The 141,315-nt window shown below is 40.9% G+C and overlaps 4 protein-coding genes across 4 annotated transcripts; 3 read left to right on the top strand and 1 right to left on the bottom strand.

Moving 5' to 3' along the window:
• Positions 1 to 20,817: 20,817 nt before the first annotated feature.
• Positions 20,818 to 27,204, top strand: spon2b (spondin 2b, extracellular matrix protein). The gene is made up of 6 exons (XM_083890624.1): positions 20,818 to 20,922; positions 21,892 to 22,146; positions 22,404 to 22,627; positions 23,060 to 23,251; positions 23,381 to 23,567; positions 26,250 to 27,204. The coding sequence occupies exons 2-6, from the start codon at positions 21,912 to 21,914 to the stop codon at positions 26,426 to 26,428; spliced, it is 1,017 nt and encodes a 338-aa protein (XP_083746750.1). The 5' UTR covers positions 20,818 to 20,922; positions 21,892 to 21,911; the 3' UTR covers positions 26,429 to 27,204.
• Positions 27,205 to 29,515: 2,311 nt separating this feature from the next.
• LOC310928607 (transmembrane emp24 domain-containing protein 11) lies at positions 29,516 to 31,244 on the top strand (the record flags this gene model as incomplete). Its single annotated transcript, XM_083891221.1, has 5 exons — positions 29,516 to 29,702; positions 29,970 to 30,061; positions 30,483 to 30,608; positions 30,820 to 30,966; positions 31,095 to 31,244. Exons 1-5 carry the CDS (start codon positions 29,573 to 29,575, stop codon positions 31,242 to 31,244), a joined length of 645 nt encoding a protein of 214 aa, XP_083747347.1. The 5' UTR covers positions 29,516 to 29,572.
• A 2,339-nt stretch (positions 31,245 to 33,583) lies between these two features.
• Positions 33,584 to 38,640, top strand: rnf212 (ring finger protein 212; the record flags this gene model as incomplete). Its single annotated transcript, XM_083891410.1, has 12 exons — positions 33,584 to 33,692; positions 34,216 to 34,277; positions 34,388 to 34,462; positions 34,554 to 34,610; positions 34,725 to 34,783; positions 34,855 to 34,914; positions 35,594 to 35,652; positions 35,942 to 36,002; positions 36,788 to 36,824; positions 37,344 to 37,398; positions 38,187 to 38,256; positions 38,466 to 38,640. The coding sequence occupies 12 exons, from the start codon at positions 33,584 to 33,586 to the stop codon at positions 38,638 to 38,640; spliced, it is 879 nt and encodes a 292-aa protein (XP_083747536.1).
• A 14,501-nt stretch (positions 38,641 to 53,141) lies between these two features.
• Positions 53,142 to 141,091, bottom strand: fgfrl1a (fibroblast growth factor receptor like 1a; the record flags this gene model as incomplete). Its single annotated transcript, XM_083891794.1, has 8 exons — positions 140,673 to 141,091; positions 137,971 to 138,091; positions 108,085 to 108,357; positions 70,329 to 70,406; positions 60,404 to 60,688; positions 54,656 to 54,828; positions 54,388 to 54,568; positions 53,142 to 53,602 (listed from the first exon to the last, which is right to left on the bottom strand). Exons 2-8 carry the CDS (start codon positions 138,032 to 138,034, stop codon positions 53,142 to 53,144), a joined length of 1,515 nt encoding a protein of 504 aa, XP_083747920.1. The 5' UTR covers positions 138,035 to 138,091; positions 140,673 to 141,091.
• Positions 141,092 to 141,315: the final 224 nt, after the last annotated feature.

Raw genomic sequence — 141,315 nt, 5'->3', positions numbered from 1 at the left:
TTTAGCTGGAGGCTTTGATCAACTAGTGCTGCTTGTTCGCTCTTGTGCCTGTGTAAAAAGCCCAATTCAAACTCACCATAAATAAAGGAATCAGTATTTCTGATGGTACACAAAGGCAACATATGGACCAGATACCAAAACAGAAACTCACTGATATCAGAAGAAGTGTGACAGATAGATAGATAGATAGATAGATAGATAGATAGATAGATAGATAGATAGATAGATAGATAGATAGATAGATAGATAGATAGATAGATAGATAGATAGATAGATAGATAGATAGATAGATAGATAGATAGATAGATAGATAGATAGATAGATGCACAGCTTTATAGTTGTTCCTCTCATTTATCAAAGTAAATGTTATTACTTGTAGTATTTTTGGTAAGTACCAGTTACCCATGGATTCCACCAGGTGTCACCAAAATAGCTGCTGCTCCACAGACATTTCACTTTCAATATGTGAATCTGCACAAACTCTGCTACTCAGGTCTGTTTTAGAGTTTAATCTATGTCCACAATAAATTCACATTTATCTCTCTGTGCTCTTCCAGACATATGAATTGCAGAGGTGAAGCAGCACAACAGTGGTTGTCAACACAGTGGTTGACAGTCAAGCACTCACCTGCAAACATTCACCGTGTTATTTACTGGTCAAATAAAACAGCCAGAATAACTAAATCATCATCCAATAAATACAATATTCATATAATGTAATTTTGATTTATATGGTGTGGGGGGAAAATAACATATTGACTGTGATAACTTTTCGCTGTCTGTATTTCTGTGTGGTTTAGAGTTGGATATAAAGAATATACCAAATGATTGAAAGGCCTCAAGGGGAATCTAATGACATCTGAAACACTATATTTTTTGGACAGCACAAAGAAGAATGAAGGTTTATTTGTAATGATGGAAGTGTGTTTTGTTTCATAAATTTGCAGTGTGGAAATCAATTGGGTATGGTTGGATTCTAGTTGGAAAGGTAAAGGTTTGGTGCAAACAGTGGGTAATGCATGTGTATACTTTTCCATGACTGAGACCTAAAATGACATACATTATCAAATATAGTTTATATAGGGTTAGTGTTGGGTTTAGGGTTATGAATGAATGAATGAATGAATGAATCGTTTATTTCGGGCATGACAAGTAATCAACATCTGCATACATCAGCATTTACATTCATACACATGACCGAAAGGGACAGCGGGAGAAGCAAAGCTTATCTAGTCCCGCCCCCATAAAGGGTTAGGGTTAGGGTTAGGGTTATAGATTATGCAATTTCTAAGTGTGTGTAGAAATTAAGGTTTTATTATATTATTATTGGTAACAGTGAGGCACCATTGTGAAGATACTGGTAAGAACAAAGCTATTTTTCCTCGCAGTTGGCACTGTCATGACAAGCAGTCCTTCATTAGAAACCAGATGGATGCCAGGGTGAACACTCATCCCTTCCTTGTTATGAAAACAGAATAATCATTCATCATTTGTCTGCGAAAACCCTCTCTGGTAAGAGATCGACATGGCTATTACACGGAGAACTCTGTTTTATCATCATAATGACAAGTTTAAGTCAAAATAATATCTATTTCAACTTCCAGGCCAGTGGATAACATTTAGTTGGAACAAACTAGTTTTTCAAACAGAATTTTCAAGCAGAATCTTACGATGCAAACAAAGAAGAATGACATGCTTTCTGACATACTAAGGCCACCGTAGTTCCCTGTAGCACAAGGTAAAGGAAGGTAAAGGTTTGGTACAATTTGGTGCCTCACCACAAAACGACCAGTTAACAAGTACTATCCATCATGGAGAGGCAAAATATACAGAGTAAAGCTGAGCGAAGCCACAATAGTATAGTGGAAAAGCGTCATATGTTTTGAGATGCCAAATCTGTTCTTCCTCTGCCTTTGTCTCATGGTACAGCAGAAATGGTTGTTAGCTGCCAATCATATGTAACCTCATCTTGAACTGAACTTCAGACGCTGGACATGGAGCGACATCTACATCATCACTCTGTCTTTGTTTTTCTCTTCATCCATCTCTGTTTTGCTCCCGACATATCCCAAAATCACTCCACTGCACTCTTTGTCCCTTCCTCTCTGGTTCATCCATTCAGGGTTACAACCACTGGAACAAGCTCTCCAGCAGCTGGAAACTCAAGATAGTTTAATCTAAATCTCAGGACGCAGGATGGGAACCAGATGCAATAAAAATGAAAATAATCAGCGGGCATGTTTTATTCAGCTAGCATTGAGGACCTCCAAATGGCACGTCACACAAGGAAAGAGACGTTTTCATGAATTTACCACCATGACCATCTTCAGACATAAATTGGAAGGTTAGAGACGGTCACGTCTTCCATTGTGAATTTAGACGACAGTTGAAGATTTAAGAGACGCTGGCTTTTTCAAGGAGGAGGGGAATTCGGGGGAATAGGTGAATGACTAATGCTTTCCGCTTCTTAAGGAAATACCTTGAAGCTGCCCCTGAGCAAGACACATTAATCCATGTTATAGCATAATTGTGTTTTACAGGGTTCAAGTGGAAGAGTGAGGGCCCTTTTGTCCTTGTTAAACCCTTGGCAGTTGGACAAGAGACTGAGGCATGAAACAAACAAAAGCCTTCTCCAAACAACTGAAAAGATGATGGATGGTAGAATGAGTGATGTTTTCCCTTTTCAAATTGAATGTAAATAACAGTGGATTTCTCAACTTCATGGTTTATTTTATTACTCTGATCCACCAAGAATATTTATTGAGTTCAAAAGTCTTCATTATACACGACAGCTACTTCAATGGTGCCCTTTTAGAGTTCTAAAAGACAACTTTCTAAATGTTTTTCAGGCTGTTGCACTTCCATTTGCCCTTAGTTCAGCTCAATGTTGGTGGGACATTAGGGACAAACTCCTGACACCCTGTTTGGGCCTGAACAGCTGTCCTCTCCTAAGCCATATAGCCCTATATGATGCAGCAGCGATATATCAAGTCAAGTTTTTGCTTTTTTTTTAAATAACCTTCTGCCTGACTGAGAGATCGACAAAGTAGCAGACAGAAATCCAGATGTCTTGATTTTCTACAATAAATGACACTGACATTATACAATATGATACAAGTTTTAGACCACACATCGATGACTTATGACATGTGAACTTCGTGTCGTGTCAAATTTTAACACTCTTTGTGGAAAGCACTGTATGTGAGAAAAATATATGCGTGCAGCACGACACGGGTTCTTGGGTCGATGATGGACATGGAGAAAACGGGCGTATTTCCATTTCCTCTTTGCATATCCCTCTCCTGTCCCTCTGCTCTTCTCACCTTTCCTCGCTCCTCTATGCGGTTTCTTCCTCCATTTTCTCTATTCTCCCCTCAAATGGACTTAGTCCAAATAAAGCCAAACAAAGGATCATTATTATCCTGAAGAAAACATGGTGGAAAAAGGTTGACGCCATAACACTGAGAAGGTGAGACACCCTGCTGAGACGAGTTCCCCACCAAACCAAAATGCAGGATTTCCATTAGCATTTGTTTCACAGGCAGGTTTCAAAATCCAATGGGTCCACATATGGTTTCATTGGGCCCTACCACCCTGCCAAGAAAAATGTTAACAACACCAGACACGTGCTTGTAAATGTCAACTGCTGCTGGAAAGGTGCTACCTCCATTGGCTGCTTTGGCAGGTCACCAATGTTTTGCTGGTGGGGAGCAGAAATTGTGCGTGCAATATTTTCACAATTTATAATTTTTTCACAATTATTTCCGGCCACCACTGTGTCACACATGCATTATGACAGTAGAACTGAGCTGCCTCACCAAACTGAGCTTGAGGATTTGGGATAAATTCCCTATTTATTTGACTTCTGACTGTTTTGGCAGCAATTGTTACCAAAGAGATGCAGCACAAAGCCTTTGCAGGACTGTTGTCAATTTGCAAGAGATATTTAAACCCTTTGACAACAGCTGTCGACCATAACGCCAAACCGACAGGGTTTTGTTGATGTCTTTGAATGCCTCATTCCATTTCTTGGGTTTTAACAAAGCAAAAATACTGGCTCTTATTCCTTAACTCGGTCTGGTAAAGTAGATTATATTGTTATCACTGGCCTAATGGGTTTTATTAGACCCATATGATGTTGGAAGACTTTGTGCAATAGTTTATATGAAGTTTATATGAAATGAAGACTGTTTGGATGGGGCTTGCGCTGCTGGAGAAACTGCATGGAATCAAACGTGAGGACAACGATTATGAGAAAGACAGCTAAAGATACAAACAGAAAGGAGAAAAAGAAGACAGAAGAAGCAGCGAGAGATAATATGAAGGAGAGCAAAGATGGAGAAAGGTTGATGAGGTGACAGAGGCCCCTCTATTAAAACAGGTCATTTCAATTACTGTAACACGACACATTCCATTGACCTAAAAATCAGCTTTTTCCAATTATGCTGTTTATATTTTTCAACGTGACGTGAGGGCACGTTTTCACATTTCCACTCAACACATGGACATGGGTTTGTATTTGTTTGTCTCATAAACAAATCTGAGTCACTGGTGACCCAGTTTCAGCCACCAGGTTCCTGGAATGTTCTGTTATTTTTCTGCCTAAATGTGTCTGAGGTGGGAGGAGCTGACACTAGACAGATGCCATGTGAATCCCGTAAAGGAACTCCTAATAAGGTAAACACACATAGCTGTAGCAATATAAACAGGCAAGCATAACAAGTATCAATAGAGGGAGAACAAAATATGATAAACACTGTTTTTTATGACTATTTATGTCTATTTTATGACTATTCAATGCTGGTGGTGGTGCAAAGCAACTTAAATGTATTTGCCTCTGGTTATTTGCCCATCCAAAACAGACAGAAATATACGTAATGCAAATTTTGTTTGGATTATTTTTAAACTTTGAAGTTCAGCTACCACCTTCTGACCTCTGTGTGGCCTGTTTGAAGCAAACTTGTTATACTTAGTTATACTTGACTGCATCAGCTACGAGACAAAGTCTCACTGCAATTATTTATGGTGTCATGGTTCTTGACGTGTGTTGAAGTAAGGAAAGTGTGTTGGCGCGTCTTGCATGCTCCATACTATACGAAATTATGTTCTACTGTCCAATTAAGCACACAAACTCACTCACCTCTCGAGTTTTGCTACTTGAGAGGTAAGAATTGAAAGAATTGTCCAAAAGGTAATGCACATTTGTTAGTACATAAATATGCACAGATTTGATCAGTATTCAGATCTATTCCTTATCCATTCATCACACCAGAGGCTGGGGGGGACATCAAAACTTAACATGAGCCTGAAGGACATTTTGAATTCTCATTTTAAAGTTGCCTAATAGCAAGAGCCTGTTTTCATAGACTTTCTGTATATTTCCAAAGCAAAACCACAGACGCCTTGTTCAACTTGATCCCAAGAAACATCAAATCATCTGCAGAAGCACCCAGTGTTATTTGAACAAATCAAGACTAGATTTCTTCTAGGAATGGAGAATAAATTCATTTCACATGGCATCGCTTCATTCTGTCACAGATTAATAACAGCATGTTTTCCAAACGCTGATCCAGGAAGGTTTCTGAGAGGTCTTCGTCACTTGACTTAAAGCGTAAAGGCCAACACAGATGATCTTAGCTATTATATGCACATGAATACATAAACCAGACAGACAGGCATATAGCCAGAATAACTGGTGGCATGCCAGTGATTGTAAAGATTTAGGAGTATGCATTTATTCTGCAGCTAAGATTGAGCCAGAATACAAATTGTCAAACTGGTTTGATTTGAAGCCAAAAACCAGACCGGTATACCGAGGAGTTGCCACACACTGAAATGTTGCCACTGAGTAGTATATAATAAGTGAAGTGATTCCAGTCCTGTTGGTGGCAAAAATGCACCTCTATGTCTCTATGTTCGTGAGGCAGTACCACAGTCGACCAGTGGCAAATGTTATTCCTGCAAACACAAATTGTCCTGTGGGTCCTAGTATTCCTCGAGGGTATCACTGAGTCTGCCATAAATTGCACTCATGTTGATTTATGTCAATACTGATTGCTGTGCTTTGAATCCTGACCATGCAGCAGCTGTTGAATTTTGACAAAAGTTGCTCCGGACATTCTCCAGAGGTTCACCTGCCAGCTTCCAAGTCAAATCTCTGGATAATATCTGTGGGAGCACATGCGAGAACACAGCAGGAGAAACTAACGATAATTTAGATATCGATGAAAAGTCTGCTACCTCCATCATACTCCCAGTACTCCACTACATTATACAAATTTTATGTCTGAAAACATTTCATGTCAACCTTAATCGGAAAAATCTTCCAATAGATCACATTAAAAAATACTTGATACAACTCAATTGTCTATTATTATATATAATCAAACAATTAGCCATTACTTCTCAGTTGTACACTGATGTGTTAAACCATGGCTGTATTACACATAAATATGGTCACCATTAACAACATCAGTAAAGTCAATATTGGTGTAAATGATTGCAGCGAAATCCTCAACTGACAAAGTAAATACCTTTGTCTGAGCCAAGCAATGTCTCATACAGAAGAGTATTTTCTTGCTGATGACATTCATCTGAAATCTTTTGTTTTACTTTGTACACCTGCTTTTTTTTGCCCCTCAAGTACCTGACCTTCAGTTTTGTCAAACCAACCGCCCTTGTAAATGCTGGCACCATCGTTATTTCGGTCTCATTATTTGTACGGTCAACTCTTTACTCTTCCTACCGATCGATGACAACATGGTAATGTCCAAGTCTTTAACTCTGAGATTCAAGTGAGCTTTTTTGCACATGAACATTAAATCGACACATCTTTCAAAGGAACACTTATTGGCAAAGTGTCCAATAACTTTTGAACCCTTGCAACGTGGGCAGTTAGTCATAAAAAGGCTATATCTTACATAGAGTTCTTTCTATGTTGGCAAAAAAGTACTCCAAGACTTTTTAATATAGAAACTATTGTGTGTATTTGTTTAATTTGGGTGTTTTGAGGAACAAAATAAGTCTAAGTCTCTATGGACAATAATGAATTAAGCTGTTGGGCTTCTTGAACTGTTGTGGTTGAGGTTCCCCTTTTCTGGCCAAAAATGTACTACTGCTAAAGTAACTCCACTTCTACGCCAGTGCCTTGTCCATTACAACCCACACGCTGAGTGATTTTTACAGCAAACTGTAGGAAAAGCAGAAGCAACATCAGGTGTCATCATGAAGTATATCACAATACAACTTGTACTGAACTGAAGCTATAAGATGATGGATGTTTTGATGCAAAACAGGGGTCAATCTGCACTTTATGGCTGCTCTGCAGGCCAGATGTACTGTTCTGTTTTCAAAGTGAGGACAGTGTTATGCACTGTATCCAGTTTTCTATCTGGGCTGAACTTTTGGTGTTACGGGTTTTGCTGCGAGGGCAAGTGCGCTACATGTAGGAGGTTTATTGGCAGACATTTTATAAACTACCTATACTGAATATATGTACTTTAGGCAAGATCCTTGTTATACAGGGGCTGCCATGTTTGTACAGCAACCCCAAATATATGCATGATTTGCATTGTGCAATAAACTTTTATTTCACAAACAACAAACTAGCAAAATAGCTCAGCCCAAGTAAACCTGGTCCAAACCAACAAAAATGAAGGAGTCAAACCATTAGAGGTAACTAATTCTCACAAATCTGATCTTTAAATCAATAAACATCTCACATATTTGATGTGAATGAGTTTCCTCTGATTCTTTCCTAAAATAGTCCACTAGGAAGAACATGATTATACATTATATTATAATATATATATTATAACATGAACGTGATTATAAATTTAAACAAACTTTGACACTTCACAAGAGTTACTGTAAATAGTGTTAGTCAACTAGATTGTAATGTGCAAGGATAAGATTTTGTAAATAAGTAAGAAAGTAAGTTAGGTGGATGGAGTTGGATTGAAACATACCGTATGATGTGTATAAACCTAATGCAAGAGACAGACAGGTCCAGGTCTCACATCCATCTTCATTATTTCATTAAAAGAGAAACCTAAAACGGCGGCTGGCAAGGTCATTGACGCAGAATATTGGGCAGTAACTGCATACACCTATGAAAACAAACGACGGGTCTTATTACACCGTGAGAGGAAACCAGAGGTAGGAAGAAACAGATTATGGTTTTACAGTAATCTCATTATACATAATAGCTCTTATCCTACTCCAACATTTCACAAACTTCAGTGACATAAAATGGTCAGTATATCTGATTTAAGTTATTTTGACTTTTTTGAACAATGTTATACATATAATATTTTAGCTAATGGATTGTTCCAACACTACATACTGTAAAATAAAAGGCTGGGAGATACCATGGAAAATTATGTGGAGAAATCTAAAAACTAGAGTAACCCTCAGCAGTGATTTATACTTTTCCAAACAGGGACATCAGGGTGGTCTAGGAAACTAAATTATTAAGCAGTGGTTGATGGGTTTCTTAAATGTACTTATTCAGTCTCATGTTAGGTATTGAGGCTGAAGTGGAGGTATATATTTCCTATTACTGCAAATATTAGTTAAAAGATTTAACTGTGCAAATTGAATGAGCATATCAATACTATACTTGATCTAAAGCTAAAGAGCTAAAGCTTTTTCAGGCACAGTGAAGTCTCAGTAGTACATACAAGAGTTACATAAGAAATTGGGCAGAACGGCACCCAGAAAAATGATAAGGTAAAGTTAACTTAAGGCTTATCGGGGAAATTTTGAATGAGCGCATCAACACAAATAATATTTGAAAATGTGTTCATGTACAATTTTGTCAGTAAGTATCTGACATATTGACCTGATGAATTGTCTATAACTGACATTATTGCAATTTATCCCTAAGAGACACGGACGTGTGAATTAAACCTAAACTTAACCAGTTCCTCTTAACCAGAAATTAGGTTCCGCCTGAGAAGGACCACGTTTCAGTCTCCGTGAGGACTATTGATCCTGAGAAGGTTAGTGTTTATGCCACAAAATATGCTAAAGATGTAACAAATACAAGTGAACCCCCTCACACACACACACCAGCTACTATAAGTCCAACTCAATGTTCTCTGCCTGGTTGGCATCTGTATAAAGGCTTGAAGATCCTCTGCTCCAAAAAACTGCCAAGAGCATTTCATTTTAAGTCCAGTCTTCAAAAGCGTCTTCCAAAATCGTGTAGTGAAAGATGCCAGACAGTGATATAATACAGTCTATGCTTGAGCCACAGGCTCACAGAATGGCACATTGTTAATCTGATGCCAGATACAAATAATAGTGAGAGTATGCCTCCAGTGCCCCAGTGAAAGTCTTTATGACATTTCACCGACTGTCACTAACAACAAACACCCCCTGATGCTTGCACCTGACATTATTTGCTGACTGCAATCTTTAGCTGCACCTGCTTTTGACACTATCCATGTAAAAATCATCTCAATGCTCAAAAACCCTACTTCCACCTGTCCAAATGTGAGTGGGAGAGCTAAGTGTGGGATCTGGAGGTTTCATTTGACATCACCCAGTTCAGCCAGGTTCATGAAAGCAGCAGGTGCTTCTGGTAGTTCTTTTCTAGTGTACGGCAAAATCTGAGTTACTGGAAAACAGAGCAGTCTTATCCAACAGATCCTCAGAGTAAGACAGTAAATCTCTGAACAGATAGACAGCAGAAACACAATACGATGTTCTTGGCCGACTAGTGAAAAGTCGCGATAAAACTGATATGCGCACTCTCTTATCATTAAGCTCCCCCTCTCCCAACATACATAGATGCAAATGGGAAAAAGAACTTGGTGAACCAATTACAAATGAGCTATGGAACAGCGCCTTGGAAAAGATTAATACCTGCTCTTTCAGTGCAAGACACTGTCTCATTCAATTTAAAGTTATCTATAAGTTACACTTTTCAAAGGAAAAACTACATAACATATACCCAGAAATATCACCTATGTGTGATAAATGCAACTCCTCTGTTGCAACTCACCTTCATAGTTATGCTTTGTGCCCAAAAATTTATTGTGTGTGTGTGTGTGTGTGTGTGTGTGTGTGTGTGTGTGTGTGTGTGTGTGCGTGTGTGTGTGTGTTTTTCTATGGTTGTGCAGACAAATTCTGGCTCAAAACCATTCTTCTCGTTGTTCTGAGGATGTTCTTTGTGCATTTAGGTATGATGAAGACATTTTAGCTGGTCAACTTTTTTGAGATGTTTTGTAGTATAGGTTTAGATTTTGGTTAGAAAAGAGATTGGAGCTTAAGCATTTCGTTGAAAGGGTTACAGAGTTGGCAAAAAAAGAAATAAAGATTGTTGGAGGAACAGAGGAAGAGGAAACAACTGTGGGATCAAGTGAGGGGCCACACACGAGTAACCATCGGACCAGCTTTTTTCGAATTTCCAAGAATTGAAAAACACGGAAGCATGCATGACCTGGTGTTCTTGCTGTTGCACTTCCAAGTATCTGAGATACTTCTAAGTATCTTAGAAGTGCTCTGTTCTCTATGTATTTTATGTTTATTATTTCTGTAAAGGTGTTTACGCGACCATTTTATGTGTTGCTGCTTTGTTTTTTGGTGGGTGGTTGACTATTCCACGGCCTGGGTTTACCGGCTCTGTTGAAAACAAATGTACATGGCTAGGTGTTCTGCTTCAAGTGAATATGTTATACTGGCTTCACTGATAACAATGGCACAGCCAATTTAAATTAAAATTTACTACGGACTCTGTTTATGCTTTGGTCTGTTTGCGCCACCCCAGCAGACTTTGCCAAACACAGCAAGCTATGGGTCAGAAATTCAAATTGTTACCCAACCTAAAAAGGCTGCTGCTGCTTTGACTTTCACTTTTTAAACCCGTTTCTGACAGAAAAAAGGAACCAAATATAATTTAATGTTTATAAAATAAAACAGATGGTGGGACACAGTGTTACACCAGGAACAAGTGGTAGGTGTAGTTCTACGATCTCCAATAGTTTGATTTAAGAATGCAGTAATTGCTTTAAATGCTTATGGATACAGTTTTACATATTGTATATAACCCCGTTTAGGTTTAGTTGTGGGATATGAATTATAATAGTTATTATTATGGTTTGGAATAGCATTTTAGTTTTGCTCTCCACATACATGAAAGCCATTATACTTGCACGTTCCTAAAAAGAGTAGCAGCACAGAAACCTACTTTGCCTCCTAAGTTGAATAATAATGCACATGGACCACTTGCTCTATCGCTCAGGGGCCTAATGTCTGTGTATATGTTGTGTGTAATTAAGTCTCTTGAGTCTTGTCCAGCGGTAATGCCATGAAGACATGTCTGTATTTTTATAAGATTTCATGAGTGTCTCTGCCTTTCCATCAATACAAATCTCCCTTCGCATAATATGAAAAACAGAGCGTCTTTAAATCATTCTTTCTGCAGACTTCTTTCTAGTGAATTATCAAACCACAATTTCTCTGAATGTTTCTGTATGTGTTCTTGCATTTTCATTTGTCCTGTTCTGTATTCATGAGGGCAGTCTTGTTGCTGTGACTGCATGAGACGTGTGTGATGTCCGCCGATTTGCATGCATGGCATTTTGCCCGATGTCATCGAAGTGTGTGTTTATCCCTGCAACTTCAACAGGTCATAAATCAAGCTTTAAATTACAGAAGTGACTGGCCACAGTTTCATACGCCACCACAGGGATTTCGCTGTCCAAACGTCATTATGCTACACCTCATTCATGTGGAAATCTTGTATAGTCCTTTTTGGCTCTAGCTTCATTTTACCTTGACTGTAAAGGTGACATCATCCACCAACATGTCGAGGGAGTGATATGACCTTTTACGTCTGAGAAATCCATTCAAATCCTGCTGTGTATTGTTTTAATCAGTTGGAGTCACATTGAAATAAGGAGACGTTTATTCTTTTTTTTTCTGTTACAAACCGAACCATCTTGACAAGTCATTCAGTGTCTTGTTGAGACTTAAAATCCTAACAGGAAGGTGACGTAGTTTCTCCAAAGTTCAATTTTCAAATGATGTTATCCCAACACCTAAGGAATGATATCATACAGTATCTATTTCACAATGTTTCCATCACTTTTGAGAGAAACTTTCTTACTGTTTTTTGTGAAAGCAAATTATTTTTTGATGGACTTCTTTGTGCAGCGTTTTCTTCAGAGATTTAAGGTCTTCTTTTGACTGCAGAGAGAATGTAATAGCCCTCCTTTGTCTGTTCATTTCCAAACTATTAGTAATTCAACTGTATCAAAGCCTGACAGCTGGACAGACTTCTGTCCAACATATTTTTCTTGCCCTCTGTAAATGAAAGACGTTCCAACAATCACAAAGTCAAAGACCAGAAAACTTAAAATTGGCTACTTTGATGACTAGTAGGGTAATCTCACTATTACGTATTGAATCCAGTCACCAAATTAGATTAGGGGAAACTCCAGGGGATGTATGTGCAATGTGCCATTCTGGCAATCAAATATCGAATTCTATTTTTTTTTTTATCTTCATATAAGAAAAAAATATGTGACTGAACATATGCTGTTCAGTTTTATTGGGTTGCTGACGTTACTGAAGAGCTCCGCAACACAAGAGTTCGAAATATGAACTTCCTCTTCGAGAAATGTCAACTTTTCCATTAGCTATGCTGGACAACCACAGATGTTACATTTTAAAGCTGCCTCCATTTCCATTTTAGTCTTTCATTGGTGGTGGGAATTTAATCAAATAATTTAACACAATACTTCATGTAAAATGCTGTTGTTAGCCTTTGTTTAAATGTTTCCTTATCGCAAAATTAAATGATCTAGTCCAGAGGTAGGGCATGCCCAAATAATAACAATAATAAAAACTCATGAGAAAAATACATTTCTTTAATTAATAAAAGAAAATTACATTTACCAGTAGCCTGACATGTTCTTCAGTATGGTCTCATGTGGCTGTATACCTTTCCAGGTTATAGCCATGGCTAATATATACACTTTTATTGTTTTATTTGTATTTGCATGGTTTTAAAAACATACGCCAAGAATTCAGTTTTCTTTATCTTAGTTGCGTGCTTATGCAATTGTAATCAGTCTTATTTATGGATGTTGTGGAATTGTCTGGACACTGAAGCACAGATGTACTGGTGTGGATCCAGCAGGGAAATTTATGGGCCGAGCCTGTCACTGTCTGACGATGTTTTGGTTCAGGAGGAGTTTTCTGTCTGGGCACCGCTCACCTCACAGGAGATGTGAGATGCTCGCAGCAATGACTCAGTGTGTTTCAGATCATGTTCCAGCAAGGTAACCTGCCCCAGATCAACCTTGAACAACAAGCAGGGTTCATGTTTGACTCCACAACAAATGTGTCCTTAAACTTGAACCTGGGTTGAATGTCGTAATTTCAAAGGACAACCGGCGCCATATCTTTTCAAGAAAATGACTTGTGAAAGCTTCACTACGTCTTCTTCGATTCTCATCGACCACATAAGCGAGACTGCATCACAGCAGTTAGGACAAAGACGCTTATAAACTTGTGTCCATGTTGTAAATTGATGACTCTTCAGCCACAAGCCTGTGGTTATTGCACTTTATATAAAAACTGATAGGCTTTTTAAAACTATTATCAATTATTATATGTAACTTAAGTTACACCCATCACAATTATAGGTTATGCAGAATTCTCTTCAGAAGTTTTACCCTGGAGACTTCCAGTGATGAAAAGTATGCAGACAAAAGATGCAGACTTGCTTCTATCTCTGTGAGAAAACAAAATGTTGTTTTGCTGGCTTATTGCTTCATTACAAGTTCACAAGTCCAGATGTTCTTGCTTTTTAAGAAACATTGATATGTCTATCGCAGATGCATGTGACAGTTTTGCTTCAGATTAGCCCAAAAACATCAACGTTTAAAGTTTTTCAATGGCTAATCTTAACCTCATTGAATGTTGCTTCATCTCCTACAACAGCTGCAACGTGCAGAGGGCTGCACATTGCAGCCTTTAACTGGATGAACAAGTGGCCACCAAGATGAAAAAGCCAGACTTTATTTAAGTGGGAAGTTCCACGCCTTCTTTTAAAACACATCATTACAATGTGTCAAAACCACAGCCTCGGATCTTAATTCTTGACTTTTGCCTCCACTTCCTCCCAGAGACAAAATGTCAACAAAGCACACATGGAGAAAACTGACACCGGCTCTATCGCCATTTTCTCCACTTATGGAAATTCATTTAGGCACATTTGCAATCTGACAAACTTGGACCACACCGTGTAGTGGCAGGCGCGCCATATTTTAAGTCGAAATTTTGAAGAGTGAAACCTGCACTGAAGCAGAGAGAGCTACTGTGTTGGAAAACTGAGCTTTCATTTGATGTTTTTTCCTATTTTTGCTGTGGCAAAGGGGCCCTGTAAATCATGTCCTTTATACCTCCGGCCGGGGGTTCACCGCCTCACCAAAGGGTGGGAGGACAGCATGATGGGAAAAACATGATGGGATCTCACTTTAGTGGGTCACAAGGAAAGAACGATGGGGAGAAAAAGCACAAATGAGAATGAGGGTTTGGGTTGGAGGACTTGTCTTCACAAGATGATAGAGATACAGAGACAGTAGGGGGTAAAATATTGATATATGCACACAGAGAAAGTGAAAAAAAGACAAATGAAGATGTATAACCACACAGTTAAGGCAATAAAACTCAGATTTCCAATTTCAAGGCACTTTTACGCAACCGGCAATAAATAAACAGTGTAGTCATGACCTATTAGCTGAAAGAATGAAAAGAGAGAAGGATGCCGTTGCATATACTTTATCAAGTGTTTGATAAAATTCCAATTCGCTTTCTTTACAAGAGCTTTTATAGAGAAAATACAATCTTCTGGTCTGGCCCTGTGCGGCTTCAGGCAGTAACTGTTTAACATATTCAGTTTGCACCATCTTTCAAAGCCAGTAACTTAGAAATTGACTGATTGTTTTAAGTCACATACTTTTTCAAGCCTCCCCTACGGCAAATCAATATCTTCCTAAAAAAATCCTAAATATGACTCGGAGTAATTATCATGGCAATATCACCATCCTGTAAAATTTTATAGACTTAACAAATTATTAATAAACTGCTAACGATATTGACCGACTTTTTCTGTGTTTTTTTATGATGTTCATTTTACTGTAAATGTGGAAGCATTTATGAGAGCAGCACTTCAGTCCAAGACAAATGTTCCCACGGGGGCAATAAAGTATATCATATATTATTGTAAACGTCTGGCGTACGGCAACCTTTTAAAACATTACTTAAAATGCTTTGTTCTTATTATTCCACTGTCGGTAATCAGAACAAGTTGAAAGCTTGATATTGCTGAGAATGCTTTTTTTCTGTATTAAATTCAAACAAACTAAGCTGAGATACGAGTTTTGAATAACATAACATTCTGTTAGCACCGTGTAATTTCAGTACAAAGGATGGGCATCTCTAGCAATACTGCTATTCAAATATTTGATGGTATTATTGGTCAAATATTAAAAACTCTGGCGCATGAGAACTAGTGAAACCAATGCAGGGTTCATGACCGGTTCAGGTAAAAGGGAGCAGTTAATGAGATGCATTCAAAGACCATGGTAAATTGCATTAATTCTGAGCTGAGAGGAGCAGCTTCAAGATGCATTCAGGAAATCTCTGACCTCTGCAAACACACAAAGTCCACTAACTGCCGTGGCCACCTTAACATAGTAGATACACCACAAATTGGATCGTTTAAAATTATTTGCTTTTGTAAATGGCAACTTTTAAATGTATTATAACAAGCCACAGTAACTGATCAACATTTTTTTATAATCAAGTGAATAATCAAATAATTGTCAATCCCCATTATGTACACAGACTTAAAGTCAATGTTGGCCTTTCGTAGTGTGACCAAGTCCTGATGAAATCAAATCAGAATTCTGTGGGGAAAACAACAAAACAGAGACCAATGTCCCACTATATATCAGTTTACATATTGTGCCAGAAAAAAAAACTAATATTACAACTATTGGAAATAGGATTGTTATTAATATTCTCATATATTCTTCCAAAGTGAAATCTAGCAAAGGTTTTGGCCACTCAAAACTAAATGACAATGATGGCTCACTCACTGCTGTTACAACTTGTCTCCATGCCACTTTGAAGTTGCCGGTGTGTATATCTGCTTTGTACAGATATACTTTGAATCTGCTTTTTTAAACTCCTTAATCTTTTCTTAGAGTGAACAATGTAACCCAGGTGCCAACTGCTCAGTCAATCACCATGAAAAACATCAGCGTGAGTGAGCGGTAGCAAGAACAGCCGACTCAGCAGCTGTGATTTCCTAATGGTGAATTTATTACGCTGTGTTTTAATACTCTGCGGTCACCTAATACCCTGGACCAGAGCAGAGACCATTCACATTTCTCAGATATAAATCGCTTAGGTCTCGACATCTAATATTGACTTGTCTGGCTGTGGTGGGTTACGATGATTGATGACACAAACAAAGTTGGGCTACAATACCAGCAGTCTGTTGCTGTGGAGTGAGTAGGACTGAGCTGACGTTATCATGACCAGGCTGAGAAAGGACACCGTTTATATAACCTGCAAAATCCAGTGCACCCAACAGTTTAAGGGGTATATACAGTCCTGTAAATGTGTATATGAGAAATCAGTGTGCTGTTATTGCTCTAACCTCCAGAGCATGTCTTCCACTAGAGGGAACACACATAGACAAATACACACATTTGAGAGATGTGTGTAAATGGAGGCGAGGGATCGCAGATTGCGCCCACACAGGAGAAAAAATTACTTCAGGAAATCAGGGGAAATTATTGTTGTAACAAGGCGCTGGGGATTTGAAGAACGAGAAGAAGGCTGAACGATAAAGCCAGATTTACACACTGGGTGGACAAAAGTGAGCACAGGAAAAGAGAAGCGGTCAGAGCATTGGTTGAAACAATCAAGAGGGCAACAGGGAGAATAATATGTTCCAGCTGAAGATGAAATATCAACATGGAGACATGTCACAGCATGAGAGGACAGAGTCGAGCAACACGTAACAGTCCAACTTATGTATTTTGCTACAGCAGCCAATTAGCCCAAGTACCAGGTAAACGCATCTCTATCTCTGAACTGAACAGTGAATAACACTGGGCAGCTGGTTTGTACATTGACCTATTTCTTCAGAGGTTCATACTGCTCACATGCCATCATCATTGTTACCAATTAAATCTATAGGATGACCTCTTAACCTCCTACCTCCATCTGTACATGTCTTCAACACAAAAATGCAACAGACATGTGCCATACTCGCTTCTTCAAGCCAATCATGAGCTGATACCATATGCTTGTGTAGTCTCACTTCCTCCTATAGTCCAAAGATGTGCTCATAGTGGTTAGGTTGAAACTGAATATATGTGAGTGTGAGTTCTGGCGAGACTGGCAACCTTTCTCAGGGTGTAACCCACCTATGTACCACACCCATTGTCAGATTCCACCTTTCCCCTCGACTTACAACAGGTTAGGAGGTAATGTAGATCATTAAATTAGAGGTGGTTTGCGTGCAGTGTCAGGTTATTGCACAAATAGATTATTTTCAATGGAGACATGCGTGCACAAAGAGATGAACACATTTCTGTTGTGATGCAACTGTGCCTGTGGTCCATCACAACAGAAAAAACAAGGTTTGTTTTTTTCTCCACACGTTTCAACCAGAAAAGCTTGGGTAATCTATTGTCTTGGTTTTGAGTTAAATGCATTAATTAATTCAGTGTGGTTGCAGAAACTTCGCCTCTGCCTTCTTCAATGTAGTTTTTAAAGGGTTTTGGATTAGTGTATTTGTCAACCTTTCATTATAGCTTTAATGTCTAGAGTGAAGTGGCAGCACTTATCCACTGATCTTTCATTCTCTTATCCTTTTCACTCTTACTGAGAGTGAACACATGTCATGTGACAACTTTTCACTTTGCACCTGTTATCAATAATGGCCACAATCAAAGGCATAATCAATGTTAGCAGATAGATGTGCTGGGGACAATAGTTCACCAAAGGAGACTCACAGCACAGCAGTATGTTTTTCTTCTTTTGATGTTTCCTGACCTATATTCTTGGAGACCCTCTTTGCCCTTTGCATTTACAGCTTCCTTCTCAACCGCATATGATTGAATATTTTCCTATACAAGCGCAGGATCAGGTCAGACAAGGACCAGCATGTTTTCTCAATCAGGACCTTTCTTTCTTTCTTTTTTTTATGGTCACATAAACATGAAGCAAGAATAGGACAGCATGCTCTTGTGACATGGTTTCATAACAACAGCAACACAACAACAAATAATGTAATAACAAACTGAGGCCATGTGCGTCTGAATGAACAAGAATTCCCAAACAACTACAGGAAATAAGAGAGCAGAAAATGCACTTAAAGGGGTAGTTCAGGGTTTTTTTTTTAACTATGGTTGTACACACAGCACCTGTCATCACCTGGAATGAGCCTAAGATATGGATGCTCGATCTCACTGAAAACAGAGCTGGCAGCAAGGACACCAGGAAAAAGATTTTTGCCTTTTAAAGGCTAATATAATTTGCACCTGCTTAAGTTGACAATATATTTTTTCTCACCATTAAATAGCCTTTCCTGACTGGACAATTAAGTTTATTGTTTGTTTTGTAAATCAGTGAACTCTTCTACACCGAAGATCGCAGAGAAAATCAGTGATGTACAACAATACGCAATAGTAAAAGTTGTTGATCCATTTCTGCCTTCAACTAGTTTAAAAGTGTTATTTTGTGCCTTTGGTCTTTAAAATGTGTAATTTAGCCTTGTATAAGTCATATAAACTTCCAAATGAGGCAGCAGTAGCCCCTGTGAGCCAAAAATGCGGATTTTCACTATGAATATTAGTGGGTGCAGATTTTGTAGGATGTTATATGTCTGAGATCTCTTCCCCCCACTGGCAGGGTGAGCATCCATATCGAAGGCAGATCCCCAACAACTACAGTGTACTGATGGTGCACACAGCAAAGTCTAAGCCTGCAGTACTGTGTCCCATCAGAAAACCACTTCCTTCTGCCACTGTGATCATGCGTCTACTATATTTCCCTTTGCCCTACTGCCCCCGATAAAAGTGAACACTGCGCAGCTCTGTTCTGTGCACGTGAGTTGGGAAGCTAGTGATGAGTTTCCTCTTAAATGTCACTGACGGAAAGCAGACTGGACTCTGGAGTTAGTTTGTGTTTATAAGAAACGTGACCATGTGGAAATCATTAGATGTGGGCTGATTCAGCACAGTAGCATATTTGTGTGTTTGCACGTGAGTGTGTGGAGTGTTGTCGGCCACCTCCAGGTTCAGCAAGTCAAACACTAGACCAGAAGGGGACATAAATACAGGTTTCGAAGAATGAAGTCTTTCTTAATGTAAAAAAAGGGCTATAGTGTTTTTAAGATTTAACAAATTCTGTGTGGACATATATAGTGAAACTACCACTTACAGTGTATGCACAACATACACTATAAGCGGTCCCTGGGTTAAAAAAAAAACCCAGAGGGAGATGACCATTGGCACAAAACTATGATGCTGTGTATAATGGTGCAATTTGGCAGCTATTGTTGTAGAGAAATAGAGATTTTTTGCAAATTTCACAGCAACTTAAATAGATAAAGAGTCGCATTTCATCAATGTCTTTATAATTTACCACTTTGGTACACCTGTTCAATGGTTTCAAAAATCTAATCTGCCAATCACATGGCAGCAACTCACAGCATGTAGACATGGTCTAGATTTAAGTGACTTTGATCATGGCATGGTTGTTGATGCCAAATGGGGTGACCTGAGTATTTCTGAAACTGCTGATCTAATGTGGTTTTCACCTGAACAATCTCTGGGCTTCACATAGTATGGTCTAAAAAGGGAAAACAGACAGTTTGAGATGATAGAAAGGCAACTGTAACTCAAATAAACCTCCAAGACCTAAAATACCTCATCTAGCACTTTATTAGGTACACATAATACCTAATGTGGTGGCCAGTGAGTGTATAAGCACATTTCACTATGAAAAATTGTTGATTTGAAACAGTCGTGCATTCACTTGAGAAAAAGAATTATTGCACTTAATGGAAGACAGGAACACAGGACTGCAGACCAGGGTACTATAAGAGTCTGAGATCATTACACACCTGAAATAACCTGACAAAAATGCGAAGCTGTCAGGTTTCAGATAAACCCTGACTCAGTGACAGCCAAGTATTTTCAAACTGTAATTCATCATTTTTTTTGAATAATACCTCAATTTGACAATAAAAGCACCTGAAAAACCCATTAAAGGAGTTATGCAAATTGACTGTGTCATAGGCAATATACCTTCCTGTAGCACAGGAACTGGATCTAGATACTGACTGCGATTCAAAAACACCACCAAGAGACATTTAGAACATTCTACAAATGTTTTATATAGCTTAATAAGTCATAGTTGTTAGGTATGGGGACCTACAGTATTGCAGTGTTAAATGACACTCTACCAGTGGGGCTGCACAGGACACCTGGCTGTGAATCCAGCACTGCTGAACACATTAGCCAGTTAATGGGGTACTTAAAAAGAAAAGGAGAGAGGAGGTGGAGAGTGGTGGAGGGAGAGCCAAAGTCAAAAGGGCATCATGGGGGCAGATGGAGGGGCTGAGTGTAAGAGTTTAGCAAGTTGATGAGGGAAATGGAGCAAAATGAGGAAAGGGGGGTAGACAAAGGGGGAAGGAGGGAAAGAGTGAGAGGGGTGAACCTCCTGAAAGGCATAAATAGGCAAAAGAGGACTTGGAGCCTCGCAGTCAGTCTTCCAGACGGCCACGTGCACCGCTCTCCTCTCCCCTTCTCCTCACCTCAAGCCCTCCTCTCCACTCATCTGCTGCATCCCATCTTTCATCTGGAACCCTGAGCAAAATCAGTGAGTAGTTTCTGCACCACACCAACAACTGTGTGACAGCACTGTATTACAGAAGGCTACCACTGCATGTTACAGTGGAGCCTTGTGCAATTTTACTCCATCTCAGTAAAAAAGACATTTGAAGAGCTATGACAAGGAAGTGTGGATACAACAAAGTTGGGATTATTATGCTTAATAATATAAAATAATTAGTGGGGCTGTAAAATGCAAACATGCTGACAGATCTTTAACACATCTGGATCTACTTGTTAATGTGTTAATATGTCAATAGCAATAGTGCTCATTTTTACGTACAAGATGATTAAGAAATTGCTATTCAATGCCTATAATTAGCATTTGACTTGATGTGCATGTTGTCCATGTATCCCATGTCCACATAAAAATGATACGTGTCCCTCAGGGAAATATTGCACAACAGGGAAGTTTATTATTCAGGGAGACAAATCCAAATCATCCAGCTCCCTCTCTAGAGAATTGGAGTACAAGACAGTGAGGATGATGTAATGAGGAATCCAGTGTTTGGAAATTCAGCTGGCAGCGCATTATGCTGTGAAGTAATATCTTCAGAGAATAATCTAAGACAGGAACATACAGCTCACTGAGCTGCAGCAGCAAAATGTTGAATTCAATTAAATGTCAGATCCCTCCCTGTTTAACTCGAGTTTACAAGACAAAACAGTGGAAAATAAACAGTGGAAAGGATGCAAGTTCCAGCTGACTCACATGTCCCACTGGTTAAAGTCAACAGTGATGGTGTAGGCACACACTTCGGCCCTTTTTCCTAGCTCTTTTTTCTAGTTTCTAGATCCGACAGGAAAAGGAAAGACAAAATAAATGACAACTACCTCTAAATCAGACAAGTGCAAAGCTGTTAAGTGCACTGACAGAAAGGTAGATTGTTAAAACAGTGTCCTAAATCATGTCTGATCAGTGTTAACAGTATGAATAATGAGGACATATCTTCTGCAGGTCCTTCATCTTCCCCTACAATGGACCCCATTTGGAACATCCTCTCCATCTCTAAGGCGCTCTTCCATCTGATCATCATGATGCTAACCCTGGGTCAAGGTGCTCACTCAATGCCTGTTCCTACTGATGTCCCCATGTGCACATCTTCAGAAACTGCCCAGTACAGTATAACGTTTACAGGAAAGTGGACCCCAGCAGCTTTCCCTAAGCAGTATCCAGTCTACCGTCCCCCTGCACAGTGGTCAACTCTTATTGGTAAGTGGAACAGCTGTTTGCACAGATGCCAGAAATTACAGTCATCATTTTTTGATTAACAAAGAGCTAATGCAGAAAGGATAATATTAGGCTTTCATGCATTGAAGGCCATCTTTTCATCTATGCACAAGACATTAGGAAAACACTATATAGTACAAAATGACCTTCAGCAAAAAAGCAGTACATAAACTGAATAATGCAGACCAAGCCCTTACGCAACCTGACCTCTGATCCATTTTCTTTTCTTCTGTTCTTAGGGTTAACTCACAGCACTGACTATCACATGTGGCAGCGTAATGACTTTGCCAGCAATGGAGTGAGGGAGTTTGCGGAGAAAGGCGAGGCCTGGACGCTCATGAAGGAAGTTGAGGCGGCCGGCGAACGGATCCAGAGTGTTTATGGGATCCTGTCGGCTCCCGCTATTGTGGGAGGAACGGGCCAGATGAACACTGAGTTCGAGGTCTCCGCCAGGCACTCCTATGTAAGCCACTCAACACCTGGATTCCTTCAGTCTGGCTCAGATTAAGTATATTATGCCTTTTGCTGCTTGGTTAATACACAAAGCAAGGCAGTCTTGGATGGAGTAATGTCTTAAAATTGTTACCAATCATTCCTTCCTTCCTCCCTGTGTTTGAGTAGTAAATAATCTTAAGTAAAAATAGTTTTACTTCCAAATAATGTTTTAAATTCTTGACTGGAGTAAAACGTTACGACCAGAAGTAAGGATATCCAAAACTATTAAAATCAAATAATAAAAGTAATAAATAATACTGCAAAATTATGCAAAGTTCAGAGACTTTCACCCAGTCGTGACAAATAAATTAAATATAATTTTCCATTATCTTTCCCAAACATTTCTTTCTTCTCTCTCTCTCTCTATGTATCCTCCATGTCTCACTTCCTCCATCTGCAGCTTTCGTTTATCGTTCGTCTTGTTCCAAGCCCGGACTGGTTTGTGGGTGTGGACAGTGTGAACCTGTGTATCGGTGACCACTGGAGGGAGAGTGTGTCTCTGGAGCTTTACCCATATGATGCAGGAACTGACAGTGGGTTCACCTTCTCCTCTCCAAACTTTGAAACGATCCCTCAGGACAGAATCATGCAGGTGGGTGAACCCGAGCCAAAATTCCCTGAATTTAAATCCAAAGAAACCTCAACAGTTTTGCTATGACGTTTACCAAAACATCTCCACGTACCATCAACTATTACTCATCACCCATTTTCTCCTCCCTAGATAACCTCCTCCTTCCCTAGCCACCCTGCCAACTCCTTTTACTACCCCCGCTTGAAACGCCTCCCGCCAATCGCCAAGGTAACGCTGACCAAGATAAAGAAGACCAACCAGATCATCAGCCTGCCTGTGGTGCCCACCGAATCCAACCAACTGCCAACAGGAAACGAGATTGAAGAAGCGCTCATAAGTAAGACCACACACCTATTGATAGAAGGGCGTTGCATTATAATAGCAAAATAAAATAGAAACAACAGATCGCAGCCAGCAAGTAATGGTACATGATAATGGATAAACAGTACGTGAATAAGCATTCTGATTGGCACATGCCACATAAATCACAAGTATTAAAGTACCCAAAGCGTTTTTGGCCACTAGTATTGCTAAAGAGCAAAATCTTCATGGGTCCCCGTTGGGTTTTTATTGTGCAGGTGCATTGCAAACACGGTTATGAACATGAAAACACAACACTGGTTTCATACTATTCCACTTAAGAGTCGAAGGCAATGGTGTAAAACGTTTTTTCAAGGCATCAACAAAGGGTGGAACAAACATACACTATGTGCATTAATAGTGGACCATTACAAACATTGTATGTTTTTTTTAGATGTACGTTTGAGCAGTTTTGATTTGAAATTCCAAGTCTGCATACTGCATATCCAAGTCCAAGACGAGACTTTCAAAGTGGTTTAGAGATGTAGACTGGTCTACAAGCACTACAACACTAGTAGAATGAAATGTAGATAAGATCAATAGTTAAACATTCCTTCCCTCAGCAGTGTCAATCCATCCTATTTACACTGCTTTAAGAATAATATACATGCTTAAATTAAACATGTACTGTATTTGCTTTACACGCAGACAGAAGGGTTTAACACAATACAGGGAGCTTTTGACTTCTGCTGACTCGGATATTAAAGCATTTGCAAACAATTACAGGCCACACACACGCACACATAACCTCAATTACTTTCAACCAGAAACCTGAGGAGCCAAGCGAGTGCAGGGCATCCGAAAACGCCAGGGGCACATCTGGCATCCAGTGGAAAAGTCGAAAGACTAGAGAGAGATGTAGTGAACGATCATTTTAAGAAAACCATGTAGAAATGATGTATAGCAGCATTTAAGTTGGGAGCAAAAACTGTGATGCGGACACGCATGTTTTCACAAGACCTGGATTTATATGGGCTGAAGCAAGATTTACATAATGATGATTTCCAGACTGTTAGATTTTAAGACTCCCTGATGCATAGACTAGGAAAAACTGTAAAACAGCAACTGAAAGAACAAACACAGGACAGCTTGAAAAAACTAATCAGCAAAGCCAACAATGAAGTACTTAAATAACCTGTCTATGTGTTTTCTACTCTCTATCGTGACATATAATCACAATTTAACACATACAATCTCAATAAATGACTTGACCAGGAGAACATTCAGAAGAAGAAAGGTAAAGGAACCGATAGTGTGTCAGCCTGGCGGTAGAGCTGACAGTGCACAAATCAGATTAAGTTTTTAGACTAGTGACTGTAAAGGTTTGACTCAGCATCACAGACTACAAATCCGTTTCCCTGACAACCCATCAACAAACAACAACGATGGGCCAAAAATCTGTTGGGGTTTCCTACCCTGCTCCCAATACTCCATCCTATCCCTCCGACTGTTTATCTTTCCCTCAATCTCTTTTATGCCCTCCTTTCCCAGGGTTGGAAAACAATTATACACTGCAGCTTATGAATCACCTGCTCTAGATTGTATCTTGTGAAACACAGCACCGATGTAAAATAAGAAACATCAGCAGTGCTCCTTACAGCATCTTATCAATTTTTTCTTCCCTTTGGCCCTAAATAGACACACAAGATGAAGGGAGATGACAGACTCGATGTGAATGCTTCATCACTCTGTCCATCTGTCCGTCCATGCAGTTTCCGCACCACCTCCCATCATTCTGCTTTTCTACTCTTTAACCCACAACGAAGCCTGTGATACATATTAGCTGTACACAACAACATTGGCTGAGTCAGGTTCACAAAGTTGGAGAAAAGGTCACTGAGGGAAGGAAGGAAGGAAGAAAATTTAAACATACAGAGGAGGTCATAAATAATGGACACATCAACACAGGGCCAATTCATGTACATTTTTTTGACCATGCATTGGTATTAATTCGACAGTGTAATCCCAAGTTGCAAAGCTGCAATTCATGGTGACTTGCACTTGTGCGTAATGGCCCCAGTGGTGCTAACAGGAAACATTGAGAAGTCGTGAAATATGCCAGGTGAAGAACAATGGTGTAAAGGTGTTGGTCCAGCTCTTTGCACACTCACACATGTTGAGTGTTATGTAACAGGTGATTACCATACTTACATACTGACAGGTGGGTGTTCTGTACACTAACCACAAGCACTAACCTGATTCCAGCTGATTCCAATTTATCAGAAGCTGTGGAAAGACTTGGTGAAATCACACAGAGTGGAGTGTGTTCAGTTTACATTTTATGGATTGTAATGCTTGGATTTCTTCATATGCGTGAATATCTGGAATTAATAACAATGCCTGGTGATAATTTAATGTGGATTGCTGCATTGGAACTGTGTTTAAGTGATGAATACTTGTTTCCCTCATTGTGATTCCAACAGAGCAGCCACTGCCAAGGATTTAAAATCAGAAGCTATGGTCTCTACAAAAGGCTGAACACGAGCCATTTACTGGAACTCCCTTTCATTATTGTATTCACTTTGTTTTTTAAAAGAAAGACAAATGTGTTTAAGAGCAGCTACTTTCCTGATTTTGATCTTTGTACTTACATGTCACTAAAAAGTCTAAAGAAAGAGGAAACACTATAGTGACCATTTCTCTCTCTCTCTCTCTGCAGATACACCTCTGGATTGTGAGGTGTCAATGTGGTCGCCCTGGGGCTTGTGTAAGGGCAAGTGTGGAGACTCAGGTGTGCAGCACCGCACACGCTACATCCTCCTGCACCCTGCCAACAATGGAGCAGCCTGCCCCCTGCTGGAGGTAGAGCGGAATTGCTTCCCCGACAACTGCTTATGACTAGGCCAGGAAAGGAAGGAGAAGAAGAAGAGGAAGGAGAGGACAGAGAAGAAAGAGAGGAAAGCAAGGAAAGCAAGGAAAGGGAGGAAGGGACGAAGGCGGAGAAATAACAGTAAAAGTTCTGCAGTTTATTTCCATGCGACATAAGTGTCCCTCCCTGAGTTCTTTCCTCCATGGCCATGCACACTTTCTGTAGAAATGACAGAATGCACAGACTGACTGCCTAACTGTTAAATTAGTTAGAGTTAACAGCCTACAGATTTGTACTCACAAAGCCATTTTTTGGCAAATGATCAAAACTCACTGGCAATAGAGAAACGGTGTTTTAAAGAAAGCCACTACAAATAAAATATGAATTTCACATAATAAGCTGGGTGTTTTCTGCTGATCACAGAAAACGGAAAACGGTTTCCCTCCCAGCAGTTTCGATCTATCGGATTTGAAAACAAATCCACATAAACAACACTAAAGATCCAAAATCCCAACATCCATGAAATACTACATTGGCTCCTGCACAGGGGAACACAAATGAGTCAGACTAGAAATGTGTGCGGACAAGAAAAGCACAATGTTTACAAAGCCATTGCGGTTATTTTCCTGAGAACAAAGAATATATTTATTGACAGGATAATGTACAGTATATCGAATCGGATTTGTATTCCTTTGTTATTGAGATTGTAGTTAAATGCAGAAAATACGTTTTTTGTAAGAAAAATTTAAAATACTAAAATGTACAAAAACAATGTATGTTTTCTGTATGGTCAATAAAGTCCAAATGTATCTTGAGAAAATGTCTTGCTTCTATGTAATGGGGAAAAAATAATAGTTTGAGTATATTTGCAGGTTTGTGTCAAACATAAAATTGATTTCCATGATATGAATTGATATCCCTCTTTACTGCCTCTGCTCAGTGCAGAGTATGACCTTTAAATCTCAATCACACATTTGGGCTTACTTTCATTGAGCTCCCAAGGTGATATTACAAACCCTGAAGCTGCAGGATCAAATTGACAAGAGAGAGAAGCAATTTTAACGCAATGACCCGAGTTCAGGCACCAGTGTTGGCCACGGTGTGTCCTGATGAAGTGTTGCTCATAAAACAGTCGCTCACCAAATATTTAAAAACAGTTCAACAAATGTTGATTTAGATCACCAAGTCTTAGAGCGATCACTTCGTGCTGTAATGGCCAAGTGCTGCACATCCCACTCTGAGGCTTCAGAGTCAAATTTAATGGACAGAACAGAACCCAGTTACATGAAATGTGACCTCTCTTTTCACATGTGAAAGAGATAGAAATCGCCCTATAACCCCACCCACTTTCCCACCAAGCAACTCAGAAACCATACTGCAGATGACAGATTGAATGGCAATAAGAACTAAACATCTGGAGCACAAGGGAGCTCCTTCCGTTTTGAATAACAAGGGAGAGGAAAATTACTGAAATAAAGAATCAGTAGAAGAGCAGAGCTCTTTCTGGTTTTTCTTACAGTAGTTTCATCAGAAAATATGTTATTAGAGAATATGGCCAATATAATGTGTCACAAAGACTGTATCACAGCCTGTACACTATATACATTCTTGAAATTAACTTAGTTTACGATTATTATTTTATGTTGCTCAGAATTGGTCTTAGTTTGTTCACCTGGACAGGTGAATATTCATGCGACGATCCAGTCAAACAAGCCAATCACGTGGCAGCACTGCAGTGCATAAAGTCATGCAGATATGGTTCCGGAGCTTCATTTAATATTAATTGGGGTAAATAGCTGTTGCAGAATTGTATTTACCAGAAAGTCAGTCGCAAAAAATCTCTAACCTACCCAGAATGGTAGAAATAAACTGAGTTGAGGACTGACTGGAAAAACTTAACTTTGATTTAAGTTTGATTAATCTCAATTTCTGCTGTTAGACTCAAATCTGCCTCGTGTCAACAATCCAGGCTGCTGGTGGTGTCATGATGTAGAGAAGGTTTTCTTGACACACTTTTGGTCCCACACGACCAATCAATCAAATCAAGTCTCCAGCCTATCATGTCAATCCCTATATGGCCTCAATATACCCACTTCTAATGGCTATTTCCAGCACAATAATGCACCATTATCACACAGAAAAAGCCATCCTACACTCATTTCATGAACAATGACAATGACTTAAACGTATGCTGAATCTGACAGGATACAATATGATGGAGGAAGTAGCAAATGGAAGTAAATGAGTTTGACTCAGAGGTTTGAAGAGACTATATACAAGGTACAGTATAGTAGTATTCACACTGACGTGTGGGAGAAGAGGGATATCTGACTCTTCGCTTAGTTAGGTGATGACATCTTTTGCAGATGTTTAATATGAGAAAGGTTTCTTCTCTGTGTGGGTGTGTTCGGGGTTTACTTCATAGGTGACCTGATCAAAGGTAAGCCGTATGCTTGCATGCAACTATTGCATGCAATCTTTTGGATTATGTTTTTATTTAGGAGTAAATTTGTCTAATTACCTAATTAGGAGGAAGTTTTGTTTGATTTGTTTTTGGTATGGTTGATGCTACTGTGGAATATGCATGGACCCACAATAAACTGAGGTTTATCGTGGGCTCATGCATATTTTCATGACAAGAGTGACCCCAAAAGTACAATCAAAACACTCTTGACACCTAGTGATTTGTCGCTTTGGAAATAAATCATCTTCTGTGAATGTGTGGTTTAAATGTACAAGATGACCTTGGCCCAGTGGTGGAAACAAGAGCTACAGTGCTTATATTATTAATTAGTGTATAATAATCGGCAGACATTGTCTGCATAGAGGCATTAGGAATGCTCTAGAAATTGCTTTGACAGCTCATTTACTCTGTATCTCGTTGCAAGAGATTAATCTTTAGTCTGACACTTTGCTATTGGCTCCAAGGTTAACCAGTCACGCCACGGCAGGAATATCTCGTCACACAAAACAGCACCTGTGAATTTCTCACACTACTTTTTTCCCTTATAGTGAAGCCTTCCACTTTATAGGACATGGGTATTTGTCTCTAGAAAAAACTACCTCGATCCTGACTTAGAATTTGAAGTCTATCAAAAAACATTTGAATTACAGGCCAAACATTTGGTCAGTATTAGGTGTATTGTGATCTCAACGCTCACTGTTTACTGAAAATGGGTTTTCGAGGCATTGGCTTTCTGCTCCATTGTTACCTGGTGTTGGCAGCAGCAATGTATTTTGATCTTGGAGAGCAGGAGGAAAAATGCATCATTGAGGAGATTCCTGAAGAGACACTGGTGACTGGTGAGTCCTGAATGGGGGAATATTCCAATTTATAATCACAGTATGACTAAAAATAGTAGTAATTATTTGTTCCTCGACACCAATAAGTAAATGGAAAGAAAAATAATACGAAATACAAAATTGTCTTATGGTGAAAGAAACTAGTTTGAGTAACATTTACCGTAATGTTTGTCTCAATGTTAAAAGCTTTGTTTTTGACCTTGAATGCAGCCATGTGTGTTTGTGCACATTTAGCACATCTATGCACTGTGTGTCTCTTACCTTTAGGTTATTTCTTGTTGGAGCCTTGGGATTTAGGGGCACCCGTCCATTCCCCTCACTTTGGTGTTACTGTGACAATCAGAGATCCAAACTATGAGGTACTGCACTCACAGGAGATGTTCATCACTAAGCCGGGATGTGTGTGGTGTTACATTGGAACATATGCAAGCTGGTTTTCTCATTGAAACCAGACCGAGACAAGGATGAAATGTGCACTGTGCAGTGTTGTTTAGGATGAGCACAGCACTCATTATACTGATAGTTTAATCTATATTTTAACATCTTGTTTAGTTCAGGTTTTTGCCAATTTGCTGTTGTCCCAAAATGAGTAAATATAATTTCAAGTCAGCCATTTTGCAATACCACAAAATCAGGGGACATTAAGGAGACTTGAAGCTGCACTTGATCAACATTTACTTTACATATAAAACATTAAATCTGCTACTACTGTATTTGACTAAACAGGTTGACTAATAACTGACCACACATTAGCCTAACAGTGTCTTTTCTTCTCTCTAGGACATGATGACCAAACGTTTCGGTAAATTTGGCAAATTCACATTTTCAGGTCATGACTCGGGTCAGCACTACCTTTGCTTTCAAACCAACTCCACAAGGTTTTCTGTCTTTGCTGGACAAAGGCTGGTGAGTCCTGTGGAAAAAACTATTGTAAAAAAAGGCATTTTTTTTCCTGACCATTTATTGGCCTTTTGATTGTTCAAGAATATAATAATGTAAGTGCAAAACATTGGTTGCACAACCAGCAAGATCATACATTTGATGAAAAAAAAAAAATCATGAAATGATGAAGGAAAAAAGGGAACATTCACTCTATTTCCCCCACTGTCGTGTACAGAAGCTACATTTGGACGTTCAGATTGGAGATCATGCGATTGACCCGAGTCATGCCAACGCCAAAGACGATATGGACACACTACAGAACAGCCTCATGCATCTCAGAGATCAGATGATGTATATCACCAGACAGCAGGAGTACCAGAGGGTAAATAAATTAGTGTTAACCTTCACTCTGTCGTGAAAACCAAATCCAGGAATCTGTGTTTATTATTATTTACAACAACCTTTCATGCATCGTTTCTCCATCTTTTTAAATGGTCTGCTTTCACGCAGGAGAAAGAGGAAGTGTTTCGGCAGATCGGCGAGGAAGCCAACGGTAAAGTCCTGTGGTGGGCTGTGGTGCAGACCTCTATTCTGCTTTTTGTCGGTTTTTGGCAGATGAAACAACTCAAGGACTTCTTCATTGCCAAGAAGCTTGTGTGATCACAATCTCCAACCTTTCAACACAGTATCTGTTGTTTACCCACACCTGTCTCAGGGTTCATTACTGGACCTTATATACTGTAACCTGCGACAAAGATGCTTTATACCCAAATATACAATAAAATAAAACCATTTAATTATCATATGATGGATATACAGATATGTGTGAAAAATGCGTTTGTAATAAATAAAGCTGTAAAACAGTGGACAGTGCCCATCTTTATTATACTTTGATGAAGATATCCATAGAAAGACATTAAAATGTCATTCTTATTATAATGTTTGAATGATAACATTTTTGGCCTTACACCTTATTTTTCACCATATGAGATTTAAATATAACTTACCTCAATATTTCATTATCTTATGGAGTCTTGTAGTCACAGCCCTCTTAGCTCAAGTCCAGTATGACTCAGTAGCAGGCGACCATTCAACACCATTCTACGTAAAAGAACACACAGGCACAAGCATACATTATTATTTGCAATAAAAGAACAGAAAACATGTGTTCTGTATCTGCTTCATGTTGAAACTCAATGTATGTTTAGCTTTGGTAATGGGCATAGCATAAGGAAAGCCACAAAAGCAAAAATAGCCAGATATTAACACGCTGTTGGTGTCAACACAACTGAATATATAAAAGTTGAGCGGAAATAGTTTACTCCTAACCAACTCAGTTCCACAATAAGGAACCAGTACTTGATAACACCAATGATATCTTTGTTTAAAAGGACACTAAATGGCAATTAGCCATAATTAATTGTATTATTTACACCTGTGATTTTCCCACTGTAACCTCACAAAATGGCTGCCATGAAAAAGGCCCATTATATCCACGTGAACACTGATTTGTCAAGTGATTTGGTCAAGTGGAAAAAAAGTACACATTTTACATAAAAGCGACTATAAAAATCACGATATTCCATCGCAAAAACATTGTAAGTGATAATTTTCACGTAATTTAACAAGAAAAAAAATTTCTTGATATGGCACACTCATTATTACTTGATATTTAGTGTTTGGGCCACTTGAAATCGGTTGGTGGGGGCGAGAATTTGAAACCTTTCTATTAAATTCTGTGATATATAATAATGTATAATGTAAAATTAGCTTTGACCACGGTCATATATTATGGTTGTGTCGGCTCAAATGTAGATACATGTAGAACGTACCCGTACTGTAGTGTCGTGTCTTGTCTTCATTAGGTGTAAGCTAAACCATAGCTCAATTTTCTCTGCCATCACGTCTCTGTTTGACAACCGTTCAATTTTTAAAATGGCTGCCAGTTTTTACGTCTGTCACAAGCTGTTGTATGTCACTTTGAGTCAGGCCACAAACTTAGGTTTATTATGACAGAACAACATTATTTATTTATTTAATTATTTATCTATGGATGAAACCGCTTTACCTGTCTTCACATGTCATCGTAATCTGTCGCGGCTCAACTGAGAGTAAATATATTATTAAACCTAACCATAATGACTTTTACTTTGAAATCCGGAAGTACTACTTGAATTGAAAGTGATTTAATACAATTATACACGATCGTTTTAACAACTAAATGTTTGATTCTGTCTTTTTTCTCTCGTTAAAATAACATCAGTCCAATTTTTATAAGATTGCACCGTAACAAGTGAAAATGTTTTGTGATTACCGTAAACTTTCAATCGCGCAGTCGAAATCATGAAGGCAGACTGACCGGATGTTCTTCTCGGTGAAGAACGTGAATGGCGTCTGTTTTGATTACAGTAGTGTTAACATACGTCTATAGTGTTTACACAGTTAGCATTTTAGCTTTTAGCTTAGTTCGCTAGTTTAGCTAGTTACTAACAAATCTAATGAACTGGTAGTAAGAAGGGGTAAGTTGTCTGTTAAATTACTCTGTACCTCAACACAATGCAGCATTTAAACTTCTGTGGTTTTTAGCTTAAACTCAGCAGGTGCTATGTTGACATTTACTTGTTAGCCTTTGCTACTTTTCTCCCTTTAGAATGGTAGCATTTAGTCGTTTGTGACCTTCATGGTTGTTTGAGTTCAGGGAAATGTTGAGGTCAAGTGAAGCAATATAAACCTGTGAGAGGTTTATCTTTTAATGTAAAAATAAACTGCCATATGACATGGCTAAAAATTTTATCATGATTAAGTACATGCCCAGAAAGAAAGTTGTAGAGTCCAGTTTATTTTGAAACCTCTTGAAGTCAGAAAACAACAAAACTGTATTAAACAGAAACATGATATTGATTGATCTTTGTTATATAGTAATAAATATTGAAAACGTATTGAATTATTACCAAGCCCTAACCTGTCAACTGTTGGTTTTGTCTTAAGCGAGACTTTAAATGTCTTACTGGATCTGCTGCAACTCCTGCTTCCTTTACCCAAGTACTGACCGGAGATTAGCTGTAACAACATGTGGCCATATCATCTGCAGTGTCTGCCATCAGCAAGGTGAGTCATCTGAGCACACTTCACTGATCAGGACTTAGAGCCTGAGTAGACAGAGACATCTGTTGGCCTTAAAGTGATACTGCAGAGTCTTACTCAATTTTACACCAGGTTTAGTAACTTTGAACTTTTTCCATGTCAAAAAAACCCATTCCAAACTTTCTGCAGGTGAGAATTTGGGTGTCACTTCTTTGTTATGACATCACTCTTGTCCAAAAGTATATTAAAAGGGCACTGTTTGGACAGAAATATTCTAATATTGTCAATATTAAGACATTTTGTCCCCAGTATATTAAGGTCAAAGTATTCTGATATTAGTAGCACGATGTAGACATGTATAATTCTAAATATATGATTAATAAAGTGATGATTCAGGTTTATGTAAATGTGTATGGATTCTCATCCTCAGTGAAAACATGGCTGCCAACAGGGACACAATGAAAAAACATTTTAAACACATATTATGCCACATATGAGTTTACATTTCCTTTATTTGCTTTGTAACTGTGGTGATATATAATTACAGGCACGCAAGGAAAATGTTTGATATGCAGCTCCAAGTGCCAAGTGTCACCTCTCTCTGATAAGGTAAGCATTATCGTCTTATCTCTAATGGCATCACGGTTGTCTGAGTCAAACAACATCACAGGTTATGGCTCCCACACTGTCATCACATCCGTGTGAAATATCTGTTTCAGAGCAGCTCAGAGGTGAAGGCCTTATTTTCCGACATCAATGTTGTGGCGGCCAAACACTTGGCAGAAATCAGAAAAGTTAGTCATTTTCTTTGTTTCATATCTTAAAATAACCCGTGGTTGGCCTAAAAAAATCAGTTTTGTCAAACGTGACTCTTCCTCCTCTTAGGTTATGATGTTCCAGACAAGACATAACAAGAGACTGTTGAGTTTCTACCAGCAAAGGGTGAGAGATAGTATTTATCTTTTCTGCGTTCCTTCATTTGGCAGGTAATCACCTGTGTTCTTGAAGCATTATCCTGTCATGGTCATGCATCATTATCCTTTATATCAATTACAGAATGAGAAACTGGAGGAGGCATTAGTCAAGATGAGACATGAAATACAGCAAATGTCAAAGTAAGTTAAACCACACATGTTTAATTTATTTAGAAATTTTGGAGATTTATGTATTTGTTTTCCCTCTAAAGGAAGCTGAATGAACAGAGCGCCTACATCTCAAAGCTAGAAAACTCTCTTCAGCATCAGAGGTACATCACACAATCAAGCCTAATGTTCTTAGGGATATAGGGGGATATAATAAAGATTGTTTGTGTTTTGGTCAAGTTTTTAAACCTTTTAAAACTTAAACTGTTAATGCTGGTAAATTTGATGGTGAGTTTACTTCCTTTACAGCCACTGTGTAAGTAAGTGAAGTTTTTAATGGTTCCACAAACCAGACAGAAAAAAACATGTCCAAAACTTCCAAAAGGCAAGCATTTATGGCTGATGTTTCATTTTTAATTCAGCATTATCTAAATTATTTAAATTTAAAAAAGAGAATAAATGAGGTTCAGTGGAGTCACTGAAGCCTGCAATTATTTGGAATTGTTTGCTGGTTATTATGCTTCACCTGTCACTAGGTGTCACTCCTGAGCTGCTGCAGCCAGAACAAAATTTAAAGGGATAGTGGGGATTTAATTAGGTTGCCAGTTAAGTTGTAGTGGGCTGGTCTGTGATGATTTGTGTCTGATATCAAGACACAAGTTCTTCATTGAGAGAATGTAATTTCAACAATTTCACAGCCTAAATGATTAGAAAGGTATTGACTACTTTAGCTACTTTGTTTTTGACTGTGGCACCTTGAAGAGACAAGGGTCTTTTTTGAATGTGTGACCACGATCTGCTTTGTTTTATCTCATATAAACCTTATTCCATTGCATATGTCAGTGTCAAAGCTTCGTCGGGGTCTCAGAGGAGCCACGGTACTCCTCATGGACATAAACCAGGTAAATAATCTCATAGTTTAATCACAACTCTGCAATGACATCAAGCTAATTTTGCATTGAATTTATCTGCTATATTAAAGAGCAGATAAAAGAAAGAAAAAGATTCTTTATATATTATATAAAGTATCTTTTTGCCTATTTTCAATAATCACTTGGAATATTTTGATAGTATAAACAAGTGTGTCCATTACTTATACAGAGATTGCATTTTTGTCAAAATGCTCCTCATATTGTTTTGTTCCTGTTGTTTCAATCACTATACATTAACTCCCACTTTTCTTTCCATTAGTTCTACAGATCCCATACAACTCTCCCATGTGCCTTTCACGGCACTCCTCATCCACAAGCGTGTGAGTATTCTTGCGTTCTTGTTCTTCCTGCTCTCCGCACATCATCATCTCTTTTCTTCTCTCCTCGCCTCGTCTAATGCTTTAATGCTCTGTGTTTTTCTGTCCTGCCCTTATTTGTCTCTCACTTTGCCACAGAGCACTTTAGAGCGAGTGAGAGAGAGAGGGAGAGTGGGGGAGAGAAAATATAGGCGGTATTTCACAGTGTAAACAAGCTATAACCTGGGTTCAGCCCCGGTCTCTTATGTTAGCTTAAGCTGCCGTATAGCTTTGCCCTGCCCTTCGGCCATCTACATCACACGCACACACACACACACACACAGACACACTCGCACTCATACTCGCACACCTGAATAAGCCAAGGTTTTCTTGGGTTTAGTCAGGAATCCCTGTGGTGTTTCCCCAGACACCGTTGACACAGGATTGATTTGCTGCCTGAATGTAATGGAGCAATTGTTGTTTTATCCTTTGAGACTTGAGATTTTCCTACTATGGATATGAGCCCTGTTTGCAGTGTTACCTGCAGGGTGAATTCGTCTTCCATTCAAGGAGGACAGTGAACTGTCAATTCATTTAAAGATGGATGTCGCGCACGGATATTTGTGTGTGAATGTGTGTTTTGGACTGTAATAACACACTTTTTTAATAAGGCTTCGTATTACTTTGGTTTTAACTTGAGTTTTGTGAAAAGTCACTTGGAAAGAAACAACAACTGTTGCTGTACATACTGTAGATCTTTACCAGTTAGCTCTCGACTAAATGAATGTGTACTCTTTCTCGTCTGGTAGCAATGAAAACATGGTGGCTGATGAACGATTCAGGAAAGTAAGTTCAATTATTTGACTTTGGTCAATTTCCACTGCTGTTATTTGTATTACAGAGTGTAATTAATTAAATATCTCTATTGCACTACATTTTGAACTGGTATTAAAGGTGCATTATGTAATAAATCTAAACTGGCCCATAAAATCCTCCTAATATGTCACAGAGACTCAGGAATAATGTTCATATAACAAACTGAACTCACCAACAACAACAGTACAGCCAAAGTATTTGCATTAAAAATATATGCAAATCATGTTTATGTTTTGAAATCATTTTTTGGCGCCAACTACCGCCATCTACCAATCATTGCAGTCAGTAGTCTCAGCTGCCGAGCAACCACGGGTTGCCAGTTACGTCAGAGAACGAAACCTAAAAGACCTCAGTGTTTTGAATTTGAATGTAGTAACCGTTTTGGGCCACATTCTTACATATGGCACCTTTAAATGTAATAATATAATAGTGGTCAGAATGAGCGAATAAAAAGTCATTTTTCTATTTGTTTTTCTCTTTATCTTTCAGCCCCAGCCTGTGCCGCGTCTGTCCTTAATTACTCTTCCGAAAGATGAACAAATGGGTAAAATGTCATAAATCTACACAGCACATACAAGCAGCTTGCTACTGTGTGGTTAATCATATTTTTATTTTATAATGAGGAGTCACAGACACAGACTCAATCATCTGGCAGTCCAAGCTTGTTTTCTCGGTAATGGACACTTCAGTTGACCACCCACAGTGAATAAACCGAATAAACCGGTGCAGATGTTGTCAGTTGTGCTTAGGTGTTTAGGAGGAGGGGCTCTGAGTAAACCTCTCTTCGGGGATTGGACTGTAATTATGGTGGATCATTTAGCTGCAATTACTAAAATGTATGAAGACCCTGACTATAGCTGTGAGAGTTTGGATAAATTAATATTTTACTGAAGAATGCCAAACCTTTTTATAAAGGTTCCACCTGGAACCCTTTTGGAGGGTTCCACCAAGAACCCCTTTAAAACCCTTTATTCAGGAAAGGGGTTTTAAAGGGTTCTCTGGATTAAAATGGTTCTTACTGGAACCATTAGTGTCACCAAAAACCCTGGAAAAACCGTTTCTTTGGGAAAGGGTTTCTCAGAAGCAAATGGTTCCAGTTAGAACCTCAGTCCTTGTAGAAGGTCCCTTTTGGAACCCTTATTTCTAAAAGTGTACCTAGAGGTATTATGATTATTTGATCATCAAAATGGTTGGAGAATTTAGTCGTCATTTACAACTGATTAATCATTCATCTTTGTTTAGAAGCAACCTGCTTTTAATAAATAAGTATATTTCAAGTGATAGAAGAAGAGACATGTGATTCATCATCGCTGTCTGTTTTCTGGTGTTTAGGCGCGCGCCCTCACAGGTCGTCCAGTCAGAACACACTGACCGATCACACGGTGCGCTCATCTACAGTCAGGTAATTTTACTACACAATACTAATGACTGTATTGACAGTACCTATCTTTCATCAGTAATTGCATCCATATAATAACGTTTTGAGCTTAATTTACCAAAGATATTCACACATGTTGCTCCCGCTGCAGTTGCTACTATCCAATAACAAATCCTCTTTAAAGTATGTGATTAAAATTCACCTGTACGTTCTCCTCTCTCCCTCACTCTCAGTCATTTTCATGGAGCACCAGCGACCCCCGAGTTTTCATTTGGACTGAGTTCTGGATGGGCATCTCCCGTCTTCAAACCCCCCACCTCCTTCAGACACTCCATGTCCTCCCTGGCCTCCCTAGACAAAGACATTCACATGGCTGCCAGCAGGGATACAAGGAAAAACAGATTTTAGCCAAGTAACAAAAGGCTTTCAGTATCTTAGACACACATTTGCTGCTTTATCAGACCTTTAAAAGGCCTTTTCCAACTGGAAACTGCTTCAAAGTCCATACCGAAAATCTGCAACAGTCGATCAACAGCTCTTGGGTGCTGTGTTGTTAAATGACTAATTTTCTCTATGGACTTTGGTTTGGGAGATTGAGCGATTTACAGAGTGACACCGACTTCAGTTTCCAGTCAGAAAAAGACTTTCTAACACTGTGGTAATTCTTAAAATGGCATAGACCTAAACATGCATAGATTTCATTAGCTTAGCGGCTTGGATAAGGGTGAGCATTCACCATCCTTTTTGTGAGTTTTAGCCAACAACCCCGGTTTCATAGATACTATTAAACTTACTCAGTTTGAACTTCTGCCACAATTTAACTGTATATGAATCAATAAACTCAGATTAACTGTTGTTGTTTCTCTTGGTTATTTTTAAGCCTTTTTGTTGTCGAGTGAAGCAGGATCTTTATGTGCTTAAGTTTTGATGCTGTAATAGTGCAGATATTCTGCTCCACTCGTTCCTGTGGTGGTGACTGGTATGCAGTCAAAGGTCAAGTCATTCAGTTGGGTTTGCATTCTTTCGCTGTGTTGTTTTGGAAGTGAGTAACTTCCAGTAATCCGCCAGAGACACTCGCAGGCCTCAACCCACAGTGTGCCGCACACGATTTTTTTGCCAAAGGCACAATTTTGAGGCGCAGCAGCAGCAGCAGCAGCAGCAGCACCTGTTCAATTTACAAAGATAAACTGGGATTATGCTGATGTCAAAAAATATGCTCATTTACCAGGTTCTACAACACGTAGGTGGTTCAGGGTTGACAGAGCCATGCTGTGTGTGTGAACGCTCAGACGCCCCCTTGGGCAGCGATTCAGTCCAACCACCACCAACCAACAACAACAGTGTCTGCTCTGCTCGCCTGCTGCACGCAGCCGTCGGTAACATGACTCGTGATTTCACTCGGAAATCTTGTTACAAAACAGCTGCAAGTGAAGGCAAAGCAAAAGTGTAGCCGCATTGGAACACGATATCACCTGAAGTCATCACGGCAGCGAGAAGCTGAAGCGGGCGCCGAGGACGACCTGATGTGTTCAGACAGGCCGACTCTGTCTTTGTGGACCAGAGTTTTTGCCTCTATTGTGCCGGGTTGTCAGGGCGGTGAATGGTGTCTATTGAAAGGGGCTCAGGTGTGACGTGTGCAGGTTATTCTCAGGCACTCACTATGTGTGTGTGTTTGAGTGTGTGTGTGTGTGTGTGTGTGTGAGGTTGCAGGGTTTTGTACAAAGTCAGTAGGCTTGATCCCGCTCTTCGCTTCACTGGGATTGGAAGTCGTTTCCTGTTTTTAAAGGTCCACTTAGAGAGAAATGGCTCCCCGGGGCAGACTAAGCTGTCATGGTGTCACACACTGACAGGGAGAAGACTAAATCAGACAGGACTCTCCTTCACACACACACACACACACACACACACACATGCTGGATGATCTGTGGTGGTGCTCTACCTCTGACAGTAACATTACATGTGTTGAACTTTCCTCTTTTCACGTCTCTCACACACTAAGACGTCTCCCATTGTTTCCCTGAGTCTCTGTCTTTACATCGCTCACATTCTCTCACACACACACACACACACACACACATACCTACACACACCCCTGTATGGCTCCAGGCTGTACAAATGAGCCCTGCCACTTCAGAGAACTAAAGAAAACTATTCTGATGTCAGTGGTAATTATTCAGCAGCATATTCCCACAACTTATCCTCCCCCCTCCCTCTCTCTTTCTCTCCATCTTTCCATTAACATCTCCATCTTTCTCTCTGTGTGTGTGAGAAGCCTCTCACTTAATCCGATCCAGATTTCACACTTTGCCACTCTATATGTCAGTCTCGTACCTTTGGCGCTGTAAGTGTAATCCCCTCAAGGCAAGACACGACACGAACTCAAGTGATTTCACACTCGAGCTATTTGTCTTTGTGTCTTTTTGTGAGGCGTGCGGAGAAAATGTTCCTGTGCAGGTTTCTTCTCTGCGGTGTGTAATCAATGATCGCCATCATCGCCTTTATTGTTTTGTTTTGTTCAGGGGGGAAAAAGGGGGTGACGGATGATTAATGAAGATTTCCCGTGTTTGCAAAAAGGCCAACAGAGAGAGTTACCCTTATATTGCAAGTGTGAGTATTAAACAAATGTACTATTATTATTTATTAAATCGTTGATTTTTGAGATATTTTTAAGGAATTTAACTTCCCTTTGTAGACACATGTGCTCTCAGAATATATCCATCATATATTTTAGGCTGCATTTCTTTGGCCTTTAGCTTAAAGGCACATTTCCTCCAATGAATTTTAAATGTCTGACCAAAGAACATTTGTTATAAAAGAAGAGGGAAAAAATTGGATTTTGGATGCATATTTTCCCCCTAAATTAGCAATCAGCAATAATTAAACAATTTCTGAACTTATGCAAAGGCTGAGGTCAGGACCGGCCCAAGCCTCCATGGGGCCCTAAGCAAAATTTGATTGTGGGGGCCCTATGGTACTGCCAATAACAATGATTATTGCTCATTCACACACCTACTATACTAAAGGTATTTTACTTATTCTACTCTGTCACAAATACACTTGTAAATCTATATGTGAGAACTTTTTGTTGCATGGAAGCAGACACCAGATTTGCAAACTTACAGAAAAAATCTTTCAATTCATAATTGGCAAACTCCCCCTACTGGCGATACAGAGAATCAATACATAAAACCAAAACGGTTTATAAATAAAGTTATTATATTTGACTTTTATATGTAAAAAAATCCCACAGCATTAAATAAAATAAACAAACAAATAAATAGTAATGTAAATCAACAGAGGCACCGGGACTAGGTAATAAAAATCCTTTATAAATAAAATATAAAGTTAAATAATCACATCTGACAGCTATGTAAAAACTGTGAAAAAGCTTTGGTAAAAACGGGGAGAAAAATTCAAAATAAACCACAGCAATCCAAACTTTTTTTTTTTTTTTTGAGTTAATTGCTCTTGGGGGCCCTCTAGTGGTCACGAGGCCCTAAGCCGCGGCTTAGTTCACTTATGCCTTGGGCCGGCCCTGGCTGAGGTTGTCAGTTTAGTTATTATAAATGTTTGTCTCGGCCTCATCCATAAACAAGGGGTGTAAACTTCATTTTGGGGGCCTAACTTTATACAATAAAGCTTTTATGTCACTGACCACAAAAACTCAAATGTTAGGGATTTTTAACTCTAACCCAAATTTTAATGCAAGGCGGCTGTAACAGGAACATAGACAGTATTGTGACGTCCTTTGGTTTGAATTTCACCTGCTGACTTTCAAAGAACGGACAAAAAAAATGTGCGGCAGTGGCAGAAGCAGCCAAAATGTTACTCACCAAACCTGACACGGGCGTCTGTCTGTTCACCAAACACTTGTGTGGTTGCCATTTTTTTTTATATTTCCCAGAGTGATGATGAAGTCATGGTTCTGGTGGAGGAGGATCTTGAAGATCAGTCTTTCTACTGTGTCCTTGTTGGGTGAGGCTGACAAAACCACCTCAGGATGCTACGTCATGATATTGAGGAGAACACCGTGTCATCACCAGGTGTAAAACACACTGATTTATGGCAGGTGGGGATCGTCAGCATCTCGTTTCCCATCCCTGTCCTCACACTGAACGCACTCAAATCCCCTTCAATTCATGACTGACTCGATTGGATTCAATCGATCAGCCTGTAGATGGCACTATTGTCTGTCCCGGTCTAGCATCACCATAACTCATTGCATAGCATTCCTCCACTGTGTGTGTGTGTGTGTGTGAAGGTCTCTGGACCACAGCTGCCTGTGATAGGGATCTGCAGGATGAGGAAGGGACGCTCAGGAGGTCACACACACACACACACACACACACACACACACACACACACACACACACACACACACACACACACACACACACACACACACACACACACACACACACACACACACACACACACACATGCATGTGACGGCAGGCAGGCTGTTGCCTTTGTAGAGCCTGGCCTCCTCCAACTGTCCCATGCATGCTTGAGTGATGTCAGCACGGCCGTGGAAAGATTCCTTTCCTGTCTCACAAACACACACACACACACACATATGTCTTTATCACACACAATCTCTTTTCACACATAACAAACACACACACACACACACATGCTGACTATTCTTGCTTTTTTTTACTACTCTCTCAAACAAATACACACACGACCTCTTGCTTGTAAAACACACACAGTCTCCTGACTTTATTCCACTCTTTCTCTATCTCTCTAACACACACACACACACACACTTGGCAGGATGTGCGGGAAGAAAAAGGGGGCCGAAAGACAACACCGAGATTAGGAGGCTTTTGTCACGGCTCTGTGGCAGACTTTAAAGGCCTTGGCTCCTTTCCCATCTGCCAGATTTCTTTCTTTTCTCACCCTGCATGTCCACATCCCTCTCTTTTCACGAGGAGGATCTGGGGAGGGGTGAGAGCGTTTAGTGCGTTTAGTAGGAGAGATGGAGGGAGGGAAAGAGGGAGGGAGGGAGGGAATGGGCGGAGGAAGGATGGAAGCCGCCTGCTGCTCCCTTTTAGCCTCTCCTTTTTGTGTGTGTGTCTGTGTGTGTTTTTGTTTTCCTAGGTTTAGTGGCAGCTTTGCGGCCGTGTGGAGGAGAGAGAGGGAGAGGTATGCAAACAGAGGAGCACTTCAATGCCAGCCAGGTGTCTGTGTTGTTCCCATATGTGTGTGTGTGTGTGTGTGTGTGTGCGTGTGTGCGTGTGTGTGTGCGTGCACATGCATGTGTTTGATGTATCCGTGCTTCTAAAGCTGTCTTTTCCACTAGAGTATAGGTATGGTATAGTCATTTTTGTACGTGCATGACTGTATTTTGTTTCCCCAGGTGTGTGTGTGTGTGTGTGTGTGTGTGTGTGTGTGTGTCAGAGGCCGTCATGGTCACTGACTCCATTCACCTGAGTGCTTCTTTCACACTGAAAAGGCAGTTTCAAAAAAAAAAAAGGCGGGGGGAAGAAGAAGAAGAAGAAGCTTTTAGGACAGCTTCTCCTCCTCATCACCAACCACAGCTGCTGTTGACTCAAGCGCGCAGGAATCTCCTCCATGGGTTCACACCCTTTTAACCAGCCAACCACACACTCGTCAAGACCCTCGTCCACAAATGAGCCAAAGGGTCCTTGCGAGGCCTCAGGACTGAACACTCTGCACTGGCAGCGGACGGGATTTTCACAGATAATCGTGACTAGGATGGGAACGGCATGAAAAGAGCTGCTGCTGCTGCAAAATCCGCTAATATTCCACAGAAGAGTGTTTTTCAGGTTGTTTTTTTTCGAGGGTTTGTGTTAAAAGGTGAAAAACAAACAGTGACCTCATCACGGGGGGATTCATGCTGCATCTCAGGAATGTCTTTGGTGAATTCACACTCGTCTGCTCGGTCTTTCACAGAGCGGAGCCGTGAGAATAAAACCTGTATAACAGTATACTGTATATAAACTCTTATTATATTTATATATATCGTATACTCTAACTATCAGGGGGTTAATAAACAGGCAACAGTCCAACTGAAAGTCTAAGTCTAAGTAAAAAGGTCTATTCGGACAAAATTGAATAAAAAAATCAAAAATAATTGTGTTTATTTATTAGAATCAGGGTTACACTGCTGAGTAAATGACACTTAACACATAATTATGTTATTCTTATGTGAATAATGAAAATATGCTTGAAGAATATTGAATTTATTGCATCATCACTGGATGAATTAGCAGTGTTACAGCCATAGAATGCCTAATAAACCACAATAAATGCAAGTGTAAAATACACAAAATGTCAACAATTTGATTGTTATAGTGAGTGTAAATCTTTAAAATGTTCTATAAGATAAGCAAATCCTTTTTTATGGTAAAAATGAGCTTTGTAGTTGTAATCCTGGATCCTGAGAGTTGCATCACTGCCATAAAACGAGCAGAGAAAGACAAAAACGATGTGAATCTGCAGTGATCATCATATCAGGTACACAATCCAGAGCTTATTAACTGTAATATCTTCCTTTCTGCATGCAGTTTGCATGTTCTCCCCTCTGTGTGTGTGTGTGTGTGTGTTCTCCGGTTTCCTTCCACAGTCCAAAAACATACAGATTTGGGGATTAGACAAACTTGGACGCTCTAAAATTGACCACAGGTGTGAGTGTGGGAGTGGATGGTTGTGAATGTGACCCTGTGATGGACTGGCGAATCAGGACACCTTTCACCCAACAAGTATGTCAGCTGGGATTGGCACCTGTGACCCCTGTGACCTTCACGTGGAGGATAAAGCTGTAGACGATGGATGGATCTTGTTTATTTCAAATGCTTTTATTCTATGGATTATGACGATGTAAAGTTTATTAAAAAGTTGAAGAGCTCCAGCTCTTTCCAGACTTCCTTGTGCTTAAAAATAACTTTTTTTTTACACAAATGAAGCTCAATACATTTCAATAAACAAGTTTTAAAAAAGACCTAATGTCACCGTTATGACATTGGTTGTTATGGATTTTCAGTGTGATTTTGAGTTCATTTTGCGAACTGATACCTTTGTTGTATCTTTTTTTACTATATGTCTGCCTCATAATATCATCATCTCAGTGAGACTTTCACCATGTTTAAATAAAAACACACACAAAGATCCTTCTGTACTAGAAACGCTGAATATTGTGTGAATTTGTTTTTAATAAACAATGAATTACTATGTTTTAGGAATTCGAAAGGGCACGAGTGATGTTTTTCTCCTCCTCCCTTCCTGCTCGACACATTTCTTTGACCCCCCCCCCCCACCCACACCTCTTCATTTGACACCTCCACACTCTTCACTGATCCCTTCTCCATGTTCTCATCTCCTCTCATCAGAGCAGAGCAGCGGTGAGATCAACACACATCTGTCAGCGGGTCAGCCGTGTGTCTCATCGTCCTCCTCTTCCTCCTGCTTTTCTTCCATCCCTTCCTCCTGCTGTCTGAACTCCCCATCAACATCACACACTCTTCAAGTCAATCAAAGTCACTGAGGCTAATCTGGGAGATTTAAGAAGAATGAGACGTAAACGTCTTGTTCAGGATTTGAGTTTTTTTCTTCCTCCTCTTCAAATCTCACACCTACAAAAATAAAGAGTGTAATGTCTTTCGCAGCTTCACGTATTCTGACATGTATTTATCACCGGTGAAGCTTTCCAGATGCATGGAAGCCCACGGCTCCCAGCACTGATCAATCCCTGGGTCGAGTTCTTCGGCAACAGTCATGACTAACTGTTGACTTTGCAAAAAAAAAATCTCAAAACCACAAATTCCTGCGAGGTATTTCCCTTCTTTGTGTATTTTCATTTCTTTTCCCCTTTCCCTTGCTCATCTAATATTCCCCTCAACCCCACCAACAGTTTCTGGACCTTAGTGAACAACACTGTGAAACATGATTGTATGCATGTGTAGTTATAACCTTATTTTGGTCAGAATCCAGTACATGAGGAGGGGTAAAAGTGTTCATGTTTCAGTCTCTGTGTGTTTCTATATGATCTAATTTAAATAAAATATGGGAAGCAAAAGCAAACAAAAGACACGAGGAGACTTTTTGGCAAAGTCTTTAGCTCGTTTCATCTTTTCTAACTCACTTATTTACCGTTTTATCCGTTCATTTTTTAATCTAAAAGTGATTATTATGCTATTACTCTGCTGGCTCTGCTGCTTAAATCAATAAGTGAATTTAGCCAAACACCACAGGGACTTTGGGGTCTAGTATTTACAGTCACTTTAGAGCAAAAAAAGAGAGATACAACTAGAAATCTGAAGAAAATGGCTTTTACAGGCACTTTTACAGACATCCTGAACTCCTTTGGGGGCGACTGGGATGAAGTTTTCTTAAATAAATCTGCAGAATTATGATTTTTTTTCATGCGCCAAATCGAATGGAATGATGTGACTGAAAGCTGGTGTTATATTAGCAAGCGTCCAATGAGTTTAAATCATAGTACACATGTATGTAATGTTCAAATATGTCATATGTTATAATAATAAACCTCAGACAGGACAGGTGTTAACATTGACACTAAGTTAGAGTTCCAATCCATTCAGTTTTTAAATGATCCTGCTATTGTTTCAAGAGTAAGAGACATTCACACTAAATACTACTCTTTTTTAATATTTCAGTATTTATACACATGCTTTACTGGCCTTATTAAAGCACAGGACCAGTAAACTAAATAACATGGATACATATCTTGTAGATCTATCACATATTGCCAATTATAATTTTAAACAAGACTGGAAAAGTGGCTCCTCACCACTCTCATAACCAGGTGTGCTTTTATAAGAAAAAAAGTGCATTTATGCTCAGAAGGAAATCATTATTAAATATTGGAGCCAGAATTCCACAGAATTGATGTGTTTTATTGAGGACTTTGACCAAATTAAGAGAGAATTAAGAGAAGTTATTGTACAAGTTAGTCTATAGAGGTCTGCTGTAATCAGGGCCGGCCAAAGCCTTTATGGGGCCCTGAGGTGAATTTAATTCCACCCCCCCCCATTATTGATACAAATCTAAGACTATAAATTTGCACCAAACCAGGGTCATTCTTGTTTGTTTTTTTTAAACTTACAATTAATTGGCACTTTTATATTCAAAGTGAACTTAAATTAAACAAAAAAACCAGCTGAATTACTTTGTTGAAAACATAGCACAGGTGTGCAAATACGCACTAAATCAGCAAATATTCAGCTACAAAATAAAACCAAATAACTTAAGCTCAACACTATTTAGATATCTATACAGATCTAGATGTCTTTGCCTAAAACGGAATACGAAGCCAGGAAATCGACCAAAGTTGCCGCTAAACAAAGTGAGGAGGAGCACGGATGATGATGATGATGATGATGATGATGACTACCTTGGTTTGTGAAATCTTATTCTGTTCTGCCCTTTTCCAGTGCCCCATCATTTCCGCATTATATTCTTTCATCGTCTCCTTTTCCCTAAAATGACTCAGACAGAACAACAGCACCCTCCGTCTGCACGCAACGCTTGTCCATCCGTCATCTCTCTGGACAGACGTGTTGACAGGTGAAACGTCGGCTGCTGCTCTCACAACTGAAGAGCTACAACTATTTAGAGCAGTTAAAGACGGCCCAGTGGCTGCGTGAGCTAACGCACCAGAGCGAAAAGAAAATCAAATCACACAGACAAAAAAATCGCAAATTATTTAGACTTTTTTAATGGCACAAAATGACTTGATTACAAATGAGAAAAAGGGGGAAGTTTTATCCTAAATAACGCGAGACTGTACAAGATTGTCGATACAAAGGTTTCATCGATAAAAATGTTCGTATATATTCTGTCGGCAACGTATAAATACAGTATCTTACAATGACGGGGGAACGTGGCGTTTGCTACATAGCTTACATTAGGACTATAACACAAAAAATCCACTCATGCAGTATAATAATAATAATAATAATAATAATAATGCCCAGGTATATGAAAAAATAGAAATGCACAAACATGTTTAAAATAAATTAAAGGCACACTTTCCTTTTTGAATGTTGAGACACGTTTCGTGGGCCAACTAGAGCAACTGGGCAGTAAATGACCTAGTTTGATCATGTTGTTTCATGTAGTGGTAAGTGCACTCACACACACACACACACACATATATATATATATATATATATACTATATATACAGTCTGACCATTGGCAGTCCATTAGCTTTGACACATAAAACGTACAGTTTAAGTTGTGAAATGAGAGGAAAAAAACAAAAAAGCAGACGCCGAAAAAGCCAGGAACGCTCTGGGAAGACAAGGAACAACATCTCAAACAGAGCGACGCAACATTTCAACTGCAGTTTCCAATAAAAATCCAGTTTTGAACGTGACACGAGTGGACGTACGATAATCGTTGACAAATACATCATTTAGCAAGTTTTTTTTTTTTTTGGGGGGGGGGGCACATTTTTCTATTCCATAGGCAGCGTTTTATTCTTAATCCTCACATATATCAAGCAAATTCTCCTTCAGTCAACCTAAAAATGTATCAGTGGACTGCTGTGATTTATCCACCTCTGTACACTTGCACATGTTCGACTCGACTTTAAAGAGATTTATGTTCAAAGTTAAGAAAGCCCAGATGTGGGTTTTGACGCGGCGGTGCATCGGCGGCTCGCACCGTTGCCTCGCAGCATCCCCGTTTTTTTGGGTGGTTTTTCTTTGGGTTCAGGTGAATTAAACACTCTAAAAACAAGTGGGAAAGTCTCTGTGTGTCTGTCCAGGGTTTGTCCCCCCCTGACCTTTTGACCTATGTCAGCTGGGATTGGCTCCATCATTCTCCACAACCAACAACCCTCATGTGGAGGATAAACCGGTAGAAAACGGACGGATAGAGGAGCAGATGTGCTAACGAGTTTACCAGGCGGTTTCAACGGACCACTCCCCTGGCGTTTCCCAAAAATACAGTACAAATAATAAAAAACAACTACACTTTTTTTTCATATTTCACATATATACAGTACATTTCTGCAGCTTTTCACTGTTAAACATTTCGACAACTCTAGACTGCGGTGTGTCACAACAGCTGAAACCTAAGTCTTATCTCGGCAATGTCACGTTACACGAGTTTTTAAATGTAGTGGTCAGATTCTTATGAACACATGAACGACGAGACGAGACGGACACCTGAGGTACACTTGAGACGGTCTGCGGCGGCTGTTTGTGTGTTTGTTTGTTTATTCTTTTGAGACTCGTCGTAAAAAAGTTAACCCGTTAACACCACCCTAACCCTAGTTGCACGTCAAAGCCAACATGTGGTTATTACGGTAATTTCACTCATTGTCTTTATCATGGTTTCCATTTTTTGACCATTGAGACAAAGATAAGATAGATTTAAATATGTTTTCTACTATTCAAATTTCAAATTAAACACGCAAAATCTGGTGTCCATGTAGAAATACACTGTTTTTGTTTTGTTTTCAATAAAACTCTGACTTGTTAATTCACTATTTGAACATGAAAAATGATGCAAAAGCACTTACTCACAGGACATTTTTGGGCCCTTTTTTGGTTAAAACAAGCAACAAAAGAGCCCAGAAAGCCTTTTTGAGGCTGAGGTGGTAAAGGGTTAATAACGGACAGGTGTGAAAGAAACAACAACAACAAAAAACTACTGACACGCTACTGCGACTCGTGGTTTTAATGCTCACATAGCTGTAGTTTCCAAAATAATCTTTATATTTTTAGAAATTAGTGCTGGAGAAGTTAACGCTAACGCAAAACCTAGCTTAACACATGACGCGTTAGACGTCATGTTTACGTGCCGCGGCACCGGCACCGGAGTCCAGGCACTGTTTACCGGTTAGCTCCTAACGTTAGCGCCGTTAGCGGGCCTACATGTGGACTGGAGCGGTCTGTTTATTATCAAACGAAAAGAGCAGCGCTACAAATAACCGGCGTACCTGTGTGCCGCGTTTGCGTGCCTCCGGTTTTTAAAGTTTTGCGTTACTTTAGAGACTAGTTTTAACAAACGGGGAGTTTGAAATGTAATGGACAACACTGCTCTCTACTCTTCCTCTAACTTCTGACCTGACGCGTTTTAAGCGCACTCTCTCCGTGGACTTCCACTGACTAACACAGGTCCTCCTCGGAGTTTTTCTAAGCGCTAATTGCTTTCGTCCACAGCTGCCGATGACCTCACTAATACATGGAAGGCCCTGCACAAACACACAGATGTTTTCAGTTTCGCTGATTAGATCTCTGCTCAGGATACGGCCTGGAGGAAGAGCATTAGGAAGTGTGTATTAAAGCTTTTCCCACTTGGTGTGACAAACATTAAATGAGGGTGAGAGAGCGTGTGCAGGGGGGGGATTGGAAATATCAGTTAAGTTTGGAGACATCCAGATAGTTAAAATGAGTAATAATTCACAGATGGCAGCGTGTGTGTGTAAATGCTTTAACATGGGTGTTCATACGGAACCTTCAGAGATCAAATCATATCCATTAAAACATGTTTCTGTATCTCATGATTTGATAAAGATGTGCGATAACTTCGCAGGTTGCATGAATCCGAGTCGACGTAAGCCAGGCCAGTTCAGAAACATGTGCACGCACTTACACGTGACTCCAGGAGTCATTACAACAACACTAATATTCATTATATTCAGTAACTAATGATGGTATTTACCGTCATTATTTTTGACCTTTTCAGTATCAGAGAGGGAATTTTCACAGCAGTCATTTTTGACACAACACAGGTGTAAAATAAACAAATTAGTCAGTTTCAGGCGCGCCACATTCACTGAGTCTGTTTTTATGTGTATTCTTGATTTACATATGAAAACTGAATATAAACACTTGACAAATGTGTAAATGTGAACGCTGTCAAAACAGATAGGGCTGCAACAACTATTCGATTGTTCGATTATTAATGATCTATTTTGATAATCGATTCATCTGTTTGAGTTTTTTTCTTTAACCCTTTAAGGTACGCACCAAGAAAAAAGCAAAAGCATTTTTTATTATTTTATTTATTTAGGATAACAATAACGTGAAGTTAGACCCTACAGTATTTCAGATACAGGCCTCTACCAAACGGTTGAGACGTCTGTTCATAATAAACCTGGTTTGCATAATTCATAGTAAGTACAACATTCAGAACAAGTCACATTAAGTGTTAGTGAGTTCAGCTTGATGCATTTTTCAATGAGATATAGTGATTTAAAATGTGGTCGACCAAATGGTTGCATAGTACCTTAAAGGGTTAATAATTAAAACAAGCTCTCTTAAATGTGAATATTTTCTGGTTTATTTGCTCCATATAAAGAAGTACGAAGCCCCAGGCATGACATGTTATTGACAGCGGAATTTCAAATCGATGAATATCGAATATCGATATCGATTTCAAGATTTCAAGAAAATAACTGACAGCTTATGAAAAGAATTGTTGTTGCAGCCCTAAAACACATTCAGCACACTTTGCTGACACTTGGTGAACCAATTCCCAATATTCCCTTGAATTCAGGTCAAATTTGGTCAAATTACTTTCAATGGAAACCTAGCTTAACCTATCAGAGTCCTGACTATTGCCATTGTTTATGTGATCAGTATCAGTCTTCATCTACCAGTGCATTGTAAAAAAAAATGGCTGCTGAGAAAATGGCTTTGCCCTAAATGCTGTTTCTTTTCCATCAGAAAGACACCAGATGTCTGCCGAGGCGTTCTGACTACAAACACTGGCAGGGTATGAGCCTGAAAAAGAGTTGCGATTCTCGTCTGTGAGTTAGAAAGTTGAAGTGTCCCGTCTTTAAATCCCTGGAACTGTGCGATACATCCAAACATCTGAGAGTGGTTCATGTAATCTGTGAAAGACTTTGTGACACCGGTGACGATCCCTTTGCACCGTTTGCTCAAAGCAAATTTTTGAGCGTATGACACGATGAGAACTGACTTCCTTTGCCCCCTCTTGCTTTGCTTGAAAAGTCAACGAGCGTCGCGGCAAACAGGAAATGCCGTCAATCTGAGAGTTTGTGGGGGGGGAAAGTACTTATCGGAGTCTGCAGAGATCAAGTGATTACTTCCGCATCTGCTGTCTGCAGGAGGTCCCACGGGGGCTGAAGCAGACATCACATTTTAGCTGCTAGCAGAAGCCGATATCAGCTCTCTCTCACACAGCAGGCGGCTGGAAACCTATGAGAGCAGCTGTCGGGCCTGGGCTGAAGAGAGAGCAGCAGCCCTCATCTTTGTGGCGGCTGTGGGCGCAGAGGCGTTCGTCTCCTGTTGTGGTTCTTACGGCTCAGTTGGGCTGACGCCTGAGATACACTCTGAAGTTACACCGTTACATTACACACATGCTATACGTCCTTTATAGATTAACCCGGGATGAAGTAGCATGCTAAATGCCATATAATCATAATCCACTATATATACGTTTGTGGCTATATTTGGAGCCGCGTAGTGTGAGTGTGCCGTTACCGAGGAGGTTGCGGTCGTTTCCTGCTAAAAAGTACTAAAAGAACAGAGGCAGAGAAATTGCTGGGTTGCAATCTGGGAGTTCACTGTGTCGCTTCATACGAGGCTTTTGATCAACAAGGTGGGAAAAACAGATATAATATAAAAAGAGACTTTTGACTGCAACATATATTTAGGGATCTCTCAGTCACAGATTGTTTTGAAATTTGCTCCCACGTTGGCTAAAAATAAAGATCTCCTCTCTGTACATTCTTCAATGTTTGTGTCTTGAATCCGTGCCGCGCATAACACATATGCAGAATTTGCGTGATTCCATGTGTCTCTTGCATGTGGCTTTCCCTTGTTCTTTGCTGTGTGTTGTCAGCGGTTAGCGCGGGGGGACTGTTGTGACCGAATCTTTCGTGCACAGGAAACCATGTGTTCATGTGTGAGAGTTGATCGGGAAACAAATAGCTCCTCGCTGCTAACACTGGTAGTGGATGTGCTGGTGCTGGTGCACTTTCCCGTCCACGTGCGAGTGCGTGTGCGTGTGAATGTCCGTGTAGATCTTCGGGTAGACCTTGGGAGCCAAGGGAGCGCTTCCCTGCGCCGCGAGCAGCTGCTGGTGGGCCACGTAGTCCTCGTACGACAGGCAGTCTTTGTCCCCGTTGGCCGTCTGAGGAGTCAGCGCGGGGCAGGTTCGCTCGCGGCCGGCGACCGCCGGTTGACGCTGAGCGGCCGCCGGCAAAGCGGAGGAGGAAGACGCGGGGGACGACGACGGCGAGGAGGACGAGGAGGAGGAGGAGCAGGTGCGTTTGGATTGGCAGAACCAGAGGAGGGCGGTGCCTAAGATGAAAGCGACGCCCGCCGGTATTCCGATAATGACGGGCCAGGGGAGGCCCGAGGACGGCGCTGTGGACACAGAGGTGATTTGGGGCTTCTGATCTGTGAACCAACAAGAGATGAACAACATGAGTTAATCCTTCTCGTCATTTGGCATGCACACTTCTCATCACCGTAACTCCAACACTCTTAATAAAAGTGATAAGTAGAACCATATACGGTTCTTCGGCTTGTCCTCATAGGAGAAAGGCTCCACCTGGAACCGTTTTGGGGTTTAAAACCCTTTATTCAGGAAAGGGGTTTTAAAGGGTTCTCTGGATCAAAATGGTTCTTACTGGAACCATTAGTGTTACCAAGAACCCTAGCAAAGCCCTTTCTTTGGGAAAGGGTTTTTCAGAAGCAAATGGTTCCAGGTAGAACCTCAAGCCCTTGTGGAAGTACCCTTTTGGAACCCTTATTTCTAAAAGTGTAGACTGTTTGTGATATCTGGAAAATTCAAAAACTATGGACTAGCGATCTGTCCAGGGTGTGACCCCGCCGTTTGCTCTATGTCAGCTGAGATTGACACAGCAGTAGAAGATGGATGGATGGATACCGAAAACCAAATATACTTCTAGCTCTCCAGGACTTCCCAGGAACGACCGTCCAATGACAGACAAGATTCACCAGCATCTCAGTACCGTAATTCCTAAACCGTTGAATAACTGCCATCAAGTCAAAATAAAGTCTGATAATCATGAACAAAAGGATCAAGACTTTCAAGACTTCAAGACTTTTATTATGTCATGAAACAGTTACAATGACATTTTACCAGCGAGGCGTCACGGAAGTAAGTGTCGCTGGTAAATGAAGTGTGAGTGTGAGCGTTTGATTGTTTTCTCCCCAACCTGGCAGCACAGTCAGGTAGGCGCTCCTGAAGCTGTAGCCCATCGTATTGGCTCCCAGGCAGATGTACATGCCCGCGTCCTCCTCCTTGGCTCTGGTGATCAGCAGCTTGTTGAGGTAAGATCCGTCAGGACGAGACCACACCTCCCCCGTTGGCAGGACGACAAAGCGATGATCTCCAACCTTTGAATAAAATAAAAAAAAAATCTACATTCACTTAAATGTCACAGGCGTAAACGTTACGTCAGTTTCTGTGTCGTGTGCTCGTACGTCTATGGTGGAGTTGAATTTGTTCTCATCGCCAGGTTCGACCCTTTTCAGCCACTGGATGACCGGCTTGACGTCGCTGCGGACTTTACACTGGAAGGAGGTGGTCCCGCCGAAGTCTACGGTGGTGTTGACGGGGTGCGTGCCAGTCAGGATGGGTTTAGAGTTGGTACGCTCTGCACAGAAAAAGACAGTGTGTGAGAAACCCAAAGACACTGTGCTACTTCTCTACTTATGTGGCTTCCATCAATTTTCCTCTTATGTTTGAAGTCATTAACCAGATTGACATGTCTGATATTGGACCAAAAGTTGTTTACAGCCACTGCTGAAAGTCGACACCACGCAGAACGACCTATTACACGGATTATGTTTCAGTTTATTTTTAATTGGGCAGTTAACCGCTCGCATTTCTTCATTTCAGGTCATTTAAACTGTTCAATAAAACTTGGAAACGTGTGTACGTTGCCAAACGTTTGCCAGAAATAGATTTATGATTGAATTATTAAACTCAATAATAATAATAATAATAAAAAAAAGCAGGAAGGAGCATGCTCGAGTGAAACTCAAAAGGACACACCGGTGCTGTTTAGACAACGTAAAACGCTATGAAAGCATTATTTGCTCACTGTTAGTCCACCACCACATCCTCCCACTCTTTGTATACACAAACAGATCCCTGATCTTCTGCTGCCGCCTTTTCTTTCTCTCTGTTCATAAAGCAGAATAAACACACCTGGCTGCCTCAGACATTCAATAGTCTCTCGTCTTTAGTTTTTCACTGTGTGCTAAATGCAATCCCACGGGAACGGAACAGAAAGCAAGAAAATGACCCGGATTTGAAAGAAAATTCTCTGCCATCAGCTGTTTTTTATCAGCAACTATTCTAGTTGTTTCCAGTGCTATTTTAAAAGTTTTCTTTGTTCTGATAAACCATTACGACGCCTGCGATGAAACTCGTTAAAGTCAAGAAATGAAGAAAAATGGATTTTATGAAATCTTTGGGATCAGATTTTAGTTTTAGGAGGTGGCTGATATGATGACGTTGTGAAGATTCATTCATCACCATCAGATAAGTGATGATATATTTTTTTTCAAAGAATTATGTGCACGTTGTTTTACGACATTCTGTGAGTGACTGACAGCTGAGTGAATCTCCACTGATAGATACAATATCACATTTGACAGAAGTGAGCAGCAGTTTGATTTAATTCCTTTGTGTGTGTGTGTGCAGATAGAAAATGTGTAAGTGTCAGAAAGACTAACGCTGTAGTTTAATGTACAGCAGATGTGGCCCGAGTAAAGCGAGAATCAAGACAGCAAGTCTGAGCCTCCCGACAGAGCTGTAACGGCGAGAAACACGCACTCTGATTCGACGCCAGCTCTCCGCTGAACTGCTCGACGTTAAATCACAAAAAAAAAAAAAAAAAAAAAAAAGCAAAAACACCCAACAGCTTCTGCAGCTTCCAACTTCAAAAAAACACTCATCATAACACACATTCAAACAGCGAAACCAGATTCTTTTTTTAGACTTTTTCAAACTGCAGCCGGGTTGACCTTCTTCCACGCTCCACAGTCCTGCTCCACGTTCCCAACGCCCGCTGTTCACTGACAACACTGGCTGTGATCAATAAATGCCACTGAAGCGAAAGGATGCTTATAAAAAAAAAAAAGAGAAGTCTATTTTTGGCACGGCTCAATTGCTAACACATTGGGCGAACGTGTAGCTCGACATTTTTTTCCCTCTTTTCACCTCACTTGAAATTAATGACATGCAGGTTTTGCTGCCGCTCAAGAAAAAAGGTTCTCGTTTGACTGTGAACGTAAGCTTTCAAAATACGCCGTTATATCGCATGAATAATCTCACGTCAGATGAAGTTGTTAGTGCAGTTTAACACTGAGAACATCTATATCCAGAACAAAAAAAGCTGAAAAGTTAATTATGATGTTCTCCATCATGCGATCTTTGACATTTTTCCAACATAATCACCGGATTGCGAGTCAGAAACCCGGCCATTTGCAGCGACAGACCTCTCAGTCAAACAATAACATACAGCGCGTACAGTGCACTGTGCAGAGCGCTATTGTGTGGGTTAAGCGGACAAGAAACGTATCGTGTAACAGCAGCAGGGGACACCCCACATCTCACGTACCCGCAAAATCCGCAAATCCCTCGGCGGAATCCTAACTCGATCATTTTGGATGCACTCAAAATTTACAATCATATTTTTGGAGCGCTTCATTCCGCTAAAGTTACACGAAACGGCCGCGATATGAAGAGTCAGCACATTTTGCGAACTGACAAGTTGACAAGCCGCAAAAAACATTGAGGCTTTTTCATCATTATCTGCATATTTCTTTTATAGTTTTTTTTTGGACGGCCGTGAACAGACGTGCGCCATCTCATGACATCACCTCTGGCAAGAGCGCATCAGTCAGAATTGATCTCACGTTGCAAATGGCAAGGTCTAAATGTATTCGAGAATAAATAGACCGGCTCTTTATAAATAACCATTTCAGCATTCATTCATTCTCCACAGCTTATCCTTTGGATGGGGGTCACAGGGGGAGCTGCAGCCAACAATCTCCAGCTGACTTTGGGCGAGAGTTACACCCTGAACGCGGGGGCCAAAAAAAACAGACACTAACAACCATTCACGACACCATTTCAGCATAAACACTACATTTTAATCACTCACAGTGACTCATATCTGACTACGTTTTTTCCCCTTGTTGTGACTCAGACGTGTGGAAACGGAAATCCAATCATCAATTCACACGTTTCAAATCAGATTAACGTCAAAGTTGGCACGTTTACACGTCCGATCTGACTTTAATTCGGATTGCTCGTGTCCATATTAATACATCGACTGTTGGACGTCAATCATTCTTACACACTGGACCTTTAAAGGTGCAAGAATGGTGCGCTGTGAACTTGTTTCGTAAGCATCGCGGTGGGGTTATGATAAAAATACCGTTTAATTATCTAAGTAATCACTTTTTAATAAGTGTTGAATCATAATATCTGATTTATTTTTCCCCTGATGTGACACTTAATGGAGAAAAGTATTGGGACACCTGACTATCACACCAACAGAGGCTGTAATGGCACATTTAAATACATATATACTGTACTTTAATATGGACGTGGTTCCCCCTTTGCAGCTATAACAGCTTCCACACTTCTTGGAAGAATTTATGTCAAGTGTTTCTTTGGGAATTTGTGAATGTCCAGTCATTCCGTAGAAGCATTTATGAGGTCAGACACTGAGGTTGGACTCCGTTCCAGTTCATCCCAAAGTCGCTCGAAGGGGTGGAGGTCAGGGCTCTCTGTGGGCCAGTCAAGTTCTTCCACACCAAACTCGTCAAAACCATGTCTTTATAGTCGTTGGAATATAGAAGGGCCTTTCTAACTGTTATGCTGAAGTGTTAAGGTCGTCCTTCATTGGAATTCAGGCCCAAAACCTGACTGACACACCTGAATTCAATAGTTAACAGGTGAGGCCAAATACTTTTGTGTCCGTACACTCTTAGAAATAAGGGTTCAAAAGGGTCCTTCTACAAGGGCTGAGGTTCAATAAAAGAAGAAAAGGGTTTTTAAGGGTTCTTGGTGACACTAATAGTTCCAGTAAGAACCATCTTGATCCATAGAACCCTTTAAAACCCCTTTCCTGAATAAAGGGTTTTAAAAGGGTTCTTGGTGGAACCCTTTTAAAACCCTCTAAAATGTGTCCGATGAAGCTTCCAAATCTCATCTCCTACTTCAATACTGAGTGGTAACGATATGATCCTCTCTGCTGGCGTAGAGGTTACACTCTTAGAAATAAAAGTGCTAAGTAGAACCATATAAGGTTCTTTGGCTTGTCCTCATAGGAGAACCCTTTTGGGCTCCAGGTATAAAGGTTCCACCTGGAACCCTTTTGGAGGGTTCCACCAAGAACCCTTTTAAAACCATTTATTCAGGAAAGGGTTTTTAAAGGGTTCTCTGGATCAAAATGGTTCTTACTGGAACCATTAGTGTTACCAAGAACCCTTGAAAAATCATTTCTTTCGAAAAGGGTTTTTCAGAGGCAAATGGTTCCAGGTAGAACCTCAGCCCTTGTAGAAGGACCATTTTGGAACCCTTATTTCTAAGAGTGCAGTAGCATCCACATGAAAGTCAGATGCAAAACACTTTGTTGATTTGAACATGAAATACGATGTGTATTGAATCAGAATTGAGTCTAACTGTGAACAATGTGGCTGGAATTTGTAACGTAGCCTAAGGCAAATGCAACAAAAAAAATGCACTGCTTTATCAAAAGATCTTTAATAAAAAAATGTAAAATGTGACTTTGGAATGTACTCAAAAAGTACACAAAGAGGACAGAGTGTTTATAATCACACTGTGTAAGTATGCATTTACAATAACTCCATCTGCTGACAGAGGCTGTGCTGCAGTGCGGATCTGGACGAATAAAGACCAATTCATAGTTTCCATGTCTGCGAGTCAGCTGAGGACCGCTGTGGTCTGCGTGACGTAAACATCACTCTCTCTCTCCGCCCCGCGTTTCACGACAGCACATGTGGACCCTAATCAGATGTCTGTGTAAAACCTGAACATTTGTGTGAGCGCAGGAAACTCAACACATGGACTCTGCGTGCGACAGGAAGGACTAATAATAGAACTGAGAGGAGCGTGTGATCAGGTAAACACATAACAAACATCCGAGAGACAAAAGTTCACTATAAAGTTCATCAAAATGTGAGTAAACACAACATTTCCTGTATAAATCCTCTTCTAGATTACTGTAAACTCGTCATTTCAAGCCAAGTAATTTAAAATCAAGTTGACTACAATGCCCATAAAGTGTCATTATTAACAAGTAATCCATTAATCGATTATTTACTGATTACTAAATCAATTGTCAGCTATTTTGATAATCGATTAATCAGTTTGAAGCTTTTTTTCATGATTAAAACAAGATAATTGATTGTTTCAGCTTCTTAAATGTGAATATTTTCTGGTTTCTATGCTCCGGACATCATCATTTCCCGTTTTTTACAAACACTGATCAACATTTTTTAACGTTTTTTGACATTTTACGCACCAAAAGATTACTCCATTATGGAAATAATGGTTATTTGCAGCTCTAATTGGTGTTAAAGATAATATCAGATAACTTAAAGCAGGGGAGTCAAACTCATTTTCACTGAGGGCCACATCAGCATAATGGTTACCCTCAAAGGGCCAGATGTAACGGTCATACAGAATAAATGTAACTAAATGTAACCAAATAAAATGTAAAATAAAAGTAACTATGTAACATATTGATAAGTAACTTACAAGTATTTATTACTTATTAAATTTCACTCGTCACATGATGCATATACAATGATATACTGCGATCTAGTGGCGGTGCCGTCACTTTACGGGTAACGCGATCGCCATGCATTGTGGGAAATGTAGTTTATGGTCAACGCACACCTTAAAACAGCATAGACCTATTTTAACACAGATTTTTAAGACCAATTAATCACTTGCGGGCCACATCTGGCCCCCGGGCCTTGAGTTTGACACATGTGACTTAAAGTATTAATTTAAGCATAAATGGATGTAAATACGACTACATGTACAAAACTCACTGCACACACAGAATGTTAAGGCCACAATGTGGAGTTCGATCACCTTCTTCAACAGTTATCTCCATATTTGAGTCTGAGAATCGCAGCACAGTACTGTAATTACAGTTTATAAATGCACGTGTGACTCACGTATGACTTCCACCTTGTAGGTGGCGTTGATCTCTCCCGCTCTGTTGGACACGTGGCAGGTGTACTTCCCGCTGTGCTCCGGTGTCAGGTTCTTCAGACTCAGGGTCCACTTCTTCTTCTTCCCGTCTCCGCCGTCCTCGTCCACCAGCGGCCGGTTGTCCTTCAGCCAGACGATGTCGGGCCGAGGGTTTCCGCTCGCCGTGCACTTCAGACGCACCGAGCTGCCCACCGGGCGAGCGATGACGCGCTTCCTCATCTTTGCCGGCTGGGTGAAACGCGGACGCACTGCGGGGATGGAAAGGTGAGGACGGGACGATTAGACACATTTACATACATTTCACATATGACAAATATCACTTCGCCCCTGACTCAGCACCAGATGTGAAATAAGAGCAAGAAGAGCAGAGAAACAAGAGGTCAAGCGAGAACAGAAGAAGATAAACGGTTTAAAGAGCAGTTTTATATTTACAAGCTCTGTTCTGTTCCTCAGAAACCAGGCAAAGGACAACAGGTTGGAGGGAAAGGAATTCATCAAATTCTTATTTGACACTTTTATTAGACGTAACAAGCGATCAAAGGCACATTATCTGAAGAGTCTGTGACACAGATGGAGGGTTGAGAAATGTTTCAAGTCTCCTTTGTTTCCGAGTATATTAGATTTCGACTTTCTGGAGACATTTTTCGCTGTTTAACAAATTAACACCTTATTAGCATTTCAAAAAGATGCAGCTTTTAGTTGTTAATTTGATGTTTTACTAACCAATTATCCACCGTACACTGCTCTTTTTAGGGAAATAAAACAATGTCAGAACGAGGCGTTGCATATTCTTAAAATGGCTATTGGAGGAGTTGAACTCTCTTTAATAACACTACTATCATGCACATGTTTTTATGAACAGTGTTTTGTTGTTTAGTTGCCAATAAATCAGATGTTTTTAAAAGATGAACCCTTGCTTATGCATGCAAACATCTGCGGCAGCAACTGCAAATGAATTTTCTGCCCCACAAATATTTGGCAATGGAGCGTAACCTTCCATTAGGCACCAGGAAATCAATTTCTTTGATGTTAATAATAATAATCCTCATCCACACGCAAGTGTATGTTTGGGTGTCTGGCGTGAAAAAAAGGCTTCTGTGTTTCCTTGTGACAACATATGAAACATGTGTTTGCTGTAATAAACTCTGATTGTTTAGATTAAAAGAAAACACAACCCCTTTAATCACTTCCTTTTCTCTCTGACACAATGCACTTACTCACGTGACACACCCGCAGTTATTTTCCACCGATCCGGCATAGAACACCAGGTTCTCGTTAAAAAGCCACATATATAGCTTGAAATCATGCTTCCACGACAGCTCACTGTAAAATCCCCCCGAAAATCTGCTCGACAGCAATGAAACAACTCTGTAAATAACCGGTCATAAATGTACATCTGTGCACAAGTCATACTAAGCCATATCGTGACTGTCATCAGACACATCTGTTCAACCAGGGTACTTTTTTTTTGTCTTGATACACATATTCAACCAACCACAGACCGACATATCTATCTATAAAGCAAGTCTGTGTGTCTGTCTGTGACAGGCATAGCTCTCTGACCGTTAGTCAGATTTCCCTAAGACTTTGGATATGGGTTGAGCATGACCCGATGGTGTGCATCCTTGATTTTCAAGGATTTTCATTTTTTTGGAAGAATTTTAATTTTCACTTATTAATCATGCTGCAACAGGCAGACAGTGTCTCATCAGCCAAAAAAAAAAAAAAGTATCTCGGAATGACTTGAAATTTACCATCGTAATAGTCGGCATCGCCCTGAACAAGGATCCGTTGAAAATATTTGCAAACCTCTTAAGGAATCATTTTCATGAATTTTTGAATTTCAGGTTATCATCCATTTGCCCTGATGCACTTTGACAGTGAGCTGACTTTAGTCTCAAAAAAAAAAGTATCTCGGAATGACTTGAAATTTACCATCGTAATAGTCGGCATCGCCCTGAACAAGGATCCGTTGAAAATATTTGCAAACCTCTTAAGGAATAATTTTCATGAATTTTTGAAATTCAGGAAATAATCCATTTGCACTGATGCACTTCGACAGTGAGCTGACTTTCTTCTCAAAAAAAAAAAGTATCTCGGAATGACTTGAAATTTACCATCGTAATAGTCGGCATCACCCTGAACAAGGATCCGTTAAAAATATTTGCAAACATCTTAAGGAATAATTTTAAAGATTTTTTGAAATTCAAGAAATCATCCATTTGCACTGATGCACTTCGACAGTGAGCTGACTTTCTTCTCAAAAAAAAAAAGTATCTCGGAATGACTTGAAATTTACCATCATAATAGTCGGCATCGCCCTGAACAAGGATCCGTTGAAAATATTTGCAAACCTCTTAAGGAATAATTTTCATGAATTTTTGAAATTCAGGAAATCATCCATTTGCCCTGATGCACTTTGAAAGTGAGCTCACTTTCTTCTCAAAAAAAAAAAGTATCTCGGAATGACTTGAAATTTACCATCGTAATAGTTGGCATCACCCTGAACAAGGATCCGTTGAAAATATTTGCAAACCTCTTAAGGAATAATTTTCATGAATTTTTGAAATTCAGGAAATAATCCATTTGCACAGATGCACTTTGACAGTGAGCTGACTTTCTTCTCAAAAAAAAAAAGTATCTCGGAATGACATGAAATTTACCCTCATAATAGTCGGCATCGCCCTGAACAAGGATCCGTTGAAAATATTTGCAAACATCTTAAGGAATAATTTTCATGAATTTTTGAAATTCAGGAAATCATCCATTTGCCCTGATGCACTTTGAAAGTGAGCTCACTTTCTTCTCAAAAAAAAAAAGTATCTCGGAATGACTTGAAATTTACCGTCGTAATAGTCGGCATCACCCTGAACAAGGATCCGTTAAAAATATTTGCAAACCTCTTAAGGAATAATTTTCATGAATTTTTGAAATTCAGGAAATAATCCATTTGCACTGATGCACTTTGACAGTGAGCTGACTTTCTTCTCAAAAAAAAAAAGTATCTCGGAATGACATGAAATTTACCCTCATAATAGTCAGCATCGCCCTGAACAAGGATCCGTTGAAAATATTTGCAAACATCTTAAGGAATAATTTTCATGATTTTTTGAAATTCAGGAAATCATCCATTTGCCCTGATGCACTTTGAAAGTGAGCTGACTTTCTTCTCAAAAAAAAAAAGTATCTCGGAATGACTTGAAATTTACCATCGTAATAGTCGGCATCACCCTGAACAAGGATCCGTTGAAAATATTTGCAAACCTCTGAAGGAATAATTTTCATGAATTTTTGAAATTCAGGAAATAATCCATTTGCCCTGTTGCACTTTGACTTTCTTCTCAAAAAAAAAAAAGTATCTCGGAATGACTTGAAATTTACCATCGTAATAGTCGGCATTGCCCTGAACAAGGATGCGTTGAAAATATTTGCAAACCTCTGAAGGAATAATTTTCATGAATTTTTGAAGTTCAGGAAATGATCAATTTGCCCTGATGCACTTTGACAGTGAGCTGACTTTCTTCTCAAAAAAAAAAGTATCTCAGAATGACTTGAAATTTACCATCGTAATAGTCGGCATCGCCCTGAACAAGGATCCGTTGAAAATATTTGCAAACCTCTGAAGGAATAATTTTCATGAATTTTTGAAGTTCAGGAAATGATCAATTTGCCCTGATGCACTTTGAAAGTGAGCTCACTTTCTTCTCAAAAAAAAAAAGTATCTCAGAATGACTTGAAATTTACCATCGTAATAGTTGGCATCACCCTGAACAAGGATCCGTTGAAAATATTTGCAAACCTCTTAAGGAATAATTTTCATGAATTTTTGAAATTCAGGAAATAATCCATTTGCACTGATGCACTTTGACAGTGAGCTGACTTTCTTCTCAAAAAAAAAAAGTATCTCGGAATGACATGAAATTTACCCTCATAATAGTCGGCATCGCCCTGAACAAGGATCCGTTGAAAATATTTGCAAACCTCTTAAGGAATCATTTTCATGAATTTTTGAATTTCAGGTTATCATCCATTTGCCCTGATGCACTTTGACAGTGAGCTGACTTTAGTCTCAAAAAAAAAAGTATCTCGGAATGACTTGAAATTTACCATCGTAATAGTCGGCATCGCCCTGAACAAGGATCCGTTGAAAATATTTGCAAACCTCTTAAGGAATAATTTTCATGAATTTTTGAAATTCAGGAAATAATCCATTTGCACTGATGCACTTCGACAGTGAGCTGACTTTCTTCTCAAAAAAAAATATATCTCGGAATGACTTGAAATTTACCATCGTAATAGTCGGCATCACCCTGAACAAGGATCCGTTAAAAATATTTGCAAACATCTTAAGGAATAATTTTAAAGATTTTTTGAAATTCAAGAAATCATCCATTTGCACTGATGCACTTCGACAGTGAGCTGACTTTCTTCTCAAAAAAAAAAAGTATCTCGGAATGACTTGAAATTTACCATCATAATAGTCGGCATCGCCCTGAACAAGGATCCGTTGAAAATATTTGCAAACCTCTTAAGGAATAATTTTCATGAATTTTTGAAATTCAGGAAATCATCCATTTGCCCTGATGCACTTTGAAAGTGAGCTCACTTTCTTCTCAAAAAAAAAAAGTATCTCGGAATGACTTGAAATTTACCATCGTAATAGTTGGCATCACCCTGAACAAGGATCCGTTGAAAATATTTGCAAACCTCTTAAGGAATAATTTTCATGAATTTTTGAAATTCAGGAAATAATCCATTTGCACAGATGCACTTTGACAGTGAGCTGACTTTCTTCTCAAAAAAAAAAAGTATCTCGGAATGACATGAAATTTACCCTCATAATAGTCGGCATCGCCCTGAACAAGGATCCGTTGAAAATATTTGCAAACATCTTAAGGAATAATTTTCATGAATTTTTGAAATTCAGGAAATCATCCATTTGCCCTGATGCACTTTGAAAGTGAGCTCACTTTCTTCTCAAAAAAAAAAAGTATCTCGGAATGACTTGAAATTTACCGTCGTAATAGTCGGCATCACCCTGAACAAGGATCCGTTAAAAATATTTGCAAACCTCTTAAGGAATAATTTTCATGAATTTTTGAAATTCAGGAAATAATCCATTTGCACTGATGCACTTTGACAGTGAGCTGACTTTCTTCTCAAAAAAAAAAAGTATCTCGGAATGACATGAAATTTACCCTCATAATAGTCAGCATCGCCCTGAACAAGGATCCGTTGAAAATATTTGCAAACATCTTAAGGAATAATTTTCATGATTTTTTGAAATTCAGGAAATCATCCATTTGCCCTGATGCACTTTGAAAGTGAGCTGACTTTCTTCTCAAAAAAAAAAAGTATCTCGGAATGACTTGAAATTTACCATCGTAATAGTCGGCATCACCCTGAACAAGGATCCGTTGAAAATATTTGCAAACCTCTGAAGGAATAATTTTCATGAATTTTTGAAATTCAGGAAATAATCCATTTGCCCTGTTGCACTTTGACTTTCTTCTCAAAAAAAAAAAAGTATCTCGGAATGACTTGAAATTTACCATCGTAATAGTCGGCATTGCCCTGAACAAGGATGCGTTGAAAATATTTGCAAACCTCTGAAGGAATAATTTTCATGAATTTTTGAAGTTCAGGAAATGATCAATTTGCCCTGATGCACTTTGACAGTGAGCTGACTTTCTTCTCAAAAAAAAAAGTATCTCAGAATGACTTGAAATTTACCATCGTAATAGTCGGCATCGCCCTGAACAAGGATCCGTTGAAAATATTTGCAAACCTCTGAAGGAATAATTTTCATGAATTTTTGAAGTTCAGGAAATGATCAATTTGCCCTGATGCACTTTGAAAGTGAGCTCACTTTCTTCTCAAAAAAAAAAAGTATCTCAGAATGACTTGAAATTTACCATCGTAATAGTTGGCATCACCCTGAACAAGGATCCGTTGAAAATATTTGCAAACCTCTTAAGGAATAATTTTCATGAATTTTTGAAATTCAGGAAATAATCCATTTGCACTGATGCACTTTGACAGTGAGCTGACTTTCTTCTCAAAAAAAAAAAGTATCTCGGAATGACATGAAATTTACCCTCATAATAGTCGGCATCGCCCTGAACAAGGATCCGTTGAAAATATTTGCAAACATCTTAAGGAATCATTTTCATGAATTTTTTGAAATTCAGGAAATCATCCATTTGCCCTGATGCACTTTGACAGTGAGCTGACTTTCTTCTCAAAAAAAAAAAGTATCTCGGAATGACTTGAAATTTACCATCGTAATAGTCGGCATCACCCTGAACAAGGATCCGTTGAAAATATTTGCAAACCTCTGAAGGAATAATTTTCATGAATTTTTGAAGTTCAGGAAATGATCAATTTGCCCTGATGCACTTTGAAAGTGAGCTCACTTTCTTCTCAAAAACAAAAAGTATCTCGGAATGACTTGAAATTTACCATCGTAATAGTCGGCATCGCCCTGAACAAGGATCCATTGAAAATATTTGCAAACCTCTTAAAACTAAATTACCATCACAACCATGGTATACTGTACAGTTGTTACTACAGTATATAGTGTTCTAACAATGTTAAGATCCTGGAATCAATGGGCATTTGAGAGTTTTCAATATCAAACACTCTTCTTCTTAGAGAGAAATAAAATGGCCACACAAAAACCCCATTTTCTATTCACATACACGCACACACACACACACACACACACACACACACACACACACACACACACACACACACACACACACACACACACACACACACACACACACACACACACACACACACACACACACACACACACACACACACACACACACACACACACACACACACACACACACACACATCCCCTCTTTAAAAATTCAACAATCAACAAGCAGTGAAAAGAGATCAAAGAGTGAAGAAAAAAAAAACCCTATCCAGCAGGGAGGGAGGAGAGGAAATCATTCACAGGAGCGCTTGATTTTAACAGCCCTCCTGCTTCAGCCACAACAGATAGCCATCAACCGGGGCGATAAATCACCCTGAAACTACTGCAGTTGCGCCTGTTTCTTTGGACACAGTTATTATTCCAGCTCTGGGTAAACAAACAGGGGCGAAGAGTTATGTGACGGGTTTGCGCACACAAATCCGGAGATTTCACTACGGCTGCATTATTCAGCAGAATATAGCTCTCTGCTGACCGACCCGAAGCTGGGCCCGATGACAAAGAAAACACACCCGAAAGGCTTTTAAGTTTCGCCTTTGTCCTCCTTGAGTCTTGAGAAAAGCTACTGGAAACTACGACTGCACTGTGACCAGACTGAGTCAATACAGAGGGTGAGAAAAGTAGAGAAGACGAGATGTAGAAGATGAAGATTGAAAGGGGAACGTTGTCGCCGCGTCTGACTCGATATAAATTGTAGCTGCACTTGCCTCGGGTAAAAAGATGTCAAAGGAGGAGGAAGGCGCCGAAGCGACGTGAACCTGATCTGAAGTGAACTGGAGTGGATAAAGATGAGACTAACAAAACACAGTAAGGTGCAACTGAAAGGAGCTGATTTATAATGTCCAAGCAGAACCGAATCAAACAGAGGTTAAGGAGAAAACAGATGGAAAGAGAACGAGCAGAAGGTTCACGGGAAGGTTAAAACATTCGGAAGACTGATTGCTAAAAACAGATGAAACAAAAACTGCGGCGATAGCAGAAAAGAAGAAGACTGAGTTAAGACAATAAAAAGGTCCAGGTAAGACAGAGGACACACAGAAAAGAAAGAAAAACAGAGAGGGAAGTAAAAAAAGTGAGTAAGATAAAGAGTGGGAAGAGGAGAGAAGGTGAGAGCCAGAGCGGACGAAAGGGCAGGCTTGTTCTGGGTCTCAGGGGCCACTTCAACGCCACACTTCACAGTGTAAAAATACTACTGACCCTCTGACAGACCGCCTTTGATCAGCGGGCCAGAGAGATAGAGTGAGCGAGTGTGTGGGAGACGGAGATAGAGAGATAGAGAGGAGAGAAGTGGGATTCCATCTTTAGATTTAGCCTATTAAAAGATTTTTAGTGAGGTAATTGTGGTTCTGTGGTTCATCTGGCCTTGGCCTGTGAAGGTTTTGGGTGCTAGCATTCACATTTATATTTGTTTTTTTTAAGTGAGGTCAAGTCCAATTTGTGTTTTATGCAACACATAAAAACGACTGCAGTCGAGCCAAAGTGTATTACATGAGCGAAGGATTAGAAATGTCAAAACAAGACAAAATGGTACAAATAGTACAAATTGCAAGAGTAAGACTCGCCAAAAACACTCCACAGAAGAACAACTCGTTTATTGAGCATACGTAAAGGTCCAGTATGTGAGAAGAAGTGACATCTAATGGTGAGACTGCAGAATGCAACAAACGGATGGTTCCTACATTCACTCCTCCCTTTCCTCAGGTGGTTTTCACACCCAATAGTCCGCAAGACTCAGTTCACTTGAAAGTTTGCTTTCACAATTGAATAACATATTCCCCTCCTCGCCTGAGGCGGCGCTGCATCAAGAATTACTGAAGGAGATGACGAGACAAACAATGAACAAGAAAACCTCGCTCATCAGTTAGTTACTGCGGGGCAACTTCCGTTTTCCACCACATAAGAGCAAAACGTGGAGCTGGATTAAATCGTATGGTGGCACATGGGCATATGTTTTTGGTTGTGTTTACCCACAATGCCATGCGTTGTAGTCTGTTTCCTACATTCAGTTCACTTGAAGGGAACCGGGACCTACGTTTTAAGGCTTCTTTGGGGTGCATCAGCGTTCGGTTACACCTGCCCAGATGAACCGGACTTTCTGAGCAAAGGAATAGGGATTTGATTAAGAAGGGCTGGCGTGAATGCATCCTAAGTGTGTCAGGAAACTACGGTGGCCTTTGAATACTTCAAAAATGGAATAACATGCTCTTTGGATACTCGTTTCTTCATTCAGGCTGCTGTAAAATATGTCAGTGGAAGATTGCGGCCTCTGTAAGGCCCTATCCTGTTGTACGAACAATGTAAGGCTATGAAAACTATTTTATTTCAAATTTCTGCCAATTAAACCCTCCCAAATGTGGACCTGTGACTAAAATAAATGAATGTGGTACAAAGCTGAAGTAAAAGCATTTGGTGGGTTGAGGTTGATCAGTCCGGGGAGACTTTAAAGGGGGGGGGGGGGGGGGGGGCAGCGTCCGACCAAATCACACCTCACAAAAATAGACTGGTCTCTGCTCTGTCAGAGCCAATTACCCGCACAAACAACCACACCGGTGTGTATTTCTGTGCCTGTGTGTGGTGGGCATGTAACCTCTCTTTCTTCCCTCTGACAGCACGTAAGGTGTTTATTGTGCCGTCTGCTACTGCGGTTTTCGTTTTTATGTCGCCCATTCTCAGATACTTTAAGGGCAGGTCATACCTAGCGTGTTCTGCGTCCCCCCAGAGAGCCGCTTTGCATTTCTGCATGTGCATACGCGCCTGCCGTTCCATTCATTTCTATTTTAATGAGGGTGTCAGTGTTCCACGCATGTGTGATAGATCTCATTTGACTTTTAGTAATAACGGGAAATCCCGCCCCCTCATTTGTGAGTTTCCAAGGCAAAAACAAGAGCGTGGCTCTAATTGGACTGGACGGTTTTGTGCCGCAGTCAGCGTTTATGGTCCATGACGAATCAAAATTGACAGTATGCATGAATTTGTCCACACTAGAGTGCGTGTTGACCCTCTATGCGGAGATGGGTGGTTGAGAAAATTAACATGGTGCAGTCCCTGGTGGACCTCATGTGCGCACACATGGAGGTGGAAAGTATGACCTGGCCCCCGAAGTGTCACTCCTAGGTTTCCTGCCTGTATTTTGTGAAATGACTTTCAGAAATGCTCACCCAGTTTCCCAGCAAGCTCTGGGCCGTGTTCGGAGTCACCATTGGCCGCTCCCGCTCCACCTCTCGAGCCGGAGTCATCTGGTGAGGTAGAGAGAAAGACAAAAGGTTTATTTTAGCGTGCTGACAAAGCCGATCGTGACTAATACACAGTGGTCTTTGAAGTGCTCTGGTGCAGGAAATGGCAATAAATAATAATAAAAAAAAAAGTCTTGATTAGGTGAGGTGATTTGTTTGCTACACATGCATGTGCACAGTCAGTTTGGAGCTACACAGCTCAGGGGTGGTGGTGGTGGATGGGAGGCATTTGTCTGTTTTCTGTCAGCGACTGACAGTTGTTTTCTATGATGTAGTGGTTTCAACACGGGGTCACGATGTAGCTTAACACATTCACGAAACGTGCTAATTGGAGGCAGACGGACGCAGGTTAGGGGAGCAGTGAGGTAAATGCTCCATGACAGTCAACGTTGGAAATAATCCGTGTAGCAGTATTGATGAGAAAAGGAGGCCGCCGATAAGGAGACGGGTGGTTTGATTCCCTAAAATATGATCATAGTGTGTGACTGAGGTTGCTACAGGTCAACAATCGTGACAAATATGAACAATTACGACACCTCCACCTCACAGTGAGGCCTGAGGAAGTTATGTTCAACATCACAAAAGCAGCAGAAGTTGGAAACACAAGAAGAAGCCCCATAGAGACGACAGTGACAATGATCGTTTGTTTCGGTCCATAAAATAAAGACGATTGTATCTCCACGGTGCACACATTATAACCCAGATGCATTCACCTGGGTGTTCTCCATTGCTGTCGATCGACGCCTGATGGAAACTCTCTCCGTCTCCGTTGCGGAGTCATTTGACCCGTGAGCGAATGCCAAATTGTATCTATTCCCGATGCACATAAAAGCCAGATGTGAGCGGGTGTTTGTGGGTTTTCTTGACCCGTTGGAGCAGGAGCTTTACTGCGACCGTATCAGAGAGATGTGATGTTTGCCACAAATCACTGGTGAAAGCCAATAATGCAATAACTTGCCCTATCACGGCTCACTGTTTCAAATGATGCATTTCTGGCTCATTCCAAAGAGAAAGGGTGCAGAAAATGAAACGGTACAAAGAAAAAAATAGTTTTCTTTCACTACCCTTTATGCTATATCAGTTACAGGTTTCTTATTGATCACTACAAAGATACAAACATCGGTGTGGACCTTCCTGCTAGGAACCACTTCAAGATGGAGCCAATGTATGTGAGGGGCCCTATAGCAGGGAGCTGGGGAAGCCTGATACAGTGCAACATCAGGTCTGTCAAAATATGTGAAAGAAGTGGGGGATATGTGTGTGCTCTTAACTTGGCTTGAACCTGAAACTTCAACCAAAACCTGATGGTCGTCTTAGAAAAAAATTAAGGACAATTCAGTCTTGGACCACCTGTAGAAAGTACACGAGTGTGTGTGTAATTCTGAATGAATATATGTTGATCGAGTTGTTGCAGAACTGTGCGTGGATTAAAAAAAAAAAAAAAAAAAAAAAACCACCTGAAAGCTCAGGGGTGTTTAAAGCAGTGCCAAACATCTTAAAAACATCACCATTTTGATGATGGAATGAAATACGCAATTGAAATCTATGAAAATATGAAGCATGGCCTGCATCTTCAGGCCTGGTATTAATAGCAGGCAAGCTGCGTGGTTACAGGCCCCTGTATGTGTGTGTGTGTGTGTGCTCGTGTGTCACGAATTCCTCAGTGGGTGTGTCCGTGCATGTGCGTGTGTGTGTGTGTGTGTGTGTGTGTTCTGGTGCTATTTAACTAAATGGTAACTTGAGGTGCTGGTATTCCTATCAAACCTCACTCCTCCGAGTCCCCCCTTCATCCCTCTGTCCTGCCACATGCACAGTATGTTCTAAGAAAGGACAGCGCTTTTCAAGCCAATGTGCACCGGGGGTCTGATTCGGAGGAGGGCGTGGGGGGGTGGGGGTGGGGATGTGGTTTAGTGCTCGCAACAGCTCGCAAAGGTGTTCTCCACCCCAAGATGGTGGTGGTGGAAGTCTGTGCTGTAAACCAGGGGTGTCAAACTCGCAGCCCCCTCACTGGTCGATAACTGACCAACATCTATAGTATATATATATATAAGCATTTAATCATATATAAGCTTGTCTAGTGTTTTTAATTACAGCTACTATAACTACTATGTTGTTGTCATTTACAGATTCATTTTGCATCATTCATTTGCATATGCTTTTTTTTTTTATATACACTTTTACTTTGAAATGGTGTCCTATATTATCTTAAATATTTTCAATGACAACATCATGATGGATTATCAAGATATAATTTTAATTTCTTATCACTAAACAGACTAGAAGTTCACTGGCCCCCAGGGCATTTTGAGTTTGAGGCCCCTGCTGCATCTCCACAGAGCGAGTCGGACCACTTTCGCTCCCCATATATGGTCCAACTATACATCTAAAGTATTAAAGTGTACACAAAAGTATATATACAGCACTGTACATAAGATATAGGCATTCTCAATTAAATTCAGAGAAGATAAAAATGCTTCCAAAAGCGCAACAATCTTCGTAATACTATACAGTATCTAAAATGTAAGTCATTATAAATAATTATACATAACTACTACTATTACTACTGCTAATTATATTACTTCCTACTCTTAAAAGGAGACATCTGTATAATGTCTCTATGGCAAGATTCCTCAAAACAGGTGGAAGAGAATGATACACTTATATTCACAATTCAAATCTCTTACATGAGTTTTTCAACACAGGACACTAACGTTAAGATCTGATTAAGATCACTTCAATCGCGACGCGAAGAGGAAGCTTTCATCCAAAAGATGAGAGGGCAAAGTTGGCCTGTGTGGTCCGACTTAATACAGTCATTAACATCAAAACAAAACGCCCAAGACTCCTGCTGGAAAAGCCATTCACTTATAATATGCTTTTATGTTTAGGATGTGACACCTTTAAAAAAAAAAAAAACCCATCTGTTTCTTTCGCGGCGTTAGCGGTGACGCAGCTCCACGTCACATTATCTGCTGGCGTGTTTCCACATTGTTCACACCTCTCTTCAGTTGTGTGTTACTTACACAAGTGCAGGTCTAGGGGGTGGATGGTGGGGGGGTGGGGTCGGGCGGGTGGAGCTAATGTTTCACTGTTTTGTTTCAAGTCGAATGCGCACAAAGTCGAAAATCACAGTCCTGTCTCAGCTTCAGCTGCTTTCAATGAACAACGTGATTTCTTCAGATCCTGTTCCACCGTCCTAATGTTCAGCCAGATACGTTGGCAGGTAGCTTACACAACAACAGCACACACACACACACACTGGGTTTCACACAGGATTCATAGAGAGTTATTGGCACGTTACTTCCGTTCAAGTGCAGACAATTCAATCAGAGACTGTGAGTGCACACAAGCAGATCAATCTCCTCCTGAATGTTACGCCTCAATCAAATAATTCAGAAATTACATGCAACCACCTTTAATCTTCAATATGCACCGAGATTACACGGCCTATAATTACCAAAAATCGGAGTTGGACACACCCGCTTTAGATCGGACGGTCTCAAACTCAAGTGACCTTGGGGGCCACAGAATTTCAAAATAAAAGTCTAGCAGGCCACATGTGGCCCGCATTGCCGTGAGTTTGAAACCCCTGCTTTAGATCCTACGCTACAGCTCTTTTAAATAGGACCCATAGTGTCTAGGTCACGGAAACTAAAGCCAAAGTGCATGGAACCTGCATTCCCTTGAATGGCCGTTGCCCATTTTTGCCATGTGGAAGTCAATAAGGAAATATCACGGAGGAGTTTAGGGTCTCAGATACCAGTTGTACGACTTCTTCTTCATGTAAATGTAGTCATTGATGGACCCATTTCGAGAATAAGTAACTATCTGTAAGCAGGGTATGCATGGGGCATGGTCACAGTGGGTAAAGTACAGGTGTAAATAATCAAATGACTGATGGCTGAGTTCCATTCAGCTTCCTCAGGCTCACGGGACTTGCGTTTAAAACTGAAGAGAGCCATTGTTAGTGTGATCAGTAACACCTGTGGTTTTCCAGAAAAAAAAATGTCGAAAACATAAAAAGAAAAGGTCGCCGTGAAAAAGGCCCCGTGGTGTGATTGACAGCAGATGAGACCCGTTGGTCCTCGTGACATGGCGCCCGACAAACTGCAGATCTCAAGCTTTACAATACATACATAAGGAAGAAATTATTATTTTTAACCAAAACGCTAAATTCAACTATTATTGACCCCCAGAAAGCAGTTTCGGAAATCACTGCCACAGTTTACACAAACAAAAACGCTGTGAAAACACAAAACAGGACCAAAAATATTGGAAGAACTACACTTTGGTGCTACTGTATATTTTGGCCATATGCTTCTGATTAAAGTCCGTTTTTTACTCTCGTCTTTAGCTTTTGTCCCTCGAGTATCATTTTAAAGATTTGCAGATCATGTGGACGGGCCGCGCGCTGAAAATAAAGACATCAGATGTCTATAATGGGATTGTGACATAGCTAAATAGATGACTATAATGTTGAAACTCTCTCAGTTTGTTGTCCGTCCTCGCACCGAGTTTCATTTTCGGCCTGATCGTTGTTTTTCATTCCTCTCTTTTAATCTACAGGGGGAAGTTAGTCCAACAGTGTGCTACATTTCACACATTCACTGGCGCGGTACCCCTATGTGAGTGTGTGTGTGTGTGTGTGTGTGTATATATTTGTGTAACCCCTTCTTGTATTTACTTTGAGGTCTGCAGAGAAAAGACGGTGATTGGACATAAGCGCGCTCAGACACATGAGTCCAGAGAGTCCACTGTGTTACTGTACGGCTGTGTGAGTGTGTCCAGGGGGCCAGTGTTTTCCTAAAGGGTCATGTCCTTCTAGGTTTTAATATAGAGACACTGGATATGTGGACACAACCTCAGAGAGTGTGTGTGTGTGTGTGTGTGTGTGTGTGTGTGTGTGTGTGTTAAAGTTTGTGTGCGAGGCACAGAGAGATGTTTCTGTGTTAGCTCAGTGACCACTGATTGTTGAAGCGTCAGGGGCCAAAACCAGCAGTCGTGATGTGAGTTTATGTGTCTGACAAACACAGTAAACTACTGTAAGTCCTCTCAAAACTGACCCCAGAGTAGTGGAGTAGTATCGAGCTTTTGCACAGGGCTCGGCCAACTTTACAGTAGTGTTACACAAGAGTGGTACAGAAAAAAACCCCACACATTTGGAGAACATCGGTGTTCAAAGCTCCAGTGTGTAACGTGTGAAGGTTGCTACAACCCTCAACGACCACAGCAGTGAATCAAATACACTACAGGTATTATTCTAAATGGTTTCTTTAGATTACAATCTGAAGGCGTGTTTCCACTGAGTGGAACACTAGCACCCATAAAGCCCAATTTATACTCCTGCGTAAAGTGCTCTGCGTAGGCTACGCAGAGTCCTCTGCGTCGACGCAGAACCTGTCGAAGAGCCTCTGCGTCGTCTCCGGGTGCACGGAATATTTTTTAAGTGTCCGTCACTACGTCAAGGGACAACGGAGACGGCAAAGCTGCGATTGGTCCTCAGGACAGGCCGAGCGAAGCTGCTCTGTGCCGGCTCACAGTGAGCACCGAGCGTCCACAGAAGGCAGAGCTAAACACCGCCGACTTCGTCGCTGCGGAACTATAAATACGTCATATCTTAACACACACAGCACATGTTTAGACTCTAAATGGCCAATTTCTCGCCTCAAATTATCTTAAAACTGCGTTCCGGGACACCGAAAAGTGACAAACGGCCGCTGTTTCAACAACAACAGTCTTTCTCCCTCGGACGCCATTGCTCACTGTAGCCAAAAGCACAACAACCTTGCGCAGCGACCCCTACTGATCGGGCGGGAAATTGCAGCGCCTATCCGTCACCACGACGCAGAAGTATAAAGGCTCGAGTGGTCTACGTGGTGACGCAGACGGATAACGCATTACGCAGTCGGAGAAGTATAATGTGGCCTTAACTCTTCCATTCTTCGATACCCTTCCCTTGGGGTACCGGAGTAATGGTACAGTACGGGTGGATCTATACCAGCTCCACCCATGACAGTGATCTGATTGGGCGACAGAAAAGTATCGCTGTCTTGTGACCTTGTGACAAATCGAGCAGAAAAAGATGAGCTGCTGGATGTCCTCTATTGTTGTTTGTTGTGTCACGTTCTATGTCGTTGTTCGCTGTCGATGCATCGCTACACCAACGTGGCCATCGAGCACCCGCCCATCACGTAAAAGCACTGTTTTCAGTCGAAAGGCAAGCCTGAATGAGGGCTTTACAATTATTCCAAACCATACTGCACTCTATGAGGAAGACGTCTATGTCAACATGAGCCAGGACTAAAAGAAGAGGAAAAACACGACTCGCGGTCCATATTTGAATAATTTCGCCTTCCGTCTGTCAGTCATGGCGTAAAACAACATCACCCTGTGTGCAGCTTGTTTGTTAGAATGTAATATATATAATACACATTTGTTTATATCCAAAAGTTACACTTTAAAGCTTTGCATGATTTTCTGTATCGCCTGTTCAGTTGAGTTTGATGATCTGTTTCCTCTTCTATATGCACAAAAAGATCATTTTCAAATGAGTCCACGCTACTTTCACTGAACAGCACTTAATGTAAATCGTCCTCAGTGTCCATAATACTTAAAAAGAAAAAAAGAAAAACTGCAATTTGGCCCCATTTTTACCTTCACTATATTAAATAATGGATGTTTTCATCAGCACGGTACATTTAGCAGTTTGTTTGTTTAACATTTTTCGTTAATGTTGGCTTATGAACCAACATTTAATTCTTCAGTTGATCACTGTGACAGCAGCTGTCAGTGTCCCCCCCTCCCCCCCTCTCTATGAATGTTTTAAAAAAGTTAATTTTTGATTTTGTGGAAACAAAACATATCCCTGGCTCGATTTAGTCAAGTTTGAAATGATGGTTATTCGGCACATTAAAGCTTTTCCAAAACATCTGCAGCAGTGTAACTTTATCCTGAGGCGCAATGTCGAGCTTTGACAGCAGGAAATGATGCACCTCACATTTTCAGTTCAGTTAGGAAAAGTCATTTTGAAAAGAATAAAAACTTAATCAACGTTAGAGGGGAAAAAAAGACATCAGATCACTTTTTAATAAGGTCATTTTTATGTTGGACCTCTGATAGAGTACAGATAGCAGTCATAGTCGTATTCTCTTCACTGTGGTTGTTTTAAAGTGCTTTACAAATACAGTTGGACTGCACTGGAGATATTTGAGGCAGAGCTCGAACTGCAGGATGACATGGCAAATGCTGACTCTGGGTATTTCCGAGATGAACTTAAAAAACCCCCTGCTCCTCTCCTCCAAACCCGTCTACTGTAACAGGGAGAAGGAGAAACGGCGTTTGTCCTTCAGCAGTTGGTTAGCCTGTCAGTGCCCTGACCCCATAATGAAACAGCACACACTGTCATTATATCTCTGTACGTTCAACGATACTCTGAAAACAACAAAACCACACGTTGTGCGGGTCTTTTTCCGACATTGTGCGCCTCTTGTTTTGTTATCCCGGGGGTGATGGAGTGAAACGAGAATTGACACATTTTTGACACTAGAGGAATAAAACGAGCGCGGCGTCCAAAATATCTCTGTTGCGCCACAGTTGTCCTGCGTTTCACCGCACGTACCAAATGTACTTTCCTCTCCAGCCGCAGTGGCTGCAGGAATATTTATCAGGATTTTTTTTTTATTTTTGTAAGATATTGCAACACTACACGTTGTGTGTGATTGTAAAAAATTATTAGAGTCTACACGCTGCAGCTCCTGGTCCAAAAATGTAATACCTTACATGTTGTGTGGAAACCTTCTGTCCGCCGTGGGGCTTGTGTTTCAGATGCAATTAGTGGCTCATTTAATCCTCTATGGACAGTAACTGTTTAACGCGGCGAGGAACAAGCCAAACCACTGATGATGGGTCTGTACAGTGTTCAAAACGACATCGATATGCATGTAAAAATAGCCCTTTTCTTAATTTCAATGAGTCCCATTCAGTGAATGGAGTGAGTACAGTTGTACAATATAGGTCTTTAAAAGTCCTAAAGGTTTTAATGGGTGAGATCACAGCAGCTTCTGTGAGGGAGCTCATGTGTCAACAAAGCAATCTTCATGAAATCTGATTAAGTTACAGTTAAAAGCATAGACAATTCCACTCACTGGTCCACTGAGCTACTCTTAGAAATAAGGGTTCCTAAAGGGTCCTTCTACAAGGACTGAGGTTCTACCTGGAACATTTGCTTCTGAAAAACCCTTTCCCAAAGACAGGGTTTTTCAAGGGTTCTTGGTAACACTAATGGTTCCAGTAAGAACCATTTTGACCCAGAGAAGCCTTTAAAACCCTTTTCCTGAATAAAGGGTTTTAAAAGGGTTCTTGGTGGAACCCCCCAAAAGGGTTCCAGGTGGAAGCTTCATAAAAATGTTCTACCTGGAGCCAAAAAGGGTTCTCCTATGAGGACAAGCCGAAGAACCTTATATGGTTCTACTTTTAAGAGTGTACTATTCACAAGACTGGAGTTTTCAGCTCAAGGACAAAGTAATGATTAGATACCTTATTAAAAAGGTGATTTTTATGATTTATCAAGCAAATACCAGACAAATGTCGGTTCCGTCTTTTCCAAATGGATTTGCTGCCTCTCTGCGTTTTACGTCACTGCACATTCCGTATCTTTGAGTGATGGACTGTAATTGGACGAAAACAAGCAGTCTGCGGAGACAAGTTTGGGTTCTGGGAATCCACGATCAGCGTTATTTACTGACTTTTGACTTCCTTTGACGACATAATCGTGTGGTGAACATAATCTCTTCCATATTTAATATCGCCGGCCTTCTTGAGCCGCAGCTCCGAGCGGAAGAGGAGGTGATATTTTTCAAAACGATTAACGGACTATGAAAGTAATTAGTTTCAGCCTTAATTTTTATTGTGAGTTTTAGCTTTTCTGGACCTGTGACCCCTTTATGCTAGTGTGTATGCACACATACACACACACACACTCACGCATACACACACACACACACACACACACACACACACACACACACACACACACACACACACACGTCACAGTGATTTACGTCTCGCCTAGCGAGAGGCTGTGTCGCCTTATGGAAACCATTATAGCTCGTGCTGCTACACAGTCTTCAATTAACAGCATAAGAGGGAGACACTGAAAGGGGCTGTGACGGAGAAAGAGAGGGAACGGGACGGGGATTGGACTCTCTTTCTAAAAGACGTCGGAGACGCAGCGGGGGGGGAGACGAGAAGACGGCGTCGGACAGAAAAAGGGTGAGAGATTTATCAAGGGGGGAAACCACAGACGAGACAATCGCGCAGAAAAAGCAAACTGCTGCTCTGGCTTACGTGACAGATTAACAGCTTGTGTATGTGCTTGTGTTCAAGGCTGGAGTATTTAGTGAGCACTGATCACAGTGATGACGTGTTTGTGGGGGGGGGGGTGATGATGACTTTTTCTAGCGATCATTAAAAGACAAGAGAAGCGCACACAATCGCGCACACAAAGTCACTTTAGCGAGGTTTTCAGGGCCAAATATACACCACCTCTTCTCCCCCACCCGCCCACCCTCTCCCCTCCCTTCCCTCGGCCCTCCTGGTCCCGGCCAGGACAACAACCTTTTTTTACGAGTGCAACTTTACGACGCTATTTACAAATGTGATTACAAGTTGTGGCATTCGGAGCCCAGGCGCTCTGAAATATGATGAACACACGTCAACGTTCGCCCTTGGAATTGCTTCCAGGTTTCGGGGAACTTATTTGGTACAAACCTGCATGTGCGAGGAAATCAAACACGCGCACACACACACACACACACAAACCGACTCATGCATCTACCCAGACACTATTTCATGTAACGACCTAGGTATGTGGTAGATTAGCCAAGTTTTTTTTTTGTTGTTGTTGCCTAGGGTTTCAAGAAGTGTGTGTCATAACTAAATCACTCATTCCTTCTTTTACTGGAGCAGGTAAAGAACTTAAGAAAGAGAGAGATTCATTAAAGCTTAGACCAAGAACGGAAATTATAATAAACACTGTTTTTTGGTGTGCATCTGCAGCCATTACCTCGTTTATGAAGCGGTTACGTAAACAGCATTTCTCCTGAACAGCGGATCCTCCTGATCCGGGCACTAGTCCGGGCACATCCGGTTGCGTACATTTTACCGCAGAAGAAGAAGAACGTCCGTTGTGGAGGTGTTTCGCTTGCGACAGTGTCTTCTGACTCTGGGTCTGAAAACGGGTCAAAGGCGTAAAAGGGACTGCGGCGGGGACTCGTGACGAAGCCATTTTTAAACACTGTTAAAACAATGTTTTGATAATGACTCGCAGTGCATCCTCCGTTCCAGAGGGGGGAGCTGCGCTTCTGAGAGCTGGTGTGCTGATTACGTCATTTCCAGGAACCTGGTCAATCACAAGACAGTTGGGAAAGCTGTCGTTGGGCTGGCCAATCACAACACAGTCTGTCTTCTGGGTGTGAGATTTCAGTCTGACGAGAGCTTCAGTGAGAAGAGATTTCTATCAGCTCGTTTCCAGCATTTAGGAGGTTTTTGACCATAAAAACAAGTTAATGTATATAAGTAGACCTCCATAACTCACATATATGTGCGATAGGACCTCTCTATGGGAGCTTTAAGGGTAAATCTTCTGTTTCATGAATCTTTACTGGATAATACTTAAAAAACTGAAGTACTACCTACAAAGACGGGAATTAATTAACGGTTTATTGATAAGGTGACGTCTCTGTAAATACAATACGCTTTGTTAAGTCTTTTAAAAAGATGAAATATAGTGAAAAAGGGGATGAATAATGTTTGTTATTACATCCATTTCTATGTGACTGTTCTTCCTGGACGGGTGGTAAAAGGTTTGACAGATCATTGATGAATGAAAATTATAAGAGCTCTCTGTGTGTGACTCCAAAGTCCCAATAATCTCCAGACTTTAAAGCTATTTTACACCATCGTACAAAATAAATTACACACCAACCATGAGTTATAAAAGTATATATATGCAGTTCTTTGAAAAGAGGATCTGCAACTAATTTTGATCAGAGAAATTTGACGTAGTATTGGAAATCAAAAGGAAGCAGTTCAAGTTTTTCCGACGTCTACGGATCCAAAAAGGCTTTTGTCATTTGCTTCACATCACGTCCTTAATTTCCTTAATGGAATAAAAAAAAGTGCCAAATTTAATTTACAAGATAAATGTACGATTGCAAGTGACTGTGGAGCAAAATGTGGGTTGGACAGAAGAACATTTGTCACCGCACCAGAGAGCTGTAGAAAGTTTAGGTAATCAACTGAAATGATGACTGTGTTTTCTATTTGCACACGTATCTAAAACCAATGTAAAAAACGATGGACGGCGCACAGTTGAGCAGTCGGATATAATATTAAGTGAGATAACTACCATCCTATTTCTGTTGTGTTTAGTGAGGCAAAGTTTCAATCATCAAAGTTTGTGCCAGAGCAGAAAACCAGGCCAAGACCTTGACGCTTGAAAAACAGCCAAATTAAACAATGTTAACTGTAACCACTGCTTTTTTTTTTCCATTTCGATGGCAAGCTCAAACCACTCATACTTCCATTACCAAACAGCTCATTTATCATTTAATGACTCCACTGTTACAATTTAAAACAAAGTGGGGAGAAATGCAGCTCGCAGAGAGAGAGAGAGAGAGAGAGAGAGAGAGAGAAACACACATGCCCGGTCATCACTGTGAAACGCTTGACCGTGAGATCTACGAGCTTCTCCTCCAGCAACCATTTTTACAGCTTTCATAACCTTGTACCCAGCTGGTCTGGCTGCACAAGTTCTGCTTACTGCTGCGGCGGAAAATCTACCCTGTGTGTATTCCTAAGGTGGAGTGGTGATATTGAACATTTTACAGGTCTTATCTCACTCAAAATCCCCCCGGCTCTCCACCTTCTTTCGTCCGTATTCCGTCCTGCAAAAACGCACAGTCTGCGAGTTTCTACTGTGAGCTCAAACAGAGCTGTTTTGCTTACAGACTAAACAAAAACAGTTTAAGAGGGGAACCTTTTGTGTGCCAGCATCGCGTTAGAGAGCGAACAAGACAAATAAAGAGTGAAGGTGCAGGTATCTGGATAAGTGTGTGTATATGTATACGTGTGTGTGTGTGTGTGTGTGTCTAACTCCAGGCACGGATCTGTGTTTCCTGAAGCCCAACACACCGCAGTTTGATGTTGTGCCATGAATGGGCTCAGCGCATTAATTACAACCACCTGTGAGCATGTGTGTGTGTGTGTGAGAGGGAAAGGGAGAAGAGTGACTGTATATGATCATGAAAAAAAAAAAAAAGCAACCTGCTGTTTCCACTCTGTCTGCACACATACACACACACACACACACACACACACACACACACACACACACACGTGTGAGCAGAAAAAAATAACGTAGCATCATAAGAGCATCATAGAAGGAAGAGGTGCTGTTTTTCACTCTTGAGTTAACCTTGTGTGTGAATGCATGTGTGTGTGTGTGTGTGTGTGTGTGTGAGTGTGTGTGTCTGGTATGTGTCAGACCTGTTCATTCAGCTTGACCTTGGCCATATCTCACAGCCAGACAACTCCAGCTGTGAGTAAGCCACTCATTAGGCCAGGGATCAGAATCTGACAACATTTAAACAGAAAATAAACGCACTTGATTCGTCTCAACTTCGACAACAATCGTCCGACTTGTATTCGAAAAAATGAAAAATTCCACACATGAAAAGGCTTCACTACACTCTAGTTGGCACAGAAAGTGTGAAGCGTGTGAGGAGTAAAGACTCCGACCGGCAAGTGTTTGAGGTTAACTGACCCGACCTGACCTTAGTTGCAGTAAATCAAACATGTTTGAATTTCTTCAGCCGACTCTGGACGCAATGGGGGCAGTGTCTGCTGATTACAGACCCAAATGCAAACATGCCAATGACAAAGAGTAGGTGGAACGCAGTAGGAAGTAGCGGGAATATCAAAACTTTCGCCACTTGGTCTCTCTCGTCAGTGTTCGATGCGTTCAGTTGGTTTGACAAATATTGTGATGCCTCAACAGGTACAGTCTGTTAAATGTGTGATCACCAGTGTTTCAGTCGTCGTAAAAGAAATCAGTGAGGGAGTGTGTGCTCCGAGTCTTTTCAAAATCAGTAACGACTGTGAAAGTCGTGCAGCATAACGTGAAACGTGAAAGATTATTACAAAATCTGCAGTATTGCACATATGTCCGCCACGTCATTTTATGTGGCCTGCGAGTGATTAATTGGTCTTAAAAATCTGTGTTAAAATAGGTCTATGCTGCTTTAAGGCGTGTGTTGACCATAAACTACATTTCCCACAATGCATGCCGATTGCGTTACCCGCAAAGTGACGACATCACCATCACGGACCGGGTTACATCTATAATGCATCATATTTGTAACTTGAATAAGTAATAAATACTGAAAGTTATATAGCAATATGTTACGGAGTAGTTATTTATATAAATATTGTATTTTATTTTACATTATATTTGGTTACATTTAGTTACATTTATTCTCTATGACACATATTCATTCTCACATCTGGCCCTTTGAGGGTAACAATTATGCTGATGTGGTCTTCAGTGAAAATGAGTTTGACACCCCTGCCTTAGTGCATCAGGGAGCTATGGTGGCCTGAGCATCGCAAAAAGTATATTGTGCTTCTTTATTTGCATGTTTAGCATCCAGACTTTTAAAAAATTACAACGCAATTATACATATATACATTGGTATGGTTTTTATCAATTTCTGCCAATACCTTCATAAATGGACCTTTAATTGTTTCTCACTAAATTAGGTTGAATGTCAGAAGCAGTGGTGTGTGTGGGATAAATAATCAGGACAACAAGTGACTAATTGTGAGATCAGTCACAAAGCCACACACGACACTACACACACACACACACACACACACACACTGCCCGTCTAGTGAAAAGCAGGCAATTTTATGGTGAAAGTAGAATCGCAGAGCAAACATCTGGCGTTCCCCTGGTTTACTCGTCAACACAAAAAAAAGAAGAAGTTGTAAAGCACATATGGCTGAAGAAGAAGAAGAAGAAAAAAAGCCAGGCAGTAGTCAAGAGTGTTGAATAACGGACAAAAAGCCACAGAGAACAGAAAAGCCCCTGAAGTTCCCAGTTCCCTTTTCCAGGTAACTAAATTAAGCCAGCAGAGCAGAGTCCTGGCTAAAAGTGCTCAGTAATAAAATCTGTTCCAGGAAGTAAAATCCACACCCCAAAGGATGAAAATACTTCCAGACCCCGAAGCGATGCAACTTCCATAGATGTTTTATAGGGCTGAATTACCACATCCTTTTAGAAATAAATTACTTCATATTTCTGAGCTGTCAGCCGACACTTCAGCAGAATCGACTCTATCATGACAAGCTACTTACACAGCAGCTGTACAGATTACAGGGAGATTACAGCCTCATTGATGACCAGATTTAAGAGTCATTATTCATTATTGAGTGGGACCATTTAAATCAATGCCAATCAGCATCACTTGCAGTTACCACCTGTCATTAATGTAAGACTTTGCAAGATCTTCAACATCCTTTGTCCAATATAGTCCCTATCCCTCGTCGGCACATGACCAAACCATCTCAACCTTGACTCTCTTACTACATCTCCAACTTGAGCTGTCCGTCAAATATTCTCACGAGTAATCCTGTCCGTCCTGGTCACTGCAAATGAAACCCCTCGGCATCTTCCGCTCTACCATCTCCAGCTCCAGCGCCTCCTGTCTTTTAAACTGTGCCACTGTCTCCAAGCCCTACATCATAGCAGATCTCACTACCATCTTGCACACTCTTAGAAATAGGGTCCTTCTACAAAGGCTGAGGTTCTACCTTGAACCATTTGAAAAACCCTTTCACAAAGAAAGGGGTTTTCAAGGGTTCTTGGTAACACTAATGGTCCCAGTAAGAACCATTTTGATGCAGAGAACCCTTTAAAACCCCTTTCCTGAATAAAGGGTTTGAAAAAAAGGTTCTTGGTGGAACCCTCCAAAAGGGTTCCAGGTGGAGCCAGAAAGGGTTCTCCTATGAGGACAAGCCGAAGAACCTTATATGGTTCTACTGTCCATTGCTTTGGATGGCTGACCTCAAGTATTCAAAAACCATCCAACACAATGGACAGTGTAATACCTTTATCACTTCCAAATATTCATATGGTATTAAATATTAAAGAAAATACTTCTAAAGTCAATTGAGATACATCTAGTTTACTACAGGACAACATTAAACATTAAACATGTAATCAATAAAATTAGCCAATGCTGCATGAAACTGTATTGAAGTGTCCTCAAGGTGTTAAGAAACTAAATCCTCATCTATATTTCTATTGCTGACCCCGGCCCTTAACCTCTCTGCAGGAAGCCAAAAGAGAAGACAGGTTCCTGCTGGACTTCAATAAATTACCACACAGCTTTTTGACTTAGGTAGGTAAACTGATTTTCATTTGGTGGAAACTGAAGATTTTTTTGTATGTACCGCTGTTTGTCAGCTCTGCAGAGGCCTCCATTTTGAACCACCATGTTTTTACGATAGCCTACTTCTAACTGAAAGCTACTTAGTTGGAATGGAAATGTGAGTTGAGGCATATTCAGCTGGACGTTGAGGTGATTCAATCTTCTCGATTTGAATCCAACTACACTGATCGACAAGCCACGTTTTTTATGTGTCATCCATGCGTGCGGATCCATTTTCGAGCAGAGTTACTCACCGATCCATCTGTGATGTATTTTCAGACAATGCGGCCAGGCACGAGCCACTTACCCTCAGTGGTCAGGTTTAGGTTAAATTCAAGGCCTGGGTTTGGTTAGGACCCGAAAAAATGTTGAGAAAAACAACAGTGAGGAAAACACATCAAGGAACCTCGCGAGTCCTCCCGCTCCGAACATGGACTCTGTCAGAGCGTAAAATATCAACAGAGCGATGAAATAACATACAGACATGAGGCATGAGTGGTTTCACTCACTCATAAACGTCACACAGTGATGGGGGTTTATGAGTTCTGAAAACACAGTAAGGGATCGAGTTTTTGGTTGTGTGAGTGAGCGAGTTTGTTGTTTGAGGTATAAAACGTAAGGTAGCCGAGCTCCCATCAGCTTTTCCATATGCGCACGCATGTGTGTGTGTGTGTGCGCCTGTGAAAGTACATTCATCTCTGCGTCTACGCCGCGTGTGCCGATTTATGTCGCTGTTTTACATCACTGTTCGCACTTCAGCGATGGAGCAGCAGGGTCAAGCACGCAACACGGACTGAGATTTCCCCTAAAATGGAGACAATAGCTATGAGCAGCGCACAGGAATCTGGCCGCCTACAGCCTCCATTGTTGACCTGCCAGATGGAGACGTAATGGAGGTGATCTGCTGAAGGACAGAAATGATTGTGAGGAATCGTTGAGTTACTTCATGTCTGTTGCTCACGGAAAGTGGAAACAGTGCATTTGTAAAAAAAAAAAAAGTATGCAAGTAATTTACTTATATAGCACAAAGTGCTTTACAAAAATAGCGTATCAATATGTCTAAATCAATTTTATGCCAAAACAAAGCTAAAGAGGTTAGAAAACTTTTTTGAAAACGACCACAATTTTAACCTCACATGAAACAACATCTTTATGTGTGAGCCACAGGTAGTGATCATCATCATCATCATCATCATCATCATCAGAAACGAGCCAAACATCCTGAGACAATTACAGCATCCATGTCTGATTACAAAGAAAAACACACACACACGGAATAAGACAAACAACAAATATCAAGGAGGAGAATCCACACAAGGGCCACGCGGCGACGTAATGACTAAAAGTGCTCGCTGTATCGCACCTTTGCATTTGGCTCCAGTGGCCATATCCTCATGTGGAGGATAAAGCGTTATACAATGAATGAATGAATGAATGAGAATCCACACTAATATGACAAATGTCCATGATGAAAACCATGTTTCTGCAACACACTGACACTGTGCTGACAATCTGTGGGGGGGGGTTCACTGCCCACTTTATCATGAAGTCACTCTCCCGCGCACCTGTCCACCATGTGTGCATTCGACCACGTTCGACTTAAAAAAACCCTGTTTTTCTCAAACTGGGGGGCCCCGGCCAGTGGAGGAGTCCTGGAGTTATGGGAAAAGGTGGGTGGGGGGGGGGTGAAGCCAAGTATGAATGATGGCTATGGACTGCTGGGCAAAGCACGGACAGCACTGTCAGACGAACGCAAAGCACAATCTATACCAAATGTCACAACAACCGGAATGAATAAAGTCAAAGAGAATATGATGAGGCGTATCTTGCCTGCAGCTTCACCAGCAGTACAGCTGCGCTTAATGAAGAGACACCACAGCGTGCTATTTGTCTTCTTCTGACAGTTTGAAGCTGAGAAGATACAACTTTCAGAAGATTTCACATCCAACATTTTTTTTTTACCGTATTAATACGATTTCAGCTTCAAAGCGATGAAGCCACAGCCAGCAAACTGGAGTCTGCACCTCTGGCCAAACTCTTTCTAACGCGTCAATGCTTATTGACAAGATAAGAGACACTGTCTTGCTTTAGCAGAAGGTTGAAGTGATGAACAGTAATAATGAGTGCTTATTTATAGGCATGAGATGATACGATACTCAAGTGTTGGTAATGGTTCAACACTGGTTAAAATCACTGGAATGGATATCAGAAAAAGCATTTTAACTTAGTGATGTTGTGGCTTTATATCTCTGTTATGACTAGTTGTACAAGCATGAATGTAAAACAGCTAAATTGGGCTAATATTAGTACTGATAGACACTCATGGTTGTGATAGCTCTATTGGCCTTGGACACAAAAACAGCTTTGGTCATCGTGCCATCCCTACTTATTTATGAAATACATATTTCAGACATTTTCAGGGAGGATTTTGCTTTCTTGCAAACATGTAACTACAGTATTTTGAAAGAACCTTATCTAAAATGGTCCGAATGTGCAACGGCTGAGAAACGGTGCGTCTGCGAGTGCTTTTTAAAGCGTGCTTCGCTCAAAGCCAGGAGTATGATACACCGAGTCCCAAGCTGAACGATGTAATGACAGCCATAACTGCTACAGTAAACTACATCAAAACAAGATCCATCAGAGCGCCGGTTTTTTTTTCCACGCTGTGTGAGGAGAAAGGATCCGGTGTCCACAGCTGTTTTGTTTCACAGCGAGCACCGATGGCTGTCAAAGTGGGAAGGTTTCATCCAAAGTGGTTGAATTGTGTGGGGATGAGATCAGAATGGTCTCAGAGGACCAGGATAATGCACTTGCCCACAAGTTTGACCAGAACAACATCCTCATGACACTTGGATAGCCCAGTGACATGATTCAGATACAACATCTGCATCTTTAAGTGCACTGACACACACCATCCACGGCTGGCTGCCGAAATCTCATCATTCTCGAAAGATAAAAAACAGGAGTGACGGAGGGGGGGGGGATATGGACTCATTTGAAAGCCTCACATCATTCATCAGGGTCAACAAGCAGCTGAAGACAGATTCCACGTATGAAAACACAACTAGGCCTCACAAAAGCATTTCCAGAGGTATTTCCCAGTGTGGTATTCTGCAAACTATGAATGAAACCATATGACCATGCACTGCAAAAGAAGAACAGGTCATCGATGTCATCTCTGATTCAACAAAGAAGATGTATTGGAGTTGGTAAAAAGAAAATACAGCGCTGTGCTCCATGAAGTACGCTAAGCCACGTCTAAGGCGATTTTCCGTCTATAACGGACAAAGTTTGTCCGATGCCGATCCTATTAGCGCGACACATACATGGATGCGGGGAATGACGATCGCCTGCCAAGGCAAATTATGTTTAATCACTCGCTGAATGCGAGCAGCGCAGGATGTGACGCACACCGAGATCAATCATGTGGTCTGTCGAGCATTTGAGGTCATGGGTTGATGTTACTGGCACACCGTTCTTACGCTCAGCGCTGGACTTCCGGCTCGCTGACACCCAGGCGGACTCGCTTTTGTTGAGCAGCTTATAAACGTCATGTCCAACATCATGAAGTGATTCAGAAAATGTGCAAAGACAAATGCACACTCATCCAAACTAAATAAACACTGAATGCCGGGCAGGATCGACAGAACTTAAAATAGCCAAAAAAAAAAAAAAAAAAGTGTCTGCACACCAGTGGTTGCTCCAAACAAAAGTCTTTATTACCAATGAGGAGACCTTTCCTCTCTGAAAGACAGCTTGGGCCCAAAATATCACTGGGTTGACATCATAAAATACCTGTTCGTATTTAGCCAATGACAGCTAAGTAGGTGTTGTTTGAGGCTGCAAATCTTCTGGCCAAATTCACCAAACTACTACTACAAACTACACCTACTTACTTAGGCCCTTTGACCCTGTCGGAGCATAGACCAACGAAGATATTCCTCCATTGGACTCGTCTCTGGGCCTTCTTTCTTAGGTTATGCCAGTTGTTGCTTATATTCCTCTTCAGTGTCCCTTCTCAGGTGTTTTAGGCCTTCCTCTCTTTCGTCTAACCCTTCAGATTCCAGGTTAGGGCCTGGTGTGTGATGCTGGATGGTGTGTGCCCTATCCAGGACCATTTCCTCTTGAGGATCTGGCTTCCCAACCAGGTTTGTATCGCTAAAGGATACAAATGGGAAGCAATCCATAGAATGGAAGTAATCAGGAGACAAATCCAAATCCATGGGGCGGTAGGACGTAGTTTGCAGGTTCTTCTAAGATGCTAATGTGGAAGTAAACATATACTGAATAGCCACAACGGAGCAACCCGGGTGGTTGTAAATAAGTCGCTTTGAATGCAAGTTGCTCCATTAACTCCTTAAACATAATATAATCTCTTTTGTTAGTGTGTTGTTAAGTGCCACCTGCTGGCCTTGTTTGTCATGGACATAATAAAACCATCAGGCTTTGAATCGGCCAATTTTAAAAGACTCCTAACACATGGGACGAAGCTGCTCCCAAATCTGATCCATCCACCTTGTTTTTCTGAATGCATAATCTGTAAGTGTACGTGTTTGTCAGACTCAAATATTATTTGTTGTCACAATTTAGTTGTTTGGATGACAAATGTTAGCAGTACGAAGACAGAGGTCAAGACGCTTATTAAGACTCATTTGTGAAACAGATTTAACGTGTTAAGATTCATGCTGATATGATTATGTCTTTGTGCTGTTTTACAGATTTACACCGTTTCCATTACAGACTTTAAGCCAATTCCTTTATTGGTTCATCATGGGAGCGTATTTAGATCACTGCCAAGCTTTGTCCGTAAGATGGGAGGTCTGAGGGAAAATGACAATGCTTCTCACTTGATTTAAGTATCACTGAACATTTTCCTGAGGAGTTTAAGGTCAATTTTGTAAAATTATCTTCTCGTTTAGAGGAAATTAGATAATAAAGAACGGCACATGCACTGTAAGTGGACACCGGTGTGATTGACACTTGGAATAGTCCAGTAGCAGCCTGGTTGCAGGTGACATATGTTAACTTCAGTTTGCAAAACATGGTGCAGGCCAAAATTGCAAATCTTGAGGGTTCAAATTCAGACTCAACTCAATCAGCGATAACACAATAAGACAGAAAGAAACAAGATATAGTTTAAGAAAAAAGAAAAAAACCGGTATGCTTGATACAAAATTACATGTGATATATTCATTTTACCTTCAAAAACCATTCTTTATGATATAATTAGCACAGTCCAAGTACTGCCTCTGTGCCATGTGAAGGTCCACCGCTCACCAGGAGTGCAGAAGTGACAGTAATTCTTTAAGGATGACGGATGCTGAAGGGATTCACTAATGTGCATGTGGCTGTTATATATCATTGGCGAACCGCCGCGCTGTTGTCTTAGAAAGCAAAGATGTTTGGTTAAAACGCGAGAGAATAAATCCTCGCCGAACACTCAGAAGAGCCTCAGGCTGTGAGGTTTAATGAAGAAAGCAACAGCTGTGTCAATACTGTGAATACGTGTGAATGAACATAAACAGCGTGTACGTATACATTTGTGTTTAACGTATGTGGTTTTTCATCTCGGTTTTTATTTAAAGGGACACTGTGTAGTATTTATGGGTTTATATAACCCAAAATCCACTCTTTTATACATATTATGTGCTCCTGCATTGTCTAGTCGCTGTATAATTGTTTTTGTTTCATTTTCGTAGTGTTTCAAAAAGTCATGTAAAATAACATGGTCGCGGGCCGCTGTTGCATAGCCACTGTTGGCAGCGAGATGCCATGTTTCTACCGGAGCCTGTAAGGACAAACGCGAGAGGACAAATCAAGCGTCACTTTACTTGTAGCGGAAGTCCCGCCTCCTCTCTCTCCGCTCGCCCTCTCCCTCGCCTCACGAACCTCATCTGCTGACACGGAGAAAGACGACGAGGACGACATTTGACCGGCTGAGGATACCGTAGTGCTCAGGGAAGGGAGGGGGTGAGCAGAGGAGCAGTTCTTTGTTGTAAATTTCAGCCTCTCCTCTAGATGGCACTATAAACTACTTACTTCACCTTTAATTTATATGCATGAGTGTCCGTCTTACCATCTCTGGGCCTGTTGGTGTTTTTGAATGCGTGTGTCATTAAGTGCGTTTATGTGAATGAGCAATGTCTGAGGGCGAATGCTTACGTGGACTCAATGTGTAAAAATGGGCCTACACTTCAATTTGTGACCTAATTTTTGCTAAATTTATTGACAGTTCCCATTTACAAATTAAGTGTATGTAATAAATCTAAAGCAACTGGCCATAAAATCCATCTAAATCTAATACGTCACAGAGACTCAGGAATAATATTCATATAACGTACTGAACTCACCAATAACAACAGTACAGACAAAATATTTGCATTAAACAAATATTTTTGCAGACTGCAAATCATGTTTACGTTTTGAAATCATGTTTCATCGCAGTCAGTGGAGTCTCAGCTGCCGAGCAACCACGTGTTGCCAGTTACGTCTGAGCTACAATGGCGGAGAAAACGAAACCTAAAAGTATTTTGAATTTGAGTGTAGTAACCGTTTTTGGCCACATTCTTACATATGGCGCCTTTAAATCTCAAGAAATCCTGAATTGTGCAGTGTATCTACTGTATGTGTTCTCCCTGCCTCATGCCACATTATCTTTAGCATCCAGGTACATTTGTGTGTGTGTTATTATTGTACCTTTCTATGTGTGTGTGTGAGCGTGTGTTTGTGTGCGCGTTCGTCCAGCTGCTGCGTGTGTGTAACTCTAGTAAACATCAAGGCAGAGCTTCGCTTTACCGATTTAATGAATCTCTCACATCCATCGCCACGCGCCGACTTTGAAACACATACCGCCAGCCATCGGCCCGGGCACTTTGAACTCGCAATCATTCTCTCCGTCGCGCCCACCCTGCTCTTCCCTGTATCAAATTATGCTCCGGTTAAATAGCTACTCATTAGTATTTTTGGTCGTTTTTCTCCCCATTTGACCTCCGTCTCATTTTACATTCCCAAATTCATTTTTGGCCATATGTACAATCACCAGCTGCTGTGGTGTCACGTGAGCTGGATCCAGAACATGTACAGTATATTTTTCATTTCATTATAGTTCATTCTACTAACTTACTCATTTTCTTCATGGTTCATTTTGTACTCCAGGTTTTGCTGATTTGCACCATGCCAGTAAACACAATGGCAAGATAAATCATATCATTCATGAAGGATCCTAACTCACTATTCTCAAGAAAATGATATAAAAAACTATTAGCGGCTTCTATGTGACCTGCGAGTTGCTGCTCTGCTCAGTACCGGGTGCTAAACTCCACTGTGATCCCTGCTGGAATGTAAGAGAGGCCTTAAAATAAGTCACACTTCAAAGCAACTACTGAACCTCTTTAGCCGAAGTCTGTCAGATGCAAAGTGCACAAGCATGTGCGTGACCTTTCTTGATTTGCACATGCATGCATGTACGACTGTTTTTGCGCCGTATGTGCACTTAAATGCCCTGTTGTGTGAGCACTGAAAGTGTGTGTGCGTGCACGTGCGTGTGCTGTTGCACTTCAAAGACGCTGGCACGCTCTGCTGAGTGAGGCTACACGCTGACAGACCGTCTTTGATGAACAACTATTTACAACAATGTAAAACTAACCCTCCTGTCACGATGCCCCCGCTGCACGGCCCTTCCAACATATGACTCACCTCGATGCCAGCTTTTTGTTCGACTCACACTCATTTGCGTTACTCAGAGCTGTTTTTTGGATTAATCAGAGTGTGACTTTTATCTTCACACTAAGGGGATTGTCAGTTTCTGCTTACTCACTCCCAATAGTCAGCGCTTAGTCCGCTCCAAGTTTAGACTCTAGAGACTGGTGCTACATCCAGACTACTCCATTTTTTTTTTATTACAAAATGGATCATTTCTGCTCCAGATACACCTGTTGTCCACACTACGCCTGCATTTAAGAGCCATAAAAAAATGGAACATGCCTAATTTTTAATTGAAATGTACCATGGAAGGACAAAAACAAAGACTTTTGGAAACAATTGCCGTGTTCCCATCATGTACGGTATGGTGCGGGTTGTACCTGTCCTTGGTAGATAAATATATATACATAGCGTGGCGTCGTACCAAAGACAAAGACCAATGACATCAAACGCAAGAATAGACTGCAGGTGTTTGCCTCAACTTACACCGATCGCAAAAGACTTGATGTATCTCTGTCGTCCAATCAGCTGAATCTCTTGGGTGGAGCTGGTCTAACTCCACCATGACCCTACTGCACCATTTGACTCTGGTACCCCAAGGGAAGGGTGCTGAAAATGGAATGGTTGGGGCTGGTTATTTTGGTCCTATTCCTCATGGAAAACACAAAAGAACGTGCCGTACCAAAACAAACCGTTTCATTTGCTGGGAACACGGCTAACGACACACTGTGACGCATTCGCTTCCTCTATTTGGCCCACAGTCGCTCATTCGACACGCTCGTGTCACATGACTGCCAGTGTAGAGCGGAACGTGGAAAAGTCAGAGGATGATGGTGTACTTGGACTGGCAGGACTCCCAGTCAAGCTTTTCATGCGCTTTGTCAACTTTATACTCCTGAGTGATACTAAAGACTAACTCCTTATCCTTATCAATTTGTTGCTTTTCTTCATTCCTGCAGAGCAACATTTTTGGTCGTCTTGTCTTCCGATTGGTCCCCAGTTACGGTAACACTGCCACATGTTGACTTTGTGGTTCGTGTAGAAAAAGATGTTTCAAGGAAGTAGAAAATCTCAGTACAAAAATACCCACCTACATATGGACTAGGCCTGTGTAACATGACGTATCGGGCCAGTTGTTTGCGACACGTCTGTGTGGTGGATAAATGGGAAACACATTCTGCTGTTGTGACTTCTTCGCAAATCCAGAGTTATCTACCACTTGAGTGAACTTCCCACCCATTAAGGCTTTTCATCGCGCTCGGATTCATTCAGAAATGCACTTCTAAAATTGTGGCATTCAGGACCACACATGCCCACGGTCTCTGAAGGATTCAAAATCGGAAAAAGAAAAAAAAAAAAACGTGGTGTTACAGTAGGAGGAGAAGAGTCCTTGTGGGCTGACAAGGTTTTAACTCTGCGGCTTGTTCTCATCGTTTTACGACATGTCTGACAGCATCTACACACCCTCCTCTCTCCCTTTCCTTTCTTCTTACTTCTGTTTCCACTTGTTGTGAGGGCTTCGGTCTTTGGGCAACGACCAAAAGGACACACTCTGCTTGTCACGGCGGCTTTAATCTGACAAATTTTGGCATGAAGCGCTCCCGACTGCGATCAAAGCGACGCTCGCACACAGGAAAATTGTCCAAGGATGTCAGCCTTGACTGAAAGTGAGAACAATCTCACAATAGCTCAAGAACCTCCTCCGCAGTTGCAAAGGATTCAAAAGGCCTCTCTGTGTGCGTTAGACACAGAAAACACAAAGAGCAGATACAGATCTTGAATTTACAAACGAAGAAAATGCAAAAAGAGTCGGGGACAGAGGAATGTAATGAGGGAATTATGGTCACGGCCGCAGATTATTTGTGTATGTGTATCACTTTTCAGCATGCTGTCACACTGATCAAACTTCAGGCTGATAGCAGAGGCGCCACACAACCATCTATGTGTTTGTCTAAGAACCTTGGGGAAAACTACACACACACACACACACACACACACACATGTACACCTTATCGAGACAACAAAGCGAAAACATATTGTGCATGCGTTTAGGTGAAATATAATGCAATGGAATGTTGTGGCGTTATGCGAGTGACGACATGCACACATTTCTTTTCAAGTGCTTTTAATATAAAGAGTATTATGGATAATTTAGATAATTTCCCTTGTCTGTCGCTAGTTCTTGTTGTTTGTTCGTCTTGCGTCTATGTTTAAATGTTTACAAAAACAAGTGATAAAGCATTTTTTTTTTTTTTTTATCAAACTTCCTGGAGATGTGATATGATCCGGTGGAAGCTGTAAAAAACCAGTTTAGTCTACCCGTCTGCTGCACGGCAAGAAAACACTGAATACGACGAGTCTTATCAAAAGCAGATAAAACCCCAGGCTTTGGGGATGCATAGCTGAAACTGTGATAAACCCTTTTGATAAGTTGAACAAGTTTTTCCATGCCTGCTGTTTTTCGTTGTTTTTGTTGCCTTTATTGTCTCTCGATGCGAGCGTTTTTTTTTTTTTTTTTTTTCTTCCACGACTTCCCACCTGCTCGTCCTCGGGAAATTAAGCCAGATGTAAATGCAGCAATCTGAAGAGCGACAAAGGCCGAGCGGAGGGGGGGCGGACGGGTGGAATCTTAGCATAACTCGCTCTTCACGTCATCATTAAGACATCAAAGCGGCTGCAGCAGAAGATACAGGGCCTTTCGGGCGCTGACACAAAATGCATTCTCGGGGGAAAGAAGGGTAACAAATGAGAGGAGAGAAAAGAAAGGCGAGTGTGGGGGGGGAGGAGGAGGAGGAGGGACGTTGCGTGCCGAAGAACCAGTCTTTGGCTTTGATGACCGCACAAGAGTGAAGCGGCGAAAAAAAAAAGGAGACAAAAGTTTCTAAAACTTCAAAAGAAACCTTTTTGTAGCGCAGGTCCGCTCTCTCTTTTCTCCTTGATTTTTTTCTCTCTCTCCCTCCTCTCTTCAAACATGTTCGCTGCTAATTGCCAGACGCTGTCCTGCCCTTCGTAGGCACTCAACTCCTCCCAGGTCTATTCAGTTTTTTTTTGGGGGGGGGGGGGGGGGGCGGTGGCTAATAATGCACCCTGAGTGGGACAATGGAGCCTGCAGGGCCAGCGACAAAATCCCAGCCCTAATGAGAAAAGACTCCTTCAGCGAACAAGCAGTTCTGTCAATGGACAGGCCGATTATGGAGGGGGGGGGGTGGGGGGTGTCAGCCTGTGTGACGACTGGGTTTGTTTTTCCTTAACTCTGTTTAAGTTTTAGATTAAGTTATGTTGTAAGAAGAATCAAGTAGTAAAGAAGCACAAAAGAAAAACTACTGTATTAAATATAAAAAAAGAACAAATGTGGGGGGAAAGTGTGTGTATGCATGTGTGTGTGTGTGTGTGTGTGTGCTGGTACCTCCTGAGGGTAACAATAGTGAACAGGACTAATCCTCCAGACCGTATAATAGCTACTAAGCTGTCTATTCAGACGTGCACAGCTCCCCTGCTAACTGCTGTGATCAGACACGAATACTCGCCCTCACCCATTCACACCTCCTCTCCCTCCTTCCTTTGCATCTGTATTTTCTTAGTAGCAGATTTAAGTGACATTTTAGGCATTTAAGTGACCTTTAAGAGAGATCTATCTATCTATCTATCTATCTATCTATCTATCTATCTATCTATCTATCTATCTATCTATCTATCTATCTATCTATCTATCTATCTATCTATCTATCTATCTATCTATCTATCTATCTAATCCACCAGTTTTTCTTGGTGGTTGTGCATCCGATGAAGTTTGCTTCTTCAGCTGTGCACCTGTGTCTCCTCCTTTCTTAATCCCCTCTCCTCTCTGCTTCAGCTCCGTCCACCTGCCAATCATTTTTTTGTTTTGTTTTGTGTTGTGTTGCGAGTGTTTGCACTGATGAGGTTGCGGAGAGGTTAACCCCTCTGCTGTGAGAACGTCGTCGGGAGTTGTTGGGTGTTATGCCGAGAGGGTACGCTGAAGAAGCTCGTCTCCTTTCAGCTGAAGGTGGAGCGAGGCTGTGAAGATGTGGTGGGTGGTTTGTTAAGTGGTGGTGGTGGTGGGAGGGGTGCAGGACTCGGGAACCCACTTTAAGAGCAGTGAGTGTCTCTTTGAGAGGATTTGTTGGCGTCTCTGAAGTTCCTCTACTTCAGCATTGCCTTACTCGGTCTCTATGTTTACATTACATTAGAGAGAAACACATTATTGTGTTAATCTGACTAAACCCAGACTTAAATTGGACTAAATTGAATTTTTTGCACCAACGGACACAAGAGATGCGAGTCGAGCTACTACATGTATACATTGAGTTGGACCAGAGCAGGACTCAAGCTGACCAGGGGTCTCCCAGGTGTGCATGTGCCAGTTCCCACTAGAGCTTGGATACCTGAGCTAAACTCGCCAGGTTGGGCTGAGTTCGCACAAAAATCCATAAATGATATTTGGACTTGGGTCGTGTTCAGTCACGTCAACTGGCAAAGTCTTTCCAAGAGTAAAATAGGATAAATTCAATTTACATACTGTATTTTTTAAAATTGCTTTATCAAAAACACAATGTAAACATTTAATACATAAATAGAATAAGGTGAAACTAATAAAGTAAGTAGAGTGATGAGTGAACACAGCACAAAGACTAGTAAAACCACTATGACTGGATTATGTCAGTCAGTGATGACCACCACTGTTACTTTGCTTACTCCATTTTGTGCCTCCCTCATTATCATCAATATATCTATCTGCAGTTTCCTCCTCGACCCCTTTCGTCTTCTCCTGCTTCCCCTTCTCTGTCATTGCCTTCCCCTCGTCTTTTTTTTGTTACTGTTGGACTGAGAAGTTCGGCCTTAATTACATTAAACAAACTGAGAAACCGAGATGCCCACATCGTCAAATATTCAGTTTCCCACACATTGGTTCTTGGATTTCAGGACGGCGCGCGCAAAACGATATGAATAACAGCGCACACAAAAAAGAGAGCCGTGTTAAATTCTTGCTACATTTGGATCTTATTATAATTATATTATTTTAAAATCGGAGGATGCCAACTCTGTCAAAAACACACACACACACACCAGTGTAGCTATTCTTCTTAGGACACTGCATCGGACAGCCTAAACAAAACTTTATCCATAACCACAATTCAAATATCAGCCATCAACTTCCTCAGAAATGAGGTTCTGGACCAAGTTGTGGTCTCCATGAGGACTACTAGTCCTGACAACAGTCCTAAAGAGGTGATAAATACAAGAACACGCACAGAGGTACGGTTACATCTCACATTAGCTATTGGAGAGTTGCTGTGGAAAACCGGAGTGAAAAAAAACATTTGCTTCGTCGACTTAAAGAGCAGCTGGCGGATGAAGTTTGAGGCAACTTCCACCCGGAAACAGAATTCACAGAGGACGGAAGTGGAGGAAGCGACAGAGCAACTCAAGAATCGATCGACATGACTCACAGGTGAGAAACGTCAGAAGCAGACGTCGATAGTTTCCTCCGTGTCATCGTGTGACTGCGCCACGTTTGACTCGCATGACGGTACGCCAGAGTGAAAGGAAGGAAAGATTTATCGGTGAGAGGGTATGTCATTCGGGGAGGTGAGCTGCAGAGATTTCAAGGCTCAATGAGACAATAGCAATAAAACTCGACATAATCATACAAAACCCCCGACGCATCACTTGTGTTGCGTTGGATTTCCTCGTCACAGCGAGTCGCCGCTCTGGCCGCGATGACTGACAGATGGCATTTTGCATGGACAACTGAATCTAGCAGAGGGTATTTAAGAGCCATTAGGAGTCCATGAGAGCTTGACTTGGCATGGAATCAGTAGACACACACACACACTCACGCACATACGCACACATATGCCGATGTAAATGGAGCGTGAAGGCAAACGGGAGGGAGAAGAATGAGGAGCTGAAAGATGCTCAAGAGAAAAGACGACTTCTGTCAGCTGGCGGAGGAGAGGGCACACAACAGCAGGCGAGTGAGAGAAAGAGGGAATAACAGAGAGAGAAGCGAAAAAACAGATAAAGCCGTGAGAATGTGATGATCAGACTATTGTCCTTAAGACTTAAAGGTCCAGTGTGTTACATTTAGTAGAATTTATCAGCAGAAACTGAATATTCTGTCCATAAAACGTGTTTATTTACCATATTTTCTTGACAGGTGTGCTCTGTTTGTTGCAGTCTCACCATTAGATGTCACTATTTCTTACACACCGGACCTTTAAAGACACTATTCTGCAATTTTAGTTGCTATTTCAGAATATTTCACCTAAATTCCACCTACAGTAGACATTATGTTAGGTCAGAATACTCCAAACATCTTAGTCTGATTACTGCTTATCCTGAGAATGGTTTTAAGTAAAACGAAAAAAACAAGGGACGGGAAATGACATCAACCACAGAGGCTACTGGGAGCTAACAGCAGTTAGCATTTGGAAAAGTGATCATTTGCAGCCTCTAGCAGGCACATTGCCGTCATATATAACATGTATCCACTGGACAGATGAATCCTCTGAGGCTGGAAGTTTGTGTAGAACTCTGTGCTGCACTGTGGAGCCAAGAGTAGAACTTTTCGCAGACTTCGAGGCAACAATTCCAAGAATTAATCGTCTTGTGACGTCCCAAGGAGCGCGGAAGTCAACATCGCGTGTTTTATCTCCTGTACTTAGCCTGAGGAGGACCACAAAAACACGAGTGAGTCATCTTTTTTCACACTTTGGCGATGGGGAGGGCCTCCAGAGTCCCAAATATAAGTATTAACATGATTAAAAAGTTGATTTTGCATAATATGGGACCGTTAATGTATTGTATACAAAAGGAAATACAGTCATTTTGAGTGTGTCTCTGTCTCGGGAGGCTGTTTCCGCAACGTTACGGCAGATGGACGTCTCTTTATCCCTTCAGTGTTTTGGATTCACGCGTGACATGTCATCCTGTTAGGACAGATTATTCTTTTTTTTCCCCTTCTTCTTCTTCTTCTTCTTCTTCAGACTATATTGACGTGTTCAAACCGAAGCCAGGAAAAAAGCAGAAGCTTTTGCTCTTTTCTTCCGCCGTCTCGACGTTCAAGTCCATCTTCTTTCCATGTCTTTGCTGGAAGTGAAACGAGGCGGAACGAAAGGATGTGGGACAGACAGCCGTGAAATGGAGGCCGGGGGGCCCCCGAGGAGTGTGTGCAAGCTCGTACACGCATGTGCACGCGCACATTTGTACTCGATCCACATCTGCCTGTGAGGTGAGTACGCGCATGAATGAATGGTTATTCTTCTGGCTGCACGGCGCTTTTTTTTTTTGTTGATATATTAGATTTTGTGTTTTTGTCTCAACACGACTCCAAAATACTTTTTGTATAACTTTTGAAATCAGTCTCCTTTTTTATTTCATCCCCGTCTGTAAGTCTTTTGTGTTCATATCTGTGCACGCGCACGGACGCCAGCACACCACCATGTTTACATCTCCGTTCACCGCAGTGCCACCCTGATTTCCGGCGAGCCAGCTTTGTCTGTCGGGGAAGTCTGTCGTTTACTAATCTGATATGGAGCAGACTGTGGTGATAAAAACGGTAAAACAGACAAAACCTTCTCTCAACTCCCTCCTGATGTCATCATTTGGTTTTACAGCATAAATACTGTTTTTTTTTTTTTTTTTTAGACGAGTTTCATCACTTTTGGCAGTCTAAGCTGTTTTCTTTTTCTTACACTGATAAACTTAAATCAGTGTTTTCCAAACAATTTTTTACGTGTACTTGTGTAAATAAAACCTCCATATCAGCTGAGGTCAAACTACGACATTTTATTTGACTTTTTTCAAAAACAAACATATTTGGCCTGATCCTGAGTTGAACAGTCAAATCAAACCTTACCAAACATTGCAAATAAACAAGTTTTCTCTGTGTGTGCATGGATGTGCTCGGTAAATCTTAGCATGTACTGATCCACACACAAGAGGCACACAGAATCAGACCCATCAGCAGCAATAAAAACCCTCGTTTCCTGACGTCCTAATGAGGGCCAAATGCTAAAACTGAAGATTTAAAGCAAGGCTTTAATGGTGCAATAAAACGGATTTACATGGATATTTAGTATTTTTTCTATTTATCAAAATGGTAGAAAGGAAACACATGGAGGCGCATTGGTAAAACTGGTGGGATCTGATTCAAGGCCAACACAGTTCAAGAGCAGCGGGACTAAACCACTCCATGATTTCTGGGCCCCGTTTCAAAATAACATCTTTTTCATGTTCTGTAAATCAGGATTGAGAGCCCCTCCAACACACACACACACACACACACAGTTTTGCACAGCTATTGTTCTTAGGTCGCTGCATTGGCTGAAACAAAGCGGTATACCCAACGTTAATCATAACCAGTTGATGCCTAACCCTCACCACAACTCATATCCTAGGCCTTAAACTTCCTATGAAATGAGGTTCTGCCTCATTAGGACCAGTTTTTGGTCTCCTTGAGGATTAATAGTCCTGACAAGGTCCGTGTTCATGGCCAGAAAAGGTTCTAAAGAGGTAGCAAATACAAGCATACACACACACACACACACACACACACACACATACACACACTCCCCAATGAGGCCTCAAACCCCTCAACTCAACACCACAAAACACCAACTGAGGCGGCGGTTTGTCCGAACCAGCGAGCTGAAGCACCAGGTTAACTCCATGCATTTTTCAGCCATTACTGAAAAAAAAGTAGTGTGTGTGTGTGTGTGTGTGTGTGTGTGTGTAACCTGAGCAGAGGAATCTGGCAGTAAAAACACACTCACATTTATGCACGCACACACTCAGTTAAAACACAGCAAAGACAGGCACAGCTGCCCATGTGCGTCTGTAAGAAGGTGTATGAGTGTGGAGCAGAGACTACACACACACACACACACACTCATTCATTTCTGTGTGTGTGTGTATGACTCACACACACTCATTAGGCTGCAAAACCTTGGCCACCTCTACATCCTCTCCAGATGAGGCACCAGATATCTCAATTAAAAAAAAAAAAAAAAAGAAAAAAAAGTGACATTTGAGAAGACTCGGGGATGAAGGTACTGTGGGACACAGAGATGATGTGGACCTGCAACCTGATCTCATGTGTTAAGTTTCTTGCGCAGGAGACAGCTGCACACACGCAATACACACACACACACACACACACACACACACACACACACACACACACACACACACACACACACACACACACACACACACACACACACACACACACACACACACACACACACACACACACACACACACACACACACACACACACACACACACACACACACAGGAGTAAACCGGTCTGCACTAAGATTGTGTGTGAGTATTAAGTGATCGTTAATTGCAGCAGTGTCGGTGAATTAATCCCAGCATAAAACCACAAGAATTTAGTCCCTGCAACATGAGCAATTCTGTACCTTGGCCACACACACACACACATACACACACACACACGGCTGCAAACCGCTTCCTTCCTTCCTTCCTCCCTTCTTACGCTCTGCTTCCTAACTCTATTCCAGACACACTCCCGTTGTCATCACATCTGGTTTGAATTATGAATTTTTGATCATTTATCTGGGAGGGACGATTTCAGAATACTGCAGAGCAGGGTAAAATACACAGCTGAGAGAAAGAGAGGAAAAATAAGAGATGAGGACTCGCCTGGCCTAATCCATACACTCAATCCTTGCGATCGACACGTACATTGAACACAACAACACACGCACAAATACTTCTTCCAAAACACATCTAAATCACTATAAAACATCCACTACGAACGGTACAGCGATTATTAAACCGCTTGAAAAATATTGTTGCAAAATTAAAACGTCGCTCCTCGGAAAAAACGAGCCGAGCAACCGAGGAAGCGAGGACGAGGGCAGAGATTGAGCGCTAATCGGAAAAAGGTGTTCGAGATACTTTGGGTTAGAAATTGAGAGGGAAAGACAATAATACGCGCGGGTGTGGGCTCATTACTGTGAAACGGAGCGGTCGTAGAATAATCACCGCAGGACCACACAAAGAGAGGAGCGGGGATGAAAGCTGAGGGAAGGAGAAGAGAGAGGACGGAGAGAGGGAAGGAAGAAAGAAAAGAGAAAACACGGAATAAAACAAGAATCACGGTCTGAAACGACGCTTCTTTTTCATCTAGTTATTAGCAGATGAGGACACTTTTGAGACAAACTCGACTGCCCTCATGCCTCTGGATGCCATTGCGTATGCAGATTGCTCCAGCTATGAAAACACCACCAGCTCTCCGTGCTCAGCGCCTCTGGAAGGAGATGCTGCAGCATGAATTCTGGCTTGAATTTCAGAGAAAGGTCAACTGCGAAGGTGAACCAGGTGTAGCACAGCGTAAACCACTGGTTAGCGTCCATGTTGTTACCCAGGTACAGGCACAGGCCTCACAAAATCCAGTGTTGCACCAGTTGTGAAACATATTGCAATGATAATATCAGTCAAAAATAATTGCAATATAATTATTTTTCGCTTTAAATCATTTCGTGCAGCTTTAGCCCTCATTTTAATGTGGTAAAGATTAACTTGATATTGGACCGTATGAAACATAATCTGAGAGTTTGAGAGTTTCATCCAGCAGCCAGCTGTCTTCTTCACAAATCTTCACGTTTTTCCACCAGCACCTTTACTGGCCTTTCTTAGAAGAAAAATTAAAGTCCATTAAATACAATTGCATTTAAATTTTTTTGAAAATGTTTTCATCTGACTTCAGATAAACGCAGGTCGGAGTTTTGAGGTTTCGCAGTTAAACGTTCTTGCATGTTTTTCATCAAAAGTAAAGTTTGTAGCCGACACGCGTCAGGTGTAGCTGTCGAAGGAGAAACGCTGCTATTTTCCATTGTTCTTCTACAATTATATGTGTCCTGATTTTGGCGTTTTCCATCTTTTCTTCTATTCCCTCGTGTAGATTGGTGTCTGTCTCCATAAGGTTTTTTCTGGGCTTGTTGTCAGTGTAATAAAAGTATGATTATATCGTCTCTTATGTGTGTGTTTGTTTTCTTGGAGCTGGTTTGAGTAGGGCATGGCACGGTAGCCCCGAGGTGCAAAACACAAACGCAAATCACAAAACACAAAACCAAAAACACAAATGCAAAACAAAAAAAAAGTTACAGTCCTCACTACAGGTTTGAATCCCACATCAAGCAGAAAACACGATAACATTAACTCACAACGGAAACGCAAATCAAAATATGCAAACACAAAAGCGGTAAACACAAAAACATTAACTCGAAACTGAAATGTTTTTTGTTTTGCATTTGTGTTTTGTGTTTTGCATTTGTGTTTTGCACCTCAGGGCCACCGTAGCATGTTCCAATTTAGGCTGAATTTTTCAGCACATTATCATTCTTCAACATTTTTAACGTACATTACGTAGCGAATCAGGTAAGATGTTGATCCTTTTTATTCTTAGAGATAGTTCTGAGAAAAAAAACCCCACAACGCTAAATTTAACCATTTGACATTGGACACTGAGAGAAACACCCGTCGTAGACTGTGTGGACGCCGCTGAACATCCCAGAAGAGCTCGCACATACACTTTGAGAAGGGACGGGTTTTGTCGACTGCAACCTATATTATCACTAATTCTATGATTGAAACACATCTCTGTTTATATCCATGCATCAGGCGGTCATCGGAGACAAAAAGAGAGAAATCTTCGAGATGAAACAACATGTGGGTTTGTTTGGTCCATTGAGTGAGTGAGTGAACATGAGGAAGTTTAATGTGAATGAAAAGGATAGTGAATGAGATACAGAGAGAGAGAAAGAAAAAGAGAGAGAGGCAGCAGCTGTCTGCATGGATGACCTCAGCTGCAGCTGTTGCCCCCCCCTGCATCCCCCCCCCCACCACCACCCCTGCCCTCTGTATGCCAGCCCGCCTTTGAAGTTCACATCAAGACCGATACAGCTTTTGGATCACACACACCGATAGTTATCGCTGAAGAAGAATGTTTATTCGTTTTGGGTATAGGTCTGGAGGATATGGCAAAAACAATAATGCGATCCAAATCAGTCGATATTGATAGTTATTATGATAAATGTCAGATAGTGAGCGATTGCTCTTGAGTTGAAGGTGGAAAAAAAGTGGCTTGACAACATCTGAATGAAACTGAGGAAATATTGATCGGACGCAAAGAGAAAATCCCATGGATAAACATGAAAAAGTGTGTCCTTAATCCAGGTTAATTTGCGACACCGAGATATTATTATTACTTAATAAAATATCTGCATCACAGTTTTTTTTTTTTTTACTCGTGCCCGTCTTTGAAGCACCGACGCTGGGCATAAAGAGATGCTTTGGTCAGATTCTCTGGAAGGTAGTGCAGCCTTAATCTCCCTGTTGGCGTCTGCTCAACTGACTGAAACCTGACACACACACACATATACACAAACACACACATATTTGCACAGCTATTCTTCCGAGGACAGTGCATTGGCTTGCATTCATTTAGACAACAGTATCACTAACCTTAACCATAACTAGTTAATGCCTAACCCTCACCACAATGCAAATCTTAGCCCTAGCACACAAACACACACACACATTGGTTTCCATGACTTCAGAGGACATTGCATTGACTTACATTCATTTCCTGGAGACTTACTTAAAACTTTAACTTAATTATGGCCTAATCTTAACCCTAACCCTAACCTCCGCCTAACTTTAAAACATGTCTTTACCTTAAAATGTACTAATTTACATCATGGGGACTTGATTTTTGTCCCCATAAGATAAGGAATACCAGGTTCACACTCACACACACACACACACATAGGGAATACTTGAACCAATCCATAAAACATGTGTTCACTTAACAGTTTTAAATTTTACTTCATGGGGACTTGCTGCAATATGAGTGACACACACAATGACACGTTGCCCTCACTAGATATTTCGTTTACACATTAAACAGCTGAGGGAAGCTGCTATTTGAGTCTCAGGAACAAACACCTGTATTTGTGGCAGCAAGGTTGTCATAGTCCATGTGGTCAGAGACGACAGCTCGGTCCATGCAACTACTGCAAGAAACACATGCTGCTGCTGCTGCTGCTGCTGCTGCTGCACACACCAAGACACACTACTGACAACAGACTAATGTTTATGGCTGCAGAGCTGGAAAATTAAAATGTCGAAAAAAAGCAAAACACAATGACTCTTTTCATGGCGCTGTCAAAACCGAGACGCACACAGAAACATGACATTCCACACTACAGTGACGCAGCGTCTCACTCGAAAAACACAAAGCGAAAACGCGGGCATCTTCTCCGACAGATGTCTCATTCATAATGAATAATTGTGGTCACCACACACACACACACACACACACACAGACATAAACACCCAGACAAAAGCAGGGCTTCATTGTCTGGAGAGAACTACACAGGCTTTCGTACTGTACGGTCTAATCGGTCTCCCAACCTAACCCGGCTAATTACATCCTAGATTATCTCACCGAGCCGAGTCAATGGGAGCAAGCAAGCGTGGAAAATCAGAAAGAAAGACAGAAAAAGAAATCACGCGTGATGACGATGAGAAGATATATGAGCGCGGGACAGACCGACTGTAAACTTAAAGCTGCAGCCTGTAACTTGAAATGTATGTGACATTGATCTAACATTGTCCGTAAAGGCTGGCTCTGTCAAACAATACTATCAGACCTGACATTTGCTGTTTGCCTACATCTGTCATTTTGAAATAAAACAAATCATTTCCTGTGTGCAGTGACACAAGACGCAAACCCTGAACTTATTTGACAAGGGTTTTGAGTGTACCAATTTGATTATATTTAAAAAGACACACACTACAGTTTTAAATCGATTGTAGGAAAAGCAAGAGCGGATCAGAGAAATGACAGAGCAAAATTCTACGATTTACTGCTACGGCTGGTTTTTATCAGTCTGTTGTGACACAAACAGAAGAAAAGTCTGTGTTTTTATCCACGTTCTGTTTTTAAAAAATTGGAAACTGGAACTAAACTAAGAAAGTATTTATTTTTATCTCTGAAGTAAATCCATCCGTCAATTTTCTACCACTTATCCGAGGTCGGGTCGCAGCTTGAGCAGATAAAGCCCAGACTTCCCTCTCCCCGGCCACTCTATCCAGCTCTTCCAGGGGAATCCCGAGGCGTACCCAAGCCAACCGAGAGACAAATTCTCTCCAGCGAGTCCTGGGTCTTCCCCGGGGCTTCCTCCCAGTTGGATATGCCCAGAACAGGGCGTCCAGGAGGCGTCCTAACCTTCTCCGCAGAGGTGACTCTACTCTGAGCCTCTCTCAGATTACCGAGCTTCTCACCCTAACCCTGTGGAGGAAACCCATTTCGGGCACTTCTATCCGCGATCTTTCAGTCACTACCCACAGCTCATGAACCATACGTGAGGATATCTTTGGTTGCGTGTTGTGGTTTGTACACGGTCAACGCGGTCATTACAAGACACACTCACCGATGATGATGAGCGTGTAGTTGATGTTGACGCTCCCGAAGCCGTTGGTGGCCTTGCAGACGTAAGTCCCGGCGTCGTCGGTCTCCACGTCTTTGATCCGCAGGCCGTGCTGCAGCACCTTGAACCGCGTCCAGCCGCTGTGGATGTTGCGGCCGTCTTTGGTCCACATGTTGAGCGGCGGCGGGTCGCCCTCCACCGGACAGGGCAGCTTCATGGTGCGACCGAGGCGGACGCTCTGACGGTGCACCACCCGCTCCGACACCCTGGGGGGACCTTGATGACAGAGAGAGAAAGACATTTTTATTATTATGAATTTAAATTCTACTGTAAGGTCAGTCAAGGAAACTACTCGAATGGAACCATGAGACCTTTTTCTGTAACTATCCCCATTGAACATTTTAAATCACTTTTAAAGACCCACCCCTTCTTCTTGGCCTTCATTACAGGATAAGAATAGTCAACCCGGACACGTTAATGTTACTATTTTACTGTTATGTTTTTATTGATTTTATGCTTTATACCGTTTATGTTGCTGTGCTTTTTGGCTCTGTAAAGCACTTTGGTGCAACCTTATTATTTTTAAAATGTGAGGAGTTTAGGATCTCCTGTCGCCTGGCAGCATTCCTACACTGCACACAGAAAATGTTTTATGTTTGAATATGATTAAAAACAAAAGGAATGCATTCTACTGTTTATAAAACCTGTTTTTCTTTTTAGCAGTTTGAAGGGATAAATGCTTCTCGACCCCGGCCCACCCCGTGTACAGCCACTTTAACAAACGCTCGCTTAGTCAGGTCTGATAGTATTGCTTGACAGAGGTTGCAGCATACAAATAATGCTACATCACAAAGACTAAACAGAGGCAATAAAATCATCAAAGAAAATCACCAAAAATTATTAAAACCAGCTTTAATTCCCATATGTTCCCCTTAAGCATGCTATACTGTCTCCAGCTGTCATTTCCCAGGGTGTCAATGACACTAACTTCTTAGCCAATCATCTCTTTGGTGTCTTTTTAAATTTGTTGCATCACAACCAGTGTCTGGATGTCAGAGATTTTCCTTGTTGCTGCTTAAACGGATGATGACACATATTTTGCCTCCAGGTTATATATATTAGAAGTTACATTTTCACATTTGCCTCAGCCAAGGAGATTTGGATGGAATTCTTTGGAGAAGGTTATGGCCCCATGGAAGAAATGATTAATGAAGAAATGATTGGTGGACTGATTTGGACACGGTCTCCCGATTCAGGAATTATTTAAAAACAATTGTTAACCTTTGTGAAACAGGGGGGGGATGTGGTGACGCAATGGGAAACTGAGCGGCCTTGGCACAGGTTTGCACTCCCTGACTGCTTTCTCGGCTTATTGTTTGGTTTAATATATGTACGATGAGCTTCAGCCTTAACGTAACCAGCGTCCAGAGAGATGGATGGATTTAGAGAAAAGGTGAGCCAACAGGATCGAGTTTAGAATACACTAGTGACTCTCACATGTTCCCACACTAGATTAACACAAACATATGGCTCGACAAAGACAGCAAAATTATCCTTTAACGTTTCGTAATTTTATAATGGCTCTACTAAAACATTGACTTTTCGACAAAGTCGCCAATAAAAAAAGCCCTGGGAGCAAACACAGAACCACGCGGTGAGTTCAATATCAACTCAGATGTCGTGTTGAGACAAAATCAGCCGTGACCTTGACCAATCAGTAGCCGGGTCTTAGGTGAAACTTCACACTAGAAAAACAAAGAGGGTGGAGGAGCAGACGGAATGACTGGAAGAGGTGGAAGGAAATTAGACAGAGATGGAGAGAAGCAAGGGGTGAGAAATTAATAGGAATGAGGGGGAGGAGGAAGGAGAGGCAAAGGGAGGAGGATGGAATTTAAGGGAGTACGTCTACGCAGTGAAAGGGAATTAAATATGGCCAAAATAGGAGAGTAATACGTTGAAAGAAAAACAGGAAAATGGTAGGAGTTCAGATGTCTTTGTCTACTCCTCCTGGGTTAAAACAATTCTATCAGCATCGAAGTAAAAAAACACACACACAGGCCACCGAGAAGTGAACAAAACGTCCTGACACACAACAAAAGGCAATTGTATGTAAATCCGTCACAAAACAAACCAATGTCAGGTCACGTCCTGCAGGTTAAACGTTTTAAAAAAGAAGGACAAAGGGAGTTTTATTTCAACAATGAGCCACGTAAAGTAGAGGCTTATCTGGCTGAGTGTATATATACGGTCTGATAAAGATTAGAAACACATGTAAACATGCGCTTAAACAAACACCATTTGCGGTTTCGGTGCATTCTGATGACAGGAAATTAACAGCCTGATGCCAGATTACGTTACATATGGAAACCTTTAATTTACCTTTATGAACAGAGCCTTTAAGTAGAAAGTGCTGCAAGAGCAAATACCAACACAACATCCCATCATTATCCATCCATGTCTAATTTTACATGCATTAGGTTCAGTGCATGTAATTTTTCTGTTTACACCAGTGTGTAGAAGCTCTTTACCGAAATGCTATTTTTCATGCTAAAATGTTATTATTATTATTACCCATTAAGTTGACTTTTATAGAAAAAAACCCAGAAAAAATAGTAAATTTCTCGATGAAGATTATAGTTCTCGTTTTTATGACAGGTGGTCTCTGCATAACGTCTTAATAACACATTTTAAAACACAATATCTTACAAGATTATGGCAAATCAAATGTAAAAAGAACTTGCATGTATCCAGTTACTCATATTTTACTGAAAGAATAATTGGTTCTTATTTGGGTCAAAAATTCCTTGGCTCCTGGTTCAGTAGCTTGAGAATTATCCTGCTAACAGTCAAACTTTGTGACAATTATTGTTTTAACGACATAAAGTCACATGGAGGTTTTTTTTACAGGATCCTCCTCCTCCTCCTCCTCTTCTGCCCTGCCTCCATCATTCTCCCTCCTGGATGGGATTAATGTCTTCATTTAGCTGTATGGCTTTCTCATCAGTGGCTCCACAGCTCACTTTTTTCTCATTTTCCCCTTCCCTCCACCTTGATTTCTCTTTCTTTTCTGTGCAGCAGAGTTGTTTACCCCTTTTTCTTTTACTCTTATCTTAAGGTTTACTCTCCTCTCGTCACATACCCTTCTAGTCCCATTATGTCTTTCTTTTTGTACCATTTCTATACATCTTTAATGCGCCTTTAATATTCATTTTCTTCTTTTTCCTCCTCCAACAGATTGAAATCTCATTCCTCTGAACTCACTCACTACTCCCTTGCTACCTCTCTCTTTCTCGCCCCTTAACCCCCTCACTTCCTTTCCTCTTGCCTCCTTCAATCCTCTCTCCCTCCCCTGTCATCGCTCTCGTCGGCCCCTCTCCTGCCCTTTATTCCTGCCCTCGTACTCCCCGCTCGCTCTTTCGTCACACTCATTGACACCGGCGCTTTCGTTCAGTGCCTTATCTCTAGGTTTTCTCACAGGTGATTTACTGGTCTCCTGCCTTTTTCAGATTTGCAACGCTGGAGCTGAACCTCAGCTTCCCCCAGAGGATCACAGGAGTGGAACCTCCGAGTGAACCTCTCAACTTTCGGCAGTTAACCTCTCCTACACTCTCCCTCCTTACCCTCGTCTCCTCCTCCTCCCCTCCTGACACTCTCTGCCTGATGAAGAGAACACAGTGGAGCCGTTTTCTTCCCTCTCTTTCTTCCTCCTCCTCCTCCTCCTCCTTCACCTCCTCTCGCACGATCCATGACCAAAGTCCTTTTAAATCTGTCTCTAGAGGTGAAACTGAAGCAAGTACAAAAATCTATACCTCTCTTTCATGAGACACAAGGTTGGTGTGTGTGTGTGCGTGTACTTTTGGGACCTTTTCTGGCATAAATGTGACCTTGTCATGGTAGAGGTATGATATTATCATGATATTTAAGTCACAATACGATATTATGATGATATTTAAGTCACCATGTGATATGTACGTCACAATATTATCATATTTAAGTCATGATACAATATTATCACGTTATTTAAGTCACAATACTATCACAATATTTAAGTCAAAATATCATGATATTTAAGTCAAAATACGATATTATATTATCATGATATTTAAGTCACAATACGATATTATATCATCATGATATTTAAGACACAATACTATTATCATGATATTTAAGTCACAATACTATTATCACGATATTTAAGTCACAATGCGATATTATCACTATATCATAATACAATATATCACGATATTTAAGTCACGATACGATATTAGTCAAGATACAATATTATCATGAAATTTAAGTCACAATATGATATTATCATGGTATTTAAGACACAATACGATATTATGATATTTAAGTCACAATGCGATATTATCATGATATTTAAGTCACAATGCGATATTATCATGATATTTAAGTCACAATACGATATTATATTATCATGATATTAAAGACACAATATGATATTTTCACGATATGTAAGTCACAATGCGATATTATCACTATACCATAATACAATGTATCACAATATTTAAGTCACGATACATACATCACGATTTATTGCAAAAGTATTTGCCAAATCATATATTGCGATATACTCACGCAATAGCTCCAGTGAAATTAAGCATTTAGCACCCTCTAGTGGACTGAAATATCAACTGATTTTATTATGCTAATCCCCAAAAAGTTGTATGTTTATTTGCTAAAAAAAAGATAGTTGGTCTCTCAAAACCGTTATAATATCACAATATTTCACTGTATTGAACCACATGGGAACCAAAACCCGGTCCTTAAAAAGCAGGACCTAATTTAATTTAAAATAGGAACTGGTCACGTTTTGAATTGTGGTTAGGTTAAGTTTAGGGTTAGACATTCACTCGTTACGCTTACGATCACGGCTAATGCTTTGTTTAGGCTGTCCACATGAATGGAAGTCAAAGACGTGTCCTGAGAAGAGTAGCTGTGCAAACCTGTGTGTTTCCACATGTGTGCAGGTCCCCGAGGACATAAACTGTACAGCATGTGCAGCTAAATGTTAGTTTGTGTACGGCGCTGCGTTTAGCCAAATTATGTGGTTAAGCATCTTTGTCTGTTTATCTGTGCAGTGTGTGTGTGTGTGTGTGTGTGTGTGTGTGTGTACAGGAGGGGTGTCAAAGAAAACTGCAGGGCTTTAAACTCGGTTCTGTTTAGTACATTTAGGGCTCATGGCACCAGTTCCCCTAAAAACTGAGTTCCTGTAACAATATAACGCTGTTTGTCTCCAGATGCATGCAGACACGCACACATTCCAAACACGCACACGCCCTCCCTTTTTTTTTTTTTTTTTTTACAGCAGGGAGTATGTAGGTAGGATATATGTGCATACCTGTTATTATGCAGAGTAATGACAGGAAAATGCAGCCCATATCAGACACACACGCACATACACACACATGCAAACTCCCACAGGGCCAGAACCTTCCAGCTCTGAACTGGAGAAACTGAGAGATTCTTTTCAGTTTTACTCAAAAGTAACTACTTATAGAAACATATTAATCTAATCTATCTAATCTAAATATTAATTAATCCACCACCCAGCATAGAACTTTATGGTTTAGTATAGTTTCGAATATTCACAACAGCTGTACAGTAAAGTACATATAATTCTAACATTATAAAGCGCTATATTCTCAAACTTAACCCTTGTGAGTTGTGTGATTATTTACATATTATAGACGGGGAATTGTTAGGATTTAAAAGGCAAAACTTTTATGTGCTTACTGGTTCATGTTATGTCACTGTTGTAAAGATGTGGCATCAAAAAGTGCATGTAAGGACACTGATTTTATAGTGTTACAGTGTTATATTGTCTTTATAAACATCCGTGTTAAAAACGAGATCGATATAAATGAACAATATTCAATTTATTGTTTTGGATACGGACAAAAATATTCCCTTTGTGCATTTTTCCATCACAGTAAACACAAGTTTAAAGTTTACCTCTTCTTTTTTTCAGTTTCAAATTGTGCTCACCAAATAATACTTATAATAATATAATACAAATAATAAAGTTGTCCAAGCTCTAAGCTGACATACATGACACTGGATGAGTTGAAATATGGTCTAAAGGCATTTGAGCACATAGTTTTCTAATGCATGAGAAAAATACCTCACAATATGTGTTGCATATTTTGTGTGACAGCTGCCGGCTGCTCTTTATGTTTTGGGTTTAGAATCCAGAGTTCGCTCTTTTTAATCCCCTTAACGTTCCACTGGACTTTGGGTCAGATGGGTCCAACGCAACGTTGTTATTGGCAAGGAAGTGAGACTGGAGCTCGAGGAAAGGGCCGAGGAATGCTTTTGATGGAGAGCACTTAACAGCGGGACACTGTGTTGATGTACTGCACAAGGTAGAAGCGTGTGTGTGTGTGTGTGTGTGTGTGAGTGTGAGTGTATACATGCGCCGCGATGTGTCACTACGCGTTTGTCAAAAGACTGGAGCAAAGTAACGCAAAAGGGTCGTAAATGTCCGATCAGTTCTGAAAGCAGTTATCGTTTATGAAATACACTTATTTCTAAGTTGTATTTTTAACTATGCTCAGATCATAAACCTGGCAAAAGGTTTATCCTTCCACAGTGTGCTCCAATGAAAACGTGCGCTCGCTGCTTAAATTACCCGAAAACACGCAGGTCCGACTACTTACGCAACTCTTTTTGCTTGAACCCTGTGATCCTCCTCTGCTGCTGTGCTACTTTTTTCTCACAACTCGTGATCTGAATTCGCTCCCGTTATCACATCTTTACCATCTACATTATCTATGACCAGTGCAACTGCGTGTTTAGAAAGTCCTCTATGGCACTGGCATAAAGTCACATCACACCAAACATTCCCAATTGCACAAATAAGAGTAAAGAAAATAAATGTGCACTGCATTAAAGTGCAATTTGTATGGAAAGCAGTGCTTTATTGAGAACAGCCGCAACTGATGGAATGAACATTTCCAGTTTTGGCTTCAGTAAAGTATGTCGGCCTATCTGTATCTATCTGTAAAGGCCTTTTTGCGTCAATGTTTCTCACCACCATCGGGACCGCGAGTCTGTAGACTGATGGTAGCAGCTGTTGTTGTTGCGTCACACAATTGTAATTTTTGATCAGGTCAGCTCACCGTAACAGAATCACGACCCAAAAAGTGCCCTCCGTCCTCCTCTTCCATCTCTGTCACTGACACACACAAAACCCCCTACACACTCACAGAGTTGCCTTTCTGTGGCCTAAGGCAACAAAAGGAGTAATTCATTCACATTAGGTTTCCTTCCTCAGGTGCACACGAATACACGCAGCTGCGCTGACATGTTCTTGTTGTGACCCAGTCACTTCCACCTCATCAGAAGGTCAACTGCTGCTTGTTACTCTGCCCTGTCAGTAAACACTTAAGGCCCCCGGGGGCCGACATCATCGAAGGGACACACGTGCATCTACAGAGAGGACCTAAGGCGTGCACGAAACAAAAACTTACATGCAGCCGCCAGACAGACTTTCACAAGTGGCTGTTGCTGAAACATGATCTTTGAAGCAACTCACACAATCACGTCTCTGAGAGCACATACTCGTAAAGGCGCAGAACAATTTTAACTCTGTATTCAACAGATATTTCATTGTATTATTGTTGACTTTCCACATTCAAGACTGACTGCTGTTAGGTCACCTCAAGCAGCAATAGCATCAGGCTTTTAGCCAGCAGGGCGTCCGGGCGCCCAAAAGACGCCCTATTTTTTCCTCCCGTTTCCCCCGGTAACCACGGAAACGGTGTTGTGATGACGCGCGGGTATAGACAGGCGCGTGCTGGCCGCAAAGAGATCAGTGTGGAACACCAATAAAACGATTCCAACAAGACTCGAGGACACGGTGGAACAGCACCTATTAAATGCTGGAAAGTCTCTTTGCGCAAAAGCGAAACTTGCGGAGAGCCCACTTACAGCGGCGCACAAAGCAGGAGAGAGAGAAGAACAGTCAGCAGGGGCGGTGCGCAGAAAAAAAAGGCCCGCACCAGATGAGGGGCACCCTCTACAATTGCAATGCCTTGACTTTAGTGAGGCGTGTGCACCGGTTTTTTTTTTTTGGGGGGGGGGGGGGACACCCTCTAAAAAAATCCTAGCTAAAAGCCCGAATAGCATCATATACATCATGGCTATTCAAGTTAAGACTGGGGGGCCAGAACCGGCACTTCAAGCAATTTGGACCGAATAATGAATGTGTTATTAAAAAGCCAATAAAACCGTAGCTTCGCCAATTTCTGGCACTTTGCGACACTTTGTCTTTATATTGAGCCAATTGTGACCGTTATACCCAAATGTTGGTGGTACTGCAACTGTAACCTTTTTGCACTATATGCACAATGTATTGTACCTGAATGTTGGTGGTTTTGTTACTTACATGTTTTGCACAAAACTAGCAGCCATTTCAATAAATAAGTGCTAAATAATTGATAACATTTTGTATCTATTTGTATCCTACTGCAAAATAGTAGTACAGGGGTTGATCTGCCCACTAGCTGGACAGCCTTCTGAAAAGCTGGCCCTCCGGGAATTTTAGTTGAATAGCCCTGATATACATGATGTACTAAAGAATTTCTCAAATGAGATATAAACAAAGACACTTTTTTTTTAACATTTCATATCATGTCCCAGAAAACAAGCAGGGGAAGGAAAAACGTTTTCCACATTTTCCTGTTACGCTTTGCAAGAACAAAAAATTTGCTCGGTTTAGTTCCTGGCCTTCCATACGCAGTGAATCATTTTTAATGACACACCTTATCCAAATAAATGAGAGAGGGAGAAAATGTATGAAAATGATTCATTCACTTTAAAAAAAACTGGGAAAATGTGTAGATTTCCTGTAAAAGAATGTACTTAAACTTCAAAATGTCGTTCTTTTCACAGCCCACTGGTGCAGCTACCACCTGGAGTGAGCTTGTGACTAATGGGCTAAGGTTCATTCATGTATAAATGTATTTTCAGTTTAAAAATAAACACTGCAGAGGTGTCATTACTTAAGAGAGAAAGGCGCATTATTCTCCAACGATGGAAAGTGGGAACAAGAGTTTTTTGGGGGGGAAACTGAGACCATAAATTTCTACAAACCACCAAGAACCTGAGGGCAGAACCTAGAACATTCTTTAAAAGCTTGTAAAGGCCTTTACAAAGAAACCACATCATGTGCAGTAAATACTTGCTTGAGTGTAGTTACAGTGTGTCATGAGCCAAATTAAGGAAAGTGATAAAAGTACAGAAAGGAAGCGAAAATACATTTACACACGTGTGTGTGTGAAATATAGAAGCGACGACGTATACGAAGGCAGTTCAGGAATGGAGTTAAGAGGAGATAAGGAGGGGGATTTAATCCCCGTAAACAACTACCTGCTAAAATTGGGGATTTACAGGTCAAGTGCAGGCTGGACAAGAAACTGACATTTTAATAAGTACCTTCAATAAAGACTGTAACTTTCCATCGCCTTCTATTATGTTTACTTCCTGTTGGATTGACAGCGCTGGAGACATCCTCAACGGTCCATTAACATCCTGCAGTCACGACTTGTTTAAACCAGATCCGACACAGACGCGAAACCATGTTTTCTCTGTGACGCCGAAACTTCCACGGGCCGAGATGGAGAGGAAATTAGATTTCACAGTGTTTGACACTGAGCATATTAAAAATGCCACATCTGTCTCCTGTGATGACAGAGTGTCTCCAAAGCATTCGAGTGACCTGATGTGGTTTGGTTTCAAGTTGTGTTTACACTTTTTTCTGTGTCTCAACTCTCCAAACTACAAAACACTATTGAATATAAAGCTATCGAGAGATAAATAAAGTTGTTTTTATCTGCATCACTGCGGCTGTGGCTATGTATGATTACATCTATGTTCAGCATTGGAACACAGGGAGGCTTTCAACTGTAGGGACCATCATCACGAACCTCGAAACATTTCCTACTAATCCCAGATCCCTCTATTTATCCTGTTTACCTGAAAGCTTTAACACTTCTGTGCTTCACATCCCCACAACCTATTCACCCTGAATGATCTATGGTGATTGACCGAGTAGATTTAGTGTCGGTGTGTCTGGGTTTGGTCTTAGTTTCTTCCTTAATACCTAGTATATCTTACTATCCACCCAGACTGTCAAAATAGTTATTAGATGTCACAGAATTCCTTTCACCAGTGGAAAAGTCCAACCATTCCTCCTGGAGATCAATTGAAAGTTTGCCTTCTATTGACATAATTGGATCTGTGTTTCTAAAGCCGTTTTTCCATCATGGTACAGTTTGGTTTGGTACAGTATAAGACAGCAGACAACAACACAAAGGACAACAAAGGAGGACATCCAGCAGCTCATGTTTTTATGCTCGTTTTGTGGCCGTTTATCGCAACAAAACATCGAGCGCTGTGTGAGAATAGACCGCGGGCGTTGAAGAAACACCGGTCGCAAGGGAGTGACGCTTTTCTGTCGCCCAAATCAGCTGACCGTCGTGGGTCTAGCTCCACATATACCGTATCTGGTACCCCAAAGAATGGGTACAAAAAAAATGGAATGGTTAGGGCACCAAATCGTTCAACTTTGGTGGAAACACGCCATAAGGTCATTCAAATCTTGGGATGCCCTTTCCACATTTCCACAAAAGACCTCATCTGCACTATTATAAGTTACAAGGCAAATGTTTCTTATGATTTTGTCGTCCCGCAGTTGAACCTTCTTCCTCTTGGCTCCAGTTGGCTCACCCTGTTTCTGTGGTGCCTGCCAGTCCCCCTTTTTTCCACCTGGAAATTGCGTTTGTTGCTAGTCAACTAGGGAAGGCATTTAAATGTCAACTTAATAGCTGGTGGAAGATCACTGAGGGCAACAGCAGATTGTGCTGAACCTTATAAAACAACAAAGGCAAAGAACGAGGAGCTAGTATGGTGGGTGAAAAAGACCAAATACATGGGGCAAGTTGGCCAGCTGGGGCAGAAAGTAGGTCAAAGGCCATAAGTACTATTCCAGTTCAGTGTGTGTATGTGTGTTTGCTCGATCAGTGTATGGAGGCTGGGGACTGGGTTACGTTTTAGGGCAAAATAAGACCAGAGACAGACACGGAGCAGACGTCCTGATCCAGAGCCAATTACGTAAGTAGGAGAGTAATACTGTACAAACTCCACTTAAAACCACCAATGTTAAAGCACTACTGTTCAGAAATAAATGAAAAAATGTAACTCTATAAATAAGTGTTTTTTCAGGTTTCAGTCAGTAAAATATAAAGCACTTCAGTGCTACAAAGAATCTCAGGACCATTTCCTTTACTTTATGTCTCCTTTTACTCTCTACATCCTCACCCATGTATCCCTCTCTTCCTGCTCCTTTCACTGGAACAGCATCTCATTGTCTAACTTTTCTTTTCTTTTTTGTTAGGACACCTGTCTGCTTTTTGCCAGAGGAAAAAAAAAATCACAATCAATATTAAAGAATAAGAATTAAAGCTTTTATAAAGAGGAAACCTTTTCAAAAAAAAATATTTTCAAGAATTAACACCAAGGTCGCCAAGGTCGAACAGTCCCATTAAATAAAATTCAAGCCTTACGTTATTTCCTGAAGCTTATCCGGGTCTGCACCAAAACATTTTATGGGTGCTTCCTATGCCCATATCCTCCGCAGAGTTCTGTGCAAACCCATTTAGTGGTTTTTCTGTAATCCCACTCACAACACACACAATCCAACAAACGACATGGGTGAAAACACGACCTTGGTGGAAGGAAAATAGTAAAAAAAAAAAAAAAAAAATCAGCCTTCAGAAAACGTACTAAAGACGTTTTCTGGAACAATAAATTTGCAAAAGTTTAGTTCCTGGCCTACGACGCAGAATGAATCATTGTTAATGACTCATCTAAATGAGCCAGAGAAAGAACATTTATGAAAGTGATTGATTTGCCCCTTCTATAGTAAAAGGAAACACTTTTTTAATGGGAACTGAATTCCTGTTTTACATTGTAAGTCCATGTGGCAGAAAAATGAGTAGATTTGCTGTTAAAGAATGTATTAAAAGTTCTTTGCACGACCCATTGCTGCTGCTGCTGCTGCTGCTGCTGCTAGCACCTGGAGCCTGTGACTAATGGACCAAGGTTCATTGAAAAGTCACATTCAGCGAAGTAAACGAATGCAATACGTGATTTTGAGTTTCCAATCGTAAAAAAAATTTAAAAATACTTTCGTTGCAGGGAAATACAACATAATAATTGAGCAATATCTTGCCGTTTTTATTTTGTTGTTCAAAATAGATAAATGTGGCTTATTTTGTCAGCTACATTTTTAAAATTAAAATATCGAGACTAATATCGGAATGTCATCATTATGTGGTATATGCACATATCGAGAGGATCGGTCACTTAATCGGAAGTGAGCAGAAGCTCATGATCCCACGCTGCTAGGTATTTTGTTATTACTTTGATAGAGAGACAGGGACAGGGACATGTTGGGATAAATGACCATCAATGACCATCTAACACAAGGTAGTGGAAGAGGGAAGGTACAATTTAAAGATTGTTTTCGTAGTAAAAAATTTATATTTAACGATAATTCAGTGCCTCGAACAAGATGATGCCTAATCCATTATTTGATGTCCATTGTAAATGCGTCCATTTGTGTGCAGTAAACATAGTAAACGTGTGTGCGCGCAGTGTCTCGTGCCTCACAGATAAGGCGAGACATAGTTAGCGCAAGATAAGAAATAGTTAACACTCTTTGAGAGTGTGTCCGTGTGTGTGTGTGTGTGTGTGTGTGCGAACGTCTGTGTGCATGTGTGTGGGTGAGAAGCCGACTGGTGTCCTCGACCTAACTTTTATCAGCGCTCTGGAGGCAGACACTGTCATTCATTAACAGCAGTGACACACACACACGCACACACACACACACACACACACACACACACACACACACACACACACACACACACACACACACACACACACACACACACACACACACACACACACACACACACACACACACACACACACACACACACACACACACACACACACACACACACCTGCTGTGATGCACTTCAGTGATAGAGCTCCGATGGGGTCTCTCATATTGACATAACATGTATAAAGATAGAGACTGATTTCATAAGCCCCTGAACAGATGGAGTCAGATCACTTGATTTAAATTACGCTGAAAGGACATTTCGAAAAACTCAATAACAAAAAAATCCTGCCTATTGCACCTTTAAATCCAATAACATGTGCACATTCAATGCCGGTGCAGTAATTTGCATTGAGAACATTCTTGTCTTACTGCTCTGTAAGTAAAACCGTTTACAGCCAACTATTAAAATAACGCTGACTGAGAAAATGACAATACAAGCTGTATTTGAAAGCCCAGTCTTTCTTCTCCTTCCTCCTGTATTTCCTCCTTCTCTCCCTCCTCCTCCTCCTCCACCTGTGTGTCTTCTGGTTCACTGGGTGGGGAGATCGACATTCCAAGCATGCATATAACGCATCTCTCTCTCTCACACACTCACACACACACACACTGAGATACACTCACACAAACATGCCCCCCTCCCACATTCCACACCAATCCTCAGCCGTGACTAAGTCCATTTGTTCAGCTCAGGTCGCTGTCTCTTCTTAGACTACCGTGTGTGTTTGTACTTGCATTTGCTGTCTCTTCAGGACCCTTTTTTTGGCATAAACACTGACCTTGTCAGGACCACTTGTCCCTGTGGAGACCAAAACCTGGTCATACCAATCTGTTTGGGCAGAGTCGTGAGAAAAACAGTTGCTCAAACCTGCGTGTTTGTGTTCCAGGTATTACCTCATGTTGTGGGGACCTAGATCACAGTCATATTACGGGGACTTGTCTTCCTTATGGGGACAAAAAGCCCCCCCACAATGAGTAAATTATTACATTACATTAGGCCGGTAGTAGGAAATGAATGTTAGTCAATGTAATGTCCTCTGAAGTCATGGAAACCAGTGTTTGTGTGTGTGTGGGGAGACTTTACACGCTTATCTCCTTTTGTTGACTGACGAGACAAAAAGGAAAGACAGAAAAAAACGACTTGAGAATGAAGACGCAACAATGCTGAGTGACTTCAAACGTGTGGAGTTAAACCTTTGAGAGGGAAGTCGTGTTTTCGCTCACATACACCTTGCACTGAACCTTCTTTTTTTCAAATTTGCAGCATACCGTACTGTATGCACACAAATAAATAATGGTGGCGTCGACGCCCTGACCTTACTTTTGTTGGCACCATGTACAACACGTGGATAGAAGAGGACGATCCTGCAGTGACGTCCCCCAATTTAGTATACAACCAAGTGCCTATTGGATGGAACTGGCTGTCAATCACACAGGGTCCAAGCTCCAAATACAAGCTCTATGTGGGACCTCCATATTTCACAAAATGGATATCACGCTCAATCTTTTGATGTCCCTCATTTCAAAAACTGCGTTTAAAAACATCCTCGCGTTTAAATGTCTCGTCAGTCTCTTTGTCAGGTGGCCGTACCTGCTGGATTGGTTGGTTTTTGGAAAGGAACAAAACTCGCTGCGCACAATCGACGTAGAGTCAACAAACAGCGACGACGTGGTACGGTGACACTCGTCAAGGGCCAGTTCAGAGCATAAAAGCTCTCTATTCATGCGTACGTACAGGAAGCCAGAGAACTCGCCGATTCCTTCTACAGTAAATATGTATAATATGTGTGTCACTGTAGATTAGATGGAGATAGTTGAGAACAGCGCCTATGAAGTGTTGATTGAAACGACACGCACGCACGCACGCACGCACGCACGCACGCACGCACGCACGCACGCACGCACGCACACACACACACACACCAGCTGAAACCAATCATTCACCATGTCATTTGTAGCTGTCAGTATGGACAAATCTCTGCCTCCGTCTGCCTCCCTCGTGTTTCCTTCAGCTTGTTTTTCTGCATGGATGCGAGTGCTATGTGTGTAAATTGCAATCAAAATATTGTTCTGGGTAGATTTCGTTGCCACTTCATCAGCCAAAGCTGTGACTGTTTGCTGAAATAAAGTGAAAAAAAAACGGCTACTTCTCCCGAGCACCAAAATCATATTTCATATTCATTTGTTTAACAGTGTTAAATAAACTAGTGATTAATAAGTGTTAAAACATGTTTGACAACTAAATACATTAGCCAGAGTAAACAAGACATTTTTTTTTCTCTCTCTCTCCTCATACCTCAACCTCACCACAACTAATCCACTAGGGTTAAAGCTGAACACCTCAACTCTAAACCCACCACAACACCACTGATCTGGGAGCTTTGCCTTCCACCCCACCCTCCTTATTTTCCACCGTGTCCCACTGCCTTCCCCTAAAGCTCCGCCAACACAACACTTAAATCCCACAAAGCAGCCATAAGTACCTTTGTTAATTACACGTGGAAGAAAAAGGCCATTGTGTCCTGGTGTGATAACAGTGCCAGCACAACAGAGGGATTACCTCCAGCTAATATATATATATATATATATATATACACTGAGCTGACCAGTGTGACGAAGGGCCGCGTAGTGGGGAATCATTAACACGGCTAACTGGTTTGCAGGCCTTTTAGCTATACGCAAGTTTCTGTGTTGTTACTGGCAGGGGATTATTGTCCTCGGTTTATTTGACTGCAGCTGTAGCCACTATCTGGAGATACTTTGTTTGAGTTACGTTTTTTTTTTTCTACTTCTCCCTGTTACTTTGAGGAAAAATGCAAGAAATGCCAGTCATGCCATTCTCTGCTGCTTTTCAAATTATTAACAATAATCTTGTCTACTTTGGCTGCATGTGAAAAGGCCTGAAAGACTTGTATCAAACCGTGTCAGCACACACTGTCTCTCTGAGATAAACTCTCAAAACCTACTTACATTTCCCTGTTCTCAAACTCAAAAAGAGTTAAAGCGGAACTAGACCGGAAGTTCCTATTATCGCTGTTTTTTTTGGTGTGTATCTGCGTCATTACCTTGTTTATGAAGCCTGACGGTTCGAAACAAACAGTTCAGCCATTGCTGAGAAAGTTGTGTTTTATTGTAATCTCGGGGCTCAACGAGATCACTGAAAATCCCGTTAATGTTACGTAAGCAGCGGTTCTCCTGAACAACCGATCGTCCTGCTCCGGGCGGTAGTCCGGGCACATCCGGTTGCGTACATTGAACCGCAGAAGAAGAATAACGTCCGTTGTGGAGGTGTTTCACGAGCAACAGTGTCTTCTGACTCTGGGTCTGACTCTGGTTTAAAGTCATAAAGGGACTGCGGCGGGGAGTCGTGACAAAGCTATTTTTAAACACTGTTAAAACAATGTTTTGATAATGAGTAGCAATGCATCCACCGCTCCAGAGGGGGCGCTGCGCTTCTGAGAGCTGACGTGATAGATTACGTCACTTCCAGATACCTGGCCAATCACAACACAGGTGGGAAGGCTCTACGCTGGCTGGCCAATCACAACACACTCTGTCTTCTCGGGCGAGATTTATGGCTAAAAATAGCTCGACTGACAAGCGCTTCGAAAAGGACAGATTTCAATCGGCTCGTTTACATCAACTAGGAGGATTTTGACCATAAAAACAACTTAATATATGTAAGTATATTAAGTTAGTATATGTAAGACCTCCATAACTCACATATATGTGCAACAGGACCACTCTATGTGACCTTTAAAGGACCACTCTAATGCCAAACATTATATATATATATATATATAAATACTTTTGTATAAGTGTATAATCCATTCTATCCAGGGCCGGCCCAATCCTCCATGGGGCCCCAAGCAAAATTTGATTTTGGGGCCCTCTGTTACTGCCAATAATAATGATTATTAATCATTCACACACCTACTATACTAAAGCTATTCTACTTATTCTACTCTGTAATGTATACAAATACACTTGTAAAACGAAATTTGAGAACTTTTTGTTGCATGGAAGCAGACACCAGATTTGCAAATTTACAGAAAAATCTTTCAATTAATATTTGGCAAAATCAGCAACTCCCCCTACTGGCGACACAGAATCAATACATAAAACCATCCATCCATCCATTATCTACCGCTTTTTCCTCCACCAGAGGGTCGCGGGGGGTGCTGTGCCTATCTCAGCAGACATTGGGCGATAGGCGGGGTACGCCCTGGACAGTTCGTACATAAAACCAAACGGTTTATAAATAAGGTCTGTAAATCTAAAAATGTGCACAATCTTCGGGGGGGATTCAAAATACACTCCTGTAATACAGATTTAGAAGATGATTTGACTTTCATCTGTAAAAAACACAGCATTAAATAAAATAAACAAATACATATCATATTTGTAATAACAAATAAAATATAAAGTTAAATAATCACATCTGACAACTATGTAAAAACTGTGAAAAAGCTTTGGTAAAAATGGGGAGAAAAAGTCTAAATAAACTACAGAAATCCAAACTTTTTAAAACATTTTTAGTTAATTGCTCTTGGGGGCCCTCTAGTGGTCACGGGGCGCTAAGCAGCAGCATAGTTTGCTTAAGCCTTGGGCCGGCCCTGATTTAATCTAAAAACTCGTTAGAATAACATTTTTTAATGTACTTCAGGCCTTGCTTTGAGTGGAAGAGTTGCAATCTGCAGTCTCACCATTAGATGTCAGTATTTCTTACACACTGTGCCTTTAAAGGGCAAAAGTGCAATTTTGAAGCTCGATTTCATAGTTTGAAATGATTTAAAACTGTAGGTTTGTTAAATGTAATTAGATTTATGGGCCAAATTCACTATAGGGACAGGTAAACCTTTTAGATTCAACAGCACGTTAGATCTTAATCAAAACCTACTGCCTTTACAGACGGAGTCGACGTGCTGAGAGGCAAGGTTTCGACATTTAAAGTACTTAAGAAAACATTCACCTACATCTATATAAAACTCCCCAACTACAGAATGAGCGAGAAAGTATCACCAACTTTTGAAAACAGAGGGTTTTCTTTCGTTTCCAGCACAAGTTTAGCCTCTGAGGATGCAACTTAAGACAGGAGACCACCGTGCATTGGCTGTGGCGCTGCTACCTGTGGAAACACATGCCATCACTGGTTTGGCACAGCTCGGCCTCAAATGGACCAAACCCAGGCTAATGGAAAGCCCTCCTTTATGAAAGCGGAGACTGTTGTGCACCAAACAGTTTTCCACGGTTTTTGCACATTGTTCGTCAACCAGCAGTGACACAAATGAAACTAAAATATGAAACAATTTGTGTGTTTTTAAGCATATAATGTTGCTTTTTAGTTATAAGAACACTTAATAAATAAACAGCAGATGACATAAAATGTCTATACCTTTGGCCACAGTCATATAGGCTGGTATATGATCCTGCAAGACTTTACCATCTTGCAGAACCCACCCCCACATCTCTCACACTCCTCTCACATTCCCACTGCAGTATGGATTCCACACTGACAGCTGGCACTGGGGAGAAATAGCCGTGCGTTTGTGTCTCCTCATGTGTTGTGGTTTTTCAGTTTTGTGCCATGTTTAAATTTTAGGATGTCTTTTTTTTTTCCTTTTCTTGTTGGGGGGGGGGATAACTGGTCCACAACAGTTCCTACGCCCACAGTGATGGTGAAAATAAAGCCCCCTTTGAATCAGACATTCAGTGCAGTTCCTGCCTCGGCTGAAAGGAAGGAAAGGGAAGATAAAATAAGGAAGAGGTGTGATCTTGTGTGTGAATCTTATGGTTCCAAAGCTACAATCTGATTTAAGCAAAACAAGAAGTCAACACAACAAGCACAGTGTGTCAAAGGTATACAGCAAGAGCTTACAGAAAAATATTTTCCTAAAGCTGTGTGCCTTAACATCCTGCCCCTGATCAGCCTTCACTTCCTGGGGTTCAAGGTCATCTGGGTGTCTTATAAACACACTGTCAATAACACATCAATTACATTTGAGAGTGAGGTCCCAGTGGCATTATTTTGGGTTCTCGTGTCTGTCGTTATCCTCACTGCCAATCAGTGCGTTTACGTGGCCAAGGGGAAAGAAATTGGGCTTGTAATCCTGGAACGGGGCAAGGGCTGGGGTGCCCCCTGAGCAAGGCACCCAATCCCCCATTGGCCACAGCTTCTGCGCCCAGATTGTGTGTTCTCTACTGATGTTTGGAGGTCAAATTCACTATCGCTAAATGGTGAGAGTGCAAAAAATGACTAATTATATGACATATTTTGACTGAAGTTGCTCTAAATGGACTTTTAAAGTTGGACTGACACATCCAGGTCATGTGATAGGGGGTCAAATTAGTGCATATATATGTTCAGTCGGACTCAGGTTGCCAGCACAAAGGCGAAGTATGTCCTGTCAGCTCAAAGACGGAAATATTTACAAGATAATGGATGGTGGAAAGGACTGCCGCTCAATGTGCTAATGACAAGCTGCCAGCTGAAGTCGTTCTCTGTGACATAATAGGTCAACCGGGAGACGTCGACTACTAACAAGCTGAAAGGGGGCATTTTGCCACCTTGTGTAGCGGTGGTGGAAACACTTCATTCGGTAAATCGATTCCCCTGCCGGTGGTTCTATATTAAGGACAAGGACAATGGTCCAATTAAATGCTACAATCGTAGCAATGATGTAAATGTGCAGGTAAACACACACACACACAACTGCACAGTTGCCCTGAGTAAGTGCTGCATGAAAACCCCCCCCCCCCACCACCACCACCACTGAACAGACCCAGACAGGCTGAAGTCCAAAGAAAACAAGGGTATGCGTCTCCTGTCCCAGCGATCACCTTTCAACATCTCATTTGTAACGCCATCAGGAATAACAGCTGGAGACTGTGTGTGAGTGAGTGTGTGTGCGAGTGTGTTAAAAACCGGTTGGTAAAGGTCTGGTTGAAGGACAGACGAGAGAGAGAGGGAGAGAGAGAGCTGCAGAGACAAAGAAAGTGGCAGAGGAATTAAAATGTCAGGGAGAGAGAGATAGAGAACGACAATAGAACAGACAGATCAGAGAGAGAAGGTGTGTTGTAAAGGCAGAGAGACTGACACTCACACAGACCTCCCTGTAGACAGTTCGCACCAGCGGCGGTTGCTGGTCTTTGAAACAGGGGGAGTCTCATGTCAGGCCCAGTTATTTATACATCAATTCCGCAAAGGAACAACTAGAACAAGGAAAATGTAAAACTGAAATGCTATAAAAGTATAATATCACCAAGCGAAATCTACACAGGACTGAGGCAGAAAAGCCTCTGATGCCGTGTATGTTTCTGCAGAAGCCGAGCGTCCGCGACTGCCCACTGTTCCACTGACTCTGGGAGAAGCTGAGCTTCCCTGGAAGTGATGTTTTTGCCGTTTTGGTGCAATCAGCATCAAGCTCACTTAGATTTCAGTGGGAAAAAAAACCCTATTCTTTGCCGTCCCATAGAGAACAGTTGAAACTGTGGTTTTAATGCAGAGGCTGCTACGGGAATTAGGGATGTGAATCTTTGCCTGGCTCACGATTCGATTCTCGATTCAACCGATTCGATTCATACGATTCTCGATTCAAAAATGTATACAATGCATAGTGTCTTAAGGCAAATTATGGCATCAAAACAATACAGTTTGCATAAGATAATGTGATAATGTGATCACACAAAGGTAAACTAAATTAATTCAAAACAAATGAAAAAACTTAGACTAGCTGCCTTTTTCTCCCAGGAGTTACAAAAATAAACTGTACACAAATATCACAAACTGGTGTTTAACTTTTTTCAAAACAGAAATTTAAAAAAAATTATAATATATGTATATATATATACATATATTATTTATTTTTTTCAAAAATCGATTTTTGAAGTTTATGAATCGATTCAGAATCGTGGATGATTAGAATCGGGATTCCTATGTGAATCGATTTTTTTCCCCCACCCCTAACGGAAATACAAAAATAACGTAAGACTAAAAAAATCAGTGACACGTTCTAATCAGTGCAAGTTTAGTATTGAGATCAGCAAACTTTGGACTCTTCCAAATCCCCTGTAACCTCCAACAGAAAAACAAGTTCCTGGTTTTTTCATACTTTTTCATCGTGTTCAATCATTTCTTGTCCCTTGCATTGATTCACCAGTGTCACACACTCATCCTTTCTGGTATGCAAAGTCCGCCTTAGTGGCAGATGTTATCATTACACACTGGACATACTGTATATACACAAATAAACACATAATATAACACTGGAATTTGACAGTAAAAATCAGCGTGAAATGTAATATTAGAGTTAAAACAAAGGTTGTTATCGTGACAACATTGTAGACTGAATGTGTTTATTAGTGTCTGCTGGAACTGTGTGTGGCAATACTGAGGCTGACTGAGACACAGAGGGGAGATAAAGGAGTGAAAGCAGAGTGTGTGTGTGTGTGTGTTGTCCTGTGGGGATCCTGGTGTGTTATTGCAATCTCCTCTGGTGCAGGCATGTGCTTTCTCTGACCTATACCTCTCTCACACACATACACAAACTGTCCCTGACCCCCTCCATCCCTGATCCACTGGTCGCCCCCTTTGACCTGCTGTGCTGTAGCACTGACCAAACACACCCCCAACCCCACTGAGACCACAATACAGCACTGTGGCGCCACGACCCACACAATACTGCTCTCTGAGGGGGGAAGACGCAGATGCTGGGAAAGACGGGGCAGGAGAATAACGACAGGCAGGGACTGAAATGTAAATATCAACATCTTCATGTTCAGGATCCTGCATTTAACCCTTTTTCACTACATACATGGAACTGCTATAAATGTTTTTTTTTGGTTGTCTGCCTTGTTTCTGTGCTGGTCTCTAGACCAGGTCGTTATTGAGTCACCTGGTTAGAAAAAAAGTACAATGGTAAAGTCCAGGGACAGCAAAATGTATACAACTGGGGACAAAAGTGGTGCTGAGCAAACACTACATGGCACTTATATGAGATTATGGAAAACAGGATAAATTGAGGGCAAAAGAAATATTGACATGTTTCTAAAACCCCCTTAATAAAAATACTGTGTTTACATTCATGTTCTAACGGCCGTTTCTCTTCTTTCTGAATAACTTTTATCAATAAACAAACAACTATTTCTACGAACTCCTGCACGCGGATAAACATTTACATTCAGAGCTGTATTTATGTTGGTGAAAGTTCAGAAGTTTCACAGACGGCAATAATAATAATAATAATAATAATAATAATAATAATAACGTAATAATAAAATCAGGCTGAGAAAATATGTAGAAAATGACACATGAAGAACGTTTCCATTGAAATTAGCAGCGAGGCCAGTAGTTCAGTATTTCACACAGTCTAAACATCCTGCAGATGATTTTCCCAGTCCATACTTCGTCGCCGTATGTCGAGAGGCTTAAATCGTTTCTCCTCAGAATTTCTTTCTTTGTCTCTACATTTCACTCCAAAAAAGCCTTCTTTTGTTTCCTTATCTCCTCCACTTCTTCCCTCCTGCACCCCCCCCCCCCCCCCCTCCACAAACACACACACATCACATCTTCACATCAGCGTGTCAAAGCATCAACCCCCGCAGAGAACGTCCAGACCACCCCATTACTACCTCACCATTAGCGATGTCAAAGCAAACATTGACTTTATCTAAATGTGGGCTAATAGCCTTTAACATTAACAGGCCCTGTAAAACAAAGGTTGCAAAAGTGAGGTGTTGGGAGGGGGGGGGGGGGGGGGGCTTAACCCCTAAGGTTGCCATTCAGTTCCCTGCAAATGGGTTTACGTCAGTGTTGGTTAAATTTTTCAGGGCACAATGATTGGGTAATAATAATACGTCAAATACATATAATAAAAACCGCAGGACGAAGATCACAGAGAGGAAAGTGTCACTCAAGAGATTCACGACGGCTCGCGACTGCAAATATTTCTTCTAAAAGTCGTGTAAAACCGACTGCCTGAGACGGATAAGTTATATTTAAAGTGATTTATTGCATTGCGGGGCATTTGGACGACAGCTTCTTTTTACAGCTCCGTCATTTGGCCCCGACATTAGGATTTAACAAGAGGAACTGAAAGAGTCGTTTGGGCTCTTTGAAGCTACACTCCGTCTGCTGATCACCACGTAATCGTCAAAAAGCCCACACGTTTTCAGAGTTTTCACTTTTCTGTCATTTAAAAATGATCGTCAACAGCATTTTTAAAAAAAGGCTTAGCTGTAAAATAGTAAAGTATAGAAACCATAGTGTCATAACATATACAGGCCAGTTTTAATAAAACTAAGGCTGGCAGCCAGATGCCCATCACCACCATCAGGCCGTATAATGGTTATCAGCAGGTCAAATGGTGTTTTACGATAGTTAGCTGTGACTTAAGACGCAGTGCATGCTCACGCAACAGGAGCAGGGAGGAGGACATTTACTGATGTGAATCTATACGAGCGTGTGTCTGTTGACAATGAGGCCGAGCCTGTGTGTTTGAAGCATCTGTCTGCGGTATGCGGTCGTTTACTCAAGGGAGGAGTCGAGATGCTTTTTCCTCCTCCGTCGCCGCTCTTCACATGGAGACACGTGATGGCTTTTTTTTTTACGATAATACCGATATAACTATTATCAGCGGAGGAACACGGCTAACAGTTCAAATCCTACAGGTACATGAAGAGAAGCAACGACGACTCACACAATCCAACTAAACCAGGAAATGTCTGACGTTTCCTTGATTAATGACTTATCTCGGTTGATTTTCAAACTAAGTGACTCATTATCTCAGTGTCATTTACAGTCTGAATTACATGACACATTTAAAAGATGCCATATGTAAGAATGTGGCCAAAAACAGTTACTAAATTCAAATTCAAAATACCGAGGTCTTTTAGGTTTCGTTTTCTGACGTAACTGGCAACCCGTGGTTGCTCGGCAGCTGAGACTCTACTGACTACAATGATTGGTAGACGGCGGCAGGTGGCGCCACATGCCAAAACATGATTTCAAAACATAAACATGATTTGCAGTCTGCAAAATATTTTTTATAATGCAAATATTTTGGCTGTACTGTTGTTGTTGGTGAGTTCAGTTTGTTATATGAACATTATTCCTGAGTCTCTGTAACATATAAGAAGGATTTTATGGCCAGTTGCTTTAGATTTATTACATAATGCACCTTTAAATGCAGGAAATTTTGCTTTTAGCGACCCAGGCCCATTAATGCTCCACTCAAACAATACCTTCTTTTGTACACGTCTGACTGATGCCGTTACCATCTCTGACAAACCTAAACGTCAAAGTCTAGAGCTTCGACTGTTAGTCAAATAACTGCCTGGCAGAAAATAGAAAGAAAGAAATGGCAACGGTGGTTTTTGGTCCAAGGAAAACGCGAACATTTCCTTGAGAGTTATCTGAATATCTACGGATTCTCGACAGGTAATTACAGCCACTTAAATACATTACCTTGGTTTTGTGGAAACAAATTTTGTGTAATTTTACAGTTGACTGATATTATCCATTAGTTATGCCTATATGTCACTATTTCCATCATTTACTCTTTAAAAAAGTTCAGTTATTTATCCGTTTTCTGATGTCTTTTCCCGCCGTTCTCCCCTACATACTATTGTTAGCACTGGGATGCTAATTACGTTCCCCAGTCATGAGCGTGTGTGGGACAGGAGGTTTTTTATGGGTTCTGTGTGCGTTTGTACCACATGTGTGCGCTTTACATGTGTTAGGTCATATTTATGGGTAGCCTCTTCTCATTGTATACACGTCCGGCATCTGCGTATGTGGTTGTTTACACTTTGCACCGTCTCGCTGTTTTTATCTGCAGCGACGATGCTGCCCGTTTCTCTGCAGCGACTCCGTGCGTATGTCATATATTTGGCAGCTTGAGATGTGTTTTTTTTTTCGAAAGTATTTGTGGCTCTTTAACACTCGGTGCAACAATAAACTTCTCATCGTTGTGTCTGTTTCTCTCGCTTGCTATGGATCACGGGTGGTCTCAACAGTGAGATCACCTGGGAAACATTAAATTGTTTGGACAGGAAAAAATGCATCGAGGACTCCATGCACACAACCCACACTCATCATCTAATTTATGTCCATAGCCGTCTTTTTTTTTCCCTCAATCTGTTTCTAAAGCGAGGGGGTGGAAGACGCGTGAACTCTGCTCCAGTAACACATGATAATACATACGTCTTAAGTATCTGAAAACTGTTAATCTGCTTTTCTTTTCAGAATTTGCAAATTGCAACATCTGCTTCTGTAAAATGTGTTATCTACATTTTGAACTAATACATCACAATTTGTTTTTTTTCATGTCATGTAAGCATGTTAATCGGACTAACATTGAGCTAGTCTTAGTCGGACTAACATACCTGGATGATGCGATTCATAGTCTGATTACTCCTGCATGTAAACACTCTTAGAAATAAAAGTGCTAATTAGAACCATATAAGGTTCTTCGGCTTGTCCTCATAGGAGAACCCTTTTTGGCTCCAGGTAGAACCTTTTTATAAATGTTCCACCTGGAACCCTTTTGCAGGGTTCCACCAAGAACCCTTTTAGAACCCTTTATTCAGAAAGGGGTTTTAAAGGGTTCTCTGGATCAAAATGGTTCTTACTGGAACCATTAGTGTTACCAAGAAACCTTAAAAAACCTCAGCCCTTGTAGAAGGACCCTTTTGGAACCCTTATTTCTAAGAGTGTACGCTTAGTCGGACTGGGGTCGGACTTGGTGTTTCCTCCTCGGGCTTTGACCAGGAAGTAGACGGAGACGAACTATAAATGACGGCGGCGTCTTTGTCCGGACAACGCAGGAACCGCAAGAGACATGCTCAAACTGATTTGTAGGTACGAAACATACAGATCTAAAAAAAGGTAAACAGGAAACTGATTCAATGCGCACTAGCTTATAGAGAGATACAGCGCCAACTATGGAGGTGGAGTCAGACGTACGCGGCCAATAAATTGATTATCTTGGACTACGGGCATAGCTCTATTAAACTGTGCATCTAAGCTTGAGATTTGAAAAAGATCTCTGGCAGACTGTCCGCAATGTTAATTGCAAGTAATCAAATCAGAGTTGTGCATCCAGACACATAATCATCTCATCTGCATGGGTTGCTTTTGGTAACAATGTAGACAAACCTATGAGTAACATTTCACAGGGGGTTTATTGGCAGACATTGAACACATTACTTTAACTTATAAGTATGTTTGTATAAAACTTTAATCACAAGCTAAAGTGAACAATCTGCAATAACTCCAGGCAGCGTAGACCAAGTTATAAACTTAAAATCTCTATCTATGGAACCTTGAACAGCTGAAAGACTACTCAGAATGTTTGTTGACTACAACATCCTTTCCGGAAGGCAAAGGCCATCAAGGTTTCATGACACTCTTGGGAATGACAGGGGTGAGTGGAGTCGTCTTCTATTTGTTCTACTCTTAAGCACTGGACCTCTGAATGATGCCAAAGATAACATGCACATCCAATTTGAACCTTCAAAACCAATTCTGTAATATTCTCTTCCTGGTTGTAGTTTTTTTGCATAACATAAACTGTTAATGCTTTAATTTCAGTTGATAGGAAAACAAAAAAAAGGGAAAAGTAAATGACTAATATGTCAAAGTTTATCATCCATACTTGAAACTCGTTGTGCAGCAGGAAGCTCAGAATGTACTGGCCTTCAATACCAGTCTGTGACCCAAGAGACTGTTCAACCAACAGGGGAGAATGCTAATCTCTCAGCTGCTCAGTCTCATGCTCAACTACACACACACACAGGGACACACACACACACACACACAGTGTGGCCCAGACACCAGTTCAAATAGTGCGGTTGTGTAAGCCTCTGGAGAGCACTTTCTGTGACATCTGCTGTAATAAAGGCATAAATGTTGCATCTTTATCTGGTTGTGTCTGATCACCGTGGCTTATCGCTGTCTTTGTTTTCGTTTGTCATGTCTGCGCCCTGTTGTTTTTTTCCCTTTCCCAAATGTTTTGTTTCCCCCTTCATCTGTATCTGCATATCTTACACACTCTTCCGACTCACTTTCTCCTCTTTATCTCCGCGCCTTGCAGCGATCCAGCAAAGCCCTCGAGTCGTTCCAGCGCTCCCCGCTTGCACCGGGGGCCAATCAGCACGAACAGTGGAAAACATACTTCGGTGCCATCTGAACGCTCAACTCCAAGGACACCCGGGGAAATGAAACTTCCAGTAACAATCATTAAAACCGTTTGGCTTTTCACGGTGTCCAATAATTCATCACAGTGCTGTGCTGCTGCCATTTCACGCTGTACTTTGGAGTAAAATTAGAGCACAATGTGAATGTACTGTTAGAAATAACTTCCTGGAGTTACACACAGTAGCTGCCTCACTTTTTACTCTAACAGAAGGTTTTGCAGAAAGGCGACGACTACAGCCAAGTTCATTTTACAGCTTTAAATATACTCGTGTCCCTTGATACGTCTAACATTTATTGCCCCCTCCAGCATATGTATATTTATCTCAGACATTTCACTAATCATCAAGTGCCTCATAAAAAAATATTTTATGCATCTTCTCTTATTAAGAAGTGGAGTCAGGAAGAAGACGTTTCTTCACGATCATTTGTCTGGAAAAACAAAAACGCCTTATGGCTTTGGGAGGTAAATGCAACATGGACTGATAACTCGTGGTTGTATACGATATCAGTATCATATGGATGTCTTATTATAATGATATTTATTCTACTAACTGTCCCATTTTTGATGTAATCAAGTACAGAACAGAGACTTAAAGACTTCAAGACTGTCCCTACCATCTTAAGATGGATTTTTGGCGATCATTAATGGGTTTCATATGCTTTTTTGACTTCATCTACAGGCATAAGCAGTAAACTTATGGTATGTTTGTTCCTTAATACATATATATTGTCCAGGTGCCAGTCAACAAAGATTGCAAATACACTGCTCAGCGGCTAAGTAGTGCTAAGTAGAACCATATAAGGTTCTTCGGCTTGCCCTCATAGGAGAACCCTTTTTGGCTCCAGGTTCAACTTTTTTTATATAAAGGTTCCACTTGGAACCCTTTTGGAGGGTTCCACCAAGAACCCCTTTAAACGCTTTTATTCAGGAAAGGGGTTTTAAAGGGTTCTCTGTATCAAAACGGTTCTTACTGGAACCATTAGTGTTACCGAAAACCCTTGAAAAACCCTTTCCCGAAGAAGCTAATGGTTCCAGGTAGAACCTCGGCCCTTGTAGAAGGACCCTTTTGGAACCCTTATTTCTAAGAGTGTTAGACCTCTGTGGCAACTCCCACTCCAGGTTAAGGTTACACATTTTGAACTGTGAGCTTCCTAAAGTAGCTCTGCATTGGTGAATTCGATTTTTCAGAAGATCTACGGTGCAATTTGTGTCATTTTATGCAACGTTTTGAAAGTGTGAGTCCATGAGAAGCCTGCATGTGGAGGAGAATTAAACTAGCAACAGTTAAAGTTAAGTGTGGCCTTCAGGAAGAACTTCTACATCTTCTATGTATCTTCATGCCCACTTTCTCACATCTTCTTCAACACCATATTCCCCACATACGTTCATTATAATCCCAATCTTCTAAATTCCAGTAACTCCTCTTTCTTTTCCTCTCTTCTACCTTCTGTCTCTCTTTGCTGCCTGCCCCCGTTCAGTTGACAGACTGCAGGCGGTGAGGAGGGGTGGGGGGGGGGGCAGGGAGGAAATGCTGTGGCATTGCACAGCAAACTTCCCTAATAGGCTAATCTAATCTCATCTCTTTGCGGTCTATGACCCTGTGTTTACTTTCAGCCCCGTGTCTGCACACAGGCCTCGGCCTCGCCTCGCTGAATGCAGCTTTGTTTCCCGCTGAAAAACCCATCATCGGTGTGATCTTGGGAACGGACACCAACAACTCTGTGACCAGCCGGGGCTGAGGAACATTCTCGGTCCACGTGGAGCTTCTGTAGCTGCTGAGTTGGCACTGCTGTGTCCAGTCGTGACGGTCCTGCTCTGGAGCTTATCACCCTCTCCTTGAGGTGGCATTTAAAAATACTCACTGATACTGAACGGAAAACCAACCGACAACCCGCAAAGTCAGCATATTTGCAGAATAAACTCTCAGGTAGGATCAGAGTGACCTGACGGCAACTGAATAAACAACTGCTAAGCCCAAGCATTCCCCTGCTTACTCTTCTATGCACGTCTTGCTCCTGATTGGACCAAGTGTTGTGGGATTAGGGCTGCAAAGATTAACTGATTAATCTCTGTGACAATAAACTGAGTATCTCTGGTTTGGACCGAGGTCGGGGGAAACACAGAGGGGGGGGACCAATATTCGGGAATATAATTGTGGGATACTCGAGAGTCATTCAACCAAAACACTATATAGCTGTCAGACTACAGAGATGTTTAAAATGAATTTATTGAACTATTCCACCGACAGCAGCTTAACAGGAAGTTCACCCAAGGACAAGTATGTGCGGATATTGCAAAACCTATGAAAATACGCGCTGACAAAGATGTTTACAAGGCACATAGTTTTTTTTTTTTTTTTTTTTTAAAGCTCGTTATTATAGTGCCTGACAAAACTTGTCGAAAAGGACAAAGAAAGAAGCGGGGGTACGCACGTCCCCCATTGTCTTCATCATGCTCTTGGCTTCAGACAAAGACAGCCAGAGCGTTCAGACCGCAATGTCTCATAACCACAAGTATAAAAAAAGAAAGAGAGAGAGAGAGAGAAAGAAAGAAAGAAAAAGAAGCCCTCCTGGGGCTGGAACAGCAGCGTGTCAGCAACATCTCAACGATCCAACAACAGAACATGACACTGCAATAAATTACTCCCGTGTCAAATAAATCTGCGGAACACTACTTGGGATACAGATACAGCCCATCGTGTTGCCAGTGAGACCATTGTGACCAAGAGTCTGTTTTGAAATGAGAGCTTTTTGTACTCACCCCTCACAGCCGTGGACACCAGGACCATCTCCAGCAGCAGCAGACACAACCACAGGATCTCCATTTTTGGTTTAGTTCTCACAGATAAAAAAGAACTGTGATGATCGGGGGCTTATTTGACCTGCAAGACATGTGAACGAGGAAAAGTTACACATATTGAAAGATAACTGCGGGAATACAGGAACTACAGTGATTATGTGTGTGTTTGATGACGCGCGATTTAAATGGTTGCATTATCTACTATCAGATCAAATTTAAAGGTGCATTATGTAATAAATCTAAAGCAAATGGCCATAAAATCCTCCTAATATGTCACAGAGACTCAGGAATAATGTTCATGTAACAAACTGAACTCACCAACAACAACAGTACAAACAAAATATTTGCATTAAAACATTTTGTTTGCAGACTATGTAAACAAGTGTTTGTTTTGAAATCATGTTTTCGCATGTGGCGCCACCTACCGCCGTATACCAATCATTGCAGTCAGTAGAGCCTCAGCTGCCGAGCATCCACGGGTTGCCAGTTACGTCAAAAAACGAAAACCTAAAAGACCTCGGTATTTTGAATTTGAATGTAGTAACCGTTTTTGGCCACATTCTTACATATGGCACCTTTAAAAATAAAATAAACACCCTACACATTCATTACTTCATGTGACAGAGAACTTTTGATAAAATAGCTGCTAGCGCAATGGAATTAAAAACATTTGATCTTATTATGGGCTGTCATAGGTTTGACTACTTTTATAACATTTCTGAGGGGAAAAAAAGCAGCTTTTAGGTAGAGGAAAATGTAGAAGGTGGGAGGTTAAAAGCACTTTCTTCCAAAAATGATAAATCCTAATCTACTTTTGCTGGATATTTTTCTTGAATTCTACAGGAGAAAAAAAAAAGAATCACTGCTGGGACACCAGAATAAATCTGTCCAAGTTTGAGTCAAACTATTTTCCTTACAGATTTATTCTGTCCACCTGTCCGTGTCTCTTCTTACAGTGGATTTAATCTTTTTACGCCGCATAAATTCTTTCCCACAAACCTTTTACGAGATCTCGTTTCAGTTCGACTTCACGTGCGGCGAAAAGAAATAGTCAACCTCTCACAGAAACTGGCATCACAAAGCACGGGGTAAGTGATTGGTGACAATCAAGAGGAGAATCTATAAACCTTTCTTTTAAGACAATTCCAGGTGTTGCCATGGTGATAGATAGGTAAAAGATAAAGGTGTATATAAGTGGACATCCAAAAAAGTAACTTAAAGTAGTGAACAACCTGCCAAGTTTATATTTAAATCTCCTTCATGAGACATGAGATTAATATCGGTGCTTGTAATAAAGTAAACCTATGTAACTTCTTATGAAACAATATGACACTTGATTGATAAAGTTTGTCCATCAGCAAAGTGAAAAGTTTAAATTCAACATATTATTAAGGAAACCAGTGGAATTAAAGGACTCATGTGAAGAGCATGATGTAGTAATAAAATCAAACTTAAAGTAAGTGTAAGATTAGCTTAAAGTCTGTAATTGTAGTCAAACTTACAGTGAGATTAATGAAGTTCAACCTTATGTCGATTAAATGAATCAGGATTACTTCAGATGAATAAAGTTAAACTTAGTGTGAGATTAAGGGAGATTTAAGGTAAGCCGAATGAAAACAGACTTTAAGGTAAGACACATTAAATCAAAGTTATAGTTAGATTATTGAAGTTAAACTTTATGTAGATAAAAAAAGAAGAAAATCAGGATTACTTAAAATGAAGAAAGTTAGACTTAGTGTGAGATTAAGGTAGATTTAGTAAGTAAGACGAATAAAAACACACTTACTGTGAGGTAAATACAGTCAGATTTGATTACTATGAGATTATTAGAATTAGAGTATTGTTATAGTCTTAATGTAAAATGTAAGATCCTGTAAGATTAGGTGAGGTAAGACTCACTGTAATAAAGTTAGACTAAGTGTAAGATTAAGTTAGATTTGAGGTAAGATTAATACAATCAGACTTACTTAAAGATAATACAGATTATTCTGTTAAGATTATTAGATTTAGATAAAGAGTTATTGGTGGATTAATAAAGTCAGACTCACCGTAAAACTAATAAACTCATATTTACTTCAAGATTAAAACATTCAGACTTCATTTAAAGTGTATACATCTAGATCTATTGTCAGAATAATGAAGTTGTACTTGTTGCAACAAAGTCAGACTTACTATAAGATTATTACAGTTAGAATAAAGTGTCAGATTAATGGAGTTAGACTTACTTTAAGATGATTAAAGTTAGAATAAAGTGTCAAATTAATGGAGTTAGACTTACTTTAAGATGATTAAAGTTAGAATAAAGTGGCAGATTAATGGAGTTAGACTTACTTTAAGATGATTAAAGTTAGAATAAAGTGTCAAATTAATGGAGTTAGACTTACTTTAAGATGATTAAAGTTAGAATAAAGTGTCAGATTAATGGAGTTAGACTTACTTTAAGATGATTAAAGTTAGAATAAAGTGTCAAATTAATGGAGTTAGACTTACTTTAAGATGATTAAAGTTAGAATAAAGTGGCAGATTAATGGAGTTAGACTTTAAGATTATTAAAGTTAGATGAAGTGTCAGGTTAGTGGCGTCAGACTTACTTTAAGAGTATTTTAAGCAGACTTTGTGTGAGATTAGCAAACATAATGTGAGATTATTGAAGTCAGACTTACAGCTGTGATGACAGATCCTCCAGTTATCGTTGAGCCAGTGGTGTCCTGCACGTTAACGTGCCGTTATCCCGGACTAACTTTATCCTCCTCTCTCTCTCTCTCTCAGCTTCTTAATTACAGCAGCGCGAGGAGATGTGAGGAGATGTCACTGCAGCGCGAGCGTGTAGTGAAATAATGATGTAAAAAAAAAAAAGCCTTTAAAATGCTGACAATAAGTCACCGCGAGCGATAAATAACAGAGAAGAAAAAGGTAAAAACACACAGTTTATGTAGACTGAGGTCAAACACGTGAGAAGTACAAGACGTATGTAGTATTTCTGAATGACAGACTGCGTGTAAAGCAGGAACTGCAGCGGGAAACAGAGAAAAAGGAGAAAAGAAAATAGTAAATAATAAGAAAAAAATAATGAAAAGTGCTTCTTCTCCTCTCGTCAGTTGACGTAACTTCGGGTAATTAGCGTAAAAAAGCCGAGCAACCGCGTCCACTTTGCCTCTGGCAGCCGCTTCACGGTCCAAACTTCAGCCGCAGGCGAGAAAACAAAGTGCGTGGACGGACCTGCCCAGCGGCTCAACTTTCAACCAATCAGAGCGCGGGCCAATCAGAGCGCGGGCCAATCAGAGAGCAGCACTGTGCTGGACAAAT

The sequence above is a fragment of the Microchirus variegatus genome (genome assembly GCF_963457635.1).
Source record: "Microchirus variegatus genome assembly, chromosome: 6".
NCBI classification, from domain to species: Eukaryota; Metazoa; Chordata; class Actinopteri; order Pleuronectiformes; family Soleidae; genus Microchirus; species Microchirus variegatus.
Note: the sequence above shows the minus strand (reverse complement) of the source record. Positions and strands in the feature narration are given on the sequence as shown.

What these genes read in the sequence shown, in the direction of transcription:
- spon2b (XM_083890624.1), top strand. Translation starts at nt 21,912, where the DNA reads ATGGACCCCATTTGGAACATCCTCTCCATCTCTAAGGCGCTCTTCCAT. An exon ending in TCTCCGCCAGGCACTCCTAT is followed by an intron (nt 22,628 to 23,059) that starts GTAAGCCACTCA and finishes CTCCATCTGCAG; the next exon opens with CTTTCGTTTATCGTTCGTCT. An exon ending in CTCAGGACAGAATCATGCAG is followed by an intron (nt 23,252 to 23,380) that starts GTGGGTGAACCC and finishes TCTCCTCCCTAG; the next exon opens with ATAACCTCCTCCTTCCCTAG.